The 129,317-nt window shown below is 35.4% G+C and overlaps 4 protein-coding genes across 5 annotated transcripts in view; 2 read left to right on the top strand and 2 right to left on the bottom strand.

Annotated features, from left to right (window-relative positions):
- Positions 1-16,909, top strand: part of LOC129257520 (acidic leucine-rich nuclear phosphoprotein 32 family member B-like) — a 19,910-nt gene extending 3,001 nt beyond the window's left edge. Inside the window, exons 2-8 of one of the 2 annotated variants that reach the window (XM_054895860.2) lie at positions 4,464-4,610; positions 6,534-6,653; positions 7,411-7,588; positions 8,901-8,999; positions 9,685-9,848; positions 13,502-13,601; positions 14,758-16,909. In XM_054895860.2, the coding sequence (XP_054751835.2) occupies positions 4,464-4,610; positions 6,534-6,653; positions 7,411-7,588; positions 8,901-8,999; positions 9,685-9,848; positions 13,502-13,601; positions 14,758-14,819 (870 nt within the window). In that variant the 3' untranslated portion in view covers positions 14,820-16,909. The remainder of the gene's footprint in view (positions 1-4,463; positions 4,611-6,533; positions 6,654-7,410; positions 7,589-8,900; positions 9,000-9,684; positions 9,849-13,501; positions 13,602-14,757) is intronic. The other variant, XM_054895861.2, reaches the window with a different exon arrangement.
- A 19,691-nt stretch (positions 16,910-36,600) lies between these two features.
- LOC129257518 (uncharacterized) lies at positions 36,601-62,157 on the bottom strand. Its single transcript, XM_064096738.1, has 16 exons — positions 61,976-62,157; positions 60,347-60,569; positions 59,397-59,453; positions 57,720-57,800; positions 54,061-54,128; positions 53,214-53,265; positions 52,320-52,425; positions 51,129-51,262; positions 48,889-49,040; positions 47,246-47,321; positions 46,289-46,335; positions 44,882-45,047; positions 44,436-44,514; positions 43,688-43,805; positions 42,552-42,638; positions 36,601-40,092 (listed from the first exon to the last, which is right to left on the bottom strand). Exons 1-16 carry the CDS (start codon positions 62,140-62,142, stop codon positions 39,909-39,911), a joined length of 1,797 nt encoding a protein of 598 aa, XP_063952808.1. The 5' UTR covers positions 62,143-62,157; the 3' UTR covers positions 36,601-39,908.
- Positions 62,158-62,358: 201 nt separating this feature from the next.
- Positions 62,359-71,845, top strand: LOC129257517 (transcription initiation factor IIE subunit beta-like). Its single transcript, XM_054895857.2, has 9 exons — positions 62,359-62,447; positions 64,077-64,248; positions 64,916-65,013; positions 65,955-66,062; positions 66,838-67,020; positions 67,755-67,854; positions 68,224-68,339; positions 69,206-70,494; positions 70,936-71,845. The coding sequence occupies exons 2-8, from the start codon at positions 64,101-64,103 to the stop codon at positions 69,311-69,313; spliced, it is 861 nt and encodes a 286-aa protein (XP_054751832.2). The 5' UTR covers positions 62,359-62,447; positions 64,077-64,100; the 3' UTR covers positions 69,314-70,494; positions 70,936-71,845.
- On the bottom strand, positions 71,846-99,267 carry LOC129257516 (thioredoxin-like protein 1). Its single transcript, XM_054895856.2, has 8 exons — positions 99,170-99,267; positions 82,408-82,504; positions 81,506-81,676; positions 80,898-81,020; positions 79,838-79,998; positions 78,716-78,791; positions 74,349-74,453; positions 71,846-73,208 (listed from the first exon to the last, which is right to left on the bottom strand). The coding sequence occupies exons 1-8, from the start codon at positions 99,265-99,267 to the stop codon at positions 73,179-73,181; spliced, it is 861 nt and encodes a 286-aa protein (XP_054751831.2). The 3' UTR covers positions 71,846-73,178.
- Positions 99,268-129,317: the final 30,050 nt, after the last annotated feature.

Genomic DNA, 129,317 nt, shown 5'->3' on the forward strand with positions numbered 1-129,317 from the left:
GACAGAAAAAACCCAAACAAACCAAACTTTGTTGTATTTTGGAGTTTGGAAGTTTGTTTACTTTGTTGTGGTTAAGGACTTTAGTACAAGAAATATACCCTTTTCAGTGATAGATCAATACGCCATCCCATGACCATAGCTGCGAGGATCGCATTTGTTATATTCTAGGTTTTGACGTCATGTCAGTGAATATAACTGCGTTGTATTGTCAATTGCGGCGTTATATTCACTAAGGTGACGTCTCTCGCTGCTTACAAGTTGCGTAATCAGGTAGTTTATTTGATGTACGCGCTAGTGTTGACGCGTCGATTGCATGAAGAACGTGCTTGATGTATTTTCCCCAAAAAATTATTATGACGTAGATGGATCAGAGCTGTGCACAGCAAGAATTTCGGGTTAATCAGAGAGCCAGATGATGAATGCATCTCTGATGGTGAATCCACATAGACTGTATAATATAACAGATATTGCCTGGTCTATCTTTTTAATAAATAACTTTTCAACTCCCCTCCAAAGCTATATTTTTCCCTCGGGGGAATATATTTTTCCTCAGCGCTTCGGGTAAAATATAATCCCTTGGGAAAAATATAACTCCGTCGGGGAGAGGAAATGCTAGATAGGCAATATCTGTATGATATATAATAATAATAAAAATGGTGATGTCACAGTGGGAACCTTTATTAAAGGTTAAAGGAGAATTTCACCCTGAAAAAAAATGTTTATTGACTAATAGCAGGAAAAAAATATGAAAAAATATTGGTGAAGGTTTGAGGAAAATCCATCAAAGATTTAAAAAGTTATTAGAATTGTATTTTATTTTTTATTTGTGATGTCACATACGAGCAGCTTCTTATGTATCGTGAATTAAGAAGAATCAATGAAATTTCCTTTTCACAAGAATTAAAAAAAACAATTATTATTGTACCTTCAGTAAATCTTTATCAACTGACAATTTATTTCACACCCGCTCCTGAAAGAAGGCAATTTTTAGTCATCATGTACCATAAAAAGAATTGAAATTCATGCATTTTATATTACATAATGTATGGGGCAGCTGCCAGTACATATGACGTCACAAATCAAAAACATTTTCCCCCAAAAGAGCCCTGGAAAATCCCAATTCGCTATGTACTGTATTAATGTTGTGAATTTAGGCAGTAGCTGTAGGTCGTGAAAAGTAGCCCCGTAAATGTAGAAAGTTTCTGATTCTTTCATACCTACCCTTGATCAAGAAACATGAAAAAAGGGGGAAATAATAATTCCAAAAAATATCCAACACACAATGTACCGTAATGTAATTTAATTTCCTCAGTGCAATCATAGCTTTAATACATTGAACAGCTTACAGTTTCATACTAGCTTGATTTAATTTTTGTAGAGTGAAAACTTTCAGGTACTTGCATACTTTGTAATTCTTCTAATGTTGTTGTGTTGCCATGTTAACAATATTTGCCAGATTCCATATGACACTGCACTTACACATTGAATAGTGCCATCTCGTGTTGAGAAAGTTGGGAGAAGAAAGAACCATGTTGTGAACCCATATGATATATACTATATGTTTTACTCTTAACTTGTACAGACATATGATTCATCTTTGAAAAATGTGTGTTGGTTCAGTCATTCAGTGTCACTTCAAGTTCCTTTTGCAATTTTGGAGAAAAAATATTGCATTTTTTAATGAAATTTAAAATACATTAGGCCTACATGTAATACCAACAATCATAATTTCAATGCATTTTTGTACAAGCTGAAATCAAACCAGATGGTATTGACATTGCCATTTATATCATTTGTTGGTACAAAATTTACATACATCAAGGCTCCACATTAACTTTTTTTGATGGTGGCCCGTTCGGGCCACCAAAACCATCAAATAATTTTTTTGGGTGGCCCGATATTAAAGTTTGGTGGCCCGAAAAATATAAAGAAACACATTAAAAATTAATAAAACAAACTTCTGAAATATTAATTCTGCAGCCACTACCACTAAGTTACTTTCACTTTATCATCTTGTATGTAAACCTTGTTTGCTGTTTTTGCTAATTGGCTTGTGGTAAAATATAAATTGTTTCTATCGTTGTAAAAATTAGAACAATGCATAAAAGGGGGAAACAAATGAAAATAATTTTCAAAAAGTATATTACAAAAAGAAAACAAAAATAATAAAAGAAATAAGTGAAATGAAACAAAAGAAAGAAAATGAAGAAAGGAAAAACAAAGAACAGGGAAAAAAAGAAAAGAAAATTCAGAGAAAAAAAAGTGAAAGAAAAATGAATAAAACAAAATTAATATAAACATGGGGAAAAGGGGAAAATTAAGAAGCCATTACGAATATTTTTTAACAGCTGTGGCAACAGTCTATTCTGACTGGAATATAATTAAAAGCCAAGCAAATAATTTTCACTTACCTTCTGGAAATGGCACATTTCTATTTTTATATCCTTTAGTTTGTATTATTTTATTTTCAGTAGAAACATATTTTTCAATCAGGTATATTCAATAGGAAGGGGTATAAATGGTTTAACCAAGTGCTGTAAAAAAATGAAAGAAAAAAAATAAGAAGAAAACGGCAATAGTTATATCTGGAAAAAAAGTGTGAGAAAAGTCCTTCCCTATATTTGCCAAAATGTTGAAAAAATTCACATTTCATATCAATGAAATGCCTTCCCAAAGTATCTCAAGAGTGGTTTAAGAAGTCATTTATAAACAAGAAAGAAAGAAACTGTTTATTTTTGGCTAGAAAAGACACAGCTTCGAAAGAAACCAAGTATCAACATACATACAAATGCACATGTGGGACTGTGATGTACATGCCTATGTGTTTTTATGTGTATTAATTCATTTGGAAATCGGTCTTTTGTAGTCAAAAGAGAGGTCATAATTCCTCTTTTTAATGCTTGCAAATAATCAGGGTACACCAAATTTTCGTAATTTAGACTGTAGAATGTCATTTCATTGGTGTAAAATGTGACTTTGACTCAGATTTTCAAAGTTCTGTGGAAGATTTCTAAGCAGCAACATTTTTTATCGCAGCTCCCAGAGTGTGAATAGGCTGAGCTAGATCTAGAGCACAGCTGTATGCAGGCTAGTGGCTTCATGCAAAGCTCACGCCAGCCGGCCGGTGCGGCTGGCTGGATAATAGCTACTGTATGCTATAACTGTAGGCCTAATATGCAAACTGTGTGTGTGTATTTGTGTGTAGATCAACAAAAAGGGCGCATGACGAACTGGGTTGCAATTTGAACTGTAGAAAGTTGATAAATGCGTGCAAAATCGGGAGAAAAATTGCGCTACTTTTGAAAATTATTGGTTGCCCGATTCGGGCCACCAAAACTTAACATTTTATCAATAATGGTTGCCCGATGTGAATTTCTGGTGGCCCCGGGCCACCGCTAATGTCGAGCCTTGCATACATGTATAAATGGCAAGTGTTCTTTTGCCTTCAGATCGTTGGAAGTACAAATTGGGTTGTTTCACAATTGTGTGACTTAGAGTTGCACTTAAATTTATACAAATGTAGTGGCATTTGATAGAAAACACATCACCACATTGGTCAAATCAAAGGTCTCCCCTCTGTGGAATGGGGGGCTTTACAGAGGGGAGACCTTTGAAGGACCTTTCAAAGACCAAAATTGGCAAGGTCTGACAGCAGTCTCCAAGATCACTGAAATTTGTCATCTCTTTGGAATGGCTCAGAAAGACCCCTCAAAGAACTCTGAAAGACTGATGGATATTTCTTGTCTTACTAGTCTTAGACTTGTCCTAAAGAGATCTTTCAATGGTCTTTCAGAGATCTTTTATGCAACAAGTGATCTTTCAAAATTCTTTCCATGGACTTTGCCTGGTCCTTCAATGATCTCTCGTGAGTCTTACAGTAATCTCCGCAAAAATCTTGAGAGACTGCCGAAAGATCATGGAAAGACTACCAATAAGAACTTTGAAAGTTTGTTGAAAGACCAAGCAAGTTTCATGGTCTTACAGCAGTCTTTTAGAGGTCTTGCTGTCTGTGGATGCATCTACTGCATATGTGGGTGTTGTGTTGGCACTAAGCATGAAGCTTTGTGAAACCCCTGTTTCCATCTACATGTAGGAAGATTTGTGATTGATGTGATTGATCAGAATTTTACATCTTGTATACGTGTACTGTATGGAATGCAAGTGACACCAACATTTTGAATATACATGTATGTTTGGTATACATGTATTTGTTTTCTAAAATATGAGATACATGTATAATGTAACAAAGGCAATGGCATGTGCACGTTGTGTTGACCAATAACCAATGCTACTCTTTGTTTTAATAAGAAAATTTTGTGTACTTTATATGTAAAGTGGTGACATTGATATATTTCAGTTGTTGAGATTGTATGATATACAGATCATTAATGACTCAATGAGACAGGAGTCACAGGACCCTAAAGAGTTTAATTCTGAATCTTGTTGTGTTTGTTTGTTTTTAGGTTACTGATCTGATGCTCGATAACTGTAATAGTGGAGGCAAGATCGAAGGACTCACAGATGACTTTGTTAGTTTGGAAAGATTAAGCATGATCAACACGAGACTCACGAGTCTACAGGATTTCCCAAAGCTTCCAAAACTACAAAGGGTAAGTAGTTCTCTACCAACTTTACTGTTAAGAAATACCTTCAGGAAATTTGCAGATTTTAAAGAATTTATCATAAATGAAAAGTTTGCATTTTGTCTTTCAAATCATTCTGTGAGTGAGTAAAGGGCAACTTTAAAATTGCTGTTTCGTTATGTGTTTGACGCAGATTCTAAGTTTGTGAATTCATCGCTTTGCTCCAATTAAACTTTCAATTGACTGCTTTTGAAGTACAAAATTTTGTGAGATTAAAAAAATTGAAGAGAGAACCCTTATCACTCTGTGAGAACTGGGGATCATTTAACCTTAAAACTGCCCGGGGGGGGGGGGGGGTTGAATCATGAAATATGAAATATTCAAATTTTCTCATTGTCCTGTGAATCAAAGTTGTATTTCTCTATGAACATGTGGAATTACCATTGTTTAACATTATGTCGTTCATTTTAATTAAGTCGTCATTATGAAATCTGTAAAAATGGAAATATTGTATAATTCAAACAAGAAAAAACAAAAGAAATAGTGAGTGAGGGACATCATTGATTCTCTCATTTGCATGTGACTAAATTGTGCATATAACTACATGTACTTTGTGAAAAATACCTGAAACTTTGAAATGTCACAACTTTCTTATTTTACATCCAATTTTGATGAAATTTTCAGCGTTGTGCATGTCTGATTTTTCCCTGTTGATTCAAATCAACATTTTTCTGGGGTGGACTTGACCTTTGAATAATGTAATTATAGGGTACTTTCATACATGTAGCTCACACATCCGCCTTGTTAGGTGCTCCTAAGCCTCCTATATTACCCAGCTATTGCTAGTCTATCGATTCCAGTGCTCAAATCTATTGAGGAATTACTTTCTGCTGTTACCTATTTACATATACCTCGCCTAGGTTGAGTTGAGCTATGCCATACATGTAGCTGGGTGTGTAACCCACGAGGCCACGACCCTCTGTTTCAATGTCTGGAGACTTATCCACTGGGCCACAATGCTCCAAGCAATTGTATGCTTGCAAGCTTTATTAGTATTACTACAAATTCCATATTAAAACTGAATAGTTATAGTACTGATATATTTGTGAATAAAAAAAAGATTGTAGGCCTACACTGTACATGTAATTGTCTAATATCTGTCATTCATGTGGTCAAGTTTGTTTTCTTCGCCTAAAATGGAGTGAAAACATTAGTATTACTGTTGATATAAACTGGAAAACTTAGCCTTATTTGCTTGAAATAAATAAGAAGCCAGGAAAAGGTCAAACTTCATATACTTGGGGACAGTCCCTCTTGTAAACTAATCAGTACGATTCACCTATTTAAAACTACAGTGTAGGTACATGTATGTGTACTTGTATGTAAATGTCTAATAAACCTTGAACACTATAATATGCTTCGCCCTGACTTACAAACTCAGAAGTATTTGGTATTTAATCGTGTCCTGAGTTTGTCAGTTCATATGTGAAAATTGTGAATCAGAAAAAAAAAGTATTATAATCTTTTTGTATGGGGGCAGGGGGCTACATTAAAAGCTGTACTAAATGTCAAATTACATTTGATTTGGATTGTACCCGAATTCAGTTTACAGCTTGGTTCTATACAACCAACTGAACCAAGGACTAATATCAGGACATTTTAGGGGCATATCACCTTTCAACCCTTTATAATGTGGGGAGGGGAGCTGATGTTAATCTGACCTGTCTAGAGGCTGTGTCTACGTAACTACAGTATATAGGTTTTAAGGGAAACTATATTTTTAATCCCAAGAATAGGATTAATAGGATTTCGTTGACATTTTTTTTCTGTACTGCCTGGTGGATACTAAAGGTTTGACTACAGTATATAGTGTAAATGATAGCGAATTTTCGTGTGCACTTTTGAACGAAATATGCTTACCATGATTTTCTTCCTTTCTCTTTATTACAGCTGGAATTAAGCGATAATGCAATCAAAATTAACTTAAAATTTCTTACCGGATGTCCGAACCTCACACACCTTAACCTGAGTAACAACAAAATATCAACGATTAATGCATTAGAACCTTTGGTGAGTACAGGACAGTCTGCCAATGTTTTAGCTGACATTATTAGTTTTGTTTGAATTAGGCCTGGGCATTAATTTCCTTTTCGAATCATTGTGGGAATTTATATTTATCAAATATAATAGTGATTAATAATTTGATATGGCAATACAGGGAACAATTTTCTTTGTATCGCAATGCAATTTGTTCCCCTTTTTTTTTTAGAGACTGCTCGTCAAAGTAATTTGTATATCAGATTTCAGAACTGAGCTTTTTTTCTTGTGAAAAAAAAAACGCTCAAATTTGGTTATTACATTTACAAGCAAAATTATTCTGTGCAATGACAAAAAATGGCACAACCGATATGCCCAAAAGACTTGTCCAAAGTGACTTTTATTGCACATGTGATAAAATTGATATGCAGTACGTGTACATGTTTTTCAACAATTTAAATTGTACAATGATATGTTGAACCATGTCATGGTTGAGTCTGAACATTTTATTAGTAAAGCAAAGCAAAAAAAGGCTCTTATTTACTATAATTTTGGTAATACAATTACAAATGACCCTTGTTCCCTGTTAGAAGGAAAAGCCTTGATAATGAATATTGAATTAAAGAAAAAATAAATTTACAGGCAGCTTAGGGCAATTTGATGTCTGAAATGCTCCCATTCACTGCAATTTAAAGCTTAACCAATGTTGTAGATTTAGCAAGTAGTTTGTGAAAAGTACCCTGGACAATAAAAAGAAAATTGAATTTTCCCTGGCCCTTACCCATCACAGAAAGAGTTACCAAAGCTAACGCACCTAGACTTATTCCACAATGATGTAACACGCCTAACTAACTACAGAGAAGAAGTCTTCAAGTTGTTAACGTCGCTCAAGAGCTTAGACGGGTTCAAGGGATCAAGTGGGGATGTAGCGGACAATTCAAGTCCTTCAGAAGACGAGGATGAAGATGGTAAGGAATTGCTTCCTTCAACTTTTTATTTTCATTGGGGGGAGAAGAGTTAAACTACATTTTCATCACGTTACTATTGTTCTCCAGATTTTCTACTAAGACCCCACTCTCATCTACTTTCTTGAACTTGAGTTCAGGAAATTAGTTTAGAAGATAGCTTCACTAGCGTTCTCAACTTCTCATCACAATCTCTTGAACTGTTTTTGAGAACCACTTCACGTAAAGTGGTCTTGTTGCTATGGGAACGCTCTCAGTGGGGTCACATGTTCCTCGCAAAGTGTGATGTTGCAATTTAGGCATAATCATCAGTATTCTACATGTACACACTTTTTATTGAGTATTACATGTAATTGGTCTTATTTAATTACCTTTCTTTATATCTTCCTTCATCTAAGTTTAGAACTTTTTCTCTTTCTTCTTCACTTTATCCTCCTCCTCCTCTCTCTCATCTTTCCCTGTCGTACTCCTCTCTCTCCTTATTCTAACCAGGATTTAATTTATCGATACTAATCTCTGTTATTACAGTCTATTCATTGTATTAGTTTGTGAATCGATGAATTAGAAAAAAAGAGTATTATAAATTTATGATCATGTAGATCTATACACTTATGACTAGCAATTTTTGTCTTGTCTGAACGAAGTTCGGCAGAGACCTTGTCAACACTTTTCCTGTTGGTCTGTTAGAAAATGTTAAAGTTTTTGTTCAACTTGCTCTCATTTCTTTATTTTTGCATCAATTATGTTCATACTTGGTACATATGATCCTTGTGCAATACCACGTGTGACCTCATGAGAATGATGGGGTCAAAGGTTAAATGACATAAGGTCATGTTCCTCCTTTTTTTAAGTTGTTGTGCAATGATCTTTGGGTATTAACACACATGTGTTCTTTGAGGATGATAGGGTCTAAAGTCATCTAGGGGTCAAAAGATAATTATTGCATACTTTATTGATCGCGAAATCATGTGAGACTTGTGGTTCGTGAACCACCTTGTTTTATCATGGCACCAAACTAAAATAGTTTCAGTTTGTTGTTGCTCTGCTACGTCTTGGCAATTAGGCTGATTGCATGTGTGGCGAGTGTAGAATCACCAGTTATCGATGTTAACAATGTGATATATCTTTGGTCTTTTTTATGAAATTCAATACTGCCTGAGATTGACAAGTAAAATAGTACACAAATAGTTGCAAGTTAAATTGATGAATATATGTGGTAGATTAATTTACACAATATACAGCTGTAAAGTTTGCCCTACTATAGGCATGACAATACATTGTAAATTCATATCTTATTCCTTCTTCTGTTAATTAGGTACAGAAAATGAGGAAGATGAGGAGGATGAAGAAGACGAGGAGGAGGATGAGGAAGACGATGCTGTCGTTGAAGATGTCGACTCGGACGAAGATTCAGGTAACTATTGATTAAACAAAAAAACTAATCTAAAGCAAAAATAAAGATAATGATAAAGATGGTGATGAACGGCATTTGCATAGCGCCATTTATTTGTAAAAATGCATTCAAAATGAATTTCAAATGTGCCGACTCACACATTATTCACAAAGTTGCTGGAAAAGATGGGTCTTTAGTTCAGATTTGAAGGTTTCAATGTTGTTGGTAAATGACCGTCAATCATTCAATGATGTATGCTTTGTATATAAAGCTACCAAACAAGGCTAAGGGGGTGTATGGAAATCTGTGTATGATTAGGCTGGGAGTGGGTTGCCGGTCCATATACTAGTATTGCAAATCGGGAGGGGGAGGGGGGGGGGCTGGGGTTTCTCCCAGAGATGCCTCCAGGCAGACTTGATTTTTAATCTTGTTGATGTACATTCAAACAGGAAGGCTCTTACCTCATGGTGTACATTGTAACTTTTTAGATTATTCCTTAATCCTATTGCACCCCTTCTAACATATTGCCACACTCCCCCCCCCCCCAAAAAAAAAAATATATATATAAATAAAATATGAATAAATAAATGAATAAATAAAATCCAGAATTCATGAAAATAATTTCATTGCATTTCTTAAGCTATGCTGGAGCCCTATACCTCTCTTCTAAAGAACTACAATTTTGTATTTTTTCCTTTAATAATAGATGAGGATGAAGATGACGACCCAGCTCTTGATGATGAGGACGATGACGATGATGATGACCTCGATGATGAAGATGATGATGAAGACGATGAGGATGAGGAGGATGATGAGGTAGAAGGGAGTGACAATATTGGCCTCAACTACTTACAAAAGTCAGACCTGGGGGTAAGAGCCGCTTTGAAAAATTGCAAACCTGAGCTCAAACCCCAATATCCTTTGGTTTTCGGATGGAACGGGACCCCTTCTCACAAAGATTTGTGATTTATCTGATCATTCACAATGGAAATCCATCATTGACAAAATTTGTCATTGGAGAATTGTACAAAGTGTCTCAAGATACTGATTGGTCAAAACAAGGATGCAACACGAGATTTGCATCATATTGCCGGGCTAGAGCCACAAGCATCTTCTGGCAGTGTGTGCACTCTATTAAACTCATTAATCAGAGATGCATTCTGGATTTTGGCATTGATGGCTTTCCATATTTAAGATTGGTAGAATCGATCACAATCAAAGGTTGAGATTGATAGAACCAGTCACAACCCTTTGTAAGAACCTGCCCTGATTGTAATTCCACCCCCCCCCCCCAGAAAAGAAGAAGAGAAATGTGTTTAGTCTGAACTTTTTCAAAAAAATTTAAAGAACAGAACATTTATTCATAATTCTATTAGGGAAATTACTTGCTGATTAATGGGAAATCATTGCAAGTAAAAAACCATGTCTACCAAATTGATAATTTTTCAAATTATTTATACTTTAATTTTTTTGAAATTTGGAGAATATTGTAAAAAGTCTTGATTGTTTGATCCTCTTTCATGAATTTCAGATTTGGGAGGTATGTATGTGTGTTGGACTAACATATTCCTTCTATATTCATAAAACTTTTCCCTCAATTTTTGAATTTCACTCTGGTGTCTGGCTTTAGCCGCTGTACTTAATTTTGTTGACGTGTCCATCCGAAAACCACCCTGCTTTTCTTGCACCCTAATCAAAATTTCAACTGCTTGCTGTAAGCTGTCTTTTGTTAACACAAGTTAACCACAGTGTGAGTTGAAAAAAAAAAGTTGCACATGTCATATTGCTTATTTTACAACTTGAATGAAACATATTCTTGCACTGTGTTTAGGTTGAATGCATTTTTTTTTTTTTTTTGATTCCATATTTATAGGTAATGAGAGGTGACAATACTGCCTTGGAATCCTATGATATGTTTTGGTGAAAAAGTAATCAAATACCGGGCTTGATATGGATTGCATGTTAAAACGCACTGCCAAATGAGATATGATGATCCTTTATGTTCACACAGTTTTGTACTCGAACTTGAAAAAAAATCTTGTTAAACAATAAGAAAAACCTACTTTATACTCTACTCTACATGTGTGCAAAAAGAATATTTAAACAATTGTGTAACAAGTGCGACTAGCTTCTTTTTTTTTTTACTCACTCTGTACTCAGCTAACCTTTTTGTGCATGCTCTAAATTCATATATATGTTGACTTTTAACAGGGTTTTTATGGATGAGGGAATATCTTTTTTTTACATGTAAGTCTTGATATGCAAAATTTGGTTTCCATCAGCAAAAATTAGTGAAAGTTATGGATCACTGCAATTATCAGCACTGAACCCTAACTAGGCCAGGCTTTTTTGGCTGTTCTGTGGCCGGGGGGGGGGGGGGGAGGTTGATTCAACCCCCCCCCCTGAGATCTCGGCCGCCGATTGTGCGAGCGCCGCAAAAATTTGCACGTTGGTAGTGTGTGATGTAATCTACAAGGCTGTATGGTAGAAATTTTCCAAAATACAGAGATTTTATTTTATATGAATTAATTATGCTTATTTATGCATAAATCATACTTTTTGCTCTACTTCACTAAATAAAGCTCCTAGAATGCTAATTTTTGGTAAAAATATTCTTTGTAGCATTCTTAACAATGGAAAAAAACTTCGTTTTGGAAATCAATTTCTTATGTATTTCCTTGTTTTTCTTTGTTTTTTTCACCAGATTTATTGCACAACCTTTTTGAAGCATAATTATGCTAAAATCAATTACTTTCAGCTGTTTAAAGTAAAAATAATCATATCTTTATGAATAAGATGAGAAAACTAAATTTGCATTGACTTTGTACACAAAATCACGTTTTGGAACAATTTTTTGTCTGACATGCACTTACAAAATGTTGCGTAATTTCGGAACCGCCTACCCGGGCGTCGTAAATTTGGTCTCAAAAGATGCGCGAGACTTAAAAGTATAAACTCTGCCAGTGGCGCGGCCAAAAACTTTCGCGCGGCGGAATGATCGCAGAAAATGTTGAGGGGGGGGGTGATTCAACCCCCCCCCCCCCCCGGCCATTTTAGGGTTAAGATTAATGCTCAGTTTGGAGTTGCAGAACCCCAGTGTATAAACACTGTTTGAAATTATTGAAGGGGTTTTTGTTGGGAGATGGGAAGTCTTAATGAGTTCATTGGACATAAAATTATAGTTCTTCTGATGAACTTTGACAGGTCAGTAACAGAGAAACATAGAAAACACTTGTTTTGTGTGGGTGTACGAAGTGGTTCATTCTAGATGATTTCTTGCTTCTAGATTAATGCTAAGTAACATCCCTGGATTAAACATAACTGATTTTGATGATGGTTTAATATTTTGTGGTAACTGTTTGCTTATATAGTTTTGCAGTGTGAAATTATTTATCTTAATTAAAATAGAATAATTTGAATTCCAGCAAATCCTGTCACATATGTGCTTTCAAATAGCCTAGGACATCGTCACTGATTGTATTTTAAAGATTTTGTCAATTATCCCTCACCTAACTAAATAATATGATATCTAATGTCTAGTATTGAAAGAAAATCAAATTGATTCATTCAAAAGCATTTACAAAAGTAAGCAAATAGAAAAGGCTGCTTTTCTTTGGTATTCATCTCATAGAAAGACCTTTGAATGTTTCTTTGGGATAAAAGTTTTTGAGGTACATGTATAACAGAGGTAGATGTGCCTCTTGTAATGTAAATTTCTTTTTCTTTTTTTGTTAAAGGGGAATGAAACCCTTGGAACAAGTGGCCTTGAGTGGAAACAGAAAAATCAAAGAATAAGAACAAAGAAAGTTTGAGAAAAATCGGACAAATAATGAGAAAGTTATTAGCATTTGAATATAGCAATCACTAATGCTATGGAGATCCTCCTAATGGCAATGCGACAAGGATGTGTGATGTCACATGTGAACAACTTTCCCTTTGATGGACTATAAAATACCCCCAAAATGTCTCTTTTTGCTTTTTCTTATGGTGATACAAATTCTTTATCCGTGATGTATTCTTAAAAATCTGTATTACATGCCCTCCTATATAGAAAGAATACATGCTCTACTGATAGATGTGAAAAAAGAGGCAGTTTACGTGAAATAGATACTAAAGTAATGTGGAGAGTTGTTCACAAGTGACATCACACATCTTTGTCGCATTGCCAATTTGAGGGTCTCCATGGCATTAGTGATCGCAATATTCAAATGCTCATAACTTTCTCATTATTTGTACGATTTTTATCAAACTTTCGTTGATCTGTTTCTTTGATTTTTCTGTTTTCACACAACCTATCTTGTTCTAAAGGTTTCATTCTCCTTAAACTGTCCTGTTAAAGATAAAACTTTATAATCATGAATGATACTTCTCAGTTTCATATTTCTCTTTCTCAAATTTTATTTTCATCTCTATCATTTCATCCAACATTCATTCTCAGGTTAAACCAAACCTCTCGCACATCATTACCTCCAGGCAAACCTTCAAATATAAACTGATTTTTTTGTTTTTTTGTTATTTGATAGGATGATGATGACGAAGATGAAGAGGACTACCAACCTGACAATGAGGTCGATGTTGACGTCGATGACGTTGATGATGAAGACGAGGATGATGAGGATGATGGTATGATACCTCCTTTGAAGCATTTGTTTTATTCTTTAAAAGTGTGTTTACGTGAACTTTTATTGAAGCATGTTCAGAAATCTTTTGTAGGATAGGTACTCGTTATGAAATATTTACAAGTTTGCCTTCACCATTTGAAATAACATAGTATTTGTAGAAATTATTATCTGAATTGGAACCATCAAACTGTAACACTTGAAACAGGTTTTAAGAATCATGATTCATTCTAATAATGGATATTCTTGTTTAATTTTATTTGTATCAGGATTTTGATGAACTGTAATCTGTAAATCTTTCCTGTTTTGAGGCCAAGCTATTCTAGAAACATTCATAATGTATTATAGACTGGACATAAGCATATAAGGTGTAGGGTACTGTATCTGTTTATCTAAATATGATGCTAATTTCTTCAAATCAAAGAAAAAACAGGTCTGGGAAAGAAGTAAACAATAAGAAGCCAATTCATGGTTAACTCGTGATCAAACGACCTTTCCAATTTTTCATTGACATGAGTACTAACACTTTAAAATGAAGATGTTGCGTAAGCTCTCTCAGCAATTTAAAGGATTACAAGTTTTAAGAAAGAGATGCTTGGTATAGACCAAGAGACTAGAATAGTAGTCAGTGATCAAGTTTTTGAATCAGTTGATTTTCATCAGATCTGTCATACCCAAATCTTCCAGCATAAACTAAGTTCTTTAATTTATTATTATAAATATTTTAATCTTTTTGCTTGAGATGCTTTCTATCACTATTCAATCTCATGCAAAAAATGAATATCAACTTTAAAGGACAAGTCCACCCCCAACAAACGGTTGATTTTAATACAAAGAGAAAAAATCAAACAAGGAAAATGCTGAAAATTTCATCAAAATTGGATGTCAATAACAAAAGTAATGAAATTTTTAATGTTTTCCATAATTTTACAAAAATCATTTATATGCTCACCTTGGTCAATTTGCAAATTTTGTTATTATAATGTGACAGATTTTCATGAAATCTTCACTTATACTTTTTGCTTTTATTTGAACAAACTTGTATCATCAGGGGGTACTTCCCCATTAATGTCTTCTTATTTTCACTGTGAACCAGGCAAGAATAATATAACCCCCATGACTATGTTTTTTATTTTTCATATTTATTTCTGCTTCGACAGAGGAAGGTGCACCAAGGGGAGAGAAGAGGAAAAGGGATGATGGCGACGAGGAAGACGACTAGGGGTAGTGGATAATGGGGAGGGAGGGGCGGGGGTGTTGATTGGGGTGGATAGCAGGTACTGGTACTAAAGAATATTTGAGAGAATCGGGAGAATCTATCATGAACATTTTCTGCATAATGCTGGAATCTGCTTTGTTCTCGCGTTTGAAGGCGAACATCCATTCCATTTGTTCTAAATTACTGCGGATTAAAAAGTTTGAAATTATCCATTCAATAAAAAATAAAGTGATGCAAGACATTGAGCCAAATGTGACAATGAGTCTAGAAGGCCCGGGACAATGTGGAGACAATATTATCACTTTAAAAGCACGGCCCTTTCCATCGGATGTGCTGCAGGAGGTTACTTTTAGCCGGGATGCAGCACATTGGCATCAGAAATCCGACTCCTGTCTTCATGTCGCAAAATTACTAAACAAATGATGTAACTTGAGCAACTAGCTGTTGTATCAGAATGGTCGCCCTGCTTTCTGCACTACTTCTCAGGTCGTTTCAAATCTGCACCTAACCTTATCAGTTAATTGCAAGCACTTTTATCATTTATTGATGTGCTGCTGTTATGTTCATTGGCTAGGTTTGCCCATTCAATATATAAGCCTGTAGCTTCTTTACGTATGTTTTTTGCAAGGTACTTTACATCAACACAATCCCAGGGGTCCAGTCATACATAGAAGATGTAAAGCAGATTTCTAGTATGTGTATTGCACAGAATATACAAATCAAATGTCTAGTATGGTCTTTGATGAATCACATAAGGCGTATTGATGATGAATTTATATACATTTAGAGTAAATTTCTGAACCACTTAAGCAAATCACATGACTTATTCCAGCATGCTAGTTTTTAATTCTAAACTGTTAAACAGTCATTTGAAAAATATCAAAACGAATTTGATTTATGAAATGGATTCAAGTTTGATTTATCTTAACGTCACTACGCATTTTTGGCATTAAGATGTCTCTTGCATTCCATCATGCTTTTGTTTATTCATATTATTTTTCCTTTTTTTTTCAAGTCGCTACCTGTTTTTATTATCTAAATCAAGACTTTTTCTTGTATATTTGTGATTTTGATTAATATCATTGTTTGTATTTTTTTATATGTAGCTCCTTGTTTTTGGTTCTATGATTCATAAGATTTTCTCCGGTAGGATCGGAAAGTGCTGCACATGACCAGAGAGATAAAATGTACAGTTAGGTTTGTTTGTGGAATTTCTCATTTTCGTTTTCCCAAGAATTTTGCTTCCGAATGATGTGCATACTAATATAAATGTAAATAATTGTTGCCCTGTTAAGAGTATATCATTGAGAAACCACACTTTGACTCTCAGATGCCTGTGTAGCATTCAAAACTTCTTTTTAATGCAGTCTTCTTCGCGTATAACCTTCAACTATGGAAATCGATTGTGTAGTTAGCTCCGAAATCACTTGTTGGATTCAGTATTATTTTCTTCTAAAGGAATTGAAATGTACATTTCTGTTGTATTCCCTCCAAATTGTGCTTGGCATATTCCTCATCAAAATTAATGTGTACAATAAAAAATGGAAGAGAAAAAAATAGCATATTGTCACTTATAAAATACATCACAGATCACTCTGTGGAATGAATGCCCCATTTTCTATATATATTTGATAAATTGACCAAATCACAATAACTTAACCAGCTTATAAGTGTGTAATTACTCAGTTTCCAAAACTGGAAGATTCGTGTTTAAAATTTTGTAGTATTCATTGAATGTGCCGATCAGGACAATAAGTTTGAAATGTTTATCGTAGTACTTGTTAAAAGAAATCCTTTTAAAATTGTGTAGATTTATAAAGGCAAAGATGGAATTGCAGAAATAAAATAGAGAAATTATAGACTTGTTGGAAATTTATCCTACCTGAGCTCTTATTGGAAGGTATTTGTGGTAAATGTCCAATGCGGCGGATTGTGAATGTAAACAAAAATAAGCGAGGGACAAGGAACGTTGACGAAATGGGTACTCCATTTAACATATTTTGTATGTTGCCTTTCTATCTATATTTTTCTCATGTATGTGTGGTTTTTTTCTATTTTATTCTTTTTGAAATTAAAAAAAAATGAAATGTTTATATGATGATGATGGTAAAGGCAAAGTTTGTTCCACCGCTCTGTAAACCGTGTTTCATATACAGTACATGTTATTTATCATGTATTGAGGGAGAAGGCCTTTTTTTCATGTTCATGTATAAAGTGTTTTTTCATACAAAATTTCCATTCATGGCAAAAAAAAAATACTATGTTAATATTTGAGAAAGGGACTGTTCCCCCTGCCAGGTATTATCGATGCTGCTTATCTGCATGGAGCTAGCTGAGTAGCATGCCACCAAGACCAAATTGCTTTGGTGCATCATAGAGCATTCACATTGCTGGATAAATAGCTCCATCGATGACACATGTTCACTGGCAGGCAGAACACTCCCTAGATGTTTCTTACTATGTACAGATTAGTTGTTCATTAGCCAACGAGAGAGAAAGACAAAAAAAAATGAACATAACAAAGTACTTGCTTCTTGTGTACATGTGGAAATATATGCACACAACACAAGAGGTTGTGCATCAAAAAAAATAATAATTGTCCAATCTTTTCTTGTATTGTGTGTCTTAAGTCATGTATAAAACCAAGGGGAGTTGAGCCTCATTGCATGATTTGTATTCAGGGATGCCACGTTTACGACAACGGTAAAAAAATTCTATGCTTTCAACATTTTCCCCAAAGAAATACCTTGTATACAAGAAGGCCCTTTTCAGTGATTTCTGACCTCATAAAGGTATACATTCCCACAATTCGAGAGGGTGCTTTTGGACGTTTATGTTGCGTGCTGTCCTGGGCTCCTGGCCATTACAAAGATCATCGACATAATTTGCATGCAACTTTCAATCATCAGCCAGCCGCGTAGCACATGCATAGTTCACATATGCTGCTCTGCTTTTGGCTGTAACGGTGCTGGCCCAAAATCTGCTGACGTCACTTCACACAGCAGAGAGAGGCAGAGCCAACCTGCCAGGATCTTTGAACAGTAGCCGAAGCATACACGAAGTGAAAAACATAATGGCCCGTATTCTGAAGTCAGGTTTAACTTAGACTTAGGTTTAAAGTTGTGGTTTAAGTATGGGAAGCCAAAAGTATCATTTTTTTTATTAAGTTGTACGTTTCTTATGTTTACTGTGCTCTTTCCTGATTCATCGATGGTGAAGACAATAATCATTATATACTTCCTAGACAATTATGAATGATTTGAGAGCCAAATGAGCTGAAATATGATATCTCTACCGTTAGTGATTTATGTAACAATTGGCTGTCCATAATTAAACCACAACTTTAAACCTGAGTTTAAGTTAAACCCGACTTCAGAATACGGGCCCAAGAGTTCGGGCATTCAGAACACTACATCTGCGCATGCGTTGTATAGTTGGTGTCAATGTGTATCTGGTGCCATGTGAGAATGTCCAACAGTGCCCTCTTGAAACCCAGGAATGTATACCTTTAAAGATGAACTATTGCTCCTCATATTTCAAGATTTTGTAGTAATATAATGTTCCAGCAACAATGCTCTGAAGAACCCCTATAAGAAGAGCAAATATTCCTTGGGCGGATGTTGCAGACAATCAAGTGGGAGGGGGGGGGGTGTTATATTTTGCTGCACACCTTATACCAGGGTCCCGTAACACAATGGTTAATAGCGATTGATCGTACTCCTGATTTTCATGAATCATGAACCATTGTATACAGTGTAGTCAATCCAATCAATTGTAATAAAACTGTTCTACAATTATTGCTCAGCTTTGTGTTACAGGCCCCTGGGCATACACTGTGAAGCAATATCATTGTGAGGGTAATTTATCATATTAACAGGGTCTTTTGTTGCAAGAACATGTTGCAGAACAATTGCTGTTATATGGTAATTGTCTGAAAATGATTTTCTTTATTCTTGAAAGAGCGTATGTTGCAGAGCAATTGTTGTAAAGTAATTGTCTCATGGAGATTTGTTGTGTTTGAAAGAGCATATATTGCAGGTAGTTGTGGAGGTGGTGATGCCTTAAGATATTGTGTAGATGTTGCAAGAGTGTATGTTGCAAAAGCGATTATGGGACAGCTGTCACATCCAGATTTTTGGTTGTTGCTAGGACATAGGTTGCAGAGCAGTTGTTGCAGGCTAGGACAGTCCCTATTTTGGTGAAAAGAAAACAAATTTTCAGCCATAATGACCGTGTCCCAAATTAATGGATATTTTATTCGTAATCATTTGTCCCATGTTTCGGGGCATGCAGGGTTGGCAGTAAGATATAAATCTGAAAATGAGATCACTAAGAACGTAATTTTCAAATTGGCAACTAGATGAGAACAAGTAGATTATGACAAATCAGGAATTCTTGGTTTTCTCCCGAGACCACTAGCGTACCTAAGGGGGGGCAGACTGCCCCCCTTGACGAGTCACAACTCATGCAAGGGACGTATACCTGCCCTCCCTGACGAGTCACAACTGATACAGGGGACGTGCCCCCCCCCCTTTGAGAAGCCCAATTAATAATTTGAAGACCTTTTTTTTTTTTTTTTTGCTTGTCAAATGTTTTTGTGGTAAGAAATCCTTTATTGGTGGTTGAAGACCTTTTTTTTTTTTTTTGCTTGTCAAATTTTTTCGCGGACGAAATATCCTCCAAAAAATTTGCCCCCCTTCTGGAAAATCCTAGGTACGCCAGTGACCGAGACCTTTTCTCTCTGAATCCCCCAATTACAACAAATAAAGAATGTGCTTCCTGTTTTTAACTTTTGGAAAAGTGGATTTCAAATAGAGAACATAAATAATAATATTTTTCACAAACGGTTACAAGCACAAAATGGGTGGTATAACGTGAATGGCTTCATTCATTCACTATGCATTTGAATTTTATTGATTGGTGCACAGATGGAGGGGGGTTTGGGGCCGTGGAATCCCTAACATTTTCACGACCAACAAAAATGAAGGGAGAACAGGAAAGGGGTTGAATGCGAGATTTTCTAAATATTAAGTCCTAAAATTGTATTTTTGTATAAAAAAGGTCAATTTTTGCTTGCTCGCTATGCTGGCAAGCTGTTCAGAAATTTCGCCCCATACACCATGTCTGGCCCCTTCAATTTTTTTTTGGCTCATTACGCTACTTATATTTATCATAATGCAAAAGTGGCGATCCCAAATATTCAAGGGGGGGAGGATCAAACTGCTTCACATTTATGATAAATAAATTAGGAAGATATTTCATATGACAAAATACAAGAGAAATATTGAGTTTATGACGTCATCAAATTCTTCATGTCCATAGTACCGACCAGGGGAGTGTTTCATCAACATGTTTGTCCGACAAGTTCTCAGATCTGACAACTTTCCTTGATTCTGATTGGCTGATAGTCACTGTTACTATGGTAACTGTCGGATAAAACGTCTGACAAGTTCTTTCATGTAACGCTCCCCTGAATGTGCGTCTAAATGTTTTGTGAAATCAAAGCTCAACTTTGAAATGTCATAACAGTTTACTTCCGATTTTAATGAAAATTTCAGCCTTATGTTTGTTTTATTTTTCTCTTTTCATTCAAAATATGAAGGAGTTTTTTGTGTACCTAAATTTAAAACTTATTGAGAAATGCAACTGCATGAGATATATGTACCCAAAGTAAACTAGAAGTTGAGTGCGCCAGTTTAATTCGACTTGAAAAGTTGAGGGTTTAATATTAGAAGCCTGTCGCTTTGTTATCTCCTCCCAAGATGTTCTTGTTATCACTATAGTCCTCGATTAATGTTGTTTTAAAGAAGTGATTTGTTTTTCTCCATTCCACCCCACCCTCCGCTGCATCCTATCTAATTTTTTCTTGACTTAAATTGATCATGACATTAGTGACCACAATACGATACTCATATTTGCTCAGAATGGTCCATAGTTCAAAATATTGAAGCAGATTTATAACGCTATGATTATGTGCAAACTGAAACCGAGAAATGTTTACATAATCGGTATACTGCATGTAAGTGGAAGGACAGGGCATTTTGCTGCTAGCCGAGAGAAGGGGGAGGGGTGCTTAATAAGCAGACGGTAGTGGCACTTGGGAGGAGGGGGTAGCTAACCCCAATCATTTTTGTTTCTGTTGGTATGGTTTATTCCCCGTCTATCACCTTCTCCCTCTCGCCCCCCCCCCCTTTAAACGAAATGATGTTGCTTTTTTCCCCTTTTTTTTTTCAAGATTCTTTTCCATTGCTCTACCCATCTCTCTAGTATGCGAAAACAATTTCCAAAATTAATGACATTTCAAGTTAAACAGACCAGAAAATCCATTCGATCTATAGCCCCTGTATATCATTAAAAAATCTTGTTTTTTCATAGCACGTTTCATAGGATGTAGAAAGAAATTGAGATTATCCTTTTCCGCCTTTTTTACGGTAGTAGCAGGTGATAAAGGATAGATATTGTCATTAGGAACACTTTGAGTACAATACCATCTCCGCCTTTTTTAAATTTTACATCAAAATAATGAATGATTAGTAAAATGATTTTGATTTCTTTTATGTTTTTCATTCATTCTGGCAGGTTCCGTACGAGATAGAATTTAATAGAACATAATATATATCCCACACTGACACTGATATACACAGGTTGCTATGGTTACTTTATGAGGAAAATGAAGAAAGAGAATACCGTTTAAAACAAAGATTTTCATGTTTTTCAAGCTCGCTATACAAATTATTTCATCCTTCTATAAGACAGTAAGGACTTATCTTATTCATTATTTCGATTTTAATAACACAGTGATATAAGGTAAAATTAGATATATACTCGTCGCCCATTATTATTTGTTTCCTAATCAGAGACAAACTTTCAAAATGATATATATATTGGCTATCCTAACGCCTGTATAGGCCTACAGGATGTGACTTAAGAGGATATAGGATGCGGGAAGATTCTTAACCCTTGACACCCCTTGGTGTTGCTCAGTAAGTCCCAATCAGTCATCGCTCATATATCACTATCACCGTACTGAATGCCAACGTTTCCCCCCACAAGCCTACGTGAAGTAGAAGAAAGCAAAAATGGCGCTCCCCAGACTCGGCACGCTCGTGGTCAGACGATCATTTGGAACTTCTGCGAGAAGATTTGGCGCGCATTATGGAGAAGGTCCGGGCAGTGTAAGTTCTACTAATATTCTTGATTTCGTATGACGGAATTTCATTTCTTGGGAAAGAAAAGTATGATTTTTGAAGTAACCATTAGAGTTCATATCTCGTCACCAAGCAAAGGTAAGGTCTGATACTTGAGAAGATTCAAAGGTCATCAATATTAGACTATGTTAAGAAGTGTGAACTGAATCATATTGGCGCATATTTATAGACATATACATAATCATATGTATATCAAAGTATTTTTTATGTAACTCTATACATTTATCATCTGAAAATTTTAAATGGCTATAGTGTCTCTTTTGTGTTTGAAAGTTAGGCCTCCTACGCTCTATACATCTACTTCCTTTTCACGTGATTGGCCATGATGTCGAAATTATGTTCCATAAATTATGTTGAAATGATTTTAAGGATAGTAAAAATTCATTATGAATTTGCTTCTAAACGTTTCAACAAAAATATATACTAATTTATTATTGGCTAGTATGAATTCATACCAGAAAAAATTGTTGAGTTCGTTACTGACATTTCATTAGAAATGTTAATTTGTTTTTGTCCAGTATGGCATGAATTTATATTAGAAAAAATAAACATACGAGTATGTAATGCAGTATGAATTAATTTCTTATATTTCAAGGGATATCTTAATATATTATTTAGTTATGAATATGTTACCATTAAAGGGAAATCATTATTGTCCATGCAGTATGACATGTATCATACTATAGAAAATAAAGAAGGCCTACTTGTATCTAAGGAAAATGTGAATATATTACAGTCATGTGCATGTGGCATGAATTTATGGTGGAAAATAAGCATTGTATGTGTTCGTTTCTTACATTTTCAAGGGAAATATTAATACATGTATATTATATAGTATTACCCAATATGACATAAAATTCACTCTATAAAAATGATTTTTTTTTTATGGTTCACAGAATGGCAATTTTTTTTCTATGAATTTTATTCATCATTATTCCCTTGAGGAAGACACATATTTTGATCAAAATTTGATTTAACAGGGCCCATGTTCATGCAGGGAGATGGAACCACGTATCTCTGTTGGTTTTATTTTCTTATTTTCTTTTCACCCCGCTTTTCACTCACTGGTTTGCATTCTGCCTATCGCCTGCATTTTTAAGAAAAGATTATTGTACGTTTTGTATCTTCTTACTTTTATGCAGTATCATTCAGATTCTTTCCACCGACCCATAGGGCCTAATATTCCCGACTTATTTTCAGTCCACGTTATCAGCTCTTCGCTTTGGTATATTTAATAGTTGTCAAGCAATCATGTATATTATATACATTATATACGAATTATTCATAAAATATTTGATTTATGGGGTGGGGCAAATGCTTATTTAGTAAGAACCCCCCTCCCCTCTTTGGCTTGATCACTTCATACTTATGGATTACGTATTTGTCGCGTGTTTTCTTTGAATAATTATTTGACGATTATATCTAATTCAAAAATAAGAAAAAAATAAGGAAAATAATTTTCATGTTTTGGGGGAGGGGTCAAGAATCCTGAATCAACCCCTTGCCATTTTTTGTAATTTTTATATTTTATTGTAAGCACTCAAGTTACAATCGATAATATATGGATGGTAGTCATGAACATTTTTACAACAAAAGTAATCATAGGCAAAACTAGAAGGAAACAAAAAAAGAGATAAATTATTATTTCTAAATTTAGTTTGAAAAAATCCTGAACCAACAGCTTGCCATTTTTGCCGAAATGTTGACTTTATTAGACAATCTAAAAAGATTGGTAGAAAATGTGACAATAATTATGCACATAAAGTTTTCCATGGGGGGGGGGGGTAAGAATCCGTTGAAATGTTAATTCCTATCTTTCGAAAATCAAATGTGACACTTATTTTTGTTTTCATTCAAGAAGAGTGTTATGTTTTACGCGTTATTGACATACACGGGAGTCTGTGTTTGACTACCCCCTCTCCATTTTTACCCCCCCCCCCCGTTTTGAATTTCATTGTTAGACTTCTGCCCCCCCCCCCAAAAAAAAAAAAAAAGATGAAAGAAAGAAAAAAAGAAAGGAAATGAGAAAGAAAGGCAGAATTAAAAAAGGGAAGTAAAATTTGAAAATTGAACGGAAAAAAAAACAAACAGAAACTTAAAAAAACTGTGCTTAAGAAAGTTGAAATCGAACCGTGCACCTCAAGTACGTGAGACAAATTATTACCGCGCTGAACCACACTCGCTTAACGCATTTAATTGGGTCATTATAAGGCAGTAAAAAGCACCCAGTCAAGTTAGGTTTAAGAGCTATCTGGGCCTGCTGTCGCCAGGAGGGCCCAGATAGTAACCGACATTACGTGTTAAGATTCTGACCACGGTGGACCGTGGTTCGAACCCAGTTCAAGTTTCGTCTTTTTTAACAAACACCTTTGTAAATGGCAAGAATACAGGCATGTAGAATATCATAAATTTGCTCTGTCGTATGGTGAGAGAGTGGTGTTTTTCAGGCTGTGTTTTTTTTTTAATGAAATCTTACTAATTTTGTTTGCATATAGTAGTCTTTATTATTCATTCAAATAACATTCCACACATGATCAAGGAAATATAAAACAAAATGATAATAATTGCAGCTGTAAAAAACACAAATCAAATTACACTGTAATATACATATCATGCAAATTGTATCGGAACAGTGAAAATCCAAAATCATGCAAAATTAACATTTCAACAATATGCAGCTAAAGCAAATAAAAAATAATATTTTATCATTGATCATTTGATCGAAATTGTGTTGGATTGTTTTCTTTTCGTTTACATCAGGTTGATATGTGCCAACTTTTTATCCCCCTCTTCTTCTTTTTCATATTAATATAGTTTATTGACACATAGAAATTTATTGGAATGATTTGTTAATCAAAGGCTTGGGTCCGAAACAAAATCATGTGTAAGACGGTAAGCAGAAAGTTTTCCATGGGGCCGGGTGGGGGATGGGGGGGGGAGGCGAGAATCCGTTAAATGTTAACACTTCTCTTTACAACGTCAAGTTTAAACTAAGTTATATTTTTTATATAAAATAAGTTTTTTATTTTTTTTAATTGGCCTGGACTAGAATAATCTTTGGGTAAGAGCCTCACCCTCCCGTTTTCTAAAATATTTCTCCGTTTTGAATTTGATCGTTGGATTTCTGCTCCCCCTCCCAAACAAAAAAGGGGGGAGAAAGAAAGAAAAAAGAAAGGAAAGAAAAAAAAGAAAGAAAGAAAATGAGAAAGAAGGGAAGAATAAAAGAAAAGGAAATAAAATTTAAAGAAAAAAGAAACAGAAAATTATAAAATAAAATTGCTTAAGAAATTTGAAATCGAACTTGGACCTCACGTACGTGAGACAAATGTCTTACCGCTGAACCACACTCGCTTAACGCGTTTAATTGGGTCATTATAAGGCACCCAGTCAAGTTTGGTTTAAGAGCTATCTGGGCCTGCTGTCGCCAGGAGGGCCCAGATAGCAACCGACACTACGTGTTAAGATTCTGACCACGGTGGACCGTGGTTCGAACCCAGTTCAGGTTTCGTTTTTTTTTAACAAACACCTTTGAAAATGGCAAGAACACAGGCATGTAGAATATCATAAAGGTGCTCTGTCGTATGGTGAGAGAGCGGTGTTTTTCAGGCCGTGGTTTTTTTTTATAATGAAATTTTCCTTATGATAATTTTATCATTAATTGTTTTTGATTGTTTTCTTTTCGTTTACATCAGGTTGATATGTGCCAACTTTTTATCCCCCTCTTCTTCTTTTTCATATTAATATAGTTTATTGTCACATAGAAATTTATTGGAATGATTTGTTAATCAAAGGGTTGGGTCCGAAACAAAATCATGTGTAATACGGTAAGCAGAAAGTTTTCCATGGGGCCGGATGGGGGAGGGGGGCGAGAATCCGTTAAATGTTAACATTTCTCTTTACAACGTCAAGTTTAAACTAAGTTATATTTTCGATATAAAAGATGTTTTTGATTTTTTTTAATTGGCCTGGACTAGAATAATCTTTGTGTAAGAGCCTCAACCTCCCGTTTTCTAAAATATTTCTCCGTTTTGAATTTGATCGTTGGATTTCTGCTCCCCCTCCCAAACAAAAAAGGGGGGGAGAAAGAAAGAAAAAAAGAAAGGAAAGAAAAAAAAGAAAGAAAGAAAATGAGAAAGAAGGGAAGAATAAAAGAAAAGGAAATAAAATTTAAAGAAAAAAGAAACAGAAAATTATTAAAAAAAATTGCTTAAGAAATTTGAAATCGAACTTGGACCTCACGTACGTGAGACAAATGTCTTACCGCTGAACCACACTCGCTCAACGCGTTTAATTGGGTCATTATAAGGCACCCAGTCAAGTTTAGTTTAAGAGCTATCTGGGCCTGCTGTCGCCAGGAGGGCCCAGATAGTAACCGACACTACGTGTTAAGATTCTGACCACGGTGGACCGTGGTTCGAACCCAGTTCAAGTTTCGTCTTTTTTAACAAACACCTTTGAAAATGGCAAGAACACAGGCATGTAGAATATCATAAAGGTGCTCTGTCGTATGGTGAGAGAGTGGTGTTTTTCAGGCCGTGGTTTTTTTATAATGAAATCTTCCTTATGATAATTTTATCATTGATCATTTGATCGAAATTGTTTTGGATTGTTTTCTTTTCGTTTACATCAGGTTGATATGTGCCAACTCTTATCCCCCTCTTCTTCTTTTTCATATTAATATAGTTTATTGTCACATAGAAATTTATTGGAATGATTTGTTAATCAAAGGGTTGGGTCCGAAACAAAATCATGTGTAATACGGTAAGCAGAAAGTTTTCCATGGGGCCGGATGGGGGAGGGGGGGGGGCGAGGATCCGTTAAATGTTAACACTTCTCTTTACAACGTCAAGTTTAAACTAAGTTATATTTTTGATATAAAAGAAGTTTTTGATTTTTGTTAATTGGCCTGGACTAGAATAATCTTTGGGTAAGAGCCTCACCCTCCCGTTTTCTAAAATATTTCTCCGTTTTGAATTTGATCGTTGGATTTCTGCTCCCCCTCCCAAACAAAAAAGGGGGGAGAAAGAAAGAAAAAAAGAAAGGAAAGAAAAAAAAGAAAGAAAGAAAATGAGAAAGAAGGGAAGAATAAAAGAAAAGGAAATAAAATTTAAAGAAAAAAGAAACAGAAAATTATAAAAAAAAATTGCTTAAGAAATTTGAAATCGAACTTGGACCTCACGTACGTGAGACAAATGTCTTACCGCTGAACCACACTCGCTTAACGCGTTTAATTGGGTCATTATAAGGCACCCAGTCAAGTTTGGTTTAAGAGCTATCTGGGCCTGCTGTCGCCAGGAGGGCCCAGATAGCAACCGACACTACGTGTTAAGATTCTGACCACGGTGGACCGTGGTTCGAACCCAGTTCAGGTTTCGTTTTTTTTTAACAAACACCTTTGAAAATGGCAAGAACACAGGCATGTAGAATATCATAAAGGTGCTCTGTCGTATGGTGAGAGAGCGGTGTTTTTCAGGCCGTGGTTTTTTTTTATAATGAAATTTTCCTTATGATAATTTTATCATTAATTGTTTTTGATTGTTTTCTTTTCGTTTACATCAGGTTGATATGTGCCAACTTTTTATCCCCCTCTTCTTCTTTTTCATATTAATATAGTTTATTGTCACATAGAAATTTATTGGAATGATTTGTTAATCAACGGGTTGGGTCCGAAACAAAATCATGTGTAATACGGTAAGCAGAAAGTTTTCCATGGGGCCGGATGGGGGAGGGGGGCGAGAATCCGTTAAATGTTAACATTTCTCTTTACAACGTCAAGTTTAAACTAAGTTATATTTTTGATATAAAAGATGTTTTTGATTTTTTTTAATTGGCCTGGACTAGAATAATCTTTGTGTAAGAGCCTCACCCTCCCGTTTTCTAAAATATTTCTCCGTTTTGAATTTGATCGTTGGATTTCTGCTCCCCCTCCCAAACAAAAAAAAGGGGGGGAGAAAGAAAGAAAAAAAGAAAGGAAAGAAAAAAAAGAAAGAAAGAAAATGAGAAAGAAGGGAAGAATAAAAGAAAAGGAAATAAAATTTAAAGAAAAAAGAAACAGAAAATTATTTTAAAAAATTGCTTAAGAAATTTGAAATCGAACTTGGACCTCACGTACGTGAGACAAATGTCTTACCGCTGAACCACACTCGCTCAACGCGTTTAATTGGGTCATTATAAGGCACCCAGTCAAGTTTAGTTTAAGAGCTATCTGGGCCTGCTGTCGCCAGGAGGGCCCAGATAGTAACCGACACTACATGTTAAGATTCTGACCACGGTGGACCGTGGTTCGAACCCAGTTCAAGTTTCGTCTTTTTTAACAAACACCTTTGAAAATGGCAAGAACACAGGCATGTAGAATATCATAAAGGTGCTCTGTCGTATGGTGAGAGAGTGGTGTTTTTCAGGCCGTGGTTTTTTTATAATGAAATCTTCCTTATGATAATTTTATCATTGATCATTTGATCGAAATTGTTTTGGATTGTTTTCTTTTCGTTTACATCAGGTTGATATGTGCCAACTCTTATCCCCCTCTTCTTCTTTTTCATATTAATATAGTTTATTGTCACATAGAAATTTATTGGAATGATTTGTTAATCAAAGGGTTGGGTCCGAAACAAAATCATGTGTAATACGGTAAGCAGAAAGTTTTCCATGGGGCCGGATGGGGGAGGGGGGCGAGAATCCGTTAAATGTTAACATTTCTCTTTACAACGTCAAGTTTAAACTAAGTTATATTTTCGATATAAAAGATGTTTTTGATTTTTTTTAATTGGCCTGGACTAGAATAATCTTTGTGTAAGAGCCTCACCCTCCCGTTTTCTAAAATATTTCTCCGTTTTGAATTTGATCGTTGGATTTCTGCTCCCCCTCCCAAACAAAAAAAGGGGGGGGGGAAAGAAAGAAAAAAAGAAAGGAAAGAAAAAAAAGAAAGAAAGAAAATGAGAAAGAAGGGAAGAATAAAAGAAAAGGAAATAAAATTTAAAGAAAAAAGAAACAGAAAATTATTTAAAAAAATTGCTTAAGAAATTTGAAATCGAACTTGGACCTCACGTACGTGAGACAAATGTCTTACCGCTGAACCACACTCGCTCAACGCGTTTAATTGGGTCATTATAAGGCACCCAGTCAAGTTTAGTTTAAGAGCTATCTGGGCCTGCTGTCGCCAGGAGGGCCCAGATAGTAACCGACACTACGTGTTAAGATTCTGACCACGGTGGACCGTGGTTCGAACCCAGTTCAAGTTTCGTCTTTTTTAACAAACACCTTTGAAAATGGCAAGAACACAGGCATGTAGAATATCATAAAGGTGCTCTGTCGTATGGTGAGAGAGTGGTGTTTTTCAGGCCGTGGTTTTTTTATAATGAAATCTTCCTTATGATAATTTTATCATTGATCATTTGATCGAAATTGTTTTGGATTGTTTTCTTTTCGTTTACATCAGGTTGATATGTGCCAACTCTTATCCCCCTCTTCTTCTTTTTCATATTAATATAGTTTATTGTCACATAGAAATTTATTGGAATGATTTGTTAATCAAAGGGTTGGGTCCGAAACAAAATCATGTGTAATACGGTAAGCAGAAAGTTTTCCATGGGGCCGGATGGGGGAGGGGGGGGGGGCGAGGATCCGTTAAATGTTAACACTTCTCTTTACAACGTCAAGTTTAAACTAAGTTATATTTTTGATATAAAAGAAGTTTTTGATTTTTTTTAATTGGCCTGGACTAGAATAATCTTTGGGTAAGAGCCTCACCCTCCCGTTTTCTAAAATATTTCTCCGTTTTGAATTTGATCGTTGGATTTCTGCTCCCCCTCCCAAACAAAAAAGGGGGGAGAAAGAAAGAAAAAAAGAAAGGAAAGAAAAAAAAGAAAGAAAGAAAATGAGAAAGAAGGGAAGAATAAAAGAAAAGGAAATAAAATTTAAAGAAAAAAGAAACAGAAAATTATAAAAAAAAATTGCTTAAGAAATTTGAAATCGAACTTGGACCTCACGTACGTGAGACAAATGTCTTACCGCTGAACCACACTCGCTTAACGCGTTTAATTGGGTCATTATAAGGCACCCAGTCAAGTTTGGTTTAAGAGCTATCTGGGCCTGCTGTCGCCAGGAGGGCCCAGATAGCAACCGACACTACGTGTTAAGATTCTGACCACGGTGGACCGTGGTTCGAACCCAGTTCAGGTTTCGTTTTTTTTTAACAAACACCTTTGAAAATGGCAAGAACACAGGCATGTAGAATATCATAAAGGTGCTCTGTCGTATGGTGAGAGAGCGGTGTTTTTCAGGCCGTGGTTTTTTTTTATAATGAAATTTTCCTTATGATAATTTTATCATTGATAAAATCATTGACGGTGGACCGTGGTTCGAACCCAGTTCAAGTTTCGTCTTTTTTAAACAAACACCTTTGAAAATAATAAAGATTTGCACAGTCGAAAGGTGACGTTTGAAATAAGCAGGGGATGCATGATGCAAATTTCATCAAGTATTTCTTGATTTTCATCACTTGAAATTTTAATAGATTTGATGTTTAAATGTGCAATTTTTTATAATCTCTTAAAAAAAATCTTTCGTATAATTTCTTATCACCTCGCTATGTCGATCAATTCCCCTTTTATTTTATTTTAATACTGTAATGTTTATAGGACTATGTTTGATCAATCAAAGGATGTGCGTCATAAAAACATATGCAAGACAGTCCACTGACCCCTTTTTCTGTGGAGGGGGGGGGGGGGGGGCTGGGCAAGAATCTGCTAAATGTGAACAACTCTTTATTCCCTTTTTTCTAAAACGTTGAATGTTAGACATAAGATATAGAAATATTCCATTGTTATTAGGGAGATAAGTGGGGCACATCAATAGGGACATTTATAGAAGTGTTTAAGATTTAAGAATTCAGTCATCTTTAAAAAGTAACATTTTTTCTTTTTTATAGAACGTACCATTTCAAACCCAGAACAAGTGGCGATTACTGGCAGTGATGACAACGTTCTTTGGCGTTGGATTTATCGCACCCTTTGCTCTCGTAGCACATCAATTGAGGAAAAAATAATTCACCTATAATGATTCTCGGGAGATTGTATAGGTATGGAATTTAAAAACGATAACATTAAACACATTTTGAAACGTTGCTTTATATTTTGCAATCCTGGTCTCTTTTGTTATTTCAATAATTTTGAAAGTCAAATAGTCTTTATATTTTATCTGATCTTTTGACATCGTTACTTATGTGTCTTATTTTGCTTATAAATTTCCTCTTTAGTTTATTCAATGTTAGAGCAGAATTATATAATGAGAGCACACTGCTTACAAGGAAATAAATTATTATAATGAATAAACACTTTTTGGTTCAATTTAGAAAGGAGAAGAGGGAAGAAAAAGTATTATATAATCAACATCATCATCCAATGATTTTTGTTTATACAACCATCTATTCATATATCTTTCTTTCCTTATCCCCACCTGCCACTTCAAATCGCCCCCTCTATATGCCTCCTCCCTACCTATCAAGTTCAAAGTCTCCCTTACCCCCCTCCTTCATCTACACCTCCTCTCTTTACACTTACCTATGCTTGCCCCTTTCTCTACCCCCTTTATCCTTTTCTTTACTCTCTCTCTCTCTTACCCTCCTCCCTACCTATCAAGTTCAAAGTCTCCCTTACCCCCCTCCCCCTCTTTCATCTACACCTCCTCTCTTTACACTTACCTATGCTTGCCCCCTTTTTTTTTAATCTCCTTTATCCTTTTCTTTACTCTCTCTCTCTTACCCTCCTCCCTACCTATCAAGTTCAAAGTCTCCCTTACCCCCCCCCCCTCCCCCTCTTTCATCTACACCTCCTCTCTTTACACTTACCTATGCTTGCCCCTTTCTCTATCCCCTTTATTCTTTTCTTTACTCTCTCTCTCTCTTACCCTCCTCTCTACCTGTCAAGTTCAAAGTCTCCCTTACCCCTTACTCTTATCTACTCCTCCCTCCTTTATACTTATCTATGCTTGCCCCCTTCTCTATCGCCTTTATCCTTTTCTATACTCTCTCTCCCCCTCCTCCCTACCTAACAAGTTCAAAGTCTCCCGTACCCCCCTCCCCCTTTTTCATCTACTCCTCCTCTCTTTATACTTACCTATGTTTGCCCCTTCTCTATCATTTTCTATGCTCTCTCTCTATACCCCATCCTCCCCACCTATCAAGTTCAGTCTCCCTTACCCCCCCCCCCTTTTCATCTACTCCTGTATATTTACCTATGCTTGCCCCGTTCTCTATCCCATTATCCTTTATTACGCTCCTCCCTACCTGTCACGTTCAATGTTTCCCTTACTCCCCACCCCCTCCCTCTTCACCTACTCCTCTCTAGCTATGCTTGCCTCTTTTTCTGTCCCCATTACCACTTTCTATGTCTCTCTATCCCCCTCCTCCCTACCTGTAAGTGCCCCTTACGTTCTATCTACTCCCCTCTCTCAATTATGTATTTCCCCCCTTTTTTCTAACCCAACCACCCCTCCCCGTCCAACATGTCATGCTCAAAGTGCCCCTTGACTTTCTTTTTATCCCCCATCTCTCACGCTCTCTCACTCACTCTACCTACCCCTTTTTCTTTTAATTTCCCTATTTTTTATCTCCATTTCTCCTCCAGATACCAATTACTTGATGTGCTGTAAGTTCAGATCCTACCGATGTACATTATGCCCAACCAGAGATGTCTTTCATCATGTCTCTCGAAAACCATGTCAACTCTTCAACATCTGGACACCACCATCCTGGACCACCTCCAGACCAATCACAGACAAATTCACAGCCAGATGGACAGGCAAAGATTGAGGGCGCCATTTATTTTCTCCTCCATGACGTTCAATTACATAATTAAAAAAGAACATTAATTTAGCACATGACGATCAATGACAGTGAACTTTTCACTTCAAATATGAACTAGCTTTACATGTATGTAAAACATGACTTCTTGTTGTAAAGTGACTTCGTTTCCATAAAGCCTTTGTTGGTATATGTTTTGAAGAAATGGATTTTGAGTTTGACTAAAGTTTATATTCACTCTTGTATCTTATTTCAGTAATAGAAACCATGTTGCATTTTATCATTCGATGTCTAGCGAACATCTAGAAAAATTTGCATTGCTATAAAATAGAAGTCCATACGAACAATTTGTGCAGTGAACGAGTGAGGTGTTTCTTTGGCAAGAGGCGTGCATGAGGTGAAATACTGGATTGCGGTGCATATACTGGATTCCTTGCAAGCATCGTTGAATGCATATTACAAAATCTAAATGATTATACAAATAAGTTTTTATATCATCATTAAAGATAAAACCAGTTGAATACCAGGCAAATTATAATGTTCAAGAGGAAATAATTGTTAGGTTACATACCCATAAAAATCATAGATTAGCAAATAATACATGTACATCTATCAGATATCAGTGCAAAATTATCATTTTAAAGAAGTCAAAGTTAGCTTCTTCAGAAAAATACTTTTATAAAGAAATTACATGAAAAATAGAAAATACATTCAAATGTAATAGACATTGAGAAAAATAAACATAATCATGTTTATCCAATATCATTAACAAATATTCAAATTACATGATGCCAAAAAGTATCAAACATGAGATGAATAAAAGAGAAATTTCTTAAAACTATTTCATGAAAGGAAAATGAAAGAATAGATCAATTGAAAGAATTAGTACAATGTATTTTGAAGTACCATCATTCAGATAGACATTGATCTTATGATTAGAGCCAAAAGGGTATTAACTTTTATAAGACATTCATTGTAGTAAATATTACATTATTTAAGAGCAAGCAAGTCAATAAAAAAACATGAATAATATCTTTTGGTCTAATAATATACAATCTATGGCAAAATATACACATTTCAGAATGTACATCTTGGATATGAAGCAAAGTAATAGGATAGTATTGCTAGTACTTATTTCTAATGCCAAATTACATATTTTATCACAAAGAGGATCTTCTACGAGTACAAGCACAGCAAAACATACCACACTCTTAATACATTGTATGTAACATCATAAACACACAAATATTCACACATACACATTCAACACATCTAAAACCATGATCATAAATTCTATTCGGTAAAATTCTGCTACTTTAAGAGCATAGAAAGTGGTAAGATTACATTATAAATATTAAGTCAGTTGACTATTATTATTACTTCTGTATTTTATGAAATTCTCAATTATATGACTGTAATTGGTTTCTTTATAACATGAAGGTTTTCCAGAAAATTCTATTTTTTAATCCTAGGTAATACAAAAGTAAAGTGTTATCTTAATGTATACTGTTGAAAGCAAAATAAAAACCAAATCAAAGCATATAAACCATCTTAAAATATGTAAATGCAACCCCCAAATCCTAAAACATGACTCCAAAACAAAACAAAAACAAATAAAAAATAAAACCCAAACCACAAAACTTATTTTGTTTGGAAACATCAAAATTGGCCCTCTTTTTGTCAAACGTATTACCGGTAATACATTATGAATAGTACCATTACCTTCTGACTCAATATTTATTTCAAATTATAAACTACAAGGAATGTACAGAAGTAATTGGAATGGTCAAAAATAATTCTACAAAGGTCATCTGATGAGAGCAAGAAATGAATACTTTTAATGCAGCACTAATGCCCTTATTTATCTTCTATGATGAAAATATAATTTTGAAGTTACCTGATCAAACCATCTGTGAAATACCAAACAAAAACTGGGAAAAAAAGAAAACTGTTTTTTATTACCATTTCCAAGGAGTTCCTTTCCATCTGTATCTGATAATATCAAATCCAAACATTAATGAAATACAGATCCATCCTTACATCTTTTTTTCTTTTTTTTGAGAAATTATACATTTTTGTAGACTACCTTCACTTATCATCCTTTACACAACTGCGCAAGTTGATACTGACAAACAATAAAACATACCACTCCATTTATTTTAAAGACAATTGACAGAATTTTGTTTTCAACACGACATAGAGAATGGACCAACATGCATGCATGTACTGCATGATGTACATCACATTTTGAATGCTTAAATCTACAAGCTTAAGGACGTTCCACAGTTTAAGTGAAATCCATGTCATTTTCACCAAACTTTGCACATAGATACTTTAGAACCTGATATTCAAAATATGCAAAAATTAACATAGGTCCATGTGCTTGATTTTTTGCTATAGAGCTTCAAAGTTCACCTAAATGGATGTTCTTAAGAATTGCGCATTCAAAAGAAATTGGCATTTTTAGACCTCGCAAGATCACTACAATGAGTTTAAACCTCTATTACTCAGTCAAGATACATGAAAAAGTCATCAAATTTTGCAAGAGAGTTAATCATTGTATTGTTAGAATGGAGAATCTATTTATAGTGCTATTTGTTTGCAATTTTAAGTCTAACAGCACTGTCAGTTCTTAAAAATGGCGTATGAGATAACAAAAACCCAATCTCAAAAATGTGAAATTTCAATAACAAACTACATAAGTACAAAAAATGCTGCACTTTATTCAAAATCCATGTAATTTTCACCAAAATTTGCAAAGTTGTAGAGGAAGGTATACATAAGAGGTGCAATCATTAAAAAATAGGGGTTCATGTGCTTGTTTTCAAACTATCAGTATTTTTATTAGAGCAAATGTGCTTTTTAAAACACCCAAAATGCGCCAAATGCTTTGTATCTATGTGAAGAAGAAAAAAAAAAAACCACTCTACCATTTATTCAAACTCGGGGTCATATTCGTGATTTTTGGCAGCATTGCAGAGTGAAGTATTTTAAAATTGTAGACATATTTTTAAAAATGGTCCATGGAATAATTCCATTTTTTTAGCTTCATGAAATAACGCATCAGATCTGTAGTTAGCATGCAGATGATGAGAAAAATCAGCTCATAACCACAGCTAATTAATCGCCTGTTCATCCATTGTGACGTCAGCGCGCAGAGTGTAAAATATGCGCAGATCATAATGCGCGCAAACATAACTGTGGAACGTCCTTAAAGCACACAAACTTGAGACAAGACACAAAAACAGAGCAATAGACAACAATATTGAATGACATACAGTCCTTGCTGACATGCAACATAGTACTAATTCTAATGGGATTTTGCAAGAAACTTGCGATCAATTGCAAATCTATTTTTGGTCCCTAAATCAATCATATGTCTTGTAGTTGATTGCAAATTAGTGATTAATTGCTAATCTTCTCCTTGAAACAAGAAGTTTTAACTGATTTGCTACAGCTAACGTTGATCTATCAGTTGTAAAATTGAAACAGAATATTTGCAATTGATCGCAAATATTTTCTTGCAACACCCCCCTTAAGAATAGGTAATAGGTCTATGAATGTCCAAGTAGACGATACAATAATACTGCAAAAAGATAAATGTCTCGTCGACTCACCAGGAGTCAGAAGGCCGAATCAGCCTAACCTTTTTAAAGAAATAAATTAAAATAAATGAATAAAATGTACAAATTACAGCACAAAGAAGGATACAATCCTGTCACAGAATTATAGAAAAACTTGATTTCTACACATATACAAAATATACAAAGTCATAGAAATAGTTGATAACAGATTTTTTTTGTTAGAAAAATGTACATGCCATTACTTAATCATAAATCTTATGCTGAAGAGAATACTATAATGCTTTGGTGTCATATTTCCAGTTACCCAGTTCAAGGTAGAATCATAGAGCAAGAGAATTATTTCAAAGGATAACCTCTCTCACACTCAATGGCATTTGCGATCAAAGATTTACATGTAAAACAGGGGTGTGAGTGATCATATACAAGAGCTGAAAAAAGCTTAGGGGTGATTCCATGCTAGAAAAATCAGTCATTTTCACAACATTTTTAAACCTGCTGTCCAAAGAAACAAGGAACTTCATTTTTTTGTGGTAATAATACAGTGCTACTGGGTAGTCATGTAAAAATATGACAACCAACAAAAAATGTTGTCCATGGGTGAATTAGAGGTGAAAATGTTGCATGTCGTACCGTACAACACTACATTTTCACCTATAATTCACCCATAATCAAGCTTTTTTGTGTCAGTTATCAGTTTTTCAAATAACTACCCACTATAGCTTTATCATTGACAAAAAAAAGTTATTGTTCAAGCATTCATCTAAGGAACTAGAAATTTTTGTCAAAATGTCCCGTACGACATGTATGGAATCGCCTTAAGACGGTTGAAAAAAGCTGGAATTGAAAGAGCTCCCATACTTATGTAAAGAGGATTTAAAGCTAAATTAAGCTGAAATTAATATGAAAATCAAAAGAAAACAGAGCAAAATTTAAAAAATATCAGCTCAAAAGCTGAACTGTCACGCCTCTGATAGATGTCACATGCATCATTTATCTGCTACAACATACCTTTTCACCCATTATTTGCTGATAAATATATACATGTATATCAAGAGCTTCGAGATGATGACGATGGTAATGATGATGATGACAATAGTGATGAAAAACATACATTGTTATACATCTTCAGAATAGTCAAAGGTACCCACTGCACGGCGTAACATTTCTTTTCAAATGTACTTTAAAGTTTAATATACCATTGTATAAAAGTGGGTTATTTTCATCATCATTAATGCAAATAATGCAGAATTCAGCCATAATACCTTCTTCTCAAAAGCAGAAGAAGTGTATACCAGGGAGTATACTCAATATACATCATATCTCCCATGGTAAATAAATACTATGAAATGATTATGATATAACGAGAAAGAGGCAAGAATATAAAGATAATTGAACATAGATTTAAAAAATATATATACATACCGGTACATAATACAATAACTAATACATGATCATGTTTCATAATTTTATGGTTGTAAAATAATATTTCACAATTTTAAGAGAATGAGTGTGAAACAGACACAGGGCCTTCATTACCATTACAAATACTTCCTTCTCTACTAACATATATATAGGGGTTTATTGTTAAAAATACAGGAAAATAGGCCACATTAATGAAAAAAGGCAAGTTTTCTGATAAGAAATCACCATGTCAAAATATTCAAATACCTTTGGTAAAGAGTGCATTTTTCTTGTTAACTTATCAGGCAGAGATAAAACATTGATTATTAAATTTCTCAATTATTCAATTTTCATACTTGATTTTTATAATACAGTATTTATATATCAAATATAATTATACAAAACATATACAGTATATGATATATAGAGGTATCTATTATCATAGTTTTGGTAAATGGTTGTAAGTTTCCATTGTGAAGGAGTATAAGAGAGTAAATCTGCAAAACGAGAAAAAGAAAAGTGTTCATAGGGTTAAGATCTAATGCAAGAATGATCTTCCATGTGGCATAGATGTATTCCATATATAAAGACAGGTCTGATGGATAGAAGGAATGATCACATTACTTCTATTTCCCACAAGAGGTCTTTTTTGTACTGAACATATTGCACAATTAAAATACAAATTAATGAGTTGTATGTAGGGGAAGCTTTGAATTTCATTGAAAATTAGAAAAAAAAATTATACTAAAATATAAATAAATAGAGTTGGAAAAAAACTACGATGTCTATAAAACAGCGTTCTAGATGGGAAAATTATAACTTTTATTACCAAGAACTTGCAGGAGTTGTAACATAAAGTAGTGGATCTGTACCAAATGCCCTAAATGAATAAAAGAAACTGTTAAATATCATATCCCCAAATTTTCAGGTTATAATTTATATGCAAGCACCTTAAAAAGCAAATAGCATGCACCAAAAGAAATTACTTATGTAATACGAATACATAAAAATAAACAGATAAAAACCAAGGAGTCTCATCAAACTCCCAGAACAGAATAAATATAGCAGGCAAGATATTTCATGAAATAATATACCTGTAAAATGCATTTGACTTGTAAACAATAAACTACGGTGGGGTTTAAATAAAATGCACATAAATTTTACATTAGATGAAATAATGATGAGAATATACATTGAGCAAGGGAAAAACTATGTCTGTAGAGTCAAGTGAGTAACAAAATCATATTCAAAGGCAAAGTCCACTCTAACAACAAGTTGATTTGAATAAAAAGGGGAAAAAGAAGTGTACTACTCATTGCTATTAAATCTCATCAAAATTGAATGTAAAATAAGAAAGTTATGGAATTTCACTTTTTTGCTTCATTTCACAAAAGAGAGATATGCATAACAATGGTGCTATGTAAATGACATCACAAACCTATTTTTTGTTATTTATAAGATGAAATGTATTTTTTTTTCATTTTTTGAACTCCTGTTAAATGTAAAAGATGGTTTAATTAATCTGTAACCCCATAATTATAACTCATAGATCAAGAACTTCTTTATTATCCAACTCCACAAAAATGAAAATATCAGAAATTTCAGAATAATAATAATTGACACCATCGACTCTCTCATATATATGTTTTGCGTACAACTGTTGAGAAATTCAGCAAAACTTAATGGTCATAACTTTTGTATTTTTCATCTGATTCTGATGACATTTGCCAGGTATTCTAATTTTTTTTTTAATTATTCAAATCAACTTTTTGTCAAAATAAACTCAAACTTCAATACAATGAAGAGTTACACATTTTTTTTGGTGGCCATTCAGCTGACATTACTGTTTGGAAAATTTTCCAACATACCTGATTAAAAATGAAAAAAAAAAAAAAAAACCTAAAAACTCTTGGTTACAACTCACATCAGCTTGCTAATGAAATCACACACTTGAATGAGAAAAACCATAATACTTTATTTCAGCATTCTTTGCAGTCCCACAAACTGCCGTTTGTGCTGGGATAGGTGTTTCAAATCATCTTTCAGGCCCAGCTGCTGTCATTCGTGATGGACTGAAATCAGTCCCATACACTGCTTGCTATGTCGGTGATCCCTTGCATGCCCCTATCTGGTACTTCCTCATGACATCGGATACAAACTCAAGGCGAGTCACACGATTGGTCAATCTGCTGATTGGATCGCTAAGGAAGCGAGAGTTCTGGGTTGACATCAGGTGAGGGATGTGGATCACCCATGCGTCTGGGAGGACTACAAAGTCATATCTAGAAATTGAAGGGGAGGGGAAACAAATGAAAGCCTGAAATGTCAATAAAAGCCTTTAGGCTCGAATTCACAAAGGTGGTTTTGAAAACCCACGGTTGAATCCAGGGTTTATGCAGATTTCCTGTATGAATTACGCTTATTTTAGCGCGTATCGGGTGCATATTTTAAAAATGTCCAATGCTGATGCGCGCTTTTGTCAGTGCGCCAAATTGATGCCTGTTACCATGGTTAGATACGCTATTTTACTCATGAGTCCACTCTTCAAACAGTGGACTCATGAATAAAATAGCATATTACATTCTATTACAAAGTCATGACTTATGTTGCATGATGTCATAATGACTTCATGCAACATATGACATAATGATTATTTTGCATGTTCTTTTTTTTTTTCCTTATGTAATTTGCTTGTCTGTTACATTTGTAAATATTTGTTTACAGGGCCCCCTGGAAAACAGTACAAGACTACTGATGGGGCTACCCTGTATAAATAAAAACGAAATAAATAAATAATAAATAAATAAATAAACATATCTAACCATGGTAACAGGCGTATATTTGGCGCACTGTGACAAAAGCGCGCATCAGCACAATACGCGCTAAATTCAGCGTAATTCATACAGGAAATCCGCATAAACCATAATTCAAATTATAAAAAAGGCTTTTGAGGTACATTGTGTAAATCTGCATTCCTGTAATAAGAACTTTTTATTCAAGTATTACAGAATAAACTCTTAAATCCTATGCAAAATGGTATTAGAGTTATATACTCTGCTGTATTTATCTGGTCAAAATACTTTTTTTTTTAAAGTAATCTAGTTTTTATACTTCATATACAAAACAGACAATATACAGTAGATGATTTGAAATCATATAATCAAGAAGCTTGTGAGTTGTAGTTCCTTATTATTTATACATAGCAAATAGCTTCTATTTAGCATACTTAATGGTGGATAACTTGCAATAATCATTTTCAAACTGGTATCAAACAACAATGAACCAAGCAAATTCTTTTTGAAATCTGGCATATATATCAAAACATTCAAAGTGAGCACAGCACAATTTGTCAAGAGCGGCACATACAAAACTCATGACATCATACAACATGATGCAATAATGAAGTCGTAATATGATGACATCATGCAACATAAGTCATGACATTGTAATGGAATGAAATCAATATGATGTCACAAGTTTGTAGATGGACTTCGGGGGCGCTTTAAAAGAATGAGGCCTGTATTCTAAACTCCGGTTTACTTTAAACTCTGGTCTAAATTTATGGTTTAACTATGTAAAGGCAATTGAGACAGGTATCTCTATTAGTACAAGTCCAATTTGTCAACTAATTTGACACTCAAATCATTTATTACTGACCTGGTGGGTGTTTCATAAAGCTGTTCGTAAGTCAAGAGCGACTTTAAGAACGACTGGTGATCCCTTCTTGTGGTAAATTGTATATTCATTGGCGATGGTTTAGCACGTAAGAAAGGTTCACCAGTCGTTCTTAAAGTCGCTCTTAACTTACGAGCAGCTTTATGAAACGGCCCCCAGGAATAATCACTGAAATAGCTCTTATCAACATTAAAACGTGAGGAAAAAGCAAACTTAAAGGAGAATGAAACCTTTGGAACAAGATAGCTTGTGTGAAAACAGAAAAATCAAAGAAACAGATCAACGAAAGTTTGAGAAAAATCGGACAAATAATGAGAAAGTTATGAGCATTTGAATATTGCAATCAGTAATGCTATGGTGATCCTCACATTGGCAATGCGACAAAGATGTGTGATGTCACTTGTGAACAACTCTCCCCATTGCTTTAGCATATATTTCACTTAAACTGCCTCCTTTATCACATCTATCAGTAGATCATGCGTTCTTTCTATAGGAGGGCATGTAATACAGATTTTCAAAGAATACATTATGGAAAAAGAGTCTGTATCACCATGAGAAATAGCAAAAAGAGACATTTTGGGGGTATTCTATAGTCCACCAAAGGGAAAGTTGTTCACATGTGACATCACATATCCTTGTCGCATTGCCAATGGGAGGATCTCTATATCATTAGTGATTGCAATATTAAAATGCTCATAACTTTCTCATTATTTGCCCGATTTTTCTCAAACTTTCTTTATTCTTATTTGATGATTTATCTGTTTCGATACAAGTCTACTTGTTCAAAGGTTTCATTCCCCTTTAAGTAAAAATGTGAAATGTGAATGTCATTTTGAAATTTTTGGCTTCCCATAATTTTAACACAAAGTTAGACCATGGCATAAGTTAAACCACATTTCAGGATATGGGCCTGAGTGTTTGTTGGTATTTATGAAAAATATTATTGAACAAGGTTGAACTCTTAGCATGCATTCATTTCCAGTTTTCTACAAATAATACACATTAATCCAATAGAGATGCAACTCATCTGTCATGTGTTCAAAGTCAAGGTAGAATATGAACTTACCCTGCTGCATGAAGCTCCAAGATGTGAGTGATCTTATTCATACCATACCCAGTAAACCTCTCATCATACATAGGCATCCCAGATTTCCTAATAAATAATAAGAGTATGATAGTAACTATAAGTAATAAGAGTATTATAATAAAGAGTGTAATCACAATTACTCAGTCCCAAATATTTCAAATGATTCACGCATGTGAGGTAAATGTCTATGTGAGACATGACACAATATCATCATCAATAACATCAATTACCTTCACCATTATCATCATCATCATCATCATCATGTGTGGAGCATTGTGGCCAAGTGGATTATTCTCTGGACTTTGAAACAGAGGGTCATGGGTTCAAATCCCAGCCATGGCATAGTTTCCTTCAGCAAGAAATTTATCCACATTGTGCTGCACTCAACCCAGGTGAGGTGAATACCTGGCAGGAATTTATTCCTTGAAATGCCGAGCGCTAGAAAGGCTGCTTGAGCTACAGCCGGGTAATAATATCCAAGTCCTTTGGAAGCGCATAGAGACATAATTCATAATGTGTTATGCGCTATACAAGAACTGACTATTATCATCATCATCACAATCACAATCATCATCCTCCTCTTCATCATCATCATAATTATCATCACCATCACCATCATCATCATAATCATCACCATCATCTTCTTCATTGTCACAGTCATCATCATCATCATCATCATCATCATCACCACCACCACCACCACCACCACAACCACCACCCTACACAATCATCCTTCTTATCATCATTATTACTATTACATTGGGCTAATATTAATTCATCAAATATGAACACAATGAATCATACATAAATTTTGAGAAAGTCATATAAATCCTACTGAACATTGATTTCACTTTCATTCTCTTCACATAATTGTTATTGATTTTAAAACAAATCACAATTATTTTTGTTGGAAGCTTGTATCTTTCTACTATCACTGACGGAATACTAGGTTATTCCTTTCAAATACCTTATCATGTTGGTCAGTAAAGTTTGGTACATATATTTTTGAGCAAATGATCATATTTAGAAACTGACATCTGAGTAGAATTTCCAAAAAGAAAAAAAAGCCACAATTACATCACCAATGTGAAAAAAAATGAGACTGGTTTACTTACTGCAAGATAAGATAAGGTTCATATTTATCTTCATAATAAGATATCTTGTAAGGCTCATTTGCCATGTACCACTGTACATAGTTTGTTGGTTGATGCGACAGAGGAGATTCATAGAAACCTGGAAGATATTTGTCAAGGAATCAATTCCAATATTGGATTACATTGATTGGCAATTATGGGTTTTCTACCCCACTACACAAGTTGTATAGAACTGAATAAACAACCCATATATACGCAGTTGTCAGTTATAAATGCATCCAGTTTTCAGGTTCATAAACTTTGACCTAAGAACTTGATACCACCCCCATCAGCAACCCCCCCCCCCCCCCGAAGCTAATAAAACCATAGTCACTCCTAAACGCACAAAATTTTAGCCATTTCCAACTGAATGAAACTCTATAAGTCCACGCACTAATGGTACAATATGCCAGTAATTTTAATAAAACAAAACTGAATTTCAATTCCTTGTAAAAAGTTTTAATGACAGCATCTATCCATTTTTCCTCCTATCCTCCTCCTTCCTCTTTTATATTCTCTTTTTGTTTCTTTCAATAAACTCTTCTAATGTAAAGAAGAAAATCAAATCAGAATCTTGATACAAAATGGATGAAAAGAGAAATACTTGTTCAATACTACTGATTATTAGAGCTCATAGATTATCATCCATGCAAACAATGTGTAGAAGCTTCTTAACTCTCTAAACACTTCCTAGCAGCAAATATACAAAAGATATCAAATGAAAGGATACGGAAAATAGAAACAGCTGGCAGATCTTGTTTCATGAGGCTTATAAGTTCATCTTTGGTACGAGGTAGACCAGCTTGGTCCTGTAAAAACAAAAGAATTGTATACAACTGATTTCAATTACAATTATTAATGAAGTTGATTGTATGATGGTACATAAAATTAGAAGTCCTAACTTGTTTAAATGGTGTCCATTTGAAAGAATGACATTTATTTCATTTCCAATCACTTAAAGACCTTCTTCCACAATTCAAATCAATGAGAGTTTTTCATGAAGCAATAAACAGTGATTTTCACAGAGTGTTGTTATAAGCTCCTGAAATCTGATTGGCTCAAAATAAATTAGTCAATGTTATTCACTGACAAAACTTTTAATGAAATGCTCCCCCTAACTACATTTAATCTTAAACAAAATACATACCCATTCTCAATGATTTGAAGTTGCATTACCTGTTTTTCTTCAATATAATCAAATGCTGGAACAACAAACGCTGTCTTCTGGTCTCTTTGCTCTGAGACCTGCCACATCGCCATGACATCCAAGAAGTGTTTATGGAGGGTTGGGGATGGTAAGAAATCTGCATCTAATAACAAAATATATTTGGTCTTTGCTTGGCTGAAAAGAGAGAAAAGAAAGTGTGGGCAAATGTCAGAAATGCACATTATGCAGATTGTTTAAAAAGAATAATAAAATACAGCAAAATCTGTAAACTAAAGATTGCCCTGAGGTGACAAGAAAATCTTGGCCGCTAATCAATTCTAAGTCTTAATTGACTAAGGGTCTTTTCTCACGAGAATCTTGAATCATCATTGTATTGATGATTCCAATTTGTCTTTAGAATCATTGTACCATTCACACGTTCACTCGAAAACTGTGATTTGAATTCTAATTCCCGAGAGAAGGCAGGTATTGTGTCCTTGGTGACTTGTCAATCAAACCCAATCAAAGCACTGCATCACAAAAAGAAACTACGATGAGTGCATGACAATTGTATTATTTACGGAAGTGCTTGAAAGTTCACTTAAGCTCCGTCCCTCAAAAGATGATTTGGAGGTCAACCCTTTCAGACGTAAAATTTGTACCGTAATTTGAGTGAAACTTAACTGGAATTCACCTCCGGAGTAGAATTCGAATTCGTGATTGTGATTAGTGTTTGTGATTCTAGTTTGGTTTCACACGTGCTAAAAATTTGTCATTAGAATTATTTTTCACTGAAATCATCATTAAAATTACGATTTTGGTACCGTGTGAAAGGGCGGAAAGAGTACTTTACTTGGCTAAGTAATATGCTTATATTCATATTCAATTTACTTCAAATACTTTACTTTATCAAGCCAACTGTAAGCAAAATACTCACTAATAACCATTGTGACATAATAAAGCGCAAATAATGCGCAATGTATGTATCGAGCTGTGCGCAGCATGATTGACTTCACGTATGTACATTTGTAAACTGAACGCAAGCTGACTTAATCCAGGTAGGCGACTAACTTAGATTTAAGCAAAATACTTAGCCCCAAAATACAACTGAATACCAAAGATATATAAACATTTTAGTTAAGCAAAATACTGAGTAAAATACTTAAAATTCTGGCTAAATTATCAAATTGAATACTGGCTCAGGACTTTAAGAGCAGGTGGTCTCAATGTGGAATAATAGAAGATGGAACCAAACTTGTGGTCATACATTTACACAAGACAGGTGTTCCTCCTATACCAAACAAAATTTTTTTTTTATAAGGTACATACTTTTGGATACAATGGCTACCAATAAGAAAAAAAAGCTGACTTTTTTTTACTTATTGGACCTTAATACTACAAGTTCATACACCATCAAACAAGTAGAACAGACTAACCTTACTGCAACATTCCTCATGTAATTGATGGGGTACACGTCATCCATCTGTAAAAAAAAATTATTATCATAATTTCAGAGTATTATATACAACTTACAGGAAAAAACATTATCTTACAAAAAAGAAAGTTGATTTGTATAGAAAGTAGCCAATGAATTATATTTGCTTGTATTTGTGTCACTTCTGTGTACTCTCACTTTTATTTTTAAAATTTTAAAGGGGGAATCCAGTAGTGAAACTACTCCCAACATGCAATAACCAAAGCTATGGTTTAAGCATATTTTGGACACCTCTGGGGTTGTCCTGGTTCAACATTGGTTGACTTTATGACATCATTGTGATTTAAACTTGTAGCATAATTTCAGCAAAATGCACACTACATATTTTTGCACAAATATCAACAGTACACTGTCATTAGGTGAGCACTCACAACACATCAGGTGCATATATTGTTACTAAAAATCATCATTTTCAAAACTCTATTATTTTAATCTCCATCATATATGTATATACCAAAAATTTAACCAATGGGTGCCTGCTTTCAAAGAGACCTAATTAGGTACATTCTTACTCATTTCCAGCTACTCAAAAACATGGTATACGCAAAGGATAATGAAAATAATGATAAAATTGAGAAGATCACATCATAGACTTTGTTGCATGTTGCATTAAGTTGCATGTAAAGTCAACAATAATTTTTAAAATGTTAGACTTGTCAATAAACTAGGGAGCATTTCATCAACATTTCCGTCTGCCAAGTTGTCAAATCTCACAAATTTCCTTGATTTTCATTGGCACAGAAGCCCAGTCCCTACGGTAACTGTAGGACAAAACAGGACTTGTCAGAGAAGACGTCCGACAAGTGATTTCATGAAACACTATCATAATTATTCAATTTTCATGGACACTTTTTTAACGACAGTTTTATTCCTACAAAATGATTATTCCTCTACTTACTGTATTGGAATACACCAGCGTGAGGTCTATGTCGGCTCTCGTTTGTAAAATTCTCATCTTTTTAAACACATAAATCCTGCAAGGCAATGGAAGTTAATTTTTCATTTACTTTACAGTGTATTTCCATTTCCAACAATTAAAATACAATAATGGTTCCCTACATCTTGATATAAATAATAAACATAGAGCAAATTTCTTAGTACATTGTCAAGATTATCATATTAACAGGTTGGGAATAGTGAAGGCTGCTAAAAAAGTGGAGCTTGTAGAGGTATGGAACACTAGTCAGGGGCATATTCCTTGTTAACATCGGAGGACAAAATTCAGAATTGATCTTAGAGGACAAATTTTCAAATAGATAACTTCTGTGACCTTTGACCTAGTGACCCCTCAAAACAGAATCAGATAATCTTCTTCTAGTATCCAAGTTGAAATGTTGATCTGTCATATGGTTTTTGGTTATTACAAGAATAAGAACAGGATGGACAGACCGGCCAATATACATAATGCCTCCAGCAATCAACTACGTTTTTAGACAAAGGTATAAAAATATTGATAACTGAATGTCTGAAAAGAAAATTAACCAGTCTAGTTTGGGGTTAAATGCTGATTATTGTTCTTTGACCATAGACCTATAAACTTAAAGCAGATAAGAACCAATAGCGCCTTCTAGAGTCCTCGACTACTCATACCTGGCCAGTTTCCTGACCCATAATAATAGTGTAGTCTAGAAATATAGACCCAACTTGAATAACATGCTAATTAACTACTCAATACATTTATATCGCATTAATTATGTTACCAAGTAGCAAAACAATTACTTTTCCTCTCAAAACATTTTAGTTCCTCTGTACAAATACAATTATAGGTTAATTTATTTTCTGTAGTATTAGTAGATATCTGCAAACATATATTTTAAGACTATGTATTTATAACGCACAGTCAATGAGAGAACACACACAGTTCACTCCCCCTTTAACCCTAACCAAAAAAAAGAAGTTTTGAATGACCCTGAAAATAATCCTGGAAAAAAATCATGAAAATGATTATCATTACTATCATCATTACATGTACTGATGGAATTAAATATGAAGTTCACCCTGTTGACAATTTGGTTTTAATATAATGGTTAAAAAAATAGAGAAAGATATTGGTGAAAGTTTGAGGCAAATCCATCAAATAGGAGAGTTGTGAATTTCAACAATATTGTGACATCATATGTGAACAGCCCCCCTCCCATATATAAAGTAATATGAATTCCATAAATTTGTTCTTTTTTTACTGAAACATGATGAATAAAAGTATTTTTCTTATAGAAGGGGGTATGCAATGATGTGTCTGATGATGTCTCCATCCCACAAATAAAATCACTTTCAATATTTTGCAAAAAAGGCATTTTTTCATATTCACATGATAATTCTTAACACACGAAATATGGAGATGCTGCTTGTGACGTCACAAAATTAGAACCTTAACAATTCATAAATTCGTAAATTATTTTTACGTTTTTTTCATGTAACTTCCACAAATCTTTTTCTCTCTAATTTTTCTGCTTCTATTTCAACCAACTTATCGTCAGGTTGAAATTCCCCCTAATAAGTAAAACCAATTTGCATTTTGAGGATACCTCCAACAGAACTTACTTTTTCCACTCGATATCTTCATCTCGTTCATCCGCTTTGATTGGGAGGTAGAGGGAGATGGAACAAGGAGCATCCCAGCTGTTCAGCATCCTCAATACACCATCGATGCGATCCAGTGAGGCATGGGTGATGAGGGTCACATCATCAAAGGGCTTTGAATTATTAAATGAAAAAGAACATCTCATTATCCAATCTCATGCATATGTTTAAACACGAAAAAAATGAGAAATCAAAATAGTAGGGTGGTTATCGTTGAAAAATTATCTGTCGATATCATGCTAAAAATATCTTAACGATATCGATAATTATCGACAAAAGAACATAATCAATACACATTTTTTATGCATTATAGCGATGTCACATACTCGCGTTGGTCAAAATTTGTATCTGCCACTGTACCAAGAACGCTTTAAAATCTGCGTTCATCAGATGTAAATGACTACATAGCATCTTCTAACAAACATATTTAGCGTAAATACATCCTCACCTTCCACGTTATTAGCATTATTTTAGGGTTGGATGAATTTTTATTGATATAGACGTTAACGATAACAGCCCAACAAAGTAGGGATCATATGTACAGGGGTGTGGGTGACCAATAATGAAAATAGCTGAAAACGCCGACGCTCCTATACTGTTTATACAGACAAATTACACAAAATGCTGAAATGGGCAAAAAAAAAATAGCTACAATCTGCTATCAAACCATCAAAATGTCTTACAATCTATGCTAGTTGAAGTTTGAATTCCAGGATGCCCATCAAGACTAAACTGAAGGTCTGGAAAATCAATTACTGTAGAATGAACACTTTTCTATAATCCTGTCCCCTTTCTCTCTCATTTCCTCTCTCTTTCTCTAATCTGTCAAAGGGCTACAGGGAACAGATATCCTATTATAAATTCCAACTAATGCACACGTTTCAACCCTTAAAGGTCAGAAGGAGAAACATTATGGCCCCCTCAACATCTTATGTGATGAATGCGTAACATGAAAAGCTCACGCCGTAATGTTTCTTGCAATGTTTTTTGCACAACTTTGAAACAAGAGTTACGAAACATTGTGTAAGTACATGTCACACTCTCAAAAATTGCTCAAAAACATGATCCAATGTAAAAATCCAATGCAAATTCTGTTTATTGCCAAAAACATATAATTATTTCTACTTTTGCAGATTAAAATCAAATGAGAAACATATATGCTTGCTCAGCATATAGCAGCATGGAAACAGGTATTCCATGAGATCATCAAGAGTTGGAAAAGACTCAACCACACATAGACTGAAGTCAGATTTAATATAAACACTGGTTTAAAGCTGTGTTTTAACTATGGCTAGCCAGGTGGGACATACATGTCTAACAGTAGAGGTTCAATGTATCAGCTAATTTGACTCTCAAATCATACTAAACTGTATGGAAAAGATAAATAACATAATTATCTTCACAGTTACAGGGATGGTCCGGGCTGAAAATTTTTATATCTAAATAAATATAGTAAAATGCACAGAGCAAAATGCTGAAAATTTTCATCAAAATCGGATAACAAATAACAAAGTTATTGAATTTTAAAGTTGATCAATATTTTGTGAAAACAGTTATATGCACATGGTCATGAATATTCATTAGGTGGGCTGATGATGTCACATCCCCACTTTCCTTTTTCTTTTGTTATTACATGAAATCATAAATGTTTCATTTTTTCATACATGTGTACATGATGTGTCTCCATTATGATAAAATAAGTTGCAGGAATAAATAACTAATGCACTTAATCAGTTGTCAATCCAATTGTTTTTTGTTCTTGGTGGAAAATTTTTGAATAAACCTAATTTCATATAATAAAATACATAAGAACAAGTGGGGATATGACATCATCAGCCCGCCTAATGAATATTCATAAAGACATGCCAAGAACTGTTTCACCGGAATACTACAAATCTTCAAAATTCAATAACTTTGTTATTTGTTACCCGATTTTAATCAAACTTTCAGCATTTTGCTCTGTAAATTATACTCTATGTATTGAGATATAAAAATCTCCAGCCTGGACCATCCCTTTAAAGAATTTGGGAAGAGCACAGTAAACATAAGAAACATGCAATGCTAACAAATTTTTGACATTTTTGGCTTACCATAATTTAAGCACAAAGTTAGACCATGGTCTATTAAAGTTAAACCCGACTTCAGAATATGAGACATTAAAGGGGAGGAGGAACTTAATAAAGAGGTTGATATTGACTTACAATCTGCATGTTGTCGGCTGTCAAGACATGCTCAGTACGATATGAGGGTTTCTTGGGAAGGAATGCAGGCTTTCTCCGAGTGCAGGGAACAACCATTTCATCTCGGGTCAGAGGGGTGTGTGATGAAGGAATGTCTGAGGGTCCAAAACAAGATGGAAAATAGAGCTTAGAAGCATCTATGGCAAATCTTCTCAATCAAAGTGATAAAAAGTAATTCTTTGCAGCATGTAGAATTTCACAAAAAAAAATCATGTTGTATTGTTTTAATATTTAGACATGGAAGGAATAGAATAGACAGCATGCAGTATTCCCGCTAAAATTCCACATGAGAACTTTCCCTTTTAAGCTACCTTAATAGCAAACTACACTTGTGCAAATAAAGATTATATTTGTTATCCTTTTAGCTGGCTGGTTACTTTGTATATAATATTAGCTTAGAACCAGAGTAATTTATTTTATAGCTCCAGACACTACAATGCACTAAAAACACTTGATACCCTCCTACTACGTAATTGTTTTCTCGAAATGAAGAATAATGTATTCTTAGTAAGACATGGGAAAAAAAACCCTCTCTATTTCCATGTTCATGTACAGTGAAAATTAACTATCTCGTACTATGCAAGATTTATTGTAAAATAATGGTGTTCATAGTTATTGAAACCAAATCAAAGTGTGTTTGAAATGCCCAAAATTGTATATTCAAAGTCATATTCCATCCCAACATCATTACAAAAAAAATTAATATTAGATGTAAATTAATTAAAAAAAAAAAAAAAAAAATCCAATTTTTATTTAGACAATAGTGTTCATAGTTCTAGTAGTAGTATACACATGAAAGAGCTGGGCCCTGTCTTACAAAGAGTTACGATTGATCCGATCAATCACAAATATGGATGGCCAGCAATGTCAACATGTATTATGCATGTTGGTTCAAAATATTTTCTAGCTATGATGTATATTCATGCATTGTTTTCTTAATTGTCCTTTGTTTACAAAGGACATTTTGCAAATTTCCTGTAGAAAAATTGATGACACTAATGGATTTCCATATAGTTACGATTGTATGGATCAATCGTAACTCTTTCTAAGACGCGACCCAGGATGTTACAAATTCAATATTCTAGCTTGTTTTAGCAAAACTTAACATTGTCATTTGACTATAAAGTCTGTGCTAAATTTGGTGACACTTACCACTAAATGCATGGAGTTGTATATCACTAAACTTGATTTGGCCTTCGTAACCATAGCAACAGAGCATAACTGTGATGCTTTCTACTTGCTTCTCTGTTGCCAGCGTCTGATCAGGTGGGGAAAAAACAGGACCAAGAAACAAAGTCAGCAAATACACAAAAAAACACAAACTTATGGTGGAAATCAAGATGTTTTCCAGAGACGTGTATGACATAACCAAGAATTTCTCATCAGTATTAGCTAACCAAGGACCATACATAATTTTACTATACAATTGAGAACATCTTACATCCTTTTGAATCAAGTCTTTTTTTCAACTGTACCCCAATATTCCAACTTGGGATGACTTCCAATAGACCACACAGAGGATGTCCTCGATGGGCTTGGTTTATTTTTGATGTTCTTGTGTTAAGTCCTTGGTTGCCAGTGTGGGTATAAAAGGCGCGGATCCACAGAAGGAATTTCTTCGTTTCTCTTCATCTGAGTAAAAACTGCAAGTCAACCCTATGTTATGGAACCATGAACGAAACTCCAAGGTACCATTTCATAAAGACTAAGTTGTTATAATAACAAATACCCAATTTCTATAACAAATGTACTCTTAACCAATCAGATTGAAGTATTTCAGTAGCTTTAAACTCTTATTTCAAATTTATAATGACAGCAAGTTTTATGAAACGGGCCCCAAATTTCCCTCATGCTGCGTGAAGATCACATAAATATTATAAGAGGCCAGAACAAAGGATAATTCAATAAAGACAACAACCAATTTGAACAATTCACTAAAATCTGTTTGCTCATGACATCTTGAATAGTACTTTCTACAAATACGAGCATAACCGTTTTTAACTATTATCCTACTCTACTTAGGAAAGGAATTCTACTTAAATTTACCTTATTTATTTTTGCTGGCAAATATGAATGCGTACCAGCAGGAAACTCTAATCTGAAAATTAAAAGACAGGAAAATGACACCAATGATGATACACATCAATCTGAAAAGTAGTTGACTTGAATAGCAATAATACACTGGTCTCCTTTGCTTTTCTAATCTTCCTCGTCTAGTCTTCTAACCTCCATGTCCCCATTTTTTTAATATTCTTAATTTTTGTCCTCGTCCATTTTCGCTATTTTCCCCGAGCTCAGCTATATTTTATTACACTTTTCATACCTGTCAATTATAACTCATTTGTTATTTAAGAAAGTATCCACAATAAGAATCATACAATTTTCATTCACATCCCCCAAAATAGTAAAATGAAGAATGTCTTTGGCTCCCATTACTAACTCCAAAAAGATTTTTGCATATTTTGGCAACCTAAAAAGATCTCGGCTTCTGACCACATGATCATGATGAAAATAAAAATGCATGCTGCCTGTACTATCTCTAACACTAACTTTATCTTAACACCAAAAAATGCCATTTTTCAAATTACCGGTATGCTAATTTATTCATTATTTATGTTTTTTATGGAGGGGGTGTGGTTTGCTTTCAATCTATGAATTATGATTTAAATATGCTATTTTTTAAAATACAATTCAACTCTAAACACACTTTGCAGTTTCAAGATAATTTTTCTTGGCATATTTAATTGTTTATACTTTTTCTTATGTATTTCTTTTTTTAATTAATCCTTTCAATTTCTATTTATTTTCTTCCTCACAAAGTCAGTCGGGACTTCATCTTGTCACATTTTGTAATTATCAATGTTTTAAAACTGAAAATATTTCAGACACTCACCTTAGTCTCTCTGTAGTATCGTCAGTATATTTCAACAAAGCTATTGCACTATATGTCGCTGCTCCCCCCTGTCATCAAAAAGAAAAGAGGCAAAGATCTTGAATACAATGATATCTAACATCAAAATCACTACCGATACCCACAGTGATAAACTCAATTCACATAGCTGATTTGAAATATGATATATTGCACTTGTTGTACGCCTAGTTTGCTTGATGTACGTCTGCAAATGGGAGGCCGAGGGTGCTACACTCGTACTATCGCACACTAACCATCCAAAATGTACATCCAGAATGAGAGGGAGGGCTGAAGAGCTTGAAGTTTCACATCGTGATAAACTGTATAGTAAGGAACGAACAACCCCATCAAAAGCCAAAAGAAATGGTGGCAAAACTAACAAAAGAAGTAGACTGCATCATATGATATCATCAGATCAGACGTCAGGGGCAGAGAATCTGCAGACTGGTACTGGATCTCTACAGCAAGTTCAAGAGCTTGAAGGTTCACAGTACAAAGAACTCTTGATTCAATGCCACAGTCTCTGGCCAAAGGAAATGATGGCAAACGTAAGAAAAGATGTAGACTGCATCAGATTATTTTATTTGAAAAATATAGTAAATATCTTTGCCGAAAACTCAATGATAAGAGCTCTGAGCAGGGCACTTAGTATATGGAGTCCATGGTTTGGTGGACTGACAAAATTTGAAACCAAAGATGAGTCCTTCATCAAAATGGAGCAAAAAATAAAAAACCTGGCATCAATGACCAATCATCTGTGGTGTCATTGGTTGAAGAAAGCATGCAGGTTGCTGCACATTGCACTACATTCCAATATTATGAACCTCTCATCTGCAATGATAACTCACGTTGAGATGAACATGGATGACTTGAAAATTATACCTTTTCTTTATTATTCTGACCTTGATTTTTTTTCTTCGAAGTTTATGTACCGGCAATCACATTAAAAGGGGCTTGCCTCTTATACAAGCTTTGCTTCTTTTTTTTGGCAAGCCCCTTCATTATTAATACTATTACTATAATCAACTGAGTTAATGTTTGTTTTGTGTTCCTTAGATCTGTGACTGTGCTCAATGATTCTTACTTACTATGACTTTGCTATTATGGTATGTTTACCATATTTTGTAAATGTGTGAAATCAATCGTATTTAATATAAAGTCTCAATCTAAAAACTTCTGGATTCTAATCCAGGATTTCATTCTTCACAATGCCCAGATGTCATCTGCCCTTCAGGGTATGCTGATCCATGAATTAAATTTAACACAGATTTAATCGTCTGAAGTCATGATCAAGACGGCCCCTGCGAACTTCATCTTAGGCCACTGTACGGCAAATAGACCTGCTGGTGAAACATGTATCAAAACTTATGCACACCAGGCTACATAATGTTTTCATACAATATCCATGAGGAGCCAATTTTCCTCAGTGAAAAATTGAGGGGGTGGTCATACCGAATACAGGTATCATTGCGGATAGCCTCTGGCAACAGAAGGGCAATAAAGAGAGACTTGTACCATCATCAATCAAACAAACAGCTACATTCATGGCTCTGAAGAACCTCCCACCCAGGGAAGCAAGAATAGTGGCACAGTTCATGTCTCACAATGAGATGACACCAAACAAAATGAGCCACTTCTCAAAGTATGATGTGCCCAAGAGTATGTAGCAAACTCACTGCAAGCATATCACAATAACTTGAACAAGAGGTGGAGATGGAATAATATTTGAAAGAAACAGATCTGGCAGTAAACATATTTCTGATGATCCTACAACACCAGCAAAGGCAATCCAATAACAGACAGATGACGACCCATTATGGGAGCCACACCCACAAAAGGCCAAGTAAAAGCTGGAAGATTCTTTCTGCAGAGGAAGAACGAGAATTGCAGAAAAGAGTGGCTAGATACCGCAGGGAAAACAGGAAAAAGAAGGGGAAAAGAGGAACATACCTAGAAGTGATAAACCAGGTGTACCAATCTAATGAGGAAAAATTTCATCAACGCATCAATCGGGAAAAGTTTCTAGACAAATGTCATCACTTGAACTACAAAAAATATTCTTGTATTTATTTCGATCTTTGTTTAATAGACAAACAGCAACTTATATTTGAAGACCCTTTTTACAGTTTTGGTAAATGGCCACGAAGCACATGAAATACATGGAGTCTATGATTTACTGAGTTGGAAGACTGACAGAATTGTTTACCGATTCGAAGTTGAGTCCTTCACCAAAATTGAGCTGAAACATATTAACAGGCTGGTGCCAAAAACCCAGCATGATAGAGTGTTGTCTTTGCTAAGCTGACTAAGATTTAACAATTCAACTTTTTAAGAAGTTTTCCTAGACTCTGCTCAGTGTAGCAGATCAGATATCAGGGCAGAGAATTTGCAATGGACAGGAAACAGACTTCTTGCCCAAGTACAAGAGCTTGAAGGTTTACAGCACGATTAACTCTTCAGTGATTATTCAGTGACCTTGTCTCTGGCCAAAGAAAATAGAGGAAAACCTTAGAAAAGGCATAGACTGACTGCATCAGATGATTCCATGAAAAAAATAGTGAACATCTTCACCAAAAAAAGTATATGGAATCCACGATTTGCTGGCTCGGAGGACTGGCAAACTTATTCACTGAAGACGAGTCCGTCAACAAATTTAAATAACATCCTGTTGCCATACTTGACAAGTCTCAAGGTGACCAATGTAAAGAGAAGTTTTGATTGAAAGCTTTTCACAACAAAAGAAAAACATACAAAGCAGATCAGAGACTGTTTTGATGCAAGATTCTCAGACTTCAATTTGCAACTTTTTCAAGCATTCAAGGTATTGGACACGAATACCTGGCCAAGAGAGAAGTCTTATCTTTATCAGTTTACAAAGAGCTTGGCGCAGTGGTTGAGCGTCTCAAGGGTTAGATTCATGAAGTTAAGCCAGAGTCCATCCAGAGTTAACGGAACTTCTTCTAGTCATACTGAAATTCAGCTCTGATGGACCTGCCAAGCTCTGATATTTAGAGAGCATTTTTGAAGGTTTCCACCTGCAAAGTGCAAGTACATGTATATAACCTTAGTCTTTTCATCAGGGTCATTCTCATCTTTAATGGTGATATATGTATTTTTTATTATTATTATTATGGATATATTCCTTAAACTGCTTGTGCACTGTAAAAGCTAGCCGTGATAACGCCAGGGTAATCAATATCCAAGTCCTTTGAAAGCGTCTAGAGATGTTAAATGGTACACGATATGTGCTACACAAAAAACTAAATATCATTATCATTTCTTTCACCTCATGCGCAAATCTCGTGCCATCACACTCATGCCTATTCGCCATTTGTATATATTGATAGGGCAAAATCTAGCTAAGAAATAAATTATTTTCAAAAGATAAAGATATATATGGATAACGTACATGGCTTAAATCAATCTATGGCAATCCAAGGCCAGGCCTGGGATACCCTTTTCACCTTTTCCCCAGAATAAAAATTGGCCTGATGGAAAATTGGCCTCGGCCTAAAACTATTGAATATTTGATTGTCAAGATTTCATGTGTGCATAGATGTAGCCCAATATTACATGCAAATTATAGAAAATGGTTTTAAATATACTAGGAGAATTAGAACGAGGAAATTATCACTACTCACAGATTCTGGGAATCTCTTTAAATTAGTTGATGCACTTTGAGCTGAGAAATGAAGTCTTTTTAACCTGACATGTGGATTAACCTGCCAAAAGAAAAGAAACCATGAAATTAATTTCATCTTTTATAAATCAATTTTTATTTGGCAATTCACCTTTCATTTGATTCATTGTTAAACAAATTACAATATATCCATTCCTTGATTAATACTATTACTCATTGCTTAATTGATTGTTCATTCATTCATTCATTCATTCATTCATTCATTCATTCACTCACTCACTCACTCACTCACTCATTCATTTTCATTCATTCATGTTCTTAATCAGATCTTCCTAATATAACACAAATTATAATTGACACTAAATTGAACAAATGTATGGAACTTAATTTCAAGTGAAATCTCGATATATCCACTCAATTTCACACAGTCCGACCTCTCTTATCCGGCCTCCCGTTATCCGGATCTCTCTATTATCCGGACGCACACTTGCCGAGATTTTTTTTTTCAATTCAATCTAGTACTTGAGGAAATGAGATTTGAATCTAAACTCATTCCTATACGCAAACTCACTTTGATTACATATATTTTCCAATATAGTCTACATACAACAACATTATTTTTCATGAAAATATCTCACCTAAATCACAGAAAGAACTTAGGCAGGATAATTTTCCAGTAAATAAGGGCGCATAGCAATATTTGATCATGTTCTCTTTTTGTTTCCCAAGAAAAACAACACATGTCTCGCTAGCTTACACTATAGGCCTTAATACGGACAGCGCCATCTATCATGTTTGAGCCTACAGTCAGTATAACAATGGCTGACATTGCGAAGCTGCGATACCCGCCGCGATGATCTAATCATAAAACTTTGTTTCATCGAGTCATTCTCTTTCTTTCGAGGTATGCTCGATGTATACCTCAACCATTTTAGCAGGTAAATTATCCAACAGTTTGGGCCTTCGATCGATTTCATTTCCGTAAAAATACCGCCTATAATTTGCACCGACACTGCAGAGAATACTGTCTGTACGCGCGCCCACTACAATACATGTAGATAGCGTGTCGCTACCGCCGTTGGGGAGCTGAGTGTATTTAATATTGGGTCTCCCAGATCCGGATAAATCCCTTATCTGGATTGGTGCTGGTCCCGTGTCCGGATAAGAGAGGTCAGACTGTATAACAAAAATGGGACCATTTGATCCCTTTTCTTGTCAGATGAACGATGTATTAGAATGGACGATGGAAATTATGAATGCAGGGCCCGCTGGAAGATTGGCTAATAGCTGAAGTTGCTACCTTGGGCAAATAAGAGCTTATTATTATTAATATTAATCCTCCTCCCCATCATTATCATCATCTCATCATCATCTAAACCATGAAAGTTATCAATATCAACATCATCATAAGTACAATAAGCATTGCCATTATCATCACCATCATCATCAGCAGCATCATCATCATCATCATCATCATCATCTTCATCATCATCATCATCATCATCACCACCATCATCATCACCATCATCAGCAGCAGCAGCATCATTATCATATCATCACCATCAGCAGCAGCAGCATCTTCTTCATCTTCATCTTCATCATCATCATCATTATCATTATCAGACACTAATGGTAATAATAAATTTCAACAACAAATATCAAATAATTTATGACTTACAGGCAAGAATTGGTAGATGGACCTCACACTGTCTGGGCTGCATCCTACTTTAAGAACCTGCCATGTTTAATGCATGGAGTAGAAACCAGAATGAAAATCTTAACACCTAAACAATGTGTCAGTAAAACATAAAACTTATGAAGAAAAAAAAAATATATATATATATATTAACCTTTTCCATTTGTTTATGGTCTTGAGACATGTTTTGTTCACATACTAGATCAATATTGCATTTAGATTCCTCTTAAGATCATACTAATGCTGATAATCATGTGCATTTTGAACTTCATAAATAAATTAGATTAAGTACACTAGCAGATATCTTTGATGCAAATTAGAGTATACCCAGGCCGGTACCTTAATTGAAACTATTAAAAACTCATTTGAGAAGAAAGTCAGGAAAAAAATCTACATAGCAAAGGGAGTGTGTCATGAAGCATATCTTGACAGCAATTTTTAACTAATTTGTTATGAGCCAATCAGATGCAAGGATTTCAGTAGATTAATTGTTCCAAGAAATGCATCCCTGATGTATTAAAACAATATCATGCGAAGTCAAACTTCCCCAGGAATCATATATTTTAAAAGCAATAGCATAGACCTACCTGTCAAGTGCCAACCATGTAGGCCCAAAATAGGAACAAATTACGAAGAACTTTCAAGGAACAGGAAGACTTAAACTTTCCTATTCAATAGGCCTACTACAGATTTTTTTTTCACAGAAATAGGAACCTAAGGTAAACTTACTAAGGTTAACTAAACAGAGCAAGTTTCTTTTCCCCAAAATAGAACTTTCTATTTTTATGAAACAGGAAATTCTTAAATTTCCTCTTTATGCTAAAGATTTTTTTTTTCACAGAAAGAGGGACATATGACTTAAAATGGCAATGTTCTTCTTTTCAAAAATAGGAATAGTGCTATTTAACAGGAACACTGGGCAGGAGCAGTACCTTTGCACAAAGTCCTCTTCTCCCCGCATCACAGTCCACTTCATAATCCCACCTTGCGTGAGACATCCACCAACCATCAATGCTTATCTCTGACGATTCGATGATCCGACTCGATAACAAGTTTGTTGACCTTTCCTGCAGGTCACCCAGGTTGCCAAAGTCATCCTGGTCTTCAGTATCGTACTTTTGGTCCTGTCTGCTCTCAAACAGATCTTTGTAGACTCTTGAGAATTCAATCAGACATGTGCATATTGGCAGTTTAGTTAGTGATAGTACTGTTCCTACTTGCTCATGCATAATTTTGATTGGTAAGTTGAATGAATGGATGGATGGATGAATAAATAACCCGGGGGGGGGGGGGGGCACTCAGTATATAATGCGATATGGGTATGTGCCGCGGAGGGGACTCCCATTTGTACACTCAAATTTCTGTTTTTATTTTATCTTATTGAGAAAAAGAACAAAGAAAGCCACTCCAATTAAAGCATAGCATTTTCTTCTTATCGAGAAAAAAGAAGAAAGAAATCCGCTCCAAAGCTTCGCATATTTTTCGTTACGCCATTCCGGCCGCATTGATCTGCTACAATGAGATGCAATTTTGGTGAAAACTGCTGTTTGACCATTGCCTCTAGCTCTGTGTGAGCGCAACCGGCGCCCGTGCCGCACCGCCGGGCTAGCTGCATGCACGTTCCATAGGGATGCATACACACTCACACGCAGGCGACTCGTTCCAAAGACCCCCGTTTTCACAAACATTTGTAGTTCTGAAGCCTGTTCCGAGGACCCTCCTTTTTACAATAAACCCGCTCCAGAGCCCCCGTTTTTGTCTTGCCCGCGGCACATACCTACCACTCTTTGGGTCAAGTACCCCCCCCCCCCCCCCCGGATAAATGAATGAATGAAAAGATGGATGGATAGATGAATGAATTGACGAATGAATACATAAATAAATGCATGATGAATGAGCGAATGTTAAATGAAAGAATGAATGGGTAAATAAATGTTAATTCATTCATAATCAAACTATAACTAGATGCTGGTACTAAGAATGTTCACATGAGTTTTATGTACACATAAATGGTTAATGAATAATAAAAATATATGTTAATTATTAAATAGGTTAAAAATCTATGTTATCATCTACTGAACATCCAATTCTAAATTCTATTGATTATACTATGATTGGCAAAAACTATTTTATAACAAATGATAATGATTGATTCAAATTGCACTTTTAAAAATTCAATTCTTCCCTTTCGATCAATACTACTTTGGTCTCGATCAATTTTTTTTCCCTTTTATTTTAAAATAAGATTCCAAAGTCAAGTTACTTAATGGTGGGCAAGTTTATTTTTATTAAGTTCTCTAAAAAATAATCCAAGCAATCCAAGCAATAACATTTAAATCATCTACTGCAACTGTACAAACACTACCCAACTCAAGTTCCACCTCCATCCACCACCTGCAATTAGATGCACCGCCCATCACCGGGCAGGCATCCACCTCCTCCACTACACACAACTTCATTCAATGCGAGCACATGCACAGATGGCATTATCATCATCATCATCACCCAATAATCACACAGACACCCCTTCAAACCATTTACCTTTAGTGAGCTGAACTTACCTTCCATTATTCTCCTTGTCTAGAATAGACACAACATTCATGTACATAAGCACTAAAGATATTGTTAGAGTGATGAACAAGCACCAAATCACTCTTTTGACATGAATACGACGAAAATAAAGATAAGCAAGCCCTGTTTTGGTATCCGTGGACGAAGCCATTTTCATCTAAGACTAGTCTTCACGCCAAACTAACTTTAGATTTGTTATCTTTAAAAGTAATTAAATGTCCTTTTAGAATATGATTATGAGACATTTTTCGACTCTGTGAGCATAATAATCAATATACAAAATTGATAATTTACTAATCTAGTATTCTACAGTGATTATATTAAAAATAAGGAAATCAATTGACATTAACCCGCCTGCGCCTCGAGAGTAGCCTACATACATAAGCCTAGCTATAAATGAAGGAAGGAATTAGGAACTGCATCGATTTTTGATAGAATTAAAACGTTGTATTCGTTTCTTGGGTGAGTATCAACCATGAAAACATTGTATTTGAAATAATTAGAATTATCGAATATTATAAATTGTGTGGTTTGTTGTACAGATGCCTTGGAAATTTAGGAAAAACCTTACTAAGAAAAGACGTAACGTTAGGCCTTAGGGCAATCTTTTCACGGAAGGCGAAGGACTCAAGCCTGGACAAGGAGAGCCACCGCCGCCGCCGCCGCCGAAGGCTCCGGCGGCGGAGGTCGGACAATGATGTGTAGACTCGGCTCGCGAGGGGTAACTGTTGCATTTGGGTACTTTCCATTAAGGGCTACACTCAAATCGATTCTTAAAGACTTAATGCTTTCGTCTTGCAAAGCTGACCCACAAAAATCTTATAATAAGATCCCAAAAAGATGGGTTTTTTTCATGCCATGGGCATGGCCATTGCAAATCATACAAAACGTTGTTGAACAATGACAATGTCAAAAAATGAAGTTAAAAAAAAAAAAGGCATCCAATGGCTAGACAGGAATAACCGTCGTTTCTGGGGATTTATTCAACAATTTCTGACATTTTACTGTAATCCCCATTTACCGACGGTAGGGTGTACGTGTGGGCTCGCATGTGTTCTCATTCCCTCCCTTTTGTCAATTCACAGTCCAAAGTTTGATGTAATTTTACACATCGAATTTACAATCTAAGGATGTATAAACAACAAACTTTTAAAACTTTATATTTTAACATTTAAATACTTTAAACGATATAGATGAAAAAGGCATGAAAAATATACTTTACCGATGTTTAATTGGGTTGAACACGATAAAAATGGTCAAAATGGCAGCCAAACTATAAAATATTTACAAACGAACGTCAACAATCACGAATGTGATATCGATATTGCTTTCGATATTATACGATCTGCTCCATATGCGAACGAAACCGAAGATAAACGATACTAGTTATACTAGTACTAGTACTAGTTATAATCGCGATATATCGATTCGAGACATTAAGTTAATACGATAATGACGTCATTCAAGATGGCAACTTGCAAGAAAAACCATCAGGTCAGGTGAAAATGTCTTAGATGACAGATTTCTCAATCATCCAGAGGATTTTTTTCAATAACTCCGGCCCAAGGTATGCAATTACTTAAGTTATTTATATTTACCTGATAATGGAAACCATTAAACTTTCAATTTTGCTTAAAAAACAGTTTTAAATCGCGATCTATAAAACGCTAGTTCACTATACGTTGGCTGTAGGTACGGGGCCCCATCCCCTTCAGTCTATGTATGGTGAGTGGAGCCAACGTAGTTCAGCGGAACAACCAAAATACAGAGACTGAAGCTTTTGGTCTATCCAATGGCATGCCATGTGCATGGCAATGAAATGCAAAAAGAAAAGTAAATTTGAATTTGGCAAAGATTGTTGGTAAGAGAAGTTAGAGAACAGATAGCTCATATTTGCCCTCAAAATTAAAAACATGAAATACCAAAGGCAAAGATTTGGTCTAGGCAGTATAAATTAATAATGGAATGTGCACACATTTTTTGCTGTGCAATTAACAGTCCTTGACATGGAGCCTAAAGTTAAAAATCCTGCTCATCTCAGTATATTATAAAATTAGATTTACATGCCTTTCTTATCTTCTTTTGGTATAGGATTTCTTTACAAGCGTAACCAGAATGGATCAAGCACTTCTGAGAGAAAGGGAAGCGTTCTTGAAGAGAGCAAAATCCCAACCTGTCATTGAGAAGAAGAGACCGAAAACTGGATTTTCCAACGAACCACCCCCAAAGAAAAAAAAGCCAGGCCCCGGATTTTCAGAACCAGGTAGGCCTATGTAGTTAATTATCTCAAACTTGGGACTGGTAACATAAAGCTAAGCAATTGATTATTAGGCTGATTTCTTTGATAGATTGCATTGATTATTGTGTGTGATCAGTTGTAAAAATGAGCCCCATGATCAATTACAGATCTGTATGGGCCCTGAAGCTGATACTGTATAATTTGCATTAGCAGGAAAAAAGGTACATGGGATTCAAACAGTGATTGGTTCCCAACACATTTCAAACGACCCTATGAATTTGCATTAGAAATCACAGTGAGTTTTCTAGGAGTAGGAAAATAGCCTCCATAATCCTTTAATAGTTGTTTGAGTGCGTTGTTTACAAGTGATTAAAGTAACTCGGTCTCTTCGGTTTAGAAATCACTGCAGGAGCATTAAGTTGTTGTCTGAATTGCATTAATTTATTGGTTGAAAACCATTCTGCTGTTCTATATGTTTCGGGTATGTAACGATATGTGATGAATTGTAATGATATGCTCTGTATGTTAAGCATGATGTTTTTGTGAATTTTATAACTAAAAACAAGTGAATTGGGATAGAATACCATCACAGACCAAAAAATAAAAAGTGAGTTTCCCATCTTGAGCAAAAAACACAATAACCAGGATAAATCAGGTTTTAATATTTCTTTGGATTTTTTTTTTTTTTAAGGTTCTAGTCGATTGTCAACAGGCCTGAATTACAAGACCCATGCTGGTAGTTCCAAATATAAGTTTGGCATCCTGGCAAAAATTGTAAACTTTATGAAGGTAAGTTTGAGAAATGCATATGTATCAACCTTTTTTTCTGTAAAAAAATTGTACATTTGACCTATATAATAATTGATTGTTCAATTGGATTGTTGGTGTTGATTTTGATGGGCTTTATTCAAGCTTACATGTGTGTCACCTGTTTGCAGCAAACATTTTGTTCCAGATGGGGTGCTCATTACACCTTGCATTTCAGATATATGTCAGTCTTTGTGTATGTTGAATTTTTGTGGTTACAGTTAACATTTTTACACTAGTAATGATTATTCTCCCCAATTTTTTTCTCATCCTCTCTGTCTCAGTTTCTCTCGCTCTCTTTATCTCTCTACCTCACTCTTTCTGTCCCTGATTTCCTTTCCCATTTTCTTCCTGTCCCTTCTTCTCTCTGCATCCATATGTAATTAGGGTTCTAGGAAATGCGCTTCCATTATCTAATAAATGGAAAATTTAGTGTTCACATCTTATTAACACACAAAAGTGTTACCAGTTGTGTAAAGTCTTGTGTAAATTCTAAGGGAACTTATGAACAGCTTTATGCAACACCTTTAGCCTGTTTCATAAAGACTTGCAAACTACATGTAGGTAACTTTGCCATTAGGACAACTACCATGATACTAGGCTCATCAGCCAAGCACAATCGATGTTTCCATGGTAGTTACAATAATGGCAAAGAAGTTATTAAAGCTATAACTCTTTACGAAACAGGCCTCGTGTTTGCGTATCATGACATAACATACCTATACTAAAAATTTTGATTGATGTTGGTTCTGATTGATTGTCCTGAAGTCTAAATGTCTTACTTATAGTGTGGTTTATTATATTTATTTAAGAAATTTTGCCATTTTAATAAAAAAAAACTACCTTCACCATCAAATGGAACGTTTCTAGTGTTTTTGTGATTTTTAATTTTGTTGCTCTTTTGTTGATCTTCTGGTGTACAGACGCGGTATCAGGACGGTGACTTCTATCCACTGAACATTGATGAGATCCTGGATGAAACCAAGCAGCAAGATGTCGGTCAGAAACAGAAGATGTGGCTGGTCAATGAGGTGGGTAGTCCTGATAGGACATTGTCTGAAATTAGCCAAGTGTAGGCACAAACCGTAATTGCTGCTTCAATCATCGTGTGGGTCTTGAATGAATTCAACCACAATTCCATGATAAGCCAACAAAAATTCAGACCAGGGCCCCGTGTTACAAAGAGTTACGATTTATCCAATCAACCTCAAGTATATGGAAATCCATTAATATCATAATTACTTCTTCAGGAAATTTGCACTATGTCCTTTGTAAACAAAGAGAAGCAGACCGAATTTTCAAGAAAACAATAAATGTACAAATACACATCATATCTAGAAAATATTTCGAACAAACAAGCATTTTAGATAATGACTTTGCTGGCTATCCATAGTTGTGGTTGATTGGATCAATTGTAACTCTTTGTAAGACGCGGCACAGATTTAGATTGTTTTGACAAACCAATCTTTGTAGCTGCAGCCTGCAAAATAGACAGGTAATCAGCCTGGGCATTCCCCCCTCCCCCGATTTTGGATACAATTTTTTTTTTCTTCTACATTGTTAAAGGACAGAAGTCCCACCAAATTTTTGATGAATGCCAGAGAGACAATTCTGGGTCCTGTTTCACAAAGACTTGTTTTATAACAAATTTCTATAACAAGTTTACTATCAACCACTTAAATTCAATTATAAGGGGCAACAGATGGGAAACCATTCCCTGGATGAAATTGTAAGTCTACATATGAACTTAATTCTGTATTGCTTATTTGAGAAGCCATCATTACTATTTTTGTATTCTGTTTACAGGCCTTGCCCAACAACCCGAAGGTCAACTTTGAGGATGGAAAATACAGCTTCAAACCTGCTTACAACGTGAGGAACCGGAAGGAGATGGTTCGTCTGTTGAAGAGGCATGATCAGCGGGGGTTGGGTGGTATCATGATGGACGATGTCATGGAGAGTTTGCCTCATGCCAAGATTGGAATCAAGGTAAGGAAGGTCAAAGGTCATATGTTCAGTGACGCTATTAAAAGCTATCAACCCCTCATTTTGCAAGCAAAGCTATTCTGCAGTCACAACACCAACTCCAAACATACCAATGGTGTGTTTCATGGAAAATGACGTCATTGATCAGTCTCAAGTTCATTTTGGCTATGTGACTGGGTCATTACATGTTCAGTGCTGATAAAGCTTCTGTCAACCCCTCATTTTGCGAGCAAGATCTTGTGACCGACCAGGGGACCATTTCATGAAGGTATGTCAGCACCAACAGATATTTTTCTGACAGCTGCCATAGTAACGGTCAGAGGCCAGTGCTTCTCAGACAATCAACAATCAAAATAACACAATCATTAATCATGTCATTGATTGTAGAGGTGCTGTGGCTCAGTGGATAAGTCTTCATACTTTGTACCACTGGGTCTTGGGGTTGAATCCCACCGAAGCACTTGTGTCCATTGGCAAGGTTCTTATGTACATTTGCCACTCTCCATCCAGGTATAATAAATGGGTATCAGGTAGGAAGTAATTCTTTGAATGCTTGAGCATCTGATCAAGGTAGCCATGCCAAACTGGGGTAGTAGAATGTAGCGCTTAAAAACAAATGTGCTAAGCACTATATAAACGTTGCATATTATTATCATCATCATAATTATTATCATTATTGATGGCTGGTATAATAACACAATAATTAATTAAAGTGGTATGGTTTTGATTTGTTTTAGAAACTGGAGAAAGCTGGTGAAATAATTATCCTCACAAGACCAGACAAGAAACAGGTTGTGTACTACAATGACAGGACGTATAAACTCAAGATAGAAGAGGGTAAGTGTGCTCTGTCTGTGTGATATACTTTGAATTGATATACTCTTGACATCAGCATAGGAAATGTACCAAGTGATGGCCGATATTGTCCCTGTTAGAGTCGAAATTGCCTAAATACACCTCAAAACTTTAACATGCATATTTGTATAGGCATTTCTTTCTCAATACAGCATATATGATTTTATATTAACATTGACATTTTCAAAGGGAGTGAAAAAGCAAGACATGGGGTAACGTGTATGAATTCGTTTGGAGGAAAGAAAGGAACAAATATTGAATATTAAAGACACAAAGAGATTGTAAAATGGCAACTCTACTTGCTTTAAATATGCCTGTATTAACCACTAATATTTTTTATTTCATCTGTAGAGTTTAAAGAGTTATGGAACAGCACAACAGTAGACTCATTAGATGAAGAAAAGATCCAAGATTACCTCAAGAAACAAGGCATCAACTCAATGAAGGATCATGGACCAAAGAAATTTGTAAGTCTAGAAATCTGTATTTATATTTTTTTATGGTATGTGCGTAATCTCACATAGGTCGCAGGGCTGCATTATATCACAATGATAATGAAGTAAAGTTGACTAATAAAAATAATAAAAATGGTATATTTACCCAGGGTAGCCACTTCAGTGCCAAAAACAGTTCACCCAGCAGGCCCTGCTATTATTACCCTCAGCTTCAGCTCGGCTACCTGTGGGTGAATTTCTTGCTGAAGGAAAATACATCATGGCTAGGAATCGAACCCATGTCCCTCAGATTGAAAGATGAAAGTCATAACCACTAGACCACAACGCCCCCACACACACGACTCTGCTGAAGTCAAATCTCATGGGATTACAGATATCTGTGTAACTTAGAATATGTTAAGTCATGTTTTGCATATTTTTTCTGATATAATGCTCTAGTTACGCGATTAAATGACTTAAGGAAGGTCGACTTATGCAGAGTGTACCGTATTGTGTCATTGAGACTTCAAATAAGAGATGATATTTGGTCCATGGCATATCACCTCTAAGATATGAGATATAAGAGGCGTGTTTAAAGAAACAATTTAGAATTTGGGATGGGTCATTTTATGACAGCCAAAGAAGGCATTAAAGAAGCAAGTTGAGTGGGAGGGTCAGTTTGAGGATGTAGGATGCACTGAATCATGTGAAGTGGAGGGAGGGGTAGGTGCAATGGCCGCAAATTTGAGGTGAATCCAGCTTCCTCCTTTCAGAGGGGTCAAAATTGGATTTAAAACTTCGACTACTGGCTGACTGACATTTGGAGATTATTTCCGATTGGCCAATTTAGCAAAGATGTTTCATGACACGCTTTTTTTTCTGTTTGTGTTTTCTGTCAGAATGCCCCGCAGAGGAAGAAACCCAACAGGAAAGGTCAACGAAAGTTCAAGACACACAACGACCACATATCAGACGTCCTCAAAGACTACTCCGAAGCAAAGAAATGAAACCCGTATCCGTTATGGACCTTGCTGGCAAGGAATCTTGGGATTGTACGTCCATTTGAAGGCTCAGTTCTTTGTTCTGTCCCACACTCACTGTGTGTAGCAGGCATTTAATAACACATACTTGCTGAAAGTCTACTTTGATACAAAACATGAACATGTGACCAATGTGAACCTTGCTGGCAAGAAGTCCTGGGATTGTATGTCAATTTGAAGGCTCAGTTCTTTGTTCTGTCCAACACTTCGGATGTGTAGGATGCATTTAGAAAAACAGCCTTGCTCAAGACAACGCCGATACAAAGAGATGAGCCTTTGCTAAATGCGAACTTCACTGGCTAGAAATATCTGGATTGTACGTCGAACTGAAGGCTCAAGTCTCGGTTCTGTCCTACACTTTGGATGTGTAGCAGACATTTAAGTAGATCACTTTCTATCATCGCACATGGGGTGGCTACAGCCAGGCTTTAATGAAGAACTTAGTTATCACTGAGACACTTGCAAAGAATTAACAGACTCATTTGCAGACGTGAACCTGATACACAAGGAAACTGGATTTTATACATCTTTCTCAAACACCACATCGAATTTAGTACATCGACTATAGGACTATGTTCACATTCAACACATATGATGGGCTGGGGAATCACTTTGATTAATAGTTGTATTTAAAACATAAACATTGCCATATATGCAAAGAATTTAGAAAATCCTTGTGTGTTTATGTGAAGAAAGTAAAAGAAACTGAATGTACATCTACAAATTACAGTGTATGCTGATTCTTGCTGAAAGATTTAGGAATCGCCCAAGTAGTAAGAAATTTAAGGAGATCTGTAGAGAGGAACATTCACAGCACGCAAAACGCATAAGTTAGAAATGAAGATAAATCACTTAAATCCTGAAAATCCAATGTGCAGTTCTGGTTAACAATTTTTGTAAATCTTAGTTCCATGTGTTTTTTTGGGGGGGAAATGTATTTTAAGATACAGACTATACTGTGATTGTTTATCATTATAATCCCATTTTTTCCAAGTTTTCTCTGAAAATTAAAGAGATATATGGCACATACTGTGTAGAGATTGTGTATATCTCAAAGTTTGCAAATCAAACATTTTTTATCACAATAAAATTAATTTTGCTGCTCAAAATCATGTTGACTGAAAGGCATATTCTGAATAGGGAAATCAGCAATTCATTAAGACCAGGACAGCTCCCGGGGGGGGGGGGGGGGGGGGGGGCAGTCAAATATATTGCTGTACACACCCGTGACCAAAAAAACACATTTAAAGGGGTCTTTTTTCAGTTTTGGATGCGGTCCACTCGTGGACTCGTTAAGGGTATAAAAAACACCAATTTTCAAGAAAAAGGGTGGTTTTTAAAGACTGGTCAATGGTCAATTGCGGGGTCAAACATATTTAGGGTATTTTTTTCCCCAAGCTTTTTCTCGAGGTCATATTTTGGCAACAACGTGTTTAGGGGCCAAAATGTGTAAATAAAGCCCGCGAAAAACTTGTTCAGGGGGTTATTTTGCAGAGAGAAAAACTCGTTTAGGGGGTGTTTGGAAATTACTTGGTCACGTGTGTGTACAGCAATATATTTGACTGCCCCCCCCCCCCCCCGGGGGAAAGCTGTTCCTTTGTAAATGATCAGATACACCTTGGTATTTGCTCTACACCTGTATGTTCTCAGTACAATGCACATAGTTAGGTGGAGATGACTGTCATTGCATCAGAGGAAGGCTCGTGTTAATCGTCCATCTCTTTGTAGGTCCATGGTTTAATGAAACAATCAATTTGCTACTTTGTCTACTACAATTTGGTTAATTTTAAATCTCCCTTTCCAGTTTTAGTGGCAGCTGCAAGAAACTGATTTACAATCACTATTAAGTAAATGTCAATTTTTTCAATGCATGTTTCTGTTGAATGAAGCAAACCGGCTATCATCTTCAGAACTGAAGTGGCTTCCCTGGGTAAATATACCTATATCATTAGTATTATTATTATTATTAACTCAATGGTGGAAGAACGAGATTGGTAGAAGAGTCAAGATGGGTAGAGCTGTGCTGCAGCAGCAGCACTGCAAATTGGTCATGACGTCATCATCTAGGACCAATTGAATTGGCAGAATTTATCAAAATTGCAGAAGAACCGCAGGAAAATTTGACATGTAAAATGTCCGAGATTTGGTCTGCGATCCTTCTGCAACAAATTGGATCGCAGTTTCGGCACGTAAAATGGCATGCTCTACAATCTTGTCGCAATTGGATCTTGGTCCAATTGCATTGCATAGTGTGCGCTGGGCTCGAGTGGAAATTCAACCAAATTGTGGTTAGACAGATTGGTACGGCCAATAGATGAGTGATATATTTGATTGATGATATATATATATATTTTTTTAGATTGTTCTTTGGGCCATCATAAAAATGATGAAAAGTGGCTCATAATTGATGTTTACTTTAAAGCATGCATTTGTCAACTACTCTGACAAAATGATGAATTTTATATTTCATAATTCAATAAAGACAGGAAAATTGAATAATTATTTGCTTGAAATTCATTTTTATTCAAATAATGTACACATACAGTATGATCAACAATATTACATTTACACAATGCATTAAAAGCTCTAATGGAAGAAGCTCCCATGTAGTGCCCATAACAATATGTCTGCCACCGTGTACATACATTCATACCTACTGACAATCTCTTATTAATAGAGATATTTTAAATCGAACAATAAAAAAAAAAGATAATTCTTAATTTTGACATGACATTTTACAGAAGTTTGGACTAAATGGAATAATGACCTGCCTATATTGTACTTACTATACATGACCCCATCATAAAAATTACAAGATTTTTTTCAGGTTAGATGGAATGTATTATCTGCCAATTTAATTATTTGCTTTGATAATTCCTTAGGCCATTTATGATAACCATATTTTGTTTTTACAAATCAAGTTTTGGTCTAACATGGAAACCTCCACAAATCTCTTGCCTAACTTTTAAACCATGCACCCGGAAATTTTGTCTCTAATTTATCACAAGAATTGTAGGGCAGCCCCCCCCCCCCTCCTCTAGCCTTCTTAGCGTCAAATCAAACTTTTGATTGTCAGAAAATTTCACCCCCCCTCTAGCCTTTTTAGGGTCAAATCAAACTTTTGATTGTCAGAAAATTTCATCACAGTCGTACATATCTGTAGTTCATAATTTTCATGCACAAAGTATGTAGATCAGATGATAATTTTTCATCTAAAAAATTAATTCATGGTAGTTTCCTAAAAGATTTGTCGCTGAAAATAATTAAGTTAGGAAGAACTTTTTAAAAAAGTTATTGGTTTAGCTATCGCATTGACATGTTCCCATGGACATCAAACAAAGTTCCAACTCCATCATTCTCTTGGATTGAATAAAATACATTTTGAATCTTTAAATCCAGGGCAGGGCCCGCATGAAAATTCCCTTTGTCGTTGTCTTTGATGTGAATGCCTACAGACCTTCGGCAGTGACGTCATCGCGCCACCATCTAAGAGGCTGAAGACAGTACCTGTGTGCGGCAGGCTCATCTCTGACAACTCTGCAGACCTATAGCCTTTGAAGTAGGGGTGTTATGAGATTATGACATCACATGCCCAAGATATATTAAGGACCCGGTTTCATTAAACTTGTTATCAACATTGATATCTACTGGGATTCTCTGACAAATCATAGCTTATAACAGTCGCCCGCCATTGTCAATGATGGGTCTGTGTTGTGAAACTAGGTCCTGGCTCCAAAGTTTCAGATGTGTTATCTCTGATATAAATAAACCAGGTTTAAAGCGGGTAATGACTACAAGGGGTCTTCTTAGAAGATGATATCGAACTCTTGTGTCAGTGACTCTCTCCTTTCTTGCCTGCCACCTGTGATACACAAACAAACAGAAACAGAAATATTATTGGGAATGTTCATGCCTGTATGCAGCAGAATGGGGGTGAAGGGGGTAGTTGCCCCCTCCCCTTTCCCCATCAAAGAGAATTAAAAATATAATGAATTACAACTGGAATGCCTCTGGCTGTCTCACCTGCATCACGTGATTCAATATAGCAGCAGTGCTGACTTTGAAAACTACTATAACATAATTATTCACAAAAAACACCATTCATATATTATGATACAATACTACGTTCATTGACATTTGACCTTGATCACTGGACCTAAAACTTGTCAGAGATACTTGATTACCCCTATATCCACATTTTATAAACTATATCTATAAACTTTTAAAGATCATTGACCCTAAATGACCTTTAACCTTGGTCATGTGACCTGAAACTCTGGCAGAATGTTCAGTAATACTTGATTAACCTTATGGCCAAGTTTCACAAACTAGGTCCATATATACTTTCTAAGTTATGCTGTCATTTCAAAAACTTAACCTTCGGTTAAGATTTGATGTTGTCGCCGCCGTCGTCGGAAAAGCGGCGCCTATAGTCTAACTCTGCTATGCATGTGAGACAAAAATGGACTTTTATATTGCAAATTTGCAAAAATATCGAATAAGATCACTCCAAATTATTTAATTTCAATTTAACAAGAATGTGTACGACCACATTAGTATTGGATAATGCAGGATGATGCAGCTGTCAACTTTGTAGAAACCCCCCAAAAAAATAATTTTTCAAAAGATACAAGACTCATTTCTTTCCAAAATTATTAATTCAATTCTTCATTATTCAATTCTAATAACATCATATTAAGCATGGCCCACTGGGAGAACAGTTTTCAGAACTGAATTGGCTACCCTGGGTAAAATATGACGTTATTATTTGTTTCTCAAGTCGCCATGCTTGAAGGATCTCAAATCAGCAAAACTGTGGAAGAAGTTTGATCTGCAAACTTTGCAATGACTGACGACTGCTCAACCACCCTAACTGACAAAGCCATATGCTGTCTCCTTTACATACCCCTTTCAAACTTGTTCAGTAGTCTAAACTCTTAACAAACTATTTCTTTGGTGTGATAGCTGAAAATATGGATACTTCAGAGGGATTATGACTTACTCTCTTGAATTCATTCATGTTCGTAGTGTTAACTCGTACACCTATGAAGCTCAGGTAATTTATAACAGTTGTATCCTCCCCATCTTGGTTATCCAATACAAAAACCTGTAAAAGAACAATGTGATATATTTGACCAATGACCGTCTGATTCAAAACCCATACTAAGGTACAATGCAAGATTCTATACACAACAAAAAAAGTAAGTCCCCCCTAAATCAAATTGCTGTAACTTTTGAACGGAATTATTTTGAGATATGATATTTCGTAGGTGGTTTTCTACACTCATTAAGCAACTCTTGGGGAAAAATGATATTGATCAGTTGAGTCATGCATGAGTAATTAAAGATTGAATTAAAAATGACAATTTTTTAAAGTCACAAGAGTCGTTTTTCAGATTGTGCAAATACAAAGTTGGGCAAAAGTTGTTTTTAGGTGAATTTTATAGTGTTATGCTGTTTTACTATCCATCATTTAGCCACTCCGCACACAATTTTGATATCGTATGTTCATGGTTGAGTGAGCACAATGTATTGCAGGGGCCGCGGAAGCGGGGGGGGGGGGGCTTCAGCCCCCCACTTTTTTTCAAAAGCATGTACAAAATGACCATATGATTAAGCCTGAGTCATATCGATTATTTTGAAAACCGGTGTTTGACAGCTTTAATTCGATCAAACATCGATGCATCGAATTTTGAAGGTGGGGAAATCGTGTCATTTTTTGTTTGCTCTGGCCGTCGCGTCGATGCACTGACGGTATGTGCTGGCCGGGTGAGCGTTGCACAAGCAGATGACGGAGCAAATTTTGTTTGTATTTTCCATCATCACAAAACACAAAAAAGGCCGGGTACCAATGCAGAATTCTTCCCAAAATATCTCCAACAATGATATTTGCAGATGACAACATATAAGTTAAAATGAAACAATATTAAAGACATGAATCATGCAGAGTCGATCCGAATGATTTTCGGTCAACTAGCACTCGCAGTTCAGACTCGCACACCCCAGCCCCGTCCCCAGCTAGCCCCGGGCCTGTACACTCACTCTCCCGAAACGACCGGCGTGCTTGCCAGCGCCAGCAAACAAGTGCGACCAGCGGAGAGCGCTGTAACTTGCCTGTGTAGTTGGCGGGGTAGTTGGATCCAAAATGAGCTCCAAATAAATTGATGGGAATAAATACGTAATTTTCTCTGGATGGTCATTTGAATTGGTATTCAATGCTGATATAACGAGTGTGAGGAAATATTGTGGAATATGAGTTATGACGATGTTCGAGAATTAATCCTGATAATCCATTCTTTATTTTAGAGTCAGACACAAGAGCATGCAATCGAAATAAATACGAATGTCCCGGATCGAGCTCTAAATTCACATAAATTATGATTGGATGTTAAATAATTACGATTTAATAAGATTTGATGGCCATACTAAAAATAATGACGATGTCAGCAAAGTATGCTATGTTCATATGGAAGAATTAATAGTATTATACTGGCATTATCTTTATTTTTATTCCATCTCTGGACGACGTCTCCGAGCTCCGAGAAAAGAAGCACAATGCGCATGCGTGTTCGATGACGTATGACATATTTTCCATTCATGAAATCAGAGCCCAAAGTTGGGCACAAACTAGCTTCAAATTGATGGGAAAAAATATCAAACGTAATTTTCTCTGTTTTGTCATGTAAAATGTTATTATATGGTGATATTACGATCTTGAAAAGAGTTTCTGCATGTTGACAATGTTCGAGAATCAATCCTGACGTGATAATTATTTTTTTAGACAAGTGCACTCACTCAAGTCGATCGTCATGTGATGTCCGTCATTGAAAATTGATACGAAATACAAACGTTTCACATCAAGCTCTAAATTCATATTAATGATTATCATATGCGAATTATTGTTAATTATTACGATTAAATCGTGTTCTATGGTAATGATATTAATATTGTTTATGAAAGCAAGATTTATTTTACGTTGATCGCGCCAATCTTCCGGCCATTTTCTGGTTTGATTAAAGCACAGTACTGCGCATGCACGATCGATGGCGATGACTTCCATTCATGAATTTATCGTGCATAAATTATCTCGGCACGAGCAGACGAGTAAGACTCGAACTATGATCGAAATAAACTTCAAATTAATGGTGAATAGGCATCATAATTACACAATCGGTTTCATTTTGGGGGCAATATAAATCAAGTAAGTAGTAGTCAAGTTGGACATTACTGTTGTTTTGATTTTTGATGGTTGATTGTGTGAACCAAACGAATCGGCCGGCCGACGTATTTATTTATTTATTTTTTCGATGCACCGATTTTGCAAAATCTGCACCGGCGCTCGATGACATCGATCGAACACCGATTTTAAAATCGATTCGACTCAGGCTTACATACGATTATGATTTTTGCATGGTCAGCCCCCCCCCCACTTTGAAAACCGTTCCGCGGCCCCTGTATTGTGACGTATCATCATAGGGGTTTATGGTATTATCCTCTACAACTTGTTAGATCATGTTAAAATTTGAAAATGATGGTGGCTCCCCCGATTATAGGCCCCTCCCCCACTTTAAAATTCTGGATCCACCACTGATTTGTCCATAAATTAAACTGATACTGATCATGAGAAATTGTTAGGAAAATAATACATTTATGCAGTATAAAGAGTATTCATTCCTAAGAAATGTTCAAAGTTCGGAAATTGTGTGGTGATAGAAATGATGGATGATAAAAACAACAGCAATTAAAGTCACATTTGAAACCGAATTTGCCCCCAATATTCACTTTATTATCCTTTAAAATGAGTCTCTGACATTGAAAATACCAATTTTCCCACTTTGATGCGTGCTCACTCATCCATGAATAAACAAATCGATTCATTTTTGCACAGAATTCTGCCCATAGGTTGATAAACATTACTGCCAAATGACATTGCTAAGGACAGCCTTGAAAAAAAGTTCCACCATATTGAATAAGGGGTTACTTATTCTTAAACATATGCACCCATAATGTACACAAGTCTATGAGAGAGGAAGTCAGAATTTTAACAAATATGAAATGAGGGTTTGTTTCATGGACGGTTTTTGTTACTTCTGCCAACAGTTATTTCATGAAACTTCGCACATGGCTTCAGAGTAACACTATCCAAAAGGCGCGCACACCAAAATAACCATTCGATACGGCACAGAGTGGGGCCAAGGCCTTGAACTTCTCATTTGCATAATTTTCTAATATTGTGTGCTCACTGATGCATTAAACATCGGGATTTTCATAAAAATCAAATCAAATCAAATGAACTATGCAAGGTTTGTGACAGATATCCATAGTTACAAATTGCATTTTTTCCAATAACGTAAAAAAGAGCTTATCACATTCCACATGTTCATTCAAGCGTGAATTTTTTTTAAACGCCTTTGAATCATTGAAGCATGTTAATTGGTCATGAACATAACGAAAAAGTTGAGAAAAGATCATTTTCAGTTACCGAAATGAAAAAATACTTGCCTATGATATTTAAAAATCATATTTTTTGTTTTCAATAAATGTTCATTGAACCGTGAAACGATGAATATTGTTGAAGATACTCTTCCCAAAAATAACCGTCACCATATTCTATCATTTTTATTGATAGAAATGTGTAAAAAATCAAATTATAGCAAATTTGGACTTGTGTTTATTCAACCGTAAAATTTAGCCAAAAAAGATGTATCGTCTTTTAGAAAGTACCTTTTACAAGCCTTCTGACCGTTTTTCATGATGAGAATGTGGAATTAGTTCCAATAAAATGGAATCAAAGTCATTATATTTGGCTTGTGACTTTTGAAAAGTGACATTTTTGCCTTCTGACGGTGCTCACTGAAGCATGACATCAAATACGTCCATAACATTTACTCAGAGGGTAGCTTATAAAATTACCTACACGCTCATGTAAAAATATATTAAAAACTCGCATTGGTTCGGAAATTATTGATGTTTGTTTAAGGGGGACTTACTTTTTTTGTTGTGTATATATATTGAGCCCAAATTATCTATCACTTTGGCCTAAGAAATAATGATAAAGATTATGTGTCATTGTTTGTTATATTTATGTGTTTGTAAATCAGGGGCCTAGCTCTTCACAAACTTTGATTCTTGGTTGCCTCTGATTTCATTTTCATTTCATATGTTTATTTATTATTATTCTATATCTTATATTGTTGTGTATTGTATGTTCATCTAATTATTTTTTTACTTAAATATGAAAATGAAATGAAATATAAATTGAAAGCTTTGAAAAACACACTTTGAAGTGAATTAATGACTAGTTATTGACAGCATATTTGTGAAACCAGGCCCAGTCATTGATTGGATGAGGGTGTGAATTATACTCACGGTTACATCATGTACATTCTGAAACTTGACAAATCTCAGTGGAACTACTTCACCTGCAAGCTGTTCTGGTGTTAATCTGTGAAGATAATACCAAAAAAAATTAACTTTATATCCAATCCATTACCTCAATAGTTTAAAAATACGGTCTTTGTTACATTAATCATCGCTCAGAATGCTTTTTGTTTTCATTTCATGTTCTATTTTCATAACTGAAGAAAAAAATATGCTAATAAAAAATAAATAAATCAGTTATCATGTAATGACAAATAGGAGAGTTGTCCTTGTCACTTGTAACTATATACTCAGCATGTTGCTAATATGACATTTACAGTGCTCTTATTCTTCAAACACTTGATTATTTCTTGTCTGATTTCTTTAACACTTTTTCATTTTATTCCTCTTATTTTCTTCCTTCCACTCATTTATTTCAATACAAATTTTGGATTTTCCCTTAACCCTAAAAAGACTAGGCTATTTCGACACCTAAGAAGACTGGGGAGGGGGCTGATTCACCCCCCCTTATGTTATCGGCCGTCGATCACGCGATTTTGAAGAAAATTGGCACGCGCGTTACCCATGGCATAATCCACATAATCTACATTTTATAGGATTCTGATCAAATGTCTCTTTAAAAATTTTCAATATCACATTTATTTTCTTATGCATTTTATTGTTTTCTACATTTCTTATGTATTTCTTTGTTTTTCAACTTCTTGTTTTTTATTGTTTTTTTCAATGGAAATTGTTGGGGACTTTATATTGACCATAAACAAGATGAAAATTAATTGATTTTAATTAGTAAAAGGAAAAATATTGATACATTTATGAATTTTGGCTAAAAACATTTGCATTAGATTTGTACACGAATTAACATTTACAAAAATGTTGCGTAATTTCAGTACTGCGTACCCGGGGGTAGCAATTTTGGTCTCAAAAGTTTTGTGAGACATGAAAGTAAAAAGTCAGCGAGCGACGCAGTAAGAAAAAATTGCATGGCGGATTTATCACGAAAAATATCGAGGGGGGGAGGGCTGAATCAGCCCCCCAGTCTTATTAGGTTTAAATTAATGAACACAGCTTCAAAGAAAAAGATACATATAGGTCTACATGTAATGAACTCACATAATCTTTTGTATAGGTTCCATCCTTTCTGCGGCATCAAAGTCTAACGTCTGTGGTTGATTGATGAAAAGTTTGACGACCTTTGGACCGTTGGTGCTTGGCCCCAAAAGTTTTAAGGAATGGAGTTTCACATTTTGTTGAAAGGACATCTTAATTATGAGCTGCAAAATGAAAATGGCGATGAAAAGATGTAATTTCTTTGGTGCAGGGGAGTACATGAAATTGAATTTAAAAAAAATTACAACAAACCACCCTCTGTTTTAAATCATCTTTTACAGACCATAAACTAGATTTAGAAAACTAACCTCATATAACGGTAACTAAAATAGCATGTCCTATCTGATAAAAATCTTAGAACCAGGGGAATTCGAACCTCTCTACTGATTGATGAGCAGCAATTCTACCACCAGTCAATTACTAGTCCATTGTATAATCACAATGAACTAGGAACACATATACATACTTCAGCTACTCTGATTAAAATGTGACTTAAGAAATCAGAGTTTGCCACTGGTAATAGACTGGAATGTCAAGGCTAACTAGGGAACTCTGAATATTGTGTACAGAAATTCAACATACCCTTTTTGCTTAAAGGCAAATTTATTCCACAATATCATGACCACACTGGCCCATTTTCTGAACACATGTTTAATTAAAACTGTGGTCTGAAGCCAATTGTGACACAAATATCTAACAATAAATTGCAATGGTTAGCATATTTGGTGCTCAAATCATTATCAAATTCTGTCTGGGAATACTAATAGTTTCCCTCACCGTTAAAGCGTGGGAAAAATTCAGAAAGAACAAGGTAAACACCAGAAATATACAATGCAAACAAAATTTTGACATACTTGGCTTCCTATAAAATCAGAGTTAGATACTCTTTGGTAATTGGCTTCCCATGATATTGATGTTACTCGGCCATGGTCTAACAGAGTTAGACTATGGCCAAAGGTCTACTGGACTTCAGATTCTGGGCCAAAGAGTCAAAATATTAAAATTTCTTTCCTCAATGCCTTGATCAAAATCATCATTCATACTCATGTTCATACATACACACCTGTTCATCGCAGTCTGATTCTAAGTAGCTATCTCCTTTCTTGAGGCATCCATCGAGGTGATGATCATCACTCTCATTCAGGCATTCTGTATCCTGTTTATCTATCATGTTGTTCAACTCAATCTGATCAAAGAAAACAAAATGCATGTTTTAAATTTGGTGTTGATGCCCATTGCTCTGGGTTATTTCTAGGCTGTAAGTATTAACTCAATTTGACACTTTCACATCCTATTCCATGTCTAGAGTGAAGACTAGACTCCAACTCTCTATCTGTGAGCAGCCACAGCACAAGTGAAACTAGTCTCCTTCATCAGACTCTTCATCATGTGCTATATACAAAAACCAATGGTATGTGCTTGCAGACTAGGCTGGATTTTTTTCGAAGATAGCATGATAAGACAAACTAGATGAAGCCAAAACATAATACCTTTATAATGTCTTTTAGAACAAAACACAACTCTTATGAAATCACATTTCAATTTTCATTTTCATTTATGGATAAAATTCAAATATATTCCTTGGACACATTTTTCACGTTTAGTCCTAATATTGCCAGTGGTTTCTTGTCACTTGAGATAACCATGTCTTACAAAGAGGGTAATACTCACATATCCTGGAACACCTGATCCTTCATCGCCATCATCCCCAGCAACATAGTGTTCTTTGACCTTCGCCGTCAGCGCCGCTGGATCCGCTCCTTTCAGCATATCGATCTGAACCCCGCCTTTCAGGAAGATGAATGTTGGCATGGCCGTGACGCTGTACCTCTGTGCAGTCTCCTGTACAGATATTGTTATAATAACAATAAAAATGATAATAATAGTAATAAAAAGCAAAATTTTTACAGTGCTTAATACAATGCTTTTAAGTGCAGAATACTATCACCAGGCTTAAGCACGGCTACCCTGATTGGGTGCTGAAGCATTCAAGTTATTCCTTCCTACCGCGCATCCATTTTATTAAACTTGGGTGGAGACTGGAGAGTAGCAAATATAGATAAATGCCTTGCCAAAGGATGTGAATGCTATGGTGGGATTTGAATTCCGAACCTTGCGGTGAAAGTCTGGAGACTTATCCACCGAGTCATAACACCTCTCCAAGAGAGGAATAAATAACTATCTGACAGAAGTATACTATAAATTTGACCTTTCCAATGATTTCTATGGAAGATAATGGGCTATTGCATTCTAAGACTTGCCACTAAAGGTTGAATTGCCATTGGTATGATTTTTTTTAAAACACCACTCGGCATCCAATGAAATTTAGTGGTTAGCATTGATAAACAACTTGTGTTGGGGGGCCAAATCTATGGTAACTTCTTTTACCTGTTATCATACTGCTTGCTTCCAAATCAAGAAGAAGCCCTATTCAAATTTATGTTTCATAATATTTACTTGTTATCCATATCAAGTTGGAAGCTTCTGTAATCTTGTTATTTGATTAGCCAAGGGAAAGTCTGTCACCAAATTCTATACTACAGGGATACACTATTCATGGTATTGTTACCTACCGTACATGCGTCAACGTCAACCTTTAGGAAAAGTGCATTGGGATGACTACCAGCCAACTGAGCAAAAATAGGAGCTATTGTGCGGCATGGTCCACACCTAAAAACAGAATAGGAAATCATAAAGGTAGTGTTTAATTTGATGTTTCATGTATCATGCTATGGGGTAATTAAGATTATGTTCACACTCCTAGTACCTTTAAGGTTAATTCAAACAGTATTGAATTGATAGCAATATGATATAGGAGTAGATATATGAACATGGGTGTGTACTCATGGAGCATTGTAAAATATTTGTACAGAGTGAGTCAGAAAAAATGTCCCACTTTTGTAAAGTTGAATTGTTTAAAATATGAATATTTAATCATTAGTTTCATGATATGTCTTGATAGAGGTATCCTCCAAGTACATTCAGGTACCATTTTCATTTGATCCCGTGCACGCATGACTGAACATCGGACAATCTTTAGAAGACTGTCAGATCTCACTTGCGCCAAGTTACTGGGTGATGAATAAAACAGTGCTTTAGACAAAGACAGTCAGACAGACAGACTGGCATGCTCACACACACACACACACACACACACACAAACACACACAACACACATGGTAATAACTGGTTCATAATTTTCTCTTTTCTGATTAAGCATTGATTTTTAGCAAGATCGCTGAATGTTTAAGTGACAATTCCTGACAATCTTTCCCCTTAAAACACATTCACTACCACCATCATATTATCATCATCATCCTCATTATTATCATCTTGATCTTCATCATCATCATCAAGTGCACATAAATCCAATATGCTGGTTATGTCTTTTGTTGGTTAACAATGAAAATTTACAATGGATGTCTGTGCTTTTGTTGCTTTTGCCTATAAAAGGGCTTGCCTGATTTGGCAGCAGTCACTTGAGCCTCTTTTTACAGTAGCAAAAGTACACGAATCATGGTTCATCCTCAATTCACACCACAACATAGGTCATTTATGGTCACCGAGGATGATGATGATGATATGGTGGTAGTGAATGTATTTTAAGGGGAAAGAAGTTCGGGAATTGCCACTTAAACATTCAGCGATCTTGCTAAAAATCAATGCTTAATCAGAAAAGAGAAAATTATGAACCAGTTATTACCATGTGTGTTGTGTGTGTGAGGGTGTGTGTGTGTGTGTGTGAGCATGCCAGTCTGTCTGTCTGACTGTCTTTGTCTAAAGCACTGTTTTATTCATCACCTTGTAACTTGGCGCAAGTGAGATCTGACAGTCTTCTAAAGATTGTCCGATGTTCAGTCATGCGTGCACGGGATCAAATGAAAATGGTACCTGAACGTACTTGGAGGATACCTCTATCAAGACATATCATGAAACTAATGATTAAATATTCATATTTTAAACAATTCAACTTTACAAAAGTGGGACATTTTTTCTGACTCACTACATACGAGTAGGGGGAAACCCTGGTGTAGTGGTCCACCTGCACTCCCCCAATCGGATATATAGGGATGAAAGACTTGCTGGTCATATTGATTCAGTTCGCTTTGTGCCAATTATTCAAATTCATTTTGGTTTTATTAAAATATACTCATCAAAAAGTCTGGAGACTAACAATGTGAGTTCACAATCAAAAGCATAAAATATAACAGATGAAATAAACATATAACATGCAGTGACCATTATTTAACCAATTACAAAGAAAAAAAATAAGTTCCAATATAAACATTATAACAACAAAGTGAAATTAAAAGTGCAGGTGTCTCTTTTTGTAAAGTGGTTATGGCCAAATCAGTGGCACGTATCTTGCTATTTGTTTTCACATTTTTAATGATCCACATACATACATTCCAACCTGTTACGTACTACACAAAAGTTATGACATTTACAGAAAAAAGAATATGCTTTTCATTTGTTATGCAGACAAACTGTTTTACAAGTTACGTAACTCCTGTTGCCATTATCACATTGGTTGTTTGGTCTGATTATATCGACATGCTGTTCATGATGGTCACTCGGGTAATGCGTTTCCAACTGCTGTTGTTCTATTTGATATTTAAATTCGATTTGAATTTTCTACTATCACCAAGAGATGTCAATTACCGTTTGCCTTTCATAGGCGATTTTTCTCTTTCTGTGACATCTGCTCTCTTTAATGAGTAGTAACCATGACGTGCCTAATGTTCTTCCCCATCGTCATGTAAGTCCTGAACACATACAAAGTACAAATGCAACTGTTACGGATATTTATAATGAAAGGATGCCTGATCTAAATCTTACTTATGATACAAATGACTTATCAATAAAAAACATGTCTTCTTATTATATATTGCCTCAGGATTTAAAATGTAAAAAAGTAGAATCTTCAAATTTTTCAGCTCTACATTATAATATAAGAAGCTTGTGTAAAAATTTTGACCCTTTTCAATTGTTTCTCAATTCACTGAATGAAGAAATATCAGTCATAGGTTTATGCGAAACTTGGTTATCCGATCCACTTACTTCTCTTGTTCATTTGGATGATTATGCAATCGTTATTAATAATAGAGTAAATAAACACGGTGGCGGCGTAGCTTTATATGTTAGAAATAATCTCCAATTTAAAGTAATAAATGATTTGACATGCAAGACAGACACAATTGAAAGTATTTTCATTGAAATTGAAATTGCATCAGGAAAAAATGTACTTGTTGGTGAAATTTACAGACCGCCTAACAGTAACATAACTGATTTTACAGACATATTGTATTCTTTTTCTGATTCACCCTATTTTCAGAACAAACATTGCTTTATAATGGGTGATTTTAATATCGATCTGCTTCACTACAACGAAAAGCCAGCTTGCCAGGATTTTTTAGATACTATGATCTCAAATTCTTTTACTCCTTGCATCACTAAGCCAACTCGCATTTTTGGTGTTACTACGACGCTTATTGATGTTTTCACAAACATCCACGGTTATTTAGACACGGGTATAATAGTATCTGATTTAACAGACCACTTCCCTGTATTTGTTTCTCCTCCCCACATATTTAATACTAACCAAAACTATTCAAAATTTCGAGGTTCAAGAAGAATGTCAGAACAAAATACTGTTCGTTTCAAAGAATGCTTGTCTCAAGTTGACTGGTCCACGATACTGAATACAACTGATGCAAACCAAGCTTATGATGAATTTCTAAATATTGTTCTACCTTTATTTGACCATTACTTTCCAGTAAGAACATTATCCAAATCAAATTATAAAAAAGTACCACGCTCTCCCTGGATCACACGGTCTCTACTTAAATCAATAAACAAGAAAAATAAACTATACTATAAATATAAATCTACAGGCACAGATGACGCTAAATCTAGATACTCAATTTATAGAAATACCCTAACATCTGTGCTGAGACAAGCTAAAAGAAATTATTTTTTCTCTTTATTTGAAACTCATAAAAAAGATACAAGGTCAACCTGGAAAGTGATAAATCAAGTCTTTAAGAAGGAAGGATCGAAAAAGAATATTAATAGGATCATCCAACAAAATAAGGAAATTACAGATGATGCAGATATTGCCGAAGCATTCAATTCTTTCTTTGTTAACGTCGGCCCAAATTTGGCTAATTCTATACCTGATAGTAGCGAACCCTTCTATTCTTTTTTGCCAAACCGAAATCCTCGAACCATATTCTTTTCACCTGTTTCTGAACACGAAATTATAGAAATAGTTAAAAATCTACCGGCGTAAAAAAGTTCTGGTTTTGATGGTATTTCTTATGATTTTCTCATTAAAATAATTCATGAAATCGTGATGCCCTTGACACACATATACAATCTTTCTCTACAGAGTGGTATTGTCCCTAATAAAATGAAGGTTGTTAAAGTTATACCTATCCATAAAAAAGGTTCAGAGGATGAATTGGGTAACTATCGCCCTATTTTCCTGCTGACTACTTTCTCCAAAATTTTAGAAAAAACAGTATATTCTCGTACAATAAAATTTCTTACGAATTGTAATGTTTTTATTAACTCACAGTTTGGCTTTCGTAAAAAGCATTCAACAGTTCATGCAATAATGTTATTAATCGATAAAGTTACCAAGGCAATTGATAAAAAATCTCATGTTGCTGGTATTTTTCTGGACTTCTCCAGGGCCTTTGACACGATCAACCATGAAATACTTTTATACAAACTTTCTCATTATGGAATTCGTGGAAAGGCCTTGGAGTGGTTCAGAAGTTACCTTATAAACAGAACTCAATTTGTAGTCATTAATAACTCCAATTCTGAAATACAGCACATTGCATGTGGCGTGCCTCAGGGTTCCCTTTTGGGTCCATTGCTATTTATTTTATACATCAATGATTTCCAAAACTCATCCTCTTTATTATCATTTCTTCTTTTCGCAGATGACACAAGTTGATTTTTTACACACAGCAATCCTCAAATCCTTCTTGAAAGACTAAATGTTGAATTATGCTCTGTGTGTGATTGGATACAAGCTAATAAATTATCCCTAAATTTTTAAAAGACACATTATATGGTTTTTAGCAACTCATTACACACATTGTCAGGTCTTGTTTATATGAATGGTAATGTTTTAGAACAAATTGAATCAACGAAATTTCTTGGTATCTTTATTGATTGTAAATTATCATGGAAAGTTCACATTGATCACCTTTGTAAATTGCTCTCAAGAAATCTTGGAGTAATTAATAAACTTAAACCTCATTTTCCTCATCACATTTTGAAATTATTGTATTCTACTCTATTGCTACCATATCTGAATAATGGAATTTTAGCCTGGGGAAATGCCTCTAAGACAAAACTTGAATCCATACTTAAAATTAAAAAAAGAGCCGTGAGGATAATTTCTTCTTCTGACTTTCTGGCTCATACTAATCTGCTATTTTATTCAAACAAGTTATTGAAAGTAACCGATTTATATAATTATTTTGTTGGTATATTTATGTATCAACTAAATAGACAGGAATTACCGAGTGTACTCTCTGATTTGCTTGTTCAAAATCAAGAAATCCATTCCTACCCAACTCGACAAGTACACGATTTCCACATTTCCCCAGTGCGCACTGTTCTTGCCCTTAAATCATTTACTTTTACAGGGCCTTCCTTTTGGAATAATTTAGACACCCATATAATTGAGGCGCCCTCTTTATATTCTTTTAAATGTAGGCTGAAAATATTTCTTTTACAATCGTACGCTAGTGGGTAAGCGCCTTGCTCGAGTGACTATCATGTAGAACTCTTTATAATGTATTATTTTTCTACATTTGATTTATCTCGCTTCATTGCGTTAGGAGTTTTTAATCCTTGATTATTTTCTTCTGGGAACCTATATGTCTACGAGCTTTGCTTTTTAATAGGTTCCTCATATTTCACGATTTTGTATTTCTTTGTAAAACACTGTACAACTATGTATTTTTTGTCATCTTCTCATAATTATGTTCAAGATGTATGTTTTTGTGGAATGTGAAACAATAAATCAAACTAGAATTTAATTCGTCATGCGGACGAATTAGGTGGTCTGTCCTTATTCTCGGCATCATGATCACTATCACCATGTTCATGTAGATCAACATGATCATCATGATGACAACGGAATGTTCATTATGGATAGAATAGTTGTTAAAGACGGGAGATGAGGGGAGATGATAAAGCACTGTGAAAAAGGCCGCTTTAATATATGGTGATGCATGTGATATGAAAAAAAGTAATTATAATGTGTTTTATCTTGCTAAATTTTAACTTTTATACCTTTTGATTGTCATAAAGGATCATGTACGAGGTGGTAAAAAAAAAAGGAAAAAAAAATCATCGTGTTCACCCCAGGACTCGAACCTGCGCCCCGGAGGACGCTAGTCAAGTGCGTTATCCATTGAGCCACGATATTCCCCATAGGAATTATACGTTCCCATAGAGATTACACGTAAGGAAATTTGAGAATTACAAATCCAATTTTGCAAGTGAAAAACAGGCATGATCTCGGCATCTGATAGAGAAATGAAGGAACACTTTCGAAAGCTAAGAATCTCAGCTACAACATACTAAAAGCTCAGGGATAACTAACAAGAATAAATGGAGATATAGCTCACGAAATAGAGGAATGTAGAATCTAGTTTTGAGAAAAAGTCATGTCCCATAGAGATTACACGCAAAATGAGGAAAAATGACTTGTCTCTTTTCATCGCTGTTTTACGCCATGATGCATTTTTCAAAATGAAAATTCATGATTACTGATGAGAAAGAGTACATTCTAAACTAGAACATATCGAAATCTGGGCGAAAAACGATCAATATTTACGGAGAAAAGATCAAATTTGCATAAATTTGATGACGTCATTTTTGAAAAAAATGAAATTTTCAGTTTAGGCGCAATTTTGATGACGTCATGATCAAATTGAGGGACAATGGTGACATGAAATCAAATCTACAACTCATACTCTATCGATATATGAAAAAAAAAAATTGGGGTCAACGGACTATTTAAAGAGCTACAGTGAATTTTCAATAGACATGTTTTTGCCCATATATGGCCTGTAGTGAGAGCTCGCGCGCACATGTGCTGCAAACTTTAACGGGTGTTAATTTCGTTATTAATGGTCGTAGAAGGTTGATCAAGGTATCAAATTGCTCAGAATTATATCATCAATGCAATGATATATAAAAAAAACTGTGTTTCTGCGTTGCATTATGGCGTTACGACGTATGCGCGCGCAAATTTTTGAAATGCTTTAAATGACTTGAAACGTACCCAAAAAATTTTATAGGCCATTTGGAGAATTTGTTTGGCTTTGACGCGCGCGTCATGACCTTTACATGACCTTTGATGACATTGACAGATGACCTTTAACCTGAAGTTTATGTGATGTAAATATGGTTGATTATTGATGATCAGTTATGATCAAATTGAGAATTTTACAAAATGGCGCGTAGATGACGTCATCGTAATCAGATGACCTTGAAAAGCTTAGTATGCCGTCTCTATGATAGACTCTATATATGACAGAAAAATCAGCCAAATTGATTCAGCCAATTTGGAGAAAACTTGGCGACAAACATAGGTGTTAAGAATAAAGAAATAATAAAGAAAGAAAATTCTGACGAAATTAAGAGGTGATCTGTCATAGACAGACCACCTAAATATAATGAAACAAATTGAATTAAGGACAGAAAAAACAAACTGGCAATATATATAGCAAAGTTAAAGTCAATATTGAATGGTTACACTTACAGTCACAACTCCCCGACCAACCACCACCTGTCAAAACCAGAGAACACTAATTTCGGTCCACTGAATCCATTGTTCTCCATTCCAACAGGCAATAGTGAGTCAAAGAATTGCGACTGGTAGTGTACATATACAGTAAAGAAATGTTTCAGAATTAAACAACTATCCATAACCTGTAAAAAGATATAGACATTGGCAAGGAAGTGGTTAGGTGCATGAGTGACAGTCTTAACTTTAAAAAATTGTGGAAATAAAGCTTCTCATTCTTCTTCTTCTTCTGGAGACAGTACAGGCCACTGTCTGATGTATTGTACTGGTGAAGTTGGGTGTGCAGGTATAAAAGTTGAGTTTTTTGGCAAACTTGCAATTTACCCTTAAAATATGTAATTTTGGCAAATAAAATTTCTGTTGTACAACAATTCATATCACAAAAATATTTCTACATTTATCTATAGTGTTTATTTGACATGATGATGATGATAATAACGTTGAGAGTGACCCATACACCCTGTATATCTTGATATAACGATAAAACAAAAAAGTTGAGGTTTTTTTTTGGCAAACTTGCAATTTGCCCTTAAAATATAATTTTGGCAAATAAAATTTCTGTTTCACAACAATTCATATAACAAAAATATTTATATCTATGGTTTTTATTTGGCTTACTCGCATGATCACACAACTCTCTTAAGAGAGGAATGGTTCACACAACTGGTAAGCCTGCACATATACTTGCACATTCCACTTCACAAGTACAATACACCAGTGGCCTGTACTGTCTCCAGAAGAAGAAACTTTATTCCCACCATTTTTTTAAGTAAAGACTGTCATTCATGCACCTAAACATTTCCTTGCCAAATAATAAAGAAATTGATTAGATGTTTATACTTCATAAAGCTTATCCATATTCTCATTTCAATTTCAGAGGGCAGATTATACCTATTACCTAATAATGCCAAGCCGCCATTATTACTGCTCAGTAAATAACAAATCAGAGCCAAACGCAAATGTACAAATATAAAAAAAACAAAATATGCATAGCGAGAAGATGAAAATCATGTTAGCAAAATAGTGTAACATGAAATGCATGGTATCATATTATCATTATCATGAATGGATTTAATTATTTGGATGGAATGAAGGAGGAAGCCTATATAGGTCTATGAAATGGAGGTCTAAGGAACTGACTAAAAGGGTTGGGGTCTTGGGAACTAACTATGTACCACGGTGTGTGAAAAACAGGGTCTACGGAACGGGATCGCGGCACTGTAGGTATAGCGCTCTGCATGCGCTAGCCATGCATGGAGCGGCTACGAGTTAATATGTAGGGAGTTGCGAAGCTGTACGTGCATCCTCTCGCATGCGGTGCTGCTATGCTCGCGCTTGACAATTTTGGCAGGGCTGGGGGGCTTCTGAACTGAACGTTTGTCATTCCGAGTATCTACAGAACTGAAAATTAGGGGGTCATCAAAGCGGCACGTCCCCGTACCACCAATATATGTGAGTGCCCCCCTCCCCCCCCCCCCCGGGTTATGGCTATAGACCTTATCGCAAATAGATTTACGCAAAGGATCATGGGATCGAAAAGGGAGCAATAGCGCCGCAATTGTCCGGATGCGACCATGCGAACGCTAGCAGCCGACAATATCATGTGCGATTTCCATAGCACATCAAAATACGATTGACGCCCGCAGCCAACATTTTGCTTTCTTCAAGTAAACACCTCGTCATATTTGTTCCAGAGTCTAACATCACTTTTCTTCTTAATTATGGGTGACAGGGATAGATGTGCTGTCTATAGCTCAAAGAATTACCACAGACTTCATGAAGACAAGTGCAATTTTGTTTCATTTTCGCGCACTGTCTGTGCGTATTCTGAGCTGTACTGTGCATGCAGCTGTGACTGTGCAAAGTGCGCTTGAATGCAAGGATTGTACCAAAATCGACCTAGAATTTCACTTTCCTATATTTTAGGGTGTGTTTATGCTTCCATTGCGAGGACAGAATCAGCGTTATCAAACGTCGATTCCAAACGCCGATCGTAAACGTGGTTCTGGGAGTGCTGTTTATGCTTAACTTTTCAGAGGCGAAATCACGATCTCCAGCTGGCTTCGCATCGTAATTTTTGTTGAGCAGGAAAGCGAGGTCAAATTGCATGGGCGCGCCCTTTTTCAAAAGTTTTTTTTCCGAGTGTTGTTATGGGGAAGGTACGTTGACTGTTATATAAACATCAAACAATTTCCGATATTTCAGTCATTGCATGGAGCTTCTTGATATAGCCATATAATTTCCACCATGGTGAGGATAATAGTAAGAAAAAATAAAGAATATTAAGTATACAAAATAATAAAATATCTATTTGTTTATATTACTGGGGCATCTGGCGATGTCTCCTCATTATAACTCATGTTCCTGGGTTTTTTTTGTGTGTAAATCCCTCAACATTCATCGTGATGACAAATTGGAAGAGTAATACTAGTAATAGTACTACACATGCAAAACAAGGGAAGATGAGAGGTAATTCCGTGGAGGTAACATGGGCCCATGTGGGGCAATGCGATTATTTGCCCGCGGATTTTCATCTCACCGGAAACATGTACCAAATGACGTCATTTAATCACGTTTACGATCGTGGTTCTGTTTATACTTTCCCAGAAAGCCTGATTCTGGTCGAATGACGTTTACAAACGCACCTTTTTCTGAGTTTACGATCGGCGTTTTGAAACAGTGTTTAAATGAAAGTAAGCATGGACACAACCGTGTTTTGGACTAATCACGTTTGGAAACGCTGATTCTGGCCTGAAAAGTGGAAGCATAAACACGGCCTTAAATGAATTATGAAAGGTATTCTCGGAGGATCTATTTTCTCACCGATACCGCACAGGTAAGCGAATTTCGATTACTTCTTGCTTTTCCGTCAAAATCTTACGAATTAGCGTCGATATGGCACCGTGTTCGTTGGAGTCTGTAGTCTATCGCAACGTGCACAAAGTCAATTGATTTCCTGGTTTCGGAGCGTCGCGTAAATATGCATGAAATTGCCGAGTCTCGATAATTTTCGATCAGTACTGGAGCGATCCGATCACGAACCAAGACCTTTTCCCGCGTAGACAATGTGACCGGATAACACAATTTACCACTGTGTCCCGTGATCCTTTACGGTGTCATACACCCTCACCTGACAAGCGCTATTTGCGATAAGGTCTATGCACAGAGAAAATAAAATCATGGGTGGCAAATATGGAGCATTCCACATATTTTATTGAAAATGATCCCGTCATGTGGAATGCTCCCGTCAATTCAAATTTCTACTCGCGCGTCACAGCGACAAATCGTCCATAGACTGTGTACAACGGATAGATCGTCTCCGCACAGCGATTCAGAGACCGCTGATTGGTCAATCGTGCAGATCACGTCATGACTACGTGGTCGCCAAAATAATTCCTTCGGACTGCTTGCGGAAGTATCGATAGCGATAACGATATCCGGTCACGTTGTGTACGCGGGAAATGGTCTTGGTTCGTGATCGGATCGCTCCGGTATCAATCGGAAATTATCAAAACTTTGCAATTTCATGCATATTCACGCGACGCTCCGAAACCCAGAAGCCAATCGACTTTGTGCACGTTGCGAGAGACTCTACAAATTCCAATGAACACGATGCCATATCGATCCTAATTCGTAAGATTTTGATGGAAAAGCAAGAAGTAATTGAAATTTGCTTACCTGTGCAGTATCGGTGAGAAAATTGATCCTCCGAGAATACCTTTCATAATTCATATAAAATATAGGAAAGTGAAATTCTAGGTCGATTTTGGTACGAGGTGATAGAGAATTGCACACTTGTTTTGGTGGAATACTGTGTGGGGAAATGGAAGGCTTGCACTGCGCATGCTTACTATATTTTCATTCATAAATTGGCTCTCGGCAGTGGCTGGATGACGTCATGTAATAAGCAAAATGTACACGCCCACCACCCATGGGTTCAATTCATCTCGCGTGCGAAGGATTCATATGCACCTGGTGCACGCGAATCTTTCACACCCTTTTTGCTCAAATAACTATGACATACCATTATAGCTAAGATTTCTAATTGTGCTATGACACTTACAGAACCATATGGATCGTTTGTTGAATTCTCTTTGCTGTTTTTTTTAATAAAAAAAAAGCATTTTTGCTTGATCTTCACGTAGATGCCTCCTGATCAGCGTGGATATCAATTTTTGCCTAAAGAGGGCGCGCGATATTATTCATATGATGGTAATTCAACAAATACCCCCAACTTGGCCAAAGTTCATTGACCCTAAATGACCTTTGACCTTGGTCATGTGACCTGAAACTCAGGCAGGATGTTCACTCATACTTGATTAACCTTATGTCCAAGTTTCATGAACTAGATCCATAAATTTTCAAAGTTATGATAGTAATTCAACAAATACCCCCAACTTAACAAAAGTTCATTGACCCTAAATGACCTTTGACCTTGATCACGTGACCTGAAGCTCGAGCAGGATGCTCACTAATACTTGATTAATCTTATGCCCAAGTTTCATGAACTAGGTCCATATACTTTATAAGTTATGATGTCATTTCAAAAACTTAACCTTCGGTTAAGATTTTGAAAATAATTCTCCCAACATGGTCTAAGTTCATTGACCCTAAATGACCTTTGACCTTGGTCATGTGACCTGAAACTCAGGTAGGATGTTCAGTAATACTTGATTATCCTTATGGCCAAGTTTCATGAACTAGGTCCATATACTTTCTAAGTTATGATGTCATTTAAAAAACTTAACCTTAGGTTAAGATTTGATGTTGACGCCGCCGTCGGAAAAGCGGCGCCTATAGTCTCGCTCTGCTATGCAGGCGAGACAAAAAGTGTAATTTTAGGCGTTTTCGACAGCTCGCGATTCCCATAGGCGCGCGTGTATTAACTGTGTAGGTGCTCGGCTCGGCCCCGCTCAACAACCGACTTGATTTTGCGATCATAAAAAATTTCTCCTCAAGTTACCACTTTTATCGCAGAAGATGGACTTTCTTGTATTCCATTAACTCCATGTTGGAGTTAAATGTTGTTAAAATGTTGGATTCAGCAGCTTTATACAAGGTTGGATGTAACATTTGGAAAAGGTTGTCACTCCTCCAACCTTTCAAATGTTGATTTAACATTCGAATTTTTAGAGTGTATATATATATATATATATATATATATATATATTACTTTTTGGGGGTGGAAAAACAATGCTACTATACGTTAAGGTTGGTAGGAGCATTTAATAACTAGTGCTAATCTTAAGTTAAGTACAGTGTTGTTTTTTTACTTTCATAATGTGATTAAAGAAGCTACAAAATGCTCTCAGATATATCTAATAATAATAATAATAATTATAACATTTGTAGGGCGCTTAATACAGGTGTTTCTAAGCGCTCAGTTTTCTGCCTATCAACTAAATTACCGGGAAAAAAAAAAAAAAAAAAACCTTGATATATTCAAAGCAAAATTTTAAACAAACAAATGCAACTAAGATGTGCACCTCAATATAGACCAACCCACAACTGATACCTATACATTAAAAAGGTGGGTCTTTAGCAAGGTCTTAAATTGATCAAGGGAGTTGGCATTATGGATGTAAGATGGTAATTTATTCCACTGGATTGGAGCAAAAACGGAGAAGGCTCGATCCCCATAACTGGTATTTGTACGTGGTCCTAAAGTAAGCTGCAAGGTTGTTGAAGAACGAAGTGGTCTGAGTGAGCTAGAAGAGCGGAGAGAAATGAGATTAGAGAGGTATTCAGGAGCTAGGCCATTGATTATTTTATACGTCATGAGAAGAACTTTGAAAATGATGCGTTGGCGTATTGGAAGCCAATGAAGTGATTTCAGAATAGGTGTAACATGTTCAGATTTTCTTGAAAGAGTAACAAGCCTTGCAGCACTATTTTGAATTCTTTGAAGTGGGCGTAAATGTGACAGTGGGATACCAGAAAGAGCAGAATTGCAGTAATCAATGTGGGAAGATACAAAAGCATGGGTAAGTTTAGCAGTTGTGGGTTGGTCGAGTAGCCTCCTCATTTTTCCAATCTTAAAAATACCAAAGGAGGCAGACTTACAAATATTCTTAACATGCTGTTGAAATGTGAGATTCTTGTCAATTGTCACCCCAAGATCCCTTACCAACTCATTACACATCAAAATACTATCGCTAGTGCTACTTGTGGTTGAGAGCATTGGGAAGGACAAAAGTAAGTTTTTGTTTTATGTGCTGTCATAGTATTATCAGATCAATCAGGACACATATGATATTCATTTTAGTCAAGATAAATTTTCAGAGTTACAAATGATCAGGATTTGGAATGGAAGGTTTCGTCATAGAACTGAATGAAAAGAAACTCAGTTGAATTGTATAGTGTATAGTGACAGTTCTGAAATAACAAGAATGTTTTCAAGTTGCTTGTTTCACATGATCGTTTCACTTCAGTGTATTTAATCAAATCATTGAAAATGTGGTTGGAAGGCAATGACACTTTGTAATGGCAAAAGTAGGTTGTTTTTATCTGTTGTCATTAGGATTTCTCATATGAGACCATTTGGATACTTTTTACCCTGGGACATTTATACCCAGTTTACGTTTTGAGAGTTACAATTGTTTTTAAGAAAATGCACCAGAGAGCATTTCTTTTATTCTTAATCTAATCGTGTTATTAAAGAGTAGGCCTTTTGTGCTCACAATGATTTCTAATTTAAAGAAATGTTCGAATAATTATGATCTGAAGGTATTGTATCAGTTCCGTTGGCAGTTTTGTCTACTACAAAATTGTGTAAATTGGCGCCATGTTAATTTAACCTAGTTGCCACATATAGGCCTATTTCCCTTTTCATGTTTTTCTTCTCTTCGAGTTACTCGAAACCTTAATCACTGATATGACTGAATAAGGAAGAAGATACCTACGTTTTCTCTTAATATGTACTTTGAAGATAACCATTAGACTAAATCACCTAATTTCATACACAGTGAAGACAATAGACAGATTTAAAAAAATGCATATTAATGATATTAAGAATATTTTAAAGAATCCTCCATTGATACAAATAAATGCCCTATTCAGATTCGAGTTTAACAAAATATTTGGAGCCTATTTTCCCACTAAAACAAAGTGTATAGGCCTGCCTGTATTGTAAACTGTAACTATCTGTATTATGTTCAATGTTTTTACTAAATGATAATAATCTCTTAATGATAATAATCTCTGCTAAAGAAAAGAACAGGTAATTCTTATATTGTTGCCATGCTAGCACTAAATTATTCAAATTTGAACTTAGGTTTTTTTTTAGGCTTTATATATTTTACGCTGACTGTTAACTGCTACTTTATATAGGCCTAAATAACATAAAGAGTATCGCTGTTAGAATTCATGGACATTTAAAAAAAAATGCATATTGCCTTAGATGTATTTTTTAAAACAAAACACCAAAAAGAAAAGTAGAATTTTTATCCATCATTATGGCCATTTCATAATTTATGTGAACTTACTATCATATCAAGTTTAATATGAATCATGTTTTAAAACTTCGTACAAATGTCACAGTGAATTTTTTTACTAGACGTAGTACAGATATAGGCCTACCCATTACTGCCAAATTATGAAAAATGTATAGGTCTGTTTTAAACATAGCATTAATATACAAGCAGAGGAATTATCAGGCAGTGCACAAAGTAGCACTGAAATCAACTATAACTGCGTTGATGGGTAAAAAGAGCTTCTTCTACCTCCGGAAAACTTCTTGTTGAAGATAAAATTACAAGTAGGCGTATTAGGGCCTACTCTTCTACGCCCTGCAATTTATCTGAGTTCATTCATTTGTTCCCATAAAACATGTGTGTTATAACTTTATCTTGTTTCTTGTTGACTGCTATCAATAAATGTATGTTACCTTTGAAAACATTGTTTTAATCGTTTTATATATCACTGTTTTGTTATGGGATTTTCTTCACGGCCCTTTTTTTTCAAAACCGTGTGTATGTCCTCGAAGAAAATGTGATATTAGGTAGATATTACAGAGGCCTTTTATAATTGATAAGACACGACCTTCCTGCTAAAGTAAGCACGGCTCTAGAAGAGCGGGGAAAAAATGGGGCTGACTCGCCCCGCTCTCCCCTATAGTTCACTCTCTCTCACTCAGTCAAGCTCAGCTCTTTGACTGTGCACGCCCACTTCCATTCGGGATTCGGGCTGAATCCCAACCCGCCAGTTTAGGCGGCCGAGCTACGTAGAATTGCGATGAAGAGCAGCGGACAGTTCATCGGTTGTTTGCTTCTTATACGACCAGAGAGGAAAGGTGAAAAACTTTAAGAAAATCGTGCAAATACTCCAAATTTTATCCTTTTGATGAGAAAATGGAGTTAATGGAATACAAGAAAGTCCATCTTCTGCAATAAAAGTGGTAACTAGAGGAGAAATGATCGCAAAATCAAGTCACTTGTTGAGCGGGGCCGAGCCGAGCACCTACACAGTTAATACACGCGCGCCTATGGGAATCGCGAGCTGTCGAAAAACGCCTAAAATTACACTTTTTTATTTATTTCAGCGAAAAAAAGTAATAAAAAGTGAAGAACATTACCATCAGACCATATCTCTAGAAAATCTTTACAAGAAATTTCGAAATGACGGAAAAATAGACGCAAATTTGTGGAAAAAAAATCATGAAACGGTTGGGACAACTCGGCCCACGGTCCGAGTTGTCCCTGATTCGTCAAAAGATGGCGCACTTTACCTATAAGTACATACATGAAATGCAACCTGTTGATTTTTTTTCTACAATTTCCTATGCGCCAACGACTGAAATCGAGACTGTTCGATTTGAAAGATCGCATTTTAATTGTTGTTTGCATGATTTCCACAGCAGAACTTGGACGGACAGACGGAGTATTTTGGCCAAAATTTGGAGGTAAGCATTAAAATATCATTTTTACAAATAATTTCGAATTTATAATATAAAGCTAGGTGATTGTTGTAAATTACATATAGGAAATATGTTGAACTTTATGGCGTGTTTCATTCCCTGACATTCGTGTGATGAATGAAAATGTCAAAATGCACTATGAAATCACATGCGTTGTGCAAGGTTAGTAATAGTATACTATTACCTCGCATGTTGTGTGAGTGCACGCCCGCTAGCGTTGAACGCTCCGCTATCCGTTGTACACAATTTGTCGCTGTGGCTGTGCGCGTCACTCCACCCAGTGGCGGACCGTGACCCGGAGGAGACAAAGCATTGGAGGGGCACAGCATTGTTCACAAACAATACAGTGCCCCTCCAAATCCAATGCTTTGACCTTTGTCTCCTCCGGGTCACGGTCCGCCACTGACTCCACCCTTCCCCCTCTCTCCCACTCAGACCAAACCCCCCAAATAGAGGTCTCACTTAGTTTACACGCCACTTCAATTCAATGAGTCCCCAGACTCCAGAGTCCACATCCTACGAACGAGGTTATAATGCCAGAGTCTAACATGACACAAAAATTAATGTGTGGGACACTTACCATGACGCATTGAAATCAACTACGACAAGTTTTTGATTTGCACTGTCAACTTTTGGCTGAAATTGCGAATCTTCTTCAATAACATGGACAGCTGCCATTTTAACATAAGTTCTCTCCTCAAATATACGAGGAAACCAAGGTTTGAAGTTCAGAAGAGGAGATATTGGCACCCCGTGAATACTCCGAATTCTTAAGTTTCAGTTAGCTAGTGTTGCCGAAACATCCAAATGGATAAAGAAAAAATATCAAAACATCAAAGAAATAAGATCATTGTCATTGTCATCAAACATTTTGTGATTACAAGTTAATCTTACTAGTCCGGTACTTAGAAAATATATTATGCCAAAGATTAAGAGAAGGAATGATCGGAAGCACTACAGGATCACCTCCTTTTTCCGTACAACGATGATGATGATGATGATGATCAGTAGCGTACCGTGACTCGGAGGAGACAAAGCATTGGGGGGGGGGGGGGCAAAGCATTGTTCACAGACAATGCACTGCCCCCCCAATGCTTTGTCTCCTGCGGTTCACGGTACGCTACTGATGATGATGATGGTGATGGTGATGGTGATGATGGTGATGGTGATGATGATGATGGTGATGATGATGATGATGATGATGATGATGATGATGATGATGATGATGATGATGATGGTGATGGTGATGGTGATGGTGATGGTGATGGTGATGATGATGATGATGATGATGATGATGATGATGATGATGATGATGATGGTGATGATGATGATGATGATGATGATGATGATGATGCTGATGATGATGACAATGGGGACAATGATTTGATTTTATACGATATTCTAGAAGACGCATCAATGAAAATCCAGACTAGATATTACTAGTAACAAATTAACATGTAAACGTTAAATACTTCTGATCATAAAATTTGAAAGTAGGGCCTATATATCAACGGCAAAATGCCTTTTAAAACTTTTAAATAAAGGCTTAAAACAACAACAACAAAAAAGAAAGATAGCGAGACGTTTCACATGCTCAGACAGTAGCACAATGAACTAAAAAAATGAAGGGGCCAATTAAACATAACGTATAGTAGGGCAAAAATTCTACAAAGTTGCAACTTAGCGATTAAGCCGTGTGAAGAGACTTTAGCATTTTTTTTACCTAATCTAATTTTGGGATATACATTGACATACTAATAACCAGAGAAAGGTATCATATTTCACCATTTCCCCTTTCCTTTTCTTTCTTTGTTTTTTTTTCTTTCTTTATTAGTTGAGAAACTTTTTTGGGCGCCATATATGTCCCAGTCTGGTTTTAGACCCTCTCATCTGTACGCCAGAATTAGATGGGTATTGCAATAAAATTTACGAAATATTTAGCTTATGGCTTTGTCAAATATAACTTCTGTTTTTTTTTGTGTATTTTGTTTTTGCTGATGTTCTATTGAAATGTATGATAACTTTTCATGTTAATCTGTCGTGTATATAATTTTTGGGCTCATAGTGTTCTATTTATGAATATAAAATGAATACTGAATTGAAATGAATGATTAAAATCACAATAGTCAGGTCACTTTATCAAACTATTTCAGCTCACACCTCGTTCTCGCATTAAGAGAGATGCGCCCCGTTTACATGCAGGTCTGGGGTCTGAATATAAAAACAATTTGGCAATCACATTATTTCATTACTATGATGAGAGACGTATCCTTTCCATGAATTCTTGTAAACCGTACAGTATCTAGGCCATAGTGGCGTAACGTGGGTCACGGCATGGGGGGGGGGGGGGGACCCGCAAATATTTTTGGTCACTTAGAGAAATTTTAAGGACTATTTTTTAGTGTGCCATTAAACGGATATGTATCTCACTGATTAAATAATGGGAGCGCGAAGCGCGAGCTGAAAGTTTTTTATATTCAGACCTAAAGAAAGAACATTATAGGCAAATGTTTGTACTAATGCAGGCCAGGCGCGTAGCCAGGGGGGGGGCGGTGGGGGCGGTCGCCCCCCCCCCAAAACGTCCCCAAAAAGAAAAAAAAAGAAGGGAAAAAAAGAGAGGAAAAAAGGAAAAGGGAAGGGAGGAAAGGGAAGAAAGGTAGCTTTGTCGTTTTTTTTTTCTTTTTATTCTTTATTTTTTTTCTCAAAAGAGAAACTCCTTCACTCTTGCTCTAAATTTATATATGAATTTTGCTTCCGCGCTGCGCGCGGTTAAATGACAATATTGAAGTTCTCCATTGTTTCCTCCACCCTTTCTCTAACCCTGCTTTCCACCTCAGCTATATGTGTTTATTGCCAGTTAAAGTTCAAATATATACATTATGGCATGGAATTAGAGTAAGGTTAGGCCGAAGTATATGAAGTTATCTTTTTTTTTTTGATCGCGCAACTTCTGGTCGGGTCGGCTCCAGGCGGGTAAAATCTTTATATCAATTTCTGCCGTCACCTCCATAAAGTCAACTTCTCCCGCTTTTCAGCTCTTTACTAAACAACCATAATTTGCGGCAAACAGGTTCCTAATTTAAAAAGAGGAATGTATAAAATTCGTGTCGTATTGAATAAAAAATTACAATATTTTTTTTCAAATTCTATTAATCTTCATGTTATTTCCCTGCACATTCATCTCCTGTCCTGTTTTGCGCCCTCAGTTTGAAATTTTGAATGACACTCAGGGGCCGCGGAACGGTTTTCAAAGTGGGGGGCTGACCATGCAAAAAATCACAATCTTATGGTCATTTTTACGTTTTTTGTACACGGTTTTGGAAAAAAGTGGGGGGGCTGAAGCCCCCCAGCCCCCCCCCCCGCTTCTGCGGCTCCTGACACTTAGGTTTCTTTATAATTCAAAATGAAGCGCTTCAGGATAAGTCAAAGAAATTAGGCATCCTTTTTTATATAATTTCAATAAATCACTGAAGTTTCAACTTTTTGCGCACTATTTTCCTTGTAATGAAGTTCAATAATCTTAGGAAATCAATTGAATTAGAGCCGATGGGGTATTAAAGATATCTGCATTTGATGAAACGTCCGCCCTTTGAAATTTCAGAGTTTTATTGCTCTGCGCGGGGAGGAATATCTTCCTCCCGGCATATACACTTCTTCTCCTCTGTTTTGCGAGTTAAAGATATATGCACTGTCGCTAAATTGTTTGTATTCAAATCTGATCTTTCCAATGGAAGTATTCAATATATCTTTGAGAATACCCTTTTCTCGGGACCCTTTTCATGGCAAAAAAAATTGATAAAACGCTTTAGCTTCCGCGCTTCGCGCGGGGTTATTATGATTTTAATTTCCTCCATTGTATTCCTTTTTGTGCGTTCACAATCACTTTTGAAAACAAGGTTCAAAATCACAATATAGTCAACTGAATTGGAGCTGATATAGGTACTAGAGTCAGAGAGACGGCTCCTTTTTCATTTTAATTTATGAAACACCAAAAGCTTCGCGCTTCGCGCGGGAGGGGGAAACTCCCCCTCCCTGCACCCACCCCCTAAGGAGCGCGCTTCGCGCGCTCTGTAAGTGTTGGCACACTTCGCGTGCATTTACCGCCCCCTCCAAAAAGAAATCCTGGCTACGTGGTTGTACTAATGATACATACCTGTCTCGCTAAACAGGCAATGCGAGCGCGAAGCGCGAGATGAAATTTTTATATATACCCCAAGCAGGGACATTTTAATGACTATCTTTTAGGAGTATTCGTGAAGAGCACACAGTCATCTAATGCGAACGCCAAGCGCTTGATTTTGTTAGAATTACACATAAACAAATGAAGCGCTTTTTTGTAGTCATTGTAATCATGATACGTATCAAATCAAATGTATACGTATGTATAGAATGTTGCGAGCTGAAAATTTTTCAAATTCAGACCTGAAGAGGGGCATATAAGGTTTGTTTGTAAAAAAAATCACTAAGACCATACATATTTCACTATGGTGCGAGCACGAAGCGAGAGCTGAAAATTTTTGATATTCAGACCGTTGCAAAAGGGACATTTTAAGGACTGTTTTTAGGAATTCATGAAGAGCAGACATTTCTCACCAATCCACTAATTATGCTAATGTGAATGACGTAAGCACGGACTGGTAATGTTTTATATTCAGACTTTAAAAAGGGGCAATCACTTTAAGTAGTTATGGAAATGAAGCATGATATATCACTACATAAAACAATAATAACTCGAAGTGCGAGGAAATATATTTGGTGTATATTGAAAACGAGATGTTTTAGTCCAACAGGACTATGTATTTCATTAAACAGGCAATGCGACATCTACGAATATAATAATAATAATAATAAAGGTATATTTACCCAGGGTAGCCACTTCAGTTCCGAAAACTGTTCTCCCTGGGCCCTGCTATTATTACCCGGCTAAGCTAGGCTACCTGTTGGGTGCACACAGCTTTTTGAGGAATTACATCCTGCCGGTACCCATTTACCTCACCTGGGTCGACTCTGAAGGAAATTACGCCATGGCTGGGATTTGAACCCACGACCCTCTGTTTCAAAGTCCGGAGACTAATCCACTGGGCCACGACGCTCCACAATATAATATAATATAATATCAATATAATATAATATAATATAATATGATATAATATAATATAATATAATATAATATAATATAATATAATATAATATAATATAATATAATATAATATAACATAACATAACATAATATAATATAATATAATATAAAATAACATAACATAATATGATATGATATGATATGAAATGATATGATATAATATAATATAATATAATCTTTCTGTCTCTTCTTCTCCTTTCCCCCGTTTTTTTTTTTTTTTTTTTTTTTTTTTTTTTTGGGGGGGGGGGGCAGCCGGATGGGGGGGAAGCACTTGCCCCCCCCCCCCGTAGTTACGCCACTGTAGGCAAGTATATAAAAACAATTCACCTCACTCTTTGCACTTGCATCTTGATTAGCATCTTTACACAGAGAAAAAAGAAATCATTACAAAACGTTTAAAATGTTCTGTTTTCATGAAAGACATGGAATATAAAAATGTTTCAGATCGCGCTTCGCATTATTGATTATCTTGATTGTAAAAGTAAAGTCAAAATTAACCTAAACTTCAGTCTCAGGCCAACCCCCACCCCGAAAAAAAAAGATAATTAACTCAACCTTTAGCTCTTCAAGCGACCGATCGGCCCGGGGGCAGTCAAATTTAAAGGTTTTTTTTTTCAGTTTTGGACGCGGGCCGCGCGTGAACTCAAAAACATCGATTTTCAAGAAAAAGGGTGGTTTTGAAAGACTGGTCAATGGTCAATCGCGGGGTCAAACGTATTAAGGGTATGTTTTTTCCCAAAGCTTTTTTTAAAGACTAGCCAAACGTGTTTAGAGATCTTTTCCCAAGCTTTTTCCCCGAGGTCATATTTTGGCGACAACTTGTTTAGGGGCCAAAATGTGTAAATAAAGCCCGCGAAAAAGGTTTAGGGGGTTATTTTGCACACAGAGAAAAACTCGTTTAGGGGGTGTTTGGAAATTCCTTTGCCACGCGTGTGTACATCAATATATTTGACTGCCCCCCCCCCCCCCCGGGCCGATCGGGGATTTTTTTTTTTGGGTGAAATTACTATTACCCCTCCCTCTTTGTGTAAAAGATGGATCCCCTGCCCGCATCACGTGACCCCATCTCCTCGTTAAAAGGATGTGGGGGGGGGGGGTTCCGTATAAATATAAGGAATTAGCCGTATTTACTGTGAAGAGTGAACCATAACAGATTTATAGATATGTAAATAGCGATCAACATCACATCCCAAATTAGCCAGCCCAGGAATCGCAATCACTTCGCATCCCAAACATCAGAGTATCCACGACCACGATGAATATACAAAGTGGATTGTAAGGGCTCAATTCATTCACTTTCCCGCCAATACGTCATGACATCGTAATTATCATCATGCATGCGTTTGATGAGAGTGATGGTTTAATCAAATAGCAGCCTTGACTCTCAGTGTCAGTGTTAGATGCAGATCGTTGAAGTAAATCTGAAACGGTATAAAGTCCCCCAAAAATAATAATAATCATTTTGAAGTGCATTGCTCGAGCTGACTCTATGTCTTCTGCTTCTCTGCTTACATGAAATGTAGACTAAGAATTGGCGCGACAATGAAGAGGATATTAAATCTTGTTATATTTATCAGTATCAACACGACATGGACATGTAAGTAATTCATATTTACTCGGCAAAGTTGTGGAATAAAATGTGACCTTAATGACATCAGGCTCGCTGATTAATGATGATTGTTGATGTCGAAGCATGGCTGATGTTGACGTTTAATGGCAAAAATAATCAGGTCCTGAAAGAGATTGGGGGAGTTACTGAGATTCATAGGCCTAGATATAAAATATATAGGCATATGTTTGTTTACATGTTGAAATATTTTTATGGTGATGAGAAATGGGAAGGGCAGAAAGGAGAAAATTCCCTTTTGTAAGGATGTTATTTCTTATATCTATAAGTTTCCACAACTGAAGAATTTGCTAAGTTTAGCTTTCCCCCAAATTTGGGGTTGAACATTAAAATAATTTTTGTTCGTTTTATGGAAATATTTATATGCTTTGTAAGAGAATTTTTAACGAAATATTTTCTGCATTCATTGATACGAATATCAGAGAAGGTTATTCAAACTGAATGATCAAGGAGTTATTGATAAGGAAGGATTAAAATATATTTTTTTTAATTAATTAATATGAAAGTGCTCAAAAGTAAGAAAGAGGCACATAAAGTCATCCACCATTGATCGGGCCATTGATATGTATATTTGTTGCTAGAATTATAAATGATAATATTGTTGGTAATGTAAATACAGTATTGTTGGTGGTTTCGATTAAGGTAGCGTTGTTGTTGTTGTTGGCAGTGGTCTTGGTGATAAGCATGCGTAGTGATTGTTTTTGGTGGTGGTGGAGTCGGTGGTAGTGGTGATATACCTATGTATTGGTGGTGGTGGTGGTGGTGGTGGCGGTGCTATTGGTGGTAGGGGTAGTGTTGTTGAATGTAGTATTCATGGTTATGGCGATTGTGGCGCATAATAGTGTCTATATGGTTCTCGTATTCATTGTGATAACGATTAAAATAGTCATCTACTTGCTGATCGTCAGTATATACAGTCAGCTTATTTTCCGAGCTTTTTTTCCCGACCTGTGAAGATAGCCAATGGATCTTCTGGAAGGATGATCAACAATAATTAGCAAATTTTGCCCCTATTCATATTTCCCAAAGTTTACATGGAAATTAAAATTTCCATGCAGGAGTTATGATACCGTCACCAAATTAAAAAAGACACGATTATTTTGGAGCCTTATTCAAGTAGGCCTACTTATATATAACTTATATATTCCCATAACTTTGCGAGCTTTTAAAATCCGATTAATAGAATATGAATCGGCCGATACAATGATAGTTTGCGAGTGCAAAATAAAATTGGGAAGGGAAAGCTGGATAAATCTGACTTTAATCTAACTCTGCCATTGATTAGTAAATATGTCAAATTATGGGCGTATAGGCTCCCTCATGTTTTGAGGGGAGGGAAATTTTGGTTTACTTCTCAGATAGTCTAATCAGTGGAGTAATGAGGCAAAAAATTGAGGGGCCAGTTATGGTGTAACGGGCAAAAAAAAATGAAAATCGCGAGCGAGCAAAAATTTTGTCATTTCCATCACAAAAATCAAATTTTGTGATCGATTTTGACATAATATGCAGAAAATAATATAATTCACCCTTCTCTCTTCCCTATTCTTTCATTTTCTCTCCTTTTTTTCTTTGGCCATGATTTTTTTTTTTTTTTTTTTTTTGGGGGGGGGCAAGTGCCCCGAACCCCCCATCTGTCTAGATCCGCTCATATCTTACAATATCCCTTCCTCATCTGCATATTTGGTACAGGAGCACTGTTAAAAATAAAACTGTACAAAACAGTAGTTATTACTGGCAGCTGGGACTCACAAAGAGTATGAACTGTTAAATTACGATGGGTTGTAAAAATGCAAAAATACTGGATAACTGTGAAAAAATAAATACATTTAAAAAAATACATTCATTTAAAATGAAAATCGCCGTTACTGATACGCACACTGCAATCAACGTAAAAACACGATAGTTCGTTGGGATTTTTACAAAGATTATTTTATTTTACTTTGTTTTACATTTAACTTGTAATTCTACGTTACATATCACTGCATGAATACGTTTGGTTTGTTAAATAATTTTGTCGTCTGTTTTTATCCTGTAAATTTACGATTTTTCTTTGTCAAATTACTAATATAACTCTGTCCTTCCTATCTTCTCCCCCTCTCTTACAATATTGTAAAACGTAATATTTTTTCACACGATCCATCAGTTACGTTTTTGTCAAGTGCACAAAAATTGTTTGTATTTATTTTTAAACAAAATTATTATTAAGATCCAATATTTATTTGTTGCAATTTGTAATGTAACTAAGATAGGGGCTTGCCTCGTGTACAAGCTTTGCTTTTTTCGGCAAGTCCCTCCGTTTTACTTTTAAATACAAATGTCATTTGAGATATCTTTATTTACTGAATTGTGTTCCCAATTCTATGATTATGTTATATAATTGTTATATTTTGTGTTGTAGTATTTTCGACCTTGTTATGTTATGTTTATCATATTATGTACAATTGTGAAACGGAAATAAATAAATCAAATCAATATTTTTAACAGTGAGGATGCAAGGGCTTAAATTTGGTTCTAAGATTCACAGTTTAGTTGAACAAAAGTTACAACTGATATTTCTTCCTTTACGCAATTTTCATTTTCTTGTTTATTTTCTCCTTTCTGTTTTTTCTCTCACTCTCTCTTTATTTTCTTCTCATATCCCTTTGTTTTATTCATTTTTTCCTTTATCCTCTTTGCTTATATCTTAATTACTGAGTGGAGTACGCCATCAGCATGTTGACGAGGCCCATTATTTTGTTTTCTCCACTTCGCTACTACATCAAACTCAGCTAATGGACAGAGGCGATCTCTTTTCAATTTCCTCTTCTTCCTTTTGTCTTCCCTCTTCCTTTTCCTTCTTATTATATTCTCTTTCTCTCTATTGCCCCTTCTCTTTCCCCTCTCCATTTCCTTTATTTTCCTTGTCTTGTTTTCTTTCCCGCCTTCTTTTCCTTTCCCTTCTCGCCAGGCAATTCCTTTCTTCTTTTTTTTTCTCGTTTCCCTTCCTTTTCTATACCTTCTCTGTTTTGGGGTAGAGGGGCCAAGGCCTCCCCCCACCCTCATGGATCTGCGCCAGGCTCTCAATGAACAATATCTGAGAAGCCAGATTACACAATATATGCAATCCTTTAGTGGTATTTATTGGCCTACTACGTATTCGAGGCAATAACACCTATAAACGATATCATCCGTGTCGTTTCATCGCGTGGACTGCAAATTAAAACTATTGTTAATAAATCATTAAACTATTCTTTGACGAGGATAAGATGTTATTCAATCAGCTTGATTGAAAATGTAATTTACTATCGTTATTATCATCCACTGGTCGAAACGAATTTCAATGACGCAGAACCTTGGGGTGTATAATGGATTAAAAATATGGAAAACAATTTAGAGCGGCCGGATAGCAAGGCTGGTTGGTATTATAAACTTTTGATTAGAAAACTTTCCATTTCCTATTGCAAACTCACCTTCATTTATTTGTTTTGTATCTCATCATTTGTCCGGACTTTAGTAGATTGTGCCACTAAATTCAATGAATAGGTGAAGTCTGCAGCAGCCGCAGAACTGGGACACAGAGGGGGGGGGGGGGGTATCATCCCTCACATACTGCAGTAATCAAAGCATGTACAGCCTGACTATTTATTTTAAAGTTCGGTTTCATTTTCACCTATAAGAAATCAATTTCCCACTTACGCCGGTCAAATAAAACAGCACATGAAGTGAGCTCATTCCCCCTTTTAATTTACTTTATTTCTTTTCGTTCATTTTTACATTCATATGTAATTGTTTATATCAAAATATATATCTTTTGTTGTCTTTTTTTCATCCTCTTACATGATATTTTTGTAATATTTATTTATTTTGAGAACGAGTGTCTCATTATTTTTTCATCTCTTTTTCATTTTGTTGAAATATTTTTTTACGTGTTTTCTTTATGATACTTCTCTTTTTTCTGTTTCATCCGTCGGTTTCCTGGCCACTCAAAGATGTGGGCAAATAGGTATGGGAAAGGTTGATCCAATGGGTGCTGTTTGTAGCGTTGACGAGATGCCATGAATGCTAGTTGATAGAACTGTATAAAAGACAAAATTTTCTGACTTTATATTGGGATCTATGTGCAAAATGCTCATTAATCCCAATTTCGTTCTTTCGAGGCTTATTAATATTTCAATATAAAGTATATAAAATCAGTCGACATGTGCGGCAATCAAGCGGAATGGGATGGCGGGGGTGGAGGAGGATACGTCGATCACTCCTTCGAAAATGGATTTCGTACAGCAGCTTGACATATTTGAACATACTCAATTAAGTTTTTTTTTATTATTTTTTTTTAAATAACGATGTAAATACATGCCTTAGTAAAATTATAAATAAAAACAAGAATATATATATTATGGGTGACTGGAATATACATTTGTTGAATAGTTCATCAGTTGCAAATGTCAATGATTTTTTTAATATAATGTATAATAATTCCCTAAGACCCTTGATTAACCGACCTACAAGAATAACACATTGCTCGACAACTTTAATCGACAATTTTTTTTTACGAATGTATGCGAAAATAACATATCTTCTGGAATATTTTATGACGATACAACTGACCATTTGCCAATTTTTTCAATTACCCGTAATATAAGGTCTTATTCTAAAACAGACGTCGATGTGAATTCTAAGAAAAGAAGCATTAACAAAGAAAATATTGATAGCCTCAACAAAATGTTACTCTCTTTTGACTGGAATCATATATTATCATTAGATGATGCAGATGATGCATATAATAATTTCCTTGAAGTATTCAAATCAGCATTTAATGTGAATTGTAAACTTGAAAAAAAAAACTAAGATTTCGGCTAAAAAGCCTTGGATTAGTCATGGCTTGTTAAAATGTATCAATTAAAAAAAATCGACTTCACAAACTTTTTTGCCAAAAACGTACTAAATCAATTGAAATGAAATATAAATAATATCGTAACATTTTAAATCAGCTTTTAAGATCAGCTCGTAAAAAATATTATTGTGATTTATTATCCAAGAATAAAAATAATCTTAGAAAGGTTTGGCAAATTATAAACGACCTAATGTGTATGAAAAATAAACAAAATTTTCCTTTATATTTTATGAAAAATAATGTTAAAGTCTGTAATAATCAAGATATAGTCAATGAATTTAACAACTTCTTTTCCAACATTGCCTCAAATACCCTAAAACAATCTGCTCATAATTTCAAAATCATTTTAGCCAATACCTAAGTAATCCATGTCAATGCTCTTTGTATCTTTATCCGACCAATGAATTAGAAATAATTAAAATCGTTAAGGAATTAAAGTTGACCTATAGTACCGGTTTTGACGATATAAGTTCCTTTGTTATAAAAAAAGTAATTTTTTTTATACTTAAACCATTAATACATATATTTAATTTATCTTTATGTTCTGGCAAAGTACCTAATAGCTTAAAAATCGGAAAAATAATCCCAGTTTTCAAAAAAGGCGATAAACATTCATTTTCTAATTACCGACCTATTACTTTATTATCATGCTTTTCTAAGATCCTGGAAAAAATTGTTTACAAAAGATTAATTTCCCACTTAGATAATAACAGAATATTTAACAACTGTCAATACACTCTTAAAAATGTTGGGCAACATACGGTCCACACAACAATTGGTTAAAACTTTATCCAATTCTGGGTAGTTTTCAACCAATACTGTGTAGTTTTCACCCAAAGCACACATTATTGGTGTAAAACTACCCAGAATTGGATAAAGTTTTAACCAATTGTTGTGTGGACCGTATGTTGCCCAACATTTTTAAGAGTGTACGGATTTAGGGTAGGACATTCATGTGAGCATGCATTAATTGACTTAAATAATACCCTCTTAACTAATATGAATAATAATTACCACTCATTTGGAATATTCCTAGACCTTTCAAAAGCCTTCGACCTCATAGACCATAACATTCTCTTATATAATTATCTCATTACGGTATTAGGGGAGCAGTGTGGGAATGGTTCCAGAACTACTTAATTGATCGACAAAACTACACTTCATTTAACAATTATGATTCTCAATATTCTATCGCCCAGTATGGAGTCCCCCAAGGCTCCATACTGGGCCCGCTTCTCTTCCTTATTTATATAAATGATTTATGTTCAGCATCTTCATTCTTTAATTATGTTTTATTTGCTGATGACACTACTATTATTTCTACTCATAGCAATTTTATATATTTACTGGAAAAAACAAATGATGAATTATGTAAGATTTGTGATTGGTTCGATGCAAACAAACTTGTTGTCAATTATGACAAAACAAGTGTTATGTATTTTCGAAAACCTCATTTATCCCACAATGTATCTTTCGACTTCAATGTTAAAATTAGAAATGTAACTTTAAAATTAGTAAATTCCGTAAAATTCTTAGGATTTGTACTTGATGACAAATTGTCTATACAATGAACACCGCTTTTTTGTTAGTAATAAGGTGTAAAAAAAATATAGGTATATTAGCTAAATTACGTAATAATCTTACAGAAAAACATTTGCTTATGCTCTACAATTCTTTATTGCTTCCTTATATCTATTATGGTAATATCACTTGGGCAAGTTGTGGCACTACAAAACTAAATCCCATACACATACTAAAAAAAAAGGCTTTACGTATTTGTTCTAATTCCCACTACCTAGCTCCGTCACGCCCTTTATTTTTTAGATTAAACACCTTGACAGTTTTTGATATTCATAAAATTCAAATTACAATTCTAATGTACTACGTAAATCACAACTTAGCACCCCTTAATATGATTAATCTATTTAAATATAATAAAGACTACCATCAATACAATACCCGTTCCCACTCTAAATTCCATTATCCTGTAGCATTCAATCAATCAACCCTTTATTCATTTAAATCCACTGGTCCTCGAATATGGAATTCCCTCCCTTCTAGCACAAATGTTACTGCATTTAAAACAAAACTCAAAAGTTCACTTGTAATTATGTATGCCAATTAATCACACAATTCATTTCCACACCCTTTTCCTGACCCCCCCCCTCCTCTCCCCTGTAGGTTTACCGTCTTATTTTCTTATGTATTGTTTGTGTTTATTATTGTTACCTTTTCACTTTTATGTACGCTTATATATATATATATATATATATATATGTATTGGGTGTCCCACTCATCAAGCTTTTGCTTTTAGGGGCACCCTAATCATTTAAACTATACTGTTACATTCATGTATGATTTGTATATATTTTGGTTTGTATATTGATTTTTTAAATGATTGAATAAAATGAATTGAATTGAATTGAATTAAGGGGAAATGACATCTTATTTACACAGTTCAGCAATTTCACATGCAATAAACATGGAAATTAGAAAACAGAAACACTTATCGACACATTGCATAGAAGGTGAAAAACTTTTTAAAAAATACGAAAGCGTATTTCAATTCGTGAAATTGAATACGGAGCTTCCTCCCTCGATACGTTTTAATTAGACTGATGTTTTGACGATTTTGAATGCTGGTACGAGGATAACTAATTTGAAAAATCTTAGTGTTATTTTGTATTTCAATTTTAGTTAATCGCATGCTAAAGAAATAAAATTGAATAGCAAAATTTGCTTTTTAACTGTTGATCCGAATTGTCAATTTTCGCGTGAAACTGAACCTAAAATATTTATATTCCGATGATAAATCTAAGAAGAGGACCGGGTCACCGGGAAAACCTATAATGTAGGCCTATTTGGTCTTTTGAATGGTCGTCTCTTTAGTTACATGGCTGGGGTCGGAGTATTTAGAGTGTAACCGTGCATATTCTAAAGTTGAAATGCAGGAGAAGTAAGAAAACGTGCCCTCCCCCCAAGACATAGATAGAAAAGAATAAACCATCACTTATCATTGTTCACAGTTTGGCTATAAGAAACAAATTATTGATGGATATCAAGATTAAGAGAGAGTGAGTTAATTTTCAATATATGCAAACGAGCGAAGCGATCAAAACGGATGCACAACCTCCACGGTGTCTTAATTTGCAGACTTGGTATTAAGAGTGAATACGAGAGATGTATCAATTCTTAAGACAATTAAGTTTCATTATTAAACATTTCTGCTTTCATGTCTATTTTCAGAATTTTGATTAAAGGGGAATCCAACCCAAATAAAAACTTGTTTTTATAAGAAAAAGAAAAATCAGACAAGTTGATAGGTGAAAGTTTGAACAATATTGGACAATCAACAAGAAAGTTATGAATTTTTAACAGTTGTAAATATTGGTAATCACTATACCCATGGAGACTTCAAATTGGCCGCATATGGGATGTCGTAGTGATGTAAGGCAAGGACTACTCTTTCATGTACTCCAATACATATACTAAAATGTCATTTTTTCCAAAGGTTTTATTTCAAGTTATATTTTTCTTTCATGAGGACATAAAACAATATACTACCTGGATTATATTTAGATTACTGCCCCAGGGGAATGGGTACTTAGGAGAAAATCACAAATCCCTGATAATAAATTACATGGCCTATGGGAAAGTTGTCCTTGCCCCTTGTCATAATTTACTTACTCAGTTGCCAATTTGAAATCTACATAGTATTAGTGATCTCAATTTTAAAGCAGCTATAAATTTCTTATTGCTTGTCCGATTTCTTTCAAACTTTCACCATCTGTTTAATTAATTTTTCTCCTTCCCAACACAACATTTTATGGCCAAGGCTGGATTCCCCTTTAAATTAATGATATTTTTAGGAAGTGAATAATGACGTGATTGTATTTTGAATGGTATTTATTTCGAGCTTTATCAAGACAATATAACAGAGAATCATATATACATGTATATTCAATTTCAATTCAATTTCAATTTCATTTATTTCACATCTCTCATAAAAACATTCAAATGACAATTACAATATAAAAACATATTCATACAAATATACACAATAGAAACAAAGAAAAAAAACACGATAAATCAATTGTAAAAAAGTGGACAGATAGGAGTGAATAACATTAAGTAGCAGTGGATGTGGGGGATCAGCAATAAGCCATTGGCCTGTCTAGGCTGATCCCTTGTATACTGCAAAAAAGAAACCAGTTATTGGATTTAATAGAAATAGAAAAGAAAGACCATACATCAAACAAAAAACAAAAACAAACAAAATTATAATAATAATCAGGGGGGGGGGTGGAGAAGGGGGTAACATGCAATAAGTTGAATTTACCTATTAATGTAACAATTCAATAAAAAAATCTTAAATTTTCTTTTAAAATTACTTAAGGTTGGGCATTGCTTCATATCTTGGGGCAAATAATTCCATAAAACAGGTCCACTATAACATATAGTACTTCTAGAAAATTGATAACCCCATGAGGGGATATTCAGATCATAAGAGTTACGACAATTATACCTATTAAAAAAATATCTATACACAAAATAATCATTAAATACTTGAGGTAGGAGCTTCTTCATTGCTGAAAACACAAAACAAGCCGTTTGCAAATTGTACAAGTCATGAACTTTTAAAATTTTAAGTTTGTTAAAAAGGGGATCAGTATGAGCAAGATAATGACTATCTGTGATTACTCTAATTGCTCTTTTTTGTAAAATGGAAATTCTAATGATAAGATATTTCGCACAATTACCCCATACAGTAATACAATAAGTTATATACGGTGAAATCATTGCGTGGTACAAAGTAACACATACATTTAATGGAAGGATTTTTTTTAGTCTATTCAAAATGCCAATGGCTTGAGATATTTTGGTACATAAGTTATCAATGTGCACTCTCCAAGAGAGGTTGGAGTCAATGGTCACTCCTAAAAATTTTGTATTGGTTACTCTCTTCATAGTGATACCGTTAAGAGCATGGGCATCAATCCAAACTTGAGCATGGGGGGGGGGACACAATAGCAACATGCAAGCATGTCACTTTTATAGGTATACTTTCCAGATCCATTACACTTTCGTCATACTCCACCGCTACATGTACCGTATGTCACAAGGGCGGATCCATCCTTCGTCAATAGGGGGGGGGGGGGGGGGGGCCGGAATTTTTTTTCACCCACATTTTCCCCGATCGGCCGCTCGAAGTAAATTTTGGTTTGTTTCTTTGAAGGGGTAATATATTCATATATATAATATCATAAGCCTTATTTAAAAAGTGTGAGCTTTTTGTTTATTTTATGTATTTTGTTTTAAAATTCAAATATTTTGGGCAATGTTTATGATCCTAAACGTGATGTGTATCTAACTAAATAATTGCTGCGAGCGCGAAGCGCGAGCAGAAAATTTTAATATACGTTTTCATCTGTAAAAACATGATCTCTTACTGGCAGCTTGTTAGCCATGAAGACTTTTTGAAAATTTTGACATTTTTACCTGAAGAAAGAAAAAGGTTAAGTATATAACTAAATAATTAATGCGAGCGCGAAGCGCGAGCTGAAAAATTCGAGATTCAAACCTAAAAATTGGACACTCTATTCATATTTTGTAAATCATGAAAACGATGAGTAATTGGAAATCGGCTTCCTACATTAACAATGCGAGCGCAAAGCGCGAGCACAAATTGTTTTATTTATTTTTGATATACGCTTTGATTTGATCTGTTAACGGCTGCGTGTTAGCCATGACGACGTTACATATTTTAACTACCAAATAATGCGAGCTGAAAATTTTGACATTTCTACCTCAAGAATGGAAAATCTAAGCACTTTTTGTAATCGTAAAAATGATAAGTATATAACTAAACAATTGATGCGAGCGCGAAGCGCGAGCGGAAAAATTATGGACACTCTATTCATGATTTGTAAATCATGAAAATGAGTAATTGGAAATTTTCCTACATTAATAATGCGAGCGCAAAGCGCGAGCAGACAATTTTTTATATTGTGATCTGAAACTGGATAATGATTTAGATAGAGGATTTCGACCTAGAACATGTAGAATTAGGGTACTTTAAATACATTTCTTATCATGAAAATCAATAAAGCGAGCGCAAAGCGCGAGTTAAAAATATGTGATATTCCGCTCTGAAAAGGGTCAATTTAAGCTCTTTTTTTCAATCACTTTGTGGGAAAATTGTGAGGTGGATATGGATCACAGTTAAAAAGAGCTGATAAGTTTCATTATTATTACTTTGAGTTTTGACATAGGACCGGGACATTATGTCCTCATATGAAAATGATGACTATCTTCCTATTTCTCTTCCTAAGCATGAGAGCGCGAAATCTCTTAATATTATGGCCTGAAAACTGGACATTTAAAGAATTTTTGTAATTATGAATAAGATGCATGAGTTGATATATTTCAACAATCAATGCGAGCGGAAATCGCGAGCCGAAATTTCTGATAAACTGCATGTGATCAAATGGGGATTTTAAGTAGTTTGTTTTAGAATTAATATTGAGATAAACATAACTCACCAATCAAAATGCGAGCATGCAGCGCTAGCTGATACGTTTTCACAATCTGACCTGAATAGGGATATTTTTATAACTTTATGGAATACAGGAAAATAATAGGTACCTGACAAATCAAATTTTGCGAGAGCGCAGCGCAGCGCAAGCATAAAATGTTAATATTCGGACCATAAAACAAAAAATTTTATAGAACACTTAAAAAAAAAAATCAAATTTGCAAATCAAACAAAATAATGAAAGTTACATTTTTGAGCTGAAATATGTTTTGTATATTGACTTCAAGATTTGATATTTATGCTCCATATTGAGCAAGATATGTAAATCACCTAAAAGGCGATGCGAGCGCGAAGCGCGAGCAAAAATTTTATATCCCGGCATGAAAGATTTTTATTTTTACTTTCCAAGTCTTCCCCTTATCTTATTCACTCGTCTTCCTCCTTTTATGTTTCCCTTTCTTTTTTTCTCCTCTCTTTTCCCTTCTTCTTCTCTTTTTTCTTTCTTTCCCTTTTTTTTCTTTTTTTTTCTCCGCCAATAGGGGGGGGCGGGCCCCTCGGCCCCCCCCTGGTTCCGCCTATGCTGTCATGCCGTGCGTACCCACATGAAAAAACCCACCACGCACGTGCGGGTCTCCATGTGGGTGCTCACGTGTACCCCGGCGTCGTACGTACAGGAACGGCTCATAGACGGCTAGCTGCGCTGCTTTTGAATGCGAATTTACCCACCGTTAATTGCATCGAAAAGTTACATGACAGTTGTTTTTTTTCTTTATATTTTTTAAGGGGAATCAACTCTCATTTCCTTGAGAAGGTATGCACATATTCCCCCCCCCCCCAGATGGTCACACTTCTTTTGTGACAAAAACATGGGGGGGACATTTGATATTGTGTCCCCCTGAAAAAATCATGGGGGGGACACGTCCCCCCCCCCCCGTCCCCCACCGATTGACGCCCATGGTTAAGAGAAATGTTGACAAAGTCGTCATCATTGTTCTGTTTTTTAGATTTGAAGATCATGTAACAAGTCTTATCATAGTTTACCAACAATCTATTTGCAAAAAACCAATCACTATATGAACCAATTCAATTTGTAGTATGTTATTTAAATCTATTAGATTTTTTCCACTTAAAAAAGGGTTGGTATCATCTGCGAAAAGCAAAATTGACAGAATACTACTAGCAAATTGAAGATCGTTGATATATAACAAAAACAAGAGCGGACCGAGAATCGAACCTTTCGGTACACCTACGGTTATATTCCGACAATCAGAGATGAAATCCTGAATTTTTACAAATTGTTTTCTACCGTTTAAATAACTAGTTAACCATTGTAAAACTAAACCTCTGATTCCATAAAATTGTAATTTCTTAAGTAAAATAGAATGGTCAATTGAATCAAATGCTTTAGATAAATCTAAAAAAATGCCAACTGTGGTTTGTTTATTTTCAAAAGCCTTTGCAAGTCTATCTGTGAAATCAATGAGTGCTAAGTTTGTGCTATACCCATGTCTGAATCCATATTGTTTAGCACATAAAATATCATTGTTTGAAATGTAAGTCATCAATTTATTGTAAAGTCTCTCAAATATTTTACAAAAGGTGCTCAAAACAGAAATAGGTCTATAATTGGTAAGTTTACTTTTATCTCCACTCTTGAAAACTGGTATTACTTTTGCTATCTTAAGAGATCTAGGAAATTTCCCTTGGGCAAGAGATGCATTAAAAATATCACAAAGTGGAGTAACTATGGCAAGAATACTACATTTAATGATCTCAGGATCAAGATCATCATACCCTGAACTCTTACTGGGATCCAGTTTATGAACCACTTCCAAAATATCTCCTTGTGTTATTCTAGAAAAAAACATTGACTTAACAAAATTCCCATGTAAAATTGTTCAAAGTTTCCACTGACAGAATTACTTGAATCAAGTTTATTTTGAATGTCAAGACCTATGTTACAAAAATATGAATTAAACATGTTTACTATCAAATTCTTATTAACAATATGTGAACCTACATTGTGTGCATCTTCAAGCTGAAAATCATGAGACCTAGAGGCTTTATGAAGAACTTCATTTATAACTTTCCAGGTTGCACGTGGATTATTTTTTAAGTTTATAAATTTATTATTATAATATTTACGCTTGCTATTTTGAATCTCCTTATTTACAAAATTCCTATAATTTCGATAAGTGGTTTCACGGTATGAAGAGGGATTATTTACAAACTTTCTATATAAGTCGTGTTTCTTCTTACATACTTTTTTTAGGTGCGAATTAAACCAAGGTTTTTTCTTTTCTTTTCAGGTTCAGTGTAGTTTCAGTGACAGGAAAGCATTCGTCAAATATTTTCAAGAAGAAACTTAAAAATTCATTAAACTTTTCATCCACATCCATTAAGGAACTTAGGTGACCCCAATGAACTTCATGCAATCTCCTTTGAAATATTTCTTTGTTTTCATCACTAAAGATTCTCCTTTTTATAGATTTGATCACATCATTTGACTTGTTCATAAAAGAGGGAGCACTGATAATGATAAATGGTGTCAAGTGATCACTCGCGTCATTTAAAAGAATACCAGCATGAATTACCTTATCAGTTTGATTACAAAATATATTGTCAAGTATTGTGGCAGAATGTGATGTTATTCTGGTTGGCCTGGATATTTGTGGATCAAAAGAGAATGAATGCAATACATCTACAAAATCATTAACATGATTTGAGTGGTTATATTTCATAATATCAACATTGAAATCCCCAAGTAATACACATCTTCACGAGAAATGACATGAAGTATAGGTTGAATAAATTCAATAAATTTCACAGGATTATAACGAGGTGGACGGTAGGCCACTAAAACTATGATACTAGTATTATTCCCAATGATTTCGATGCACACACTTTCTATATGTTCATTGAAGACTTCAAGATCTATTCTTCTTTTAAATATAAAAGAATCGAGAATATAAATACCAACACCGCCACCTCTCTTTGTGGGTCGTGAGTTACCAATGTAAAGATAATGCGGCAAAGTGATAAAATTGTAATCTTCTTTAGTTAACCATGATCATGGGCGGAAATCCCAGGGGGGACAGGGGGGACGTGTCCCCCCTACTCAAAATAGTAGGGGGGACACAATATCAAATGTCCCCCCTACTATTTTTGGTCTTTTATGATGGTAAGAAATACATCATTCTAAATCGAAATAAAACATGTATTTTGGGACGAGATGACCGTACTTTTGGGATAACCCTTTTTTTTTTGCTTGTCAAATTTTCGCGCACCTTGTCCCCGTAGGCGGACCAGGGGGCCAAGCCCCCCCCCCCTCTTGGCGGAGCAAACTTAAGAAAAAAAGGAAAGAAAGAATAAAGGAGGGAAAAGAGAGGAGAAAAGAAGAGAAGGGCGACGAGTGCATAAAATAAGACGAGGGGAAGACTTGGAAAATAAAGAGAATCTTTCATGCCACTTTATAAAATTTTCGCTCATGCTTCGCGCTCGCATTGCCTGTGATTTACATATTTTGTTCAATATGGAGCTCGAATGTGAAGTTTGGAAGTCAATATACAAAACATATTTCACCTCGGAAATAGAACTTTCATTATTTTGTGTGATTTACAAATTGATTTTTAAAAAGTGCTCTGTAAGAGTGTCAGTTTTATGGTCTGAATATTAACATTTGCTGCTTGCGCTGCGCGCGCTCGCAAATTTTGATTTATCAGGTACCTATCATTTTCAAAATATCCCTAATTAGCTAACGCGCTGCACGCTCGCATTTTGATTGGCGAGTTATATATATGTTTCAATATTGATTATACAACAAACAACTTAAAATCCCCTTTTCATGACAGTTGATCAAAAATTTTAGCTCGCGATTTGCGCTCACATTAATGGTTAAAAATATATTAACTGATGCATCCTATTCATAATTACAAAGGTGAAATGTCAAGTTTTTATGCCATAATATCAGATTTTGCGCCCTCATTAGGCATTAATAAAAATGATATTAATTTAATAATCAAATTGTCCCTTTTGTTTCATCTCGCTTAGCAAGAGGAATAGGAAGAAAGTCATTATTTTCATTTGATGACATATCGTAAGGATGTCTCGGTCCTATGTCAAAACTCAGAGTAATAATAATGCAAAATATCAGCTCTTTTTTAAGTGCGATCCATATCCACCTTACAATTTTTCTACAAAGTGCTTGAAATATAAAGCTGAAATTGACTCTTTTTTTCAGATCGGAATATCAAAGTTTCATGATTCCATGATTAAAGATGTATTTAGAATGCCTAGATTATAGGTCTAAATATGAAACACGCGTGCGCATGTTTATTCAGATACTGAATGTTCTCTATTTAAATCATTATCCAGTTTCAGATCACAATATCAAAAATTTTTGCTCGCGATTTTTTGCTCGCATTATTAATGTAGGAAGACCCCATATGACTCATCCTTTTCAGGATTACAAAACATGAACAGAGTGGCCAATTTTTAGGTCTAAATCTCGAGAAAAAAAAACCTGCTTGCGCTTCGCGCTCGCATCAATTATTAAATTATATAGCTATCGTGAATATGAAACGCCTTCATGGCTAAGTGAAAACGTAGGCCTATATAAAAATTTTCTGCTCGCGCTTTGCGCTCGCATTATTAATACTCATTCTCTTCATGATTTACAAAACATGAATAGAGTGTCTCGTTCAGTAAATATTATAGGACTAAATCTCGAAATTTTCCGCTCGCGCTTCGCGCTCGCATCGATTGTTTACTTATATACCTATTCTGCTTGAGTTGCAATTATTTAGGTGAGAATGTAAAAAAAATTAGCTCGCGCTTCGCGCTCGCATTATTTGATTGTTAAATGCTACTTTAATAGGTATCTTTCCATCAGTTCATTTCTGCTCGTGCTTTGCGTTCGTAGTAATTTTTAAGTTGTATACACATCTTTTTAACAGACATTGCCCAGAATGTTCAAATTTTAAGAAAAAAATTCTAAAAAATTAACTCGCGCTTCGCGCTCGCATCATATAAATAAGGATTATGATATTATATATTAATTTATAATAATAAAGCTAAGAAGTGACTAATGAGGACTACCCCTTCAAAGAAACAAACAAAAATCATCTTCGAGCTGCCGATCGGGGAAACTATGGCTGAAACAAATTTCCGCCGCCCCCCCCCCCCCCATTGGCGAAGACTGGATCCGCCCCTGTGTCCCCCCTACCTTTTGGGAGAGATTTCCGCCCCTGACCATGATTCGGTTATACCGATAACAGACAGAGGATGATTAATGTTATCTAAACAGCTGACTAATTGATCAAGATTGTGTTTCAGGCTTCTGCAATTGAAGTGCACAAACGATAAGGAAGAATTAATATCATATCTTCCAGCTATTTCATGAAATTCTTCATTCATAATTATTGTTCCATAGATAGAGTCATGAGAGTAGGTCTACATAATATTTAGCATAATCAAACATATAAAAATAGTAAAATTTAAATAAGGCATATATGTAGGGCCTATAAAAAAAATATATATTTGTTTGATACGTGCATTAAAAAGAACTTACACACAATTCAACATTTCTCCCTCCCCGAATTAAATACATCTTTTTTTCATATATTTTGTTTTATAGTTTATCAAATAGGCTTATATGAAAATGCTATTATAATAATTGATGCCAACATGTACACGTGCATTATTAATCAATGTGACCCTCACCCATTGTAAGAAAGAGGCTAATTTGATACAATTCATTATGATGCAACTAAAAAATTTCCATTATCAGATATGAAAGGAGTGTGATTATTGTGTGAGTATTCACCTTGTATATTCATCAAATCCTAATTTACAACTATTAACAGCTTGTAGCCCAGAAATATGAATAGATTTCCTGGGATAGATTTCGTCGGATGAATAGCGGATAGCGGTCATGATAATATTATCTCATTAATCAGGTTGATTAGATTGGTCCAATGCATTGTTAGATATTCATGAATAGAATTATTTGATCTATATAGTTATAACATGCAAGGCGATTTGATTTCATGCGGGGGATGGGGACTTTGGTTGACAGCAAATTTAAACCAAGCGAAAGGAGATCTAGGAGACAAGTTTATATAGTTGGACATGAATGATTTTAACGTTTTCTCAATGAAATAGCGAAGATTCTATCGCAGTCACTGCGCTACAATGCAGAAAAGCAATTGTAATTCATTCTTGAAAGATTGAAGGCACTTAAAAAACACTTGGTTGTTAAACACCATACGTCATTGGCATGTGTACTCTTAAACAATATCTTAAAGATGAAGACATCATGATAATATCCCACATCAACGATTAAACTAAATAATTTTTTTTTTTCGATTTGAACTTCTTTTAGTGTCCTTCGTCTGAAGCAAACGTCTGACCAGCATGCACGGTCTCTGGTAAAGGATGTTTCATATCCTTCTAGCTTGGTCTTCAATACAGCATTCTTCTAATTGATATGATAAAAAAAATTACTAATTACAAATCGACAATCGACTCTATACATGATACCGGATGTTATGCTGCAGTAATGTAGTCTGCAGGCACAGACCCTTAGTTTTCGCAATTCGAATAGTGCATAATGCAGAGTCTGAAATAGTGAGACTAAATTCACTATGTACTGTGGCTGGCTCTACCATATCCATCTTTTTTTGACACAGACAGAACATTTGGCGTCTAGTCTTTACTCTAGACCTGTTATTGGTTAAAGAGTCAAATATGAGTCTATATGCTTGCAGACTAGCTGAAATGCCGCAGTTCCACCGACTCCAGACTCAACAAAGCTTTTACGTTATTCCGAATGGCATATAATTGATCGGTTTAGAGTCAATTTGTTCATGTGACTGTAGCATGAAGGGCAAGGTCGTTTCGTTGAATCATGCAGAAAAGTCAGTCGTGACGTCTATTCGGGCAGACGCCAGGTGCAGTCAGTAGTAGCCTCTTGTCGAGGCCCTGGCAGCTGCTCCCCGAGCGAAGCGAGGGATATCCTTATTCGCCTGGCGAGCACAGCCAGGATTAATTCCAGGACTAATGCCAGGACTAATTCGCTTCGCGAAATAAAATGTCCGTCGCTTCGCTCGGGAAGTAGCCGCCAGGGCCTCGACAAGAGGCTAAGTCAGTAGGGGTGGCGAATTGCATCGGTAGAGTGATATGTATGCAGGCCTAGTTTGACTTGTAATATCTTTACACTAAAAGGGGGTTAAACACGCATGAGTTTATGATTTGATGGTCATTTTTCATGTTTTGTACACGTTTATTGAAAAAGGTAGGGGCTGAAGCCACCAACCCCCCGCGGCGTAACAGGGGTCGGTGGCCAGGGGGGGGGGGGGGCAAGAGTCAAAAATTTCCCGGTCATATCTTGGTATGAACAGGCGTAATCGTGTAATGAGGCGACTATTTTGAGAAGGCCAGATATTGCGTATCGGGCAAAATTTATCTTAAAAAAAAAGTTGCGAGCGAGCGAGCAAAGTTTTTTACCTTTTTAATACAAAAATCAAATTTTGTGATAGATTTTGACATGATATCCAGAGAATAATATATTTCACTCTTCTCTCTTTAGATTCCTTTTTGTGGTCTATACGCCACTGTGAACAGGATTCTTTGCGGCAGTAGCGTAAAAAAAAAAGAGTGCAGTATAGCACAAGTGCTAAAAAGCTGCTTAATATAAGTCCCGAGCGAGCGAAGCGAGCGAGAAAAAAATCACCTTTTCATGAGAATCTGACTTTGAGCTATTTTTGACATTATATTCAGTAAATAAAATCCTATCTTCACTTTTCCTTTGCTTTTCTTCCCTCCTTTTTTTCTGTTCTTGTTTGTAGAGCTTTTTGGAGCCATAGCCCAACCCTTCCATACGCAGTGCTGTGCGGTTGGGATCCGGGGCGGAGCCCCCGGAACTTCTTGATATAAAAGCCATTTAAACCTCGCAGATTGCCGCTATTTTAATCAAATCTCGGGCATATACATAATATAGCTTTTACACAACACATTTATTTAACCCAGTTGCGTAAAGAACCAAATATTTTGAGGGGGAAAAACATAGCAATGAGGGAAAATTTTGTAAAAAGTCGCCAGCGTGCAAAGCGAGCTGGAAAAAAAATTGCCTATTGAAATTAAATTCTAATTATGTGATAGATTTTTTCATCGTATTCAGCAAATAACACATTTCATTGTTTCCATTAACACTCTAAATTACAGGGATTTAAAATAAGTCCAGATGGACTGTAGCTAGGGACCAATCGATTTCTGAATTTAGTTTTAATCCTAACGACTTAAATTTATATCTCAAATGATTTAAATTTAAATCTTTCGAGATTTAAAAATGAATCTTAAGGATTCAAACTAAATCCGGAATTCGATTGGTCCCTAACTACAGTCCATGTGGACTTGTTTTAAATCCCTGTAATTTAGAGTGTTCATTTCATTATACGTTGTCTCCTGTAATTTATTTTATTTCCTCTTGGGTGTGGAACCAAGACCCCCCCCCCCCCCGCAGCTGTATGCCAGTGATTGAACGGGGATGGGGGGCGTTATAGAGCCATTTGAAGGTTATAAATGAAGAGCCCCTACTGCGTGGGGTCTGCCCCGGTAGCTTATTTGCATAGCATTAAGCAAGCTTATATAGCACAATGTTGTATGCAGTCCATCTTTTTTCCCGTTCTTTAATTTCAATCATCGGCAGCCCGGTCGTGTTATTATTTTTTTTTCTTGTCCCTTTTCTTTGTTTTCAAATTTAGCTTTTGATTAATTACATTCTACCTTCGTTTTTTCCGCTATTGTTTGCCATTTTGTCACCTTTTAATTTATTTCCCGCCTTGCTATTGCATTACATAGGCCTATTTCGGAATGATTTGTTCTTTCTCAAATGATCTTCTTTCGTACATTTTCCCGCTTTCCTTCCTTTTCCATTAAAAAAAAGTTTTTTCTTCGTTTTCTTTTCACTTTTCCCTTTCCTCCTTTCCTTTCCCGTTTTTATTTTATTTTCCCTGTGAAATCCGCCCCCACCTGTTACGCCACTGCCCGCCTCCAGTTCCATGGGCCCTGGTACATATAAAATATTATGAACTATTATCATTTTGGGCATCAACGAAAACAAAAGTATGAAATCAAGAATTACAAATCCAGCAGATTCTTTGAAAGTGGCCTTTAGCCGAAAGCTCGGAAAAAACATTTTAGTTTCAGTTTTAGTTTTTTGTCTTATTTTCAACAGAACAGTACAAAATCACTAGAAAGACATGCAATCAATTATTAAAGAAAAATCGAGAAATAAACAAATATGTAAAACAATATAAATGTATGTGTATAGATCTTAATTGTACATTTGAAACTTAAATTGATCATAAAATATTGTAGGTGAGAATATCATATCAATGTTGGAAATGGAGCTTTCTTGCGCCTGTTTCATTCAATTCATGTCACTGAAAAACATGTTTAACATGGGTCAGATAACATGCGTGATGCCTTATTTTGATTGATTTGTATCATATCTCACAATAGTAATCCCAGTTCTTCTTCCTTTGATTTCTTCTAATGAATAAATGTTCCTCTGTGTAACATGAACCTGATCATACAGAACTTACTTTTTCGCCGCCACGATTTTCTATAGCGGTCATGTGTACATATTGTTATGTCGCTGTATTACAATAGACAATTTGAAATGCATTTGTCAATTATTTTTACATTATATATCTCCTTTGTAGGCGTATGATCTTACATGTTATTGTGGAACGAAAATGAAATATTAGAAGAGGCAACGCACAGTAATGAGATATGCTTGTTTATATAATTGCAATTTTCATTTTATGATTCGTTACATTGTTTTGAGAACATTTTCATGGAAACTAGAAAATATATTATATTCAATATTTTGATATTCAAGTTCAGATATTATTTCCAACATAACAACATATCAACAGACACGAAATTTTTTTTTTCCATTTAGAAGCAAAAATATTTCAAATTATTATACATTAAACTTTCTGTTTATCAACAAAGTAAGGTCTGGTTCACGTTTTGAATTAAACGAGTAGTTTTCGAAAAGAGAAATCGTCAATAAAAGATGAACAATTATTTTGAAAAAAAAATAAGTTCAGTTCAGTTGACTTCATTTTTTAAAATTATAATTCCAAAAATTAAGTGGGCATGGTAGGTCAGTCTTCTTTAGATATCACATAACCTCTGTCTGCCTGTAGTTTTATTCTACGTTTGTCACAAATTCAAAGACCGATACTCATTTTAAGGGGCGACACCACGGGGGTGGGGCGCAGGTGGCAACTGTCCCAAATTGATTTTAAGTAGTGGGAAAAAAGGAGGGAAAATAAATAGAGGGAAAATTTAAGAAAGGAGGGATATAAGAGGGGTATAAAAATGGAGAATCTGTAGACCGTATAACTCAATAACACTCATATATTTCTATTAATAAAAAAAATATGAGGTCCTCTTAAGGTCGCACGTATGCGTGCATGTTGAATCCCATGTGTGATAGTTTAAAGATAAAAGTGTTTAGTATTTATAAAATATACCTCTGTACTATCCCCTATAATTAAATTGAGAAAAAAATCAGACAATTTTTAGTTGTATTCTCGTCCCTCCCCCCACCCCATCGTCAAAATATCTCGGCGCCGACCTTGCCTTTTTTTAAAACAAACTCTGACCAGTGTCCCCTTTTTTCTTTTATCTCGCATGGGCGTCGGAAATGACCTATTTCTCTCATATCATGCAAATCAACATGAGATGTTTTCAACGAGTACGGTATATGGATGGTGATGACACTGTATACATAGTCGTGATGGACGGGAAGATCGAGACAAGAATAATTATATTTTGTGTGTATGAAAAGACCAAAGAGAGGAGATATTGAATGAGATTTGACGTATTTATCATCTTGTGATAAAACTTTCATTCAACAACCATTCCGTTATTAAACTTGCAAATGAAATATACTTGACAGTTGCTCAATTAAAGAGTCCATTGCGTACTTTCGAGGACACCCTTTTTTCATGTATTTTTACGTCTTCAAAGTTACAATATTTTTCTTTTTTTCTCCCTTTTCCCCCCAATTGGAACATGATTGGAAAATAGAGAAATATCTTATGATGATAAAAGGAAAATGTCGAAACGAGGAGAAAAAGAACATATCAAGCCAGGGACGAATAATGGGAAAGAGAGAGGGAAAAAAGAAAGAGCTAAGAAAGACATACAACGATGGAGGGGAAAGAGTGGGAAGAGAAGGAAAGCAGCGGCGTAACAGGGGTCGGTGGCCAGGGGGGGGGGGGGGCAAGAGCCAAATATTTCCCGTTCATATCATGGTATGAACAGGCGTAATGGTGTAATGAGGTGACTATTTTGAGAGGGCCAGATATTGCGTATCGGGAAGAATTTTTTTTTTTTTTTTAAAGTTGCGAGCGAGCGAAGCGAGCGAGCAAATATTCTGACCTTTTTAATACAAAAATCCAATTTTGTGATAGATTTTGACATGATATCCAGAAAATAATATATTTTACTCTTTTCTCTTTCCATTCCCTTTTTTTGGTCTGTACCCCACTGTGAACAGGATTCTTTGCGACAGTAGCGTGAAGAGTAAAAAAAAAACGAGGGGCGCAGTATGATACATGTGCTAAAAAGCTATAATATAAGTCCCGAGCGAGCGAAGCGAGCGAGAAAAAATCACCTTTTCATGAGAATCTAACTTTGAGATATTTTTGAAATTATATTCAGTAAATAAAATGATATCCTACACTTTTCCTTTGCTTTTCTTTCCTCCTTTTTTTCGTTCTTGTTTGTAGAACTTTTGGGTGCCAATGGCCCAACCCTTCCATATACGGCAGTGATGTGCTGTTGGGGTCCGGGGCGGAGCCCCCGGAACTTCTTGATATCAAAGCCATTTAAACCTTGCAGATTGCCGCTATTTTAATCAAATCGCGGGTATATACAGAATATAGCTTGTACACAACACATTTATTCAACCCAGTTGCGTAATGAACCAAATAAATTTGAGGGGGCAAAACATAGCAATGTGGGAAAATTTACATCCTACATCCACTATATGTTGGTTCTACTATTTCTATTTGTCATTATATTGATTTTTTATTGTTCATATAATATTGTATATTGTACCTTTTTAATGGATGTGAGTAAAGTGAATTGAATTGAATTTGTTAAAAGTCGCCAGCGTGCAAAGCGAGCTGGACAAAAAATTGCCTATTGAGATTAAATTCTAATTATGTGATAGATTTTTCCATTATTCAGCAAATAGCACATTCCTTTGTTTCCATTCATTTCATTACACGTTCTCTCTCATAATTTCTTTTATTTCCTCTTGGGTGTGGAACCAAGCCCCCCCCCCCCCCCCCGCGCCTGTATGCCAGTGATTGAACGTGATTGAACGGGGGCGTTATAGAGCCATTTGATGGTTATAGATGAAGAGCCCCTACTGCGTGGGGTACGGGGCAAAGCCCAGGTAGCTTATTTGCATAAAATTTAGCAAGCTTATAGCACAATGTTGTATGCAGTCCATCTTTCTTCCCGC

This window comes from Lytechinus pictus, chromosome 3, assembly GCF_037042905.1.
Source record: "Lytechinus pictus isolate F3 Inbred chromosome 3, Lp3.0, whole genome shotgun sequence".
Classification (NCBI taxonomy): domain Eukaryota; kingdom Metazoa; phylum Echinodermata; class Echinoidea; order Temnopleuroida; family Toxopneustidae; genus Lytechinus; species Lytechinus pictus.

What these genes read in the sequence shown, in the direction of transcription:
- LOC129257518 (XM_064096738.1), bottom strand. Translation starts at nt 62,142, where the DNA reads ATGAAAATGGCTTCGTCCACGGATACCAAAACAGGGCTTGCTTATCTT. An exon ending in CGCTGGTGTATTCCAATACA is followed by an intron (nt 46,336 to 47,245) that starts GTAAGTAGAGGA and finishes TTTTTTTTACAG; the next exon opens with ATGGATGACGTGTACCCCAT. An exon ending in TTGGAGCTTCATGCAGCAGG is followed by an intron (nt 40,093 to 42,551) that starts GTAAGTTCATAT and finishes TTCAATTTCTAG; the next exon opens with ATATGACTTTGTAGTCCTCC.
- LOC129257517 (XM_054895857.2), top strand. Translation starts at nt 64,101, where the DNA reads ATGGATCAAGCACTTCTGAGAGAAAGGGAAGCGTTCTTGAAGAGAGCA. An exon ending in AAATTGTAAACTTTATGAAG is followed by an intron (nt 65,014 to 65,954) that starts GTAAGTTTGAGA and finishes TCTGGTGTACAG; the next exon opens with ACGCGGTATCAGGACGGTGA. An exon ending in ATGCCAAGATTGGAATCAAG is followed by an intron (nt 67,021 to 67,754) that starts GTAAGGAAGGTC and finishes GATTTGTTTTAG; the next exon opens with AAACTGGAGAAAGCTGGTGA.
- LOC129257516 (XM_054895856.2), bottom strand. Translation starts at nt 99,267, where the DNA reads ATGGCAGCTGTCCATGTTATTGAAGAAGATTCGCAATTTCAGCCAAAA. An exon ending in AATCAGACTGCGATGAACAG is followed by an intron (nt 79,999 to 80,897) that starts GTGTGTATGTAT and finishes TTCATTTTGCAG; the next exon opens with CTCATAATTAAGATGTCCTT. An exon ending in AGAATGTACATGATGTAACC is followed by an intron (nt 74,454 to 78,715) that starts GTGAGTATAATT and finishes GTTCTTTTACAG; the next exon opens with GTTTTTGTATTGGATAACCA.